Source organism: the organism of the source record quoted next, unplaced genomic scaffold, assembly GCF_019419815.1.
Source record: "Pyrus x bretschneideri cultivar Hongxiangsu unplaced genomic scaffold, Pyrus_bretschneideri_v1 Contig29, whole genome shotgun sequence".
Classification (NCBI taxonomy): Eukaryota; Viridiplantae; Streptophyta; class Magnoliopsida; order Rosales; family Rosaceae; genus Pyrus; species Pyrus x bretschneideri.
In genome coordinates, this window is record NW_025999601.1 from 4,455,014 (window position 1) to 4,575,043 (window position 120,030).

The 120,030-nt window shown below is 36.2% G+C and overlaps 8 protein-coding genes across 11 annotated transcripts; 1 reads left to right on the top strand and 7 right to left on the bottom strand.

Annotated features, from left to right (window-relative positions):
• Positions 1-24,294: 24,294 nt before the first annotated feature.
• On the bottom strand, positions 24,295-25,243 carry LOC125479518. The gene is made up of 3 exons (XM_048588966.1): positions 25,008-25,243; positions 24,666-24,881; positions 24,295-24,551 (listed from the first exon to the last, which is right to left on the bottom strand). Exons 1-3 carry the CDS (start codon positions 25,215-25,217, stop codon positions 24,438-24,440), a joined length of 540 nt encoding a protein of 179 aa, XP_048444923.1. The 5' UTR covers positions 25,218-25,243; the 3' UTR covers positions 24,295-24,437.
• A 10,675-nt stretch (positions 25,244-35,918) lies between these two features.
• On the bottom strand, positions 35,919-39,216 carry LOC125479526 (histidine-containing phosphotransfer protein 2-like). 2 transcript variants are annotated; one of them, XM_048588980.1, is made up of 6 exons: positions 38,980-39,216; positions 38,103-38,230; positions 37,940-38,008; positions 37,196-37,267; positions 36,504-36,576; positions 35,919-36,187 (listed from the first exon to the last, which is right to left on the bottom strand). In XM_048588980.1, exons 1-6 carry the CDS (start codon positions 39,040-39,042, stop codon positions 36,140-36,142), a joined length of 453 nt encoding a protein of 150 aa, XP_048444937.1. In that variant the 5' UTR covers positions 39,043-39,216; the 3' UTR covers positions 35,919-36,139. The 2 variants fall into 2 exon arrangements, with proteins under 2 accessions (XP_048444937.1, XP_048444936.1); XM_048588979.1 differs by lacking the exon at positions 35,919-36,187 and having other exon boundaries at positions 36,209-36,576.
• A 13,496-nt stretch (positions 39,217-52,712) lies between these two features.
• On the bottom strand, positions 52,713-57,482 carry LOC125479420 (histidine-containing phosphotransfer protein 1-like). The gene is made up of 6 exons (XM_048588663.1): positions 57,057-57,482; positions 56,329-56,456; positions 56,171-56,245; positions 53,731-53,802; positions 53,378-53,450; positions 52,713-53,004 (listed from the first exon to the last, which is right to left on the bottom strand). The coding sequence occupies exons 1-6, from the start codon at positions 57,114-57,116 to the stop codon at positions 52,954-52,956; spliced, it is 459 nt and encodes a 152-aa protein (XP_048444620.1). The 5' UTR covers positions 57,117-57,482; the 3' UTR covers positions 52,713-52,953.
• Positions 57,483-59,428: 1,946 nt separating this feature from the next.
• Positions 59,429-62,482, bottom strand: LOC125479484 (histidine-containing phosphotransfer protein 1-like). Its single transcript, XM_048588842.1, has 6 exons — positions 62,423-62,482; positions 61,924-62,051; positions 61,766-61,834; positions 60,429-60,500; positions 59,879-59,951; positions 59,429-59,488 (listed from the first exon to the last, which is right to left on the bottom strand). The coding sequence occupies exons 1-6, from the start codon at positions 62,480-62,482 to the stop codon at positions 59,429-59,431; spliced, it is 462 nt and encodes a 153-aa protein (XP_048444799.1).
• A 13,310-nt stretch (positions 62,483-75,792) lies between these two features.
• Positions 75,793-77,860, bottom strand: LOC125479524 (heme-binding protein 2-like). Its single transcript, XM_048588971.1, has 2 exons — positions 77,588-77,860; positions 75,793-76,475 (listed from the first exon to the last, which is right to left on the bottom strand). The coding sequence occupies exons 1-2, from the start codon at positions 77,803-77,805 to the stop codon at positions 76,022-76,024; spliced, it is 672 nt and encodes a 223-aa protein (XP_048444928.1). The 5' UTR covers positions 77,806-77,860; the 3' UTR covers positions 75,793-76,021.
• A 1,404-nt stretch (positions 77,861-79,264) lies between these two features.
• On the bottom strand, positions 79,265-80,914 carry LOC103944870. The gene is made up of 3 exons (XM_048588941.1): positions 80,110-80,914; positions 79,910-80,028; positions 79,265-79,825 (listed from the first exon to the last, which is right to left on the bottom strand). The coding sequence occupies exons 1-3, from the start codon at positions 80,435-80,437 to the stop codon at positions 79,280-79,282; spliced, it is 993 nt and encodes a 330-aa protein (XP_048444898.1). The 5' UTR covers positions 80,438-80,914; the 3' UTR covers positions 79,265-79,279.
• Positions 80,915-87,949: 7,035 nt separating this feature from the next.
• On the top strand, positions 87,950-111,337 carry LOC103930990 (DNA polymerase epsilon catalytic subunit A). 3 transcript variants are annotated; one of them, XM_048588849.1, is made up of 49 exons: positions 87,952-88,216; positions 88,529-88,594; positions 88,696-88,755; positions 88,843-88,938; positions 89,820-89,980; positions 90,157-90,245; positions 90,334-90,551; positions 91,097-91,183; positions 91,334-91,468; positions 92,184-92,306; positions 92,958-93,041; positions 93,636-93,800; positions 93,942-94,118; positions 95,271-95,384; positions 95,991-96,095; positions 96,440-96,558; positions 96,668-96,809; positions 96,874-96,968; positions 97,177-97,282; positions 97,413-97,492; positions 98,146-98,322; positions 98,534-98,618; positions 98,756-98,836; positions 98,919-99,062; positions 99,351-99,446; positions 99,647-99,847; positions 100,564-100,618; positions 100,696-100,838; positions 100,924-101,378; positions 102,675-102,840; positions 102,920-103,141; positions 103,227-103,301; positions 103,670-103,860; positions 105,009-105,189; positions 105,301-105,365; positions 105,874-106,006; positions 106,093-106,194; positions 106,284-106,367; positions 106,661-106,735; positions 106,903-106,962; positions 107,047-107,309; positions 107,490-107,538; positions 107,898-108,058; positions 108,290-108,356; positions 109,079-109,189; positions 109,333-109,503; positions 109,592-109,804; positions 110,173-110,279; positions 110,712-111,337. In XM_048588849.1, the coding sequence occupies exons 1-49, from the start codon at positions 88,055-88,057 to the stop codon at positions 111,076-111,078; spliced, it is 6,684 nt and encodes a 2,227-aa protein (XP_048444806.1). In that variant the 5' UTR covers positions 87,952-88,054; the 3' UTR covers positions 111,079-111,337. The 3 variants fall into 3 exon arrangements, 2 of the variants coding, with proteins under 2 accessions (XP_048444806.1, XP_048444807.1); XM_048588850.1 differs by having other exon boundaries at positions 102,699-102,840; XR_007260047.1 differs by lacking the exons at positions 110,173-110,279; positions 110,712-111,337 and having other exon boundaries at positions 87,950-88,216; positions 109,319-109,503; positions 109,592-109,732.
• A 2,656-nt stretch (positions 111,338-113,993) lies between these two features.
• Positions 113,994-117,843, bottom strand: LOC103930991. Its single transcript, XM_009340397.3, has 7 exons — positions 117,688-117,843; positions 117,442-117,526; positions 116,658-116,807; positions 115,485-115,558; positions 115,249-115,367; positions 114,587-114,670; positions 113,994-114,223 (listed from the first exon to the last, which is right to left on the bottom strand). Exons 2-7 carry the CDS (start codon positions 117,446-117,448, stop codon positions 114,172-114,174), a joined length of 486 nt encoding a protein of 161 aa, XP_009338672.1. The 5' UTR covers positions 117,449-117,526; positions 117,688-117,843; the 3' UTR covers positions 113,994-114,171.
• Between the last annotated feature and the right edge of the window lie 2,187 nt (positions 117,844-120,030).

A 120,030-nucleotide genomic window follows, 5' to 3' on the forward strand; every position in this document is an offset into this window, starting at 1 on the left:
AAGCTAACTTCGGTGCTTAATTGAACAGACCAATTTCCAGATCTGTCTATCATCGCTGGCATAACCATAGAAAAGATCATTAAAAAAGTGTGTACGTATCCCTTCAACATTCTATCCTAAAACCCTTATTTTCATTTAGTGTATTGTATGGTTGATTGCATCATCGTTTGATCCACTTGACCGGGAGGGAGTATTCCGGTTACGGCTAGGAAGTTTGCCTATTCAACTGTAAGAAGAGGGAGAATAAGCTTTGTAGTGGCATTCCTTCGACAAGCTACCAAACTCGAGAAGAAAAAAAAGGTATTTGAAGAGGTAAGAAATAAAGTGGACGATCGAGTGAATGGGTGGGCGGAGCAATTTCATTCGGTTGTTGGAAATGAAGTTCTAATCAAAAGTGTGGCCTCGGCCTTGCCAAATTATGCACTGTCATGTTTCCAGCTTCCAATTCAATTGGCGAAAGAGATGGAACATTGATTGCAAGATTTTGGTGGAGTGATCACAAAACAAAGAAGGGTGTACGTTGGATGGCATGGAACCAATGTCGAAGGGAAAAACAAAATGAGGGCTCGGTTTTGAAGGAAATAATTTCTTTCAACCTTGCAATGCTTGCTAAAGTTGGGTGGAGAATTATTTGTGATCCGGAATCTATCCTAGCAAAAATTCTTAAAGCTAAATACTATTTTTTTTCTTCGTTTTTGGAGGCACCGATGGGACGAGGAACTTCATGGGGCTGGAAAGGGATTTTACAAGGGAGAAAAATCCTAAAAGCTGGAATCCAATGTAGAATGGGTGATGGACAAAATATTCAAATTAGGGTGGACCCATGGTTGCCCACTCCTCGACCATTTCTACCCCCTTTAGCTGCATAAGGAGATGACACCAGAGAAGGTTATGGAGTTAATGGATGAGAGTGGTGGATTGTGGAACAAAGATTTTATTGAAGAAGCCCACATCATTTTGAGTATGCCACTAAGCAGATCTGGATGCACCAATAAATTAATTTGGCATTACACAAAGAATGGGTTGTATACAGTTAAGTCGGGGTATTTAATTGCTCAAGACCTAAGTCAAAATGGAGAGCTCGGTCGTAAGGGAGTGGGAGAATCTAGTGACAATCAAGAAAAGAATGAAGTTTAGTCAACAATTTGGCAGTTGGAAGTACCCCTGAAACTACAACATTTCATTTGGAAGGGCTACAAGAATATCATTGTGGTACAAGCTAATCTCTATCAATGTGGTGTTCATTTAGAGACGGTTTGTCCTCATTGTGGTGAGGCTTTGGAAACACAAGTCCATATATTCTTCCATTGTCCGTTTGCACGAGTTTTTTGGTTTTAGGACACCAAAACAGGTTGATTCAAGTATGGTTTTGATTGATGTAATATTTTCTTTCATGGGTTAACGAGCCTTTAATGTACCGTAGAATACGTTTAATGGCCAAGAGGTGTGGCTAACGAGGAGACACTATAAACTGGGCGACATTGTTGACGACGAACGATATGTCAGGCCGAGTCAAGGTCAGGTACTGGAGACAGCCAACAAGAGCGCGAAACTCAGTGGGTGTGGAGAGTGGAACATGGCTTGCATTCAAGCATGTTTGTGTGCTTCAAGAGGTCATATGCATATTTGGTTTGGGAAAGATGAATACCAGTAGTGGTTATTTGTACCTGAATATTCAAAAAATAATGTAAAGGACTTAAGTCCTTCAAGTCAAAAGCAGAACCCAACACCTGGATAAATGCTTGTAAAAGAGTAGGATCATTGCCTGTCAAAACTACGTCATCATTGCCTGTCAAAACTATGTCATCAACGTAGAGGATGAGGACTATAATATGAGTACCACAGTAGAGAATAAAAAGAGAATTATCTGCTCAACTTTGAACAAATCTGTAGGAAGATAAAAATGAACTAAACCTTGTAAACCAAGTCGAGGGGCCTGTTTAAGGCCATAGAGGGCTTTCACAAGTCAGCAAACATGGTAAGGATACTAAGGATGGATAAAGGCAGGTGGCTGAGACATGTAAACTTCCTCCTAAAGGTGGCCATGTAAGAATGCATTTTTGACGTCGAGTTGACGAAGTTGCTAGCCCTTGGACATCGAGAGGTTCAAGACAGTTCAGATATTTGCAGGTTTTACCACCGGACTAAATGTTTCGTCAAAATTAATCATGGGCTGTTGATGAAAGCCCTTAGCCACCAAACGGGTTTTATAGTGTTCAATAGTGCCATCGACATTGCGCTTGATACGATAGACCCATTTGTAACCGATCTTGTGTTGAGCAGAAGAATGAGGAACAATGACCCATGTGTTATTTTTAAGTAGGGCATTGATCTCCTCTACCATGGCTGCATGCCATTCCGGGTGATGATTTACCTAAGAAAAACAAGTTGGTTCATTAGTAGATAAAGACATAGTCAAGGCGTGGGAAAAGAGGATAACGAATGGATCCATCAGCCCATGTTTTGGTTTTCTGTGTTCCATTTCTGGAGCGAGTGACCATAGGGTGCAATGAGGTAGGCTAATGTGGTAGGGCTGCAGCTGGAAGCAGTGGAAGAAATGACAAGGATGTATGAGGTAGACACGGAGAATCTGGTGCTGGGGAAGATTCGACACGTGGGCTGACAGGCTGAAGAGATGAAGATGGGTCGTGGGCAAGTAGTGCTAGGCTTGGAGCAATGGGACATATGGAAAGCTCCACATAGGATGATGGCATTAGACCTGTGGGTTTGTGAAAAGGGAACTCAACTTCATTGAAGACGACATGGTGGGAAATGTAAACCCAGCCCATGGTGGGATCGAGGCATCTGTAACCCTTATGTGAAGAACTGTAGCCCACAAAAACACACTCAATGGAGTGCGAGGTTAGTTTGTTTTTAACATAATTGCCCAAATAAGGAAAACAAGGGCATCCAAAGGTACGTAGGTGAGTGTAAGACGAAGAAAAGCCAAGTAACAGAGTGTGTGGGGTTGACCAAGAGAGGGTAGGAGCGGGAAGTAAATTAATAAGGTGAATAGAAGTAAGGGTAGCATCAACCCATAACATGAGTGAAGCTTTGGCTACGGTGAGTAAGGTGCGCGTCATGTAAGCGATGTGACGGTGTTTGCCCTCAACAAGCCGATTTTGTTAGGGCGTGTGAAGACACGAAAGGAGTTGCTGAATTTTGGAGAGACAACAAAACTCAGACATGAAGTGATTTACGTACTCAGTGCCACCATCACTTTGTAAATATTTAATAGATGCATGAGTCATAGCCATAAAGGTCTGAAAATGGGAAAAAACTTCAAATTTCTTTTTCATAGTCATAAGTAAAAAAGACATAGTAATGATAACTAGAGACAGAATCGATAACGTACATCCATACATTAGAGTGAATAAGAAAAAAAAAAAAAAGGAAAAAGAGCAAATTTATTATTTGATTAAAAAGGGAGTTGGGTGGATTTCCCTAAGGCACAGCTCTTACAAAAAAAAAAATGAGAAAGAGTAAAATGAGGACCTAAACTAGAACCTAAACGCAACAGCACAGACAGAGACGGGTGACCAAGACATTGATGCCAATCAACGAACGACGTAGCTAAAGCTTTAGGAGGAGAAACTGACAACGGATATAGTCCATTCTTACATGGGCCCTGAAATAGCAATGCACTAGTACGCAAATCATACATGTGATAACAGAATGGGAAGAAACAAATGGTGACATTATTATCATATGTAAAACGGGCAACAGAAATGAGATTTTTATGTAACGAAGGGATAAGGAAGACATTATAAAAAATGGACGAAAAAGAATTGAGATCAAGGGGAATTGTACTAGTGGATGCAATATTGAGTGTGTAACCATTACCTAATTCGACGAAGTTAGGCCCACGATAGTGTTGGGGATGCGCAATAGCAGTGGCATTGTCGGTCATGTGGTGGGTGACATTTGTGTCGGGGAACCAGGTGGAGGGATCCTAATACTGAACAACTTAAGAGCCAGCAAATGGGGGAAACATTTTAGGGCCACCATAACAATGAGGACAAGTGGTGGCAGAATGGTGATTGGTGAAACAGGTAGGACACCAGGTATTAGTGTTCGATGGATGAGGGCCCAGCAGACCTGAGTCGGCCTAAGGTGCTTTTGGGAAACCCCGGGGACTATTCCAAGGCAGTGAAAGCCCCAAGTCAATTAGATGAAGGCCCATTCCAGTGTTGAACAGATGGATGATAACTATGCAGAGGACACCCACCACGATAAGAAGCCTAGTTGTAACCGTGTCCACCGTGGTAGCCTTTGACTGCTCATAATCCTTCTCCTTCACAATATAAGAGAAACCATTTTTAACAAACTGAGTTATTAAAAACAAATTCCTTTTTAGTGAAGGTACATAAAGTACATTGTTCAATGTTAAAATATAACCAGATGACAGTTTCAACATGACAGTACCAACTGCTTCAACCAAGACTTTATTTCCATTCCCAACATAAACATTATAGGACTCTCTACTTGTCTCCTTATGACTTTGAAATCCCTGCAAAGAATTTGTTACATGGATGGAACATCCAGTGTCAACCCACCAAGTACAAAAACCATGTTCGATTCCACATTAACAAAAACATCAAAAACAGTTTTACCTTTCCTGATTAACCATACCTTAAAGGCTGGGGAATTCTTCCTTAAGTGTTCAGTGGATTGACAATGATAACTCTTTTTGAAATGAGGTTTCTGAACCTATAAACCATGTGAGATAGAGGCTCCAATACTTTTGAGAGATACACCAGAACCTTTGCTTTGTTTTTTGGGACTGATTGCAGCATTTGGAGTAATTCAAGATCCAGAAGGCTTGCAACTTTTATAATTTTCATTTTTCTGTCCCATAACCATTTTCCCCTTACCTTTGCCAGTATTAACAAGATTAGCCAATTCCATTCTCTCAGCTTCGGACTTCTTCAACCTCTCTTCCTCTTGACAACAAATGACAATGAGTTCATTGATACTCTATGTCTCATTTTGAGTGTTGTAGTTAACCTTTATCTGATCATACTCTCCTGATAAAAAGTACAAGGCTATATGCACCAGAAATTGATCAGTGATACCAATTTCCATTGCATTCAGTTTGTTAGAAATACTCACTATCTTCAACAAATGTTCACAAACACTACTTGACCTTTCATGTTTGCTGTTGATGAATGCAGAAAGTGATGCACCCACTTCTGCCTTGTCAGATCTCTTAAACTTTTCCTCAATCTTAGCTATATAGTCTTTGGCTAAGTCACAACTGGATATACCACCTCTAATGTGTTCTTCCATTGCATCCTACATAATGAGATTGGTTCTTTCCCACTTAGCAAAATGTTCCCTTTCTTGAGTAGTGCTCCAATCAAGTAAGGCCTATAGCTGAGGAGTCTTGAAGGTAATGTTGAACTCGAGCATTCCCAAGTTCATTTCAATCTGTTACTTCCAAGTGTTGAAATTATTACCATTCAACTTCTCAATGTTAACAAGGTTAAGCATATTAAACCCTGCATCATAAGACATTTAGATTGAAAATTCACAAGTAATATGATCAAGAACTAGTCTTAATTGTCTTGTCACACTTAAACTATGAAACCAATTATACCTTTGGGCAAGAAATTGTCCATAAAGCATATGAATTTCCACTTCATTGCATAGCTAAGAATAAAGAACATAATCTTATGTAATACTACACCTTTAGGCAAGAAGTATCACATAAGCAATTAATTTCATCACTCACTATACATCAATTCATAACAATCCCAGTTAATAAATTTCTTTGGAAATTTCTTAGCTTGTCAATATTATGAATTGCTATTTTAAGTACCTTTGGTGTAAGAATTAAGTGTATTACATGATATCAGTACTCAAAATTCAACACATACATTTGTGATATTGGTATATCATTCTCTGTAATGCACGTTAGTGCATACTTGAATAGAAACGGAAAGTCCATCATTATCATACATTTATATAAACATACATCTATATATATATATAACATATTTAGGTTTGAATGGACTAGGCTCTGATACCACATGTTGGTCCTTTTAGAGATCGAAACCATCAAACCCCTTCTTGTTTATATTTAGTAAATTTTTTCTATGTATGGGCATTAAGTGAACATGCATTAACCCTAATCTCATGTATACAAGGTCGTCAAACCTAACCTGAATTCGTAGCTATGTTCGGCGGTGAATGAATTGATTCTTAAGGGAATGGTTAGCCTTCTCTTCTCTTGTGATCACTTTAGTGTTCTCTGGTTTTCAATGGGACAAACCAAACTGCATAGAACAAAGATAGATCATCGAAAAGAGGGACCAAGCATGTCTATATATGTATTGCAACTGCTTCCTCCCATTAAGTGAGCAGTTGCAATCAATTATCAAGGAAACCCTAACTGCATCATTTTAATTTCAAATTGGTTCCTTATATTTCCCTCCAAATGGTTGTTATCCAATTACAACCCTAAATACGTCTTACTTTATACATAGCTCATATTACTTGTGTTATTGTATGACTTGGTGTTTGATCTTGCTCACCAAGTAAACCTTACATTAATAACCAAGTTTTATACTGATCTTTGAATATGAAATTAAAATGAATAAAATAGCCATGAAAAAATACTGAAAACACATATTATAGTACCAAATTTCATAATAAGATATATAGAATATATTTGTTCACTTAATGAATTTATTCAAAATTAGTTGAAATTGTAAAGTTGTGAATGACAATGAATGATGTATTGGATTACTTATGTTGTAGGCCACTTGTCTATCGAGTTGTTAACAACTTAAGTAATCTGATAGTCCTAATGAAATAAGGATTATGGAGTCTTATCCTTTGCAATTGACCTTAAAAAAATCTGATAGGTTTCACTACAAAGATATAGAATCATGGTGGGACTTAAACACTTAAGTGATAGGGTTTGGTTTTCACAACCAATAATAGGCCGTCAGTGATGAAAACCTTAATGGTATAAATATTATGGTTATGTCCCTGCTTCCATACGCTCAATCTCTCAAAATACACTAAACCATATACACATCAAAGAGATATTTGGAAGTACTGGAAGTAGAAAACAACCTAGTTCTGCAATGGCTTCTTTTTCTTTAAGTAAGTTTCACATAAACTTATATTGCATGCATGCATGCTGTACTTCTTTGCTGCACAAAAACATGGTCTGCGTAATCCTATTTCCTTATTGTTTTGTCATCATATGCATGCTTGTGTATGCATATTATTTTTGTAATCCTTACATGTGGTATCAAAGCCTTCCAATAAGGCTAGGGTTCTCATTAGACCATATAATCAGACTCACAGCACTTATACTAATCACTTTAATGCTTCCGCTGATAATTGGTATATGAAAACCATATTATATATTGTATTTGTACTACTGTGGTTTGTTCAATGTCTCACGGAAGGATATCCTACAAGAAAGCTAAAGAATAACAAGAAGAAATCATGGGATTTATGTGTTATAACACTAAATCCAAGAGTATAGTGTGAATTTTAAACAAAATTACAATGACTAATCTGCTCAAGAGTGTTTAGATAATTGTTTTGATTTATTATTCAAAGAATTTAAAGGTGATTTGCTTGACACTAGTGGATAATAATCTGCTCAAAAGTGTTTATTATTCAAGTCATTCAAGCAACTCAATGTATAGTGATACATGAAATTGACAAGATTGCATTATTCATCTGCTTAAATGTGTTGAAGACATGTAAATTGACCTTGTATTTTATGTATTGGCTATGAAACCTTAATATAAGCAACATCTGTCCAAAAATGATACCATGTTTATATGAAACTGTTGATGGAAAACATTCTGTGAGAGCTTTCCCAATTCTGTTAAGTACTCTAAATTGAAGAAATCCATTGATTGATAAATTTGTGTGCATATGTTTCAGCCCCTCACACGACTTCTCTAAATTTTCAAAACATTGAAACCCTGACTAGTTCCAACTTCAAGATATTGAAAGAGGATGTGCAAATTGTTCTTAGAATGATGGATATAAATTTGGCGATCAAAAAAGACAAGCCTGCAGATCTCACTAACACTAGCACAGCAGACCAAAGGATCAAGTTTGAGGAGTGGGATAGGGTGACCAGGATGTCCTTAATGGTCATGAAGAAAGCCATGACTCATTCAATCAAGGGAGGGATTATGAAACTAGACAATGCTAAAGAGTTCTTGGCTGAAGTGAGAGAAAATTTCAAAGAGTTAGGGAAAGCTAAAACAGGCACCTTGCTTACACAGCTTACCTCCATGAAATTTGATGAGGTTGGTAGTGTAAAAGAACATATTCTCAAGATGGTTGATCTGTTTAAAAAACTGAAGGATCTCGAAGTCCCTATGACTAATTAGTTTCTAGTTCACATGGCTTTCAATTCCTTGCCATCCAAGTATGGACAGTTGAAAGTTTCTTACAATACACAGAAGGAAAATGGGGAATTGACGAGTTGATTTCAATGTGTGCACAAGAAGAAGATAGACTCAAAGGTGACAAGTCAACTGAAGTAAATCTCCTTCAGGCTGCCAAAGTCACATATGATGGTTCATCATTCACTGCTGGTAAGCTGAAGAATAAAGCATTTTCTTCTTCATTTAAAAGTGATAACACCTCTAACAGATCTCACAAACTCAAACCTATGAACATTGAAATTAAAAAAGCAAAGGAATGTTATTTTTGTAAGGAAACATGTCACTTGAGAAAGAACTGTGTTGGTTTCAAAAACTGTCTTTCCAGAAAAGGTAAAACTTTTAATGTTTTTGTGTGTGTTGAGTCTAACTTGGTTTATATTCCACCTGAGAGTTGGTGGTTTGACATTGGATATACCATTCACATCTTTAATTCCTTGCAGGGCTTCTAAAAAACAAATTAGAAAAAACAATGAAGTCTACAATGTCTATGTTAGGACTGAGAGCAAGGTTAATGTTGAGTCAATAAGGAGTGTTCAACTAGTTTTATGTTCTGATTTTATTTTAAAATTGTGTCCAATACTTTATGTGCCTTCCATGAGAAGAAGTTTGATTTCAGCTTCAAAATTCGTAGAGTTTGGTTTATCCTTTGTTGGTGACCAAGAAAGTGTACGTTTTTATGATTAAAATAAATTAAACACCTTGCTGGGATATGCAGTTCTTAATATTGATATGTGGCAAATGAAATGTTCATATATAGATGAGTGTTTTAATGCTCATCATGTTGGTTCCAAGAGAATGCCCATTTCTGAAAAATCTTTCAAGTTATGAAACAAAAGGTTAGGGCACATCTCTAGGGAAAGAATTGTCAAGTTAACCAACCAAAACCTGTTGCCACCACTGGATTTCAATGATTTTAAAGAGTGCACATACTGTTATAAAGGAAAACTAACCAACATAAGAAAGAGTGGATCAAATTGAAGTTAAAACCTGCGTGAAATAATACACACTGACATTTGTGGACCATTTCCAACCAAAACTATACATGAACAGTCATATTTCATAACCTTTAATGATGACTTTCATGATATAGTTATGTCTTTTTTATGTCAGAAAAGTCTAAAGCATTGGAATGTTTTAAGCTTTACAAACTAGAAATTGAAAAACAACTAGAGAAACACATTAAAATTGTAAGATCCAATAGAGATGGTGAGTACTTTGGTAGGTATTTTGAAATTGGACAGCACAAAGGTCCATTTGCAACCTTCCTTCAAGATAATGGCATAGTGGAACAGTACACAACCCTAGGTACCCCCTAACAAAATGGGGTTGCAGAACAAAAAAATAAGACCTTCAAAAGCATGATAAGATCGATGTTTCTCTGGGGTGAAGCACTGAAAACTGCAAATTACATCTTGAATAGGGTACCAAGTAAGTCAGTGGACATAGTGCCCTTTGAAGCATAAACTGGAAGAAGACCGAGCTTCAACCATTTCCATATATGGGGCTGCCAAGCTGAGGCAAGGTTCTATAATCTAGCTGAGAAGAAACTAAATCCCAGAACCACGAGTTGAAGATTCATTGGATATTCTAAGAAGTCCAAAGGGTACAAATTTTATTGTTCTCATGGTCACTCCAGAGTAATGGAGACACACAATGCTAAATTTGTTGAAGAATTGGATAAAGTTCAATTAATTGAAGGTGCGTCAACATGTCCAGAATTTGAAGAATTAGCTATTGATAACAACTTCAATGGTTTCCTTCCTCAACAAGGAACCATGCTATCTATACCTACATATAAACAACTTGTGATTCCCACTGTAGTCTTCAATATTTTAGGCACTGAAACACAAATGCATGTTGCTAATGATATTGCATAAATGTGATCATACACTTTCACTGGATGATCCAATTTCAGATGTTGGCATTACAATGGAAACTGAAACTCAAAGTCAAATTCACGAAAAGACAGTAAGTGTGAGGATATCTCAAAGAGCAAGAAAAGCAGTCATTCTTCCTGATTTTGTATACCTGAATGAAGCTGAGTACAATTTAGGAGATGAAGATGATCACATCACCTACCATTAAGCTATCACTAGCATGAGATCCAAGTTATGGCAGACATCAATGGATGAGGAATCAGAGTCTATGCAGAAGAACCAGGTATAGACTCTAGTTTCAAAGGGAATGGATCGATTATAATGAGGCTTTCTCTCCTGTCTCAACCAAAGACTCTATGAGAGTTATTTTAGCATTCACTGCTTACTTAGACCTGGAACTACACCAAATAGATGTCAAGACTGCGTTTCTAAATGAAGAACTTGAAGAAGACATTTACGTAACTCGGCCACCAGGATTTGTTAAAAGGGGGAATGAGTCAATAGTCTGCAAATTGAACAAGTCTATTTACGGTTTAAAGCAGGCTTCCAAACAATGGAACAAGAAGTTTGATACTGTAATGTCCAAGTTTGGTTTCCAAAAAAACAAGATAGATGAATGTGTCCATTTTAAGATAAGTGGTTCGAAAATCATCTTTTTAGTTTTATATGTTCTACTTGCTAGTTCTGATCTCACCTTGCTGCAAACTACCAAAGACATGTTGGCTACAAGTTTTGACATCAAGGATCTGGGGGAAGCAAAGTTTGTATTAGGCATAGAATCATTCAAGATAGAAACAAAAGAGCTATTGGTCTCTCATAGAGGGTAATATGTTGACAGGATCATTAAAAGATTCAATATGGAGAAATGCGTTGGTGGTGAATTACCAATTGGGAAAGGGGATAAAATGAGCATTGAACAAAGCCCTAAAAATGAGTTAGGGAAAAAGAACATGAAAGACAAGCCTTGTGCATCGCTGATGGGAAGTTTGATGCATGCTCAAATGTGTACAAGACCAGACTTGGCATTTGCAGTTAGTGTACTAGGCGTTTCAAGCAAATCCTGGACCACCTCACTAGATTGTAGCCAAGAAAGTCTTGAGATATCTCGAGAGAACCAGAGATTTCATTCTCACTTATAAACAAGTTGATGTACTTGAGTTGTTGGCTTACACTGACTCGAATTTGGCAGGATATGTTGATGATTGAAGATCAACTAATGGATACATCTTTATACTAGCTGGTGGTGCTGTGTCATGGAAAAGTGCTAAACAAAAATCGATTGCTTCATCAACTATGAAGGCTGAGTTTATTGGACGCTATACTGCAACCAAACAGGAAATCTGGCTTAGAAATATGGTGAGGGGATTAAATATGGTGGACAACATTGAGAAGCCACTTAAGTTGTACTGTGACAATAAGGCAGTAGTGTTTTTCTTGAAGAATAACAAGAGATCACTTACAAACAGACTTATGGATATGAAATACTTGAAGGTAAATGATGAAGTGAAGAAGGAAACTATTGATATTTAACACATAAGCACAGAACTTATGGATGGTGACCCTCTTACAAAGGTCTTACCAGTAGGAGTATTCAAGAAACACATTGATATAGGAATGAGATACTCTTTTGATTCTGTCAATGAATGAGAGTAAGCACTCGATTGATTCTTATGTGATACATTTAATTGTTGGTTATTGTTCTTAGTCAGTTTCTTTCATATTTGAACAATATTTGAGATTATCAGTATGGAAATTTTACAACTGATATATTATTCTTAACAGATTTTTGTACTGAAGCTTGCTTCAATTTGTATTGTGAGCTAATGTTCTAATTATTAGTTCTTGACACCATGACTTTGTTAGCAACAAAGTACTTTAAGTTGAACGTGTATGTGATCTTGGAGTGCATAGAGCAGACCGAGTTGTTCTTTGTTTTCTTTTGTTCTGCATTCGATTCAAAGTGACAGGTTGCTAGGAAAGGTTGCATACTTATGAAGACTAAGTGATCACCATGAGTTCTTATTTGTTAGGATGAATCATTGACATTCAAGTGGGAGAAAGTAAGGCTGTGAATGACAATGAATGATGTATCGAATTACTTATGTTGTAGGCCACTTGTTTATCAAGTTGTTAACAACTTATGTAATCTGATAGTCCAAATGAAATAAGAATTATGAAGTCTTATCCTTTGCACTACAAAGATATAGAATCATGGTGGAACTTAAACACTTAAGTGATAGGGTTTGGTTTTCACAACCAATAATAGGCCGACTGTGATGAAAACCCTAATGGTATAAATATTATGGTTATATCCCTGCTTCCATACGCTTAATCTCTCAAAATACGCTAAACCCTATTCACAATAGAGAGATTCTTTGAAGTACTGGAAGTAGAAGACGATCTAGTTCTGCAATGGCTTCTTCTTCATCAAGTAAGTTTCACGTAAAACTTATATTGCTTGCATGCATGCATGCGTGTTGTGTTAGACTATATATTTCATAAACAACTAAAAACACTAACCTTATAGAATCCATAAATTATGCTTATTTGATAAAGTACTCGAAGTCAACATGGCATGTAGGATAGATGAACCATCTTTGATAGAACCGTGCAGAATAGAGTCAACCATGGACTTCTCCTTCGGCGGAAATCGTATTGGAATCCTACAGAATAATGTGTTAGTTGACCAAAATCTTCTGCACACCCAACACTCATTTATACTCAAACTAATGGTGCGTTCATATGAGTTTTTTGTGTGTTGTGAGCCCTTAGCCTTGTATTTATATGGACTTAACCCTAATGAATCTTTGCATAATAATGTCATTAGGATTCCTTGCAATCCAAGGATAATTGATACACCAAATCTCATTCCAAATAAGATAGAATTAGGAGCCCTTATTCCCCAAGGAAATCTAGAATATATTAACTTTACTTGGGGTACAGGCTATAGCTATTAACTAAATCCTAATCTTATTTATATTCCAAGCATTCCTTAAATTAACTATGTAGACTTATTAACCATTGGATTGTGGTCCAATGTCCAACATTCTCCCACTAGGTCAAACAGTTAATTCAAAAAAGATCTTTAATGGATTTATAAGCAAGATTACTTTATTGGCCAATGAATTTAGTCAACTAATAAGCTTCCTAAATGTTTTGTCAAATGGAGTTTACTTATCTAGAACTATCGAAGACTATGAACTTGTAGTATCCATGAGCTCTTATAATCACTGAAATAAGTTATCCATTCACATGAAACGTACGTCATAGATTTGGAAGTTAAGTGAATCAAAACCTGAATTAAAAGCATCAATTCATTCACTTATTGGTTCTCCTTATCAATCTTTATAAGATTGCCTTATGCTTCCTATAAAGCTCATAAACTATAAAACCAGCTTACTTTTGTGTCTAACAAAACTGATGACACAACTCTTTTGCAGTTTAAGACGTTCATTGCTACTTTATGTGTTCTAAATTACAAAACCTAAGTACAAAACTCGATCCTCCTAGTACTTAGAACGCAACTAAAAAATACATCTTCGCTACTTTATGGAATTCACAACATAAACTAAAGATTAAATCCATACCTTAATGCAGCTTGTGAAGTTTGTTGCTGCCTTATTGTCATGAATCACAAACTAAACTAACTAACAGCCACATAAAACCTTCACAGCTTAGTAAATCATGACAACCTTATATGAATGTGTAATGCCAACTTGGATCCTCATTCGACTAGTCATAACCGGCCACAATTTCAACTATATATATAAGAACTGAAATTTAAACCCACATTCATAAATCAAACAAGTGAGGCACATATCAACATAATTAGCAAAACATCCCTTATGACATAAGCCACACATTTAAATTGTTCCTCCCACTAATCAATTATATCTTATATTGAATGTGAGAAACAAATACCATAACCAAATGCATATAATCATCAAAAAACATGTTATTGCACCTTACACTTAATCATATTATACAACAATGAATATGTTAAGCCAAATTCGTTTAGCAAGTATAACTTCATGTCAATTCTTTGTCATTGCTTCCAAATAATATGTACCAAACAACTTAAAATGCAATTGTCTTTACAAGAACTTAACCAAATAGTATTATGTATGGTACGAGTGTTAAAACTAGAGAATACTGTCATACATGCATACAAATTCAAATACAAATAGTGGATCAATTATAGGATTGAAAATGGACAATCCTAATAAAATCTAGAAAATTTCAATTATAGCATGCATATTTTTTCCACAAACTAGACTTTAAAATTCTAGGGAGAAACAAGCAAATATAAAACTAAGTTTCATACTCACAAACATATATTAGCATAAAAACAACTTATACGGATCTTTAGAACTTAGCATGTGTGACTTAGATTTGTTACTCTGAAAAGCATATAGGTATTTATTTGTACTAGTATAGTATTTCCCAAAATATATTTGTAAAGTAGTATACTATACCAAAAAACCAAGATTCCAGCTTGTGGAATTACATAATTGACGTATAATTGATTTGTCCCAAAACCACATAGACTATAGGAGAGACATTAAATAGAATAAGGAATTGTTCTAGAGCTAAAAGATAGCTCAAATTTTTTGACATATAAGAAAACAATGAAAACTCCAATCTAGACTTTCAACTATGTACAGGTTACTAATAAAATCACCATATAGAGTACACCACCAATAAGCATAAAATTTTCCAGTCTATAAGTAGACATATATATGAACAACATATCCAAATTTCAAGTCATTCTGAGGTCATTCAATCATTCATTTGTTAAACTCAATTGAAATAATGAAAGTAATTTACATTAGTAATATCCAGAATCTCCAAAAAGTAATTTATCAAAAACTTGAACAAGGAAGCCAAGTCAAAACCATATGTTAAAGCAAATTGTGGGTTGCCACATATTCTTAATGCTTATTAACATCCTTAAATTCTCCAAGTTGCCAAAAATTATGCAATAACCTTGAATGATGATAAAACTAATAAGGACGTGTACCTTTCTTTTTTTGGGAATAAAGCATGATAAAATAAATGTTAGTCCATCATATTATGTAGTATTTATGCGATTATGCCATATGTCATTCCCAAGAATTTTATCAACATTCAAACTAAGAACTGAAAGTCAAAATTGAAACACACACACACATATATATATGCCTATTTACATTCCCGAAATTCTATGTGTTGACAAAAATAAAAAAAAGAAACTAATAGGTTTAAAACTTTATAGAACCATGTTACCTTTTGCCGAAATATGTAAAAAAGGTTTGTCATAATGGCATTGAATACATACATATGCCAACTCCAAAAACTTCCAGATCATGACGAATATTCTTAATGCCTTTTTCATAACTTTTTAATTTTAACATCCTAAATTATATGTCCATAACCACAAAGGAGACTCAATTAAGGTAGTTGTGATAAAGCTAATAAACATGTATAAACCCAATGGGATAATGAAATCCAAATAGGATGCAATATTCCTTCAAGTCAAAAGGACAAGTTTTAATATATAGCTATCTCAAATTTCAATATGAAATTTAGGTTAAAACGCAATTCATATTGAAAACCAATTTCTTTTGCCATGAAACATGAATACAGAAATTGAGCAAAATTTAAAACATGTCATGGATTCAAGACATCAACTCTAAGGGTTTACCGAGTAGGTCTTTAGTTGTATTATGACCTGCTCTGATACCAACTGTTAGACTTTATATATTTCATAAACAACTAAAAACACTAACCTTAAAGAATCCATAAATTATGCTTATTTGATAAAGTACTCAAATTCAACATGGCATGTAGGAAAGATGAACCATCTTTGATAGAACCGTGTGAAATAGGCTCAACCATGGACTTCTCCTTCGATGGAAATCATATTGGAATCCTACGGAATAATGTGTTAGTTGACCAAAAGCTTCTGCAAACTCAACACTCCTTTATACTCGAACTAATGGGGCGTTCATATAAGTTTTATGTGTGTTGTGAGTAGGGACCTTAGCCTTGTATTTATATGGACTTAACCCTAATGAACTTTTCTCATAATAATGTCATTAGGATTCCTTGCAGTCCAAGGATAATTGATACACCAAATCTTATTCTAAATAGGATAGAATTAGGAGCCCTTATTCCCCAAGGAAATACGGAATATATTAACTTTATTTGGGGTACAAACTATAGCTATTAACTAAATCCTAATCTTATTTATATTCCAAGCACTCCTTAAATTAACTGTGTAGACCTATTAACCGTTGGATTATGGCCCAACGTCCAACATGTTGTACTTCTTTGCTAGACAAAAACATGGTCTGCTTAATCCTATTTCCTCATTGTTTTGTCATCGTATGCATGCTTGTGCATGCATATTATTTTTGTAATCCTTACAGAAATACCAAACACAACATAAATCGAGAAAGTCATAAATCAGTCTATAACAGAGTAAGTTATATATGATGATAGTAACTTATTCCATAGCTAATTAATATCAAGAAACCATCACGTCTTCTGGAGACAATCGAACAAAGTGATTGAGAACTCTCTAGCTACTTTCCAGCTTGCTGATTTTCATAAATTGCACGCTCCAGCTGTGAGTGAAAGAAAAGCAGAATATCAGAAGATTGTACTTATTTTCGATCATATGGCAACATGTTTCTCTAAGTATCATTGTAAAAATCACACACACACACACACACACACACACACACACACACACAAACGTTCTCTATATATCTGTTTATGCGATAGATACAAGCCGAGAAAAGATCAAATAAGTTAACAATTATATGACTAGTACCTCAGCAATGCGATTCAGATGTGGCTTCACGACATAATATTCACTCTTGAGATTATCAAGAAGCATCAGGCACCTACAAACACAACACTTAGACAAGATTTGTACAAAAGGTCTTTCGATATGCTAGATTTTGTTTTTTTGGTCGAAATCTTCGATATGCTAGATTAAGCACGTGTACATATACACACATAAATAATTTGAATTTACCATGGTTTTGAAAGGAAGAGAGAGAGAGAGAGAGAGAGAGAGAGAGCTTAATCGCCTAAGAGACGAAGGTGCTATATTTCATTCAAAATAATTAAAAAAGAATTTAAAATTTTTGTTGGTTATGGAAATTACAAACATGTTTTAGTTTCTTCAAAAACTTTGATATATATGTAGCAATACATGATTAATTAAGAAGTGATTAATTTGAGTGGGTTTGATTCTGTGGATGCATGCTAATTAAGTTGTTAATGTTAATTAGCGGCTTAATTGATGACCTGTGTATAAATATTGTGAGGCAACAAATTAAGGAACTTACTCTTCTTTGTTTTGTGCAGCACTTGCATCTGAGAGCTCTTGTGCGACATTGGCCAACCGAGCACAACCCAAACTATAATATCCCACATTTAACCCATCAATTTTAGTTCTTTGAGTGTGATCAAAGCAAAAGATAATTATATGATGTACAACAGAAAAATACAAAGATGACCAAAATTGAAGTTTTAAAATCATGATAAATAAATTATCCGCAGATGCATGGCAAAATATTTTTTGGAGAAATTAAGTTTTCATCCTTCTTTTTGCTACTCCATTGATTAAAATCCTATTCATTTTCAATTTTTTATCAAGTTCCTTGGGTATTAATACATCATTAATTATTTCAATAATAAAATATTTTTTATTTCTAAATATATTCATTTAATGTTAAAAATGTTACAATTAGTATATTTATATTTATGACTAAATTTTTTATCATATATTTTTAGTTTTAGTTTGTACCCATTTTTAATTTGCAACCCTTTTTTTAATTTGTACCAATTTTCTTTTCAATTTTAATTTGTAACCATATATTAATTTCTTTTTGTGCCCATATTTTTTAAAGTTTTATTTGTATTTGTACCCATATTTTTTTTTAAATTTATTTGTACCCATTTTTTATTTTGCCAAATGTACCCATGCTAATTATATGTACCCATTCATGTAATTTTTTCAAATTTTTAATCTTAAAACGTACTCATTCTTAAATATACCAATTTGTTATATGTAAAATGTACCATTTTTTTTATATAAAATCTATTCAATTTTTTTCTAATCCATTTTTACACTTATATGGATACATTCTTTTTTCTTTGATTCTAAAATGTATCCATGTCAAGTTTAAATGAAGAAATTTATTAATGCTATTAAGCCTAATATCTTTTTTTTTTTTGTGATTTTGAAGAATGTACCCATGTTTTGATACAATAATTTTTTGGTTAATTTTGATGAATGTACCCATGTTTATACACACACACACACACACAATAGTATATTTATATTTTAATATTTTAATCCCACAAATTATGGTTTTTTTTATTTAAAATCTCATTTATATAAACAACTAAAATTTTTAATTTTTAATTTAAAAAATATAGTAACGTACATAGAAACAAATTTTCACATTAATTTCAGAGACTTCGATCAAAAATTAAAAACTAACAAGGTTTCAATCAAAGAATATTCATAATTATGGACCACATCCTAAGTCTCCCATATTTTTATTTAGTTTACTCGTGCTGAAAACTTTGCTATGAGCTTCTAAGCACAAAAAAATAAAAACTAAAAAGCCTTCAGTGGAGACTATCACTTGAATAAATAAATTTTTTTTTAAATTAATGCTTTGTGATTCAGTTTAGATCTTAGACACTAAATATCATTTTCACAAGCATATTATTTAAGAACGCGCGCACACACGTAGCACAAAAAATAGCTTCATGTTTATGAAATTATTAGTAATCAATTACGTACCTCGCGGCACTTCCCTTGTTCCTGTAGCAGAGATGACCCACTCGGGAATAGTTGACATCAGCCTCACTCCTAAAATTGAAGCTTCTCCAATCAATAATAGTATATATAGACATATTTTAAATTTATAGTATTAAGGGAAGGGGTTCGAACTATTACAATAATTTAGAAGATTGAGAGTTTTAAACCCAAAACATATGTGTTAAAAACGAATATTCTATCCATTAGGATATTGGAACACATACATATATATACATGTATATATAAATGAAGAAAATAGTGAAGGAAATACAGATTTGTTGTGAGCTCCGCTATGATTTCTTCAATTCTAGTAAAGAACGGACTGATGAGATTTTTCAAAAGGTGAGGATTATTTTCGTCTTGTAACGATTTCACTTCGTCAATATAGTCGTCCAAAATGCCCTGCAGAACATGGTTAATAATGTCTAAAAATTAATCAATACTAGCAACCTCTATTATGCATGTGTTTAGGTAGAAGAATTTTTTTGCAGTATAGAATAAGTGCGACAAAAATAAGAAGTAACAGAGAAAGTGAGTATAAAATTTAAAATTAAATTACTATAATGTGCATTTAATCCTCTTTGATTTCAGGATATAATGTAACTTCTTTCGTATTATATATGACGAATTTGATATCAAATTAGGTTGCTCATTATCTGACTTAGCCGAACTTCCCCTTCCTTTAGTGTAAAATATATCCTTGTATTTAAATTTAAAAGAATAACTTAAATAAAAATAAATCAATAAATAAATAAATAACTCTATATTATATGACTGAAATAAGCTACTATGACCAACTGAAATGAGCTACGATGACCAAATCACCATCTTCAGTCAATTAAGAGAAAACCCTTCAAATTAATGATTCGAGAAGAGAAATTATTCAATATAAAATAAGCAAAACAAATTAACCGAACAAAAAAAGGGTGTGAAGTGAATAAACTTACTTGGTCTTTCAAGGAGCTGATTAGTTCTTTGAGCTGTTGCTCAGCCATTTTCCAAGGTGATAGAGAAACAGTAAGACGAAAGGGAAGGCAATTTCTGCAATTAAGGAGATTAATGCTCTACTCTCAAATAATTAAGAGAATACATGCTGTGAGTGTTGTTTTCATGCTAGTTTCTTCATACGAATTCTAAGAGTGGTCAATTAGGATAGTAGAGTGAGTTTTGCATGTCTTTGGTTTTCTTTTCATGAGCCTCACGCTGGTCTTCCTATTTTCCTGGCTACTTTCTTCATGTTTTGACCAACTAAAATTATCAAGTAGGATGTTAATGGACCGGTTCCAATGAAAACCCGGTGGAGGGACGGATTCGTGACACCATTTTTTTATACTATTTTTTACACACATGTTTGTGGGGCCACTTCATAATGTCTTCAACGCTCCAAACCGTCTATCTTTTAGATTTTTCCTAAAAATTTATGTCTACAAAAAAATAACCCAAATCTGAAATTATATGACATTTGGATTAAGAGTTTCTTTGTAGAACCATATTCACCAATTTTTTCACTACAAATGGATGTCTTATAATAGTTTTAGATTTGTTTAATTCGTCTATTTTTCCACCACAAATGAATGTTTTAATGGTTGTAATGTATTTCAACGATCTGAATTGTTTATATAATGATTTTAAATAAATCGTGTAGAATCACCCTGCAGAGCTTAGAATTTTAGGTTTTAATCTCGAATTGGTTAAATACTTGGACGCTCAATTCTGTAGCTACCCGCCCATGAGTTTTAGACACCGTCCAAAATTTTAACTTCATAACATAAAATGACCATTGATGCCAAATAATTTCATGGTTTTTTCATAACCATTTGACTATTGATGCCAAATAATTTATTGTTTTTCATAACACAATCTCATATGATAGTCATTTCATATCATGGTATATAAATTATTTAATACTATATTTTTATGTGAGGAGCATTCAAGAGTGGGTAATGTTAGGGAGACTATATTTTTAATTGACAAGTTTATTTTTTATTGATGACACATAATTTAGTTTACAAATTTAGGCTACAAATTTGGTCTACCTAATAGTGTTCAAGAATATGTGCTTGATGGTTTATGTATAAAAACCGTTAAATACCAGATCATATAGGTTGTTTTAGGCATATTGGTCCTATTTGTCATTTTTAGAATGTTATTTTCCTTGGATGGTTTGGACTAATGTATCATGTTGGTATTTATTTTATAGACTGCATCCTAGCCAATTGGGGAGGACTTGGTCCTTTAACCGATTAGAGGTTTTAACCATTTGGTGGCAAATTCGGATTAAACCACTGCAAAAAATAAAATAAAATAAAATATGCTTACCAGACGAAAGGATTTTGTCCGGCACAAGAAGATTTCGTCGCCTAATATTTTGTATAACGAAAGTCCTCAAAGATATGTAGAGTTTCTGATGATGTTGCATCTAAGCATGGACAACCCCGCATTCGTGGCCGCTCCAAGTCAAGAACTAATCGTCGTCGCCCAAGTACCAGGGGAGCTTTTATCCGTAGAGCGCTTTAGTTGATAAGGTCGACATTGAAAAAGACGTAATAATTTCTACTTCTCCGGTATATAACTCTCGGGATGTGGACCCTTCGCCTCAAACGACTGGTGCGGATGCGTCATTTATCGAACAAGCTCTCATGGTGAAACCTACAACGGTGCAACTGCAAGCTATCCATCCGACTAAGAATATGATTTTCGCTGATTAGGTAGCGGGTGAATTAAATGATTTAGTTTATTCTGAAGCTCCTCCAAGTTTTAATCCTAAGACAATTTCGAAAGCTTGCAAGGACTCTCAAGTTGTGATAGATATGGTTGACTTAGAGATCCTTTCAAAACCAACAGATGCAGGTTCTGTCTCTTCTGCGTTCACTCTGGTGGTTTCATCATATGTGGCTGATGATGGTTTCACTTTGGGTGTTAAAATAGTTGCTTCGGGTTCACGCTCCAGTGAGGGTGCGTATTTCTGATGATGCCACTCGTCGGGTGTTAAAAAGTTGGCTTCAATTCATGACGGTTCAAATCTTTTGGATGATCTGGTGCTATTCAAGATCACATTGTGTCTCATTACAAAAGTTTGTTTTTTTCAAGTGATGATACAGTAAATTCTGGGATTGTTGAAAGAGTAATTTCTCCTTGGTGATGGCGGAGAAGAATATTTCTTTGCTTAGGGTGCCCATCTTAATGAGATATTTTCAATGGTACAAAGTATGGATCCTTCTAGCTCTCCTCTAGGCCAGATGGGTTTAATTGTTGCTTCTTTGCTTCTTATTGGAGTATTGTTGGTGCAAATGTGGTTTTGGCTATTCAGAGTTCCTCTTCATTTTGATTCTAATTTGGTGGTTCTTAATCCTAATATTCCAAGTGCAGATTCAGTTTCACAACTCCGTCCTAATACTTTAGCCAACTTTGTTTTCAAAATAATCACTCATCCTCACTTATAGAATGAGGCCAATTGCACCCAATTCTTACTTTTGAATGCATGAATATTTTACATAAAAGATGTGTGGAGGGTAATGTTGTCCTAAAGTTAGACATTAGGAAAGTTTTTGACCTTTTAGACTGGTCTTTTTAGTTACGGGTTCTGTTAATTGGGTTGAGGAGTTTCTTCATTCTACAGACACACCTTTCTTTTTATATCAATGTGCAAGTTTCAGGCTTTTTCTATTACTCTAGATGAAATTGGTACCAGGTGAAATATCTTGTATATAAAAAATTATAATCCGCTAGGTTGGCTAGTCAAGCCCGCTAGTCAACTAAAATAGATTTGTTAGTCAATAAATCGAGGATTCAATTACCAATTTCAATGCCCAAAAACTATCCTAGTTATTAAGGTTGTAGTTCGTTGCAAGTTGTTAATGTGTCAAATGGGCAAGATTGTGAGCACATACCAATTTAATGATCAATAGATATATGTAGCATCACTAGTAAAAAAAAAAACACTTTGTGCGACGTAGGTACTTTCGTCGCGCAAAGTAAAAAATCGTTGCCTAAGGGTTTGAGCGACGCAACCTTCGTCGCGCGTTAATCGTCGCGCAAAGTCTGAGACGCTAGGGTTTGCGCGACGATCCACGGCGTGCGTCGCGCAAAGTGGGTTTGCGCGACCAACTGAGTGCGTCGCGCAAATCCACTTTGCACGACCCACTTTGTGCGTCGCGCAAACTCACTTTGCGCGACGCACTCCGTTGGACGCTCAAACCCACTTTGCACTACCACTTTTGTGCGTCACGCAAACCCACTTTGCGCGACTAATGGAGTAGGTCGCGCAAACCCACGTTGCGCGACCCACTTTGTGCGTCGCGCAAACCTACTTTGCACAACCAACGAGTGCGTCACGCAAACCCACTTTGCACGACGTACGCATGAGTCACGCAAAGTGGGTTTGCGCGACGGAGCCATACGTCGTGCAAAGTGATTGGTCGTGCAAAGTGGGGAGTAGTTTTGGTCAAACTTTTTTTTTTTTTAATTTTTGATAAATATTGTAATTAAATTTGAAAGAATAATTAATTAACCAAGCAAAAGTATTTAATTATAAAATATATGAAAATGTACATACAAGATCCGAACAAAAAAGAAAAAACTAAAAGTGAACTAGGTTTAATACATCAAGCTACTAGGTATCAGCAGGGCGAGGTGGCTCTGAGGTCGAAGGTGGACCAAGATAAAGTGCTGGTAGTGAGATTTGAAGGCCGGACATCTGTATGGCTTGTACAAGGTCTCTCCACGCCCCGGCATATGACCTCATCTCCTCGCCCTGGGCCCTCAGCTGCTCCTTCATCTGCTCGCCCTGGGCCTTTAGGGTTGTCACTTCCTCCTTCAATGCATCTACCTCTGCGTTTGATCTGGAAAAAGAGGCACCCGTTTCACGAATCTGTGCTTTCCCCATACACTGAACAACCTTGCCACGACGACGACCTAAGTTCTAATCCAGGACATCAGTCATGATCTGAAAACCTACATCCTCAGGTATCGTGACGTCCTCGATCGGGGTCTCCGGGGGAAGCTGCGATGTTGCTTCTTAGAGAACAGAAGTGCTCTTTTCCACAATAGTAGCCTATAATAATAAAGAAAAAACATATAATGTTTAATAACAAAATATAAATAATATTTGAATGATTCATACATATAAGAATAATAATAATTACATATACTTACATGAAACTGCTCAGTAATCTCCTGACCAGGTCGAACGTAAACGTCCTTGAACATGTCGATTGCTGGGAACTTAGAACCCTCCTGAAGAAAAAAAACAGTAAGAAAATTTTATTAATCAATAATAATAATAAATTGTATAAAATTTCAAAGTTAATATACTTTTACCTGACGTCGTGTCTGAAGCCTATACGAAAAGGGCTTCAAACCGGAATGGTGGAGAAGTGTCTTTGACTCACGAGCTTTTTGGCCAGCAACAGATTTCTTCTGTTAAACACACAGGTCTACATGTTAGTGCAACTATTTGAAATAAATTAATAAAAAAAGCTTAAAAAATTACTAAAACAATAATAAATTATTATTAAAATATTATGTACATACCACAAATTTTGGGTCCGTAAAATGTTTGCAGAGCCACTCCCAATCATCTGGCCGGTCCTTTAACTCGCTTGGAACATGTAGGCGAGCAATCTCTGGATCATCCCATCGCTTAAAAAACGTGTGAAAAGTGCTCTTCCAATTTTTGTACCGGTTTGCTAAGGTCTCCTCTAAGTAGTTCATGACCTCAAGGGATATGTCCTCAAGATCATAAATGACCTACGAATATGAAAAACAATAAAATAATAGTAAGAAATTTAATAATATTAAGATAATATATTTTGGTTTTTAATATTTGTAAACAAAATTAAAAAAATGATAAAGGCTAAAAATTAATATACTAACCGACAACTCGTGTCGCACCATTCTCTTCGTCTCCTCGGGAATTTCTGCCCAAGACTCCCACTGAAAAGGACAATTGTCTCGAATAACAACACCACAGCTACTAGCAATGAAGCTATGTTGCTGTGAGGTAGCTGCTCCACGATGTTGCGCGTCATACGCAATCTTGATCTTGGAGGCGGCCTGTCGTGCGCTCTGTGACTGCTTCAGCATTCGACTAGGTCCTCTGGTGTTTTTTTTAGCTGGCCAAAAATACTTAAATGGTGAAATCCCAAAACTTAAATTTGTAAAAAAAAATTCGACACAACCTTCCGTAATAGTATAGCATTTTCCAAAACCTTAAAATAATAAAATAACATTAATTCACAACCAGCAACAGATTTTCACAATCCAGCAAATTTTCACCATCATAAAAATAATAGTTTTAAAATGAAAAAAAAATACAGCGTAGTGAGAATTAGAAAAAACTACCTGGATAGGAGGCCTCACACTCGACTCTGGATTCCGAAGAAGTGTGATCAGAAGGTTCCGGCTCACGGCGCCGTCGATGAGGCTGCCGTGCACTGAGCTGCTCAACTGACACTGATGACGTCAATGATACGGGCACCTGGGACGCCGTAGGAGTGGCCTCAGCAAAGGGTGTAGGCTCGCTAATCAATGGAGCACTCACGGCTGGAGCCGTAGATGCTAATAATGCAGGAGGTGCATTGGTCACACTCCGACGACGAGTGATCAACTGCAACATCTATACACTTATTCAACCATAAAAATATAACATTAGAAACTAATCCTACAACATTTTTCTTAAATGCAACAGATAATGTTGTGGGTTTCATGACAAGGTAAATGCAACAGAAAAACTCACATCAAGCTTTCAAGAAGGATTATAACCCTGGAGCATCAATATTTCTCTTACAGTTTTCAACCTTATCATATTTCTCAAATGCAATTGTGATCCTAGAAAAGGAAAATGCGATTGTAACTATACAATGTATTAACTAAGCACAATGTAGGAAACCAAGAAACGATGGGGTACATATTCAAATAACCTATAACTGAAAGTATTTTTAAAGTACTTTTGGAACTCAAAATCAATTTCATCAAAAACACTTTCAGTCATTTTAAAAGTACTTTCAAACGATCCCTAAAATTGTACCTTGATTCACATTTGCTTTATTTGATCCAAAGCTAAAAAATAAACAGAATGTGAATAAAGATTAGCGTGTAGACATGATTTCCCCAACTATTAACCTTTGACTGTTTTTTTCTTTGTCAATGAAGCTGGAGGTTTTCGAACTTGAGATCTCTTCAACTAGGCATTTGTTGTCTTTAGTGATCCAAAAAAATTTGTGACAGACCTAAACATGTATTAAATCGAAGCGACTAGTATTGGAAGGAAAAGTAACATTAAATTAAAACTAATCACATATAACCCTTGTATTATCTAGCTAGGTTGATTAGTACCCAATTAATCACCTTTTGACAACAAAATTTATTGACATCTCGATAAAGAAAAAGACATGTCAGGTGTGTCCCTTGCTGTGGCTCCTAGATCAGAGCCCGACACAACCACTACAGCCCCTGGATCCAAACCCCAAGACAAACATATTTTAAAAACTGTGTGTTTTGTGAGAAATGGGAAATGATAAAACTGGAAGATATATGAGAGTCCAATCTAACTTAAACATCAAAACTAACATTTCAAATTCATCACCATTTCCATCACAAGCATCAGCTTTCAAATCTGACCTTACGGAGAGTCAATGCGTCAATACATGCACCACCCACTTGGTCCATTAGAGAAAAATGATATGCAAAAAGAAATGGGATGGCCCAAAATCATGCGAAACCTATTCATATCCATTTCAAAACTGTTTTCCCATGACAGAAAGAGGACGACATAATTCTCAAATGCAAACTACTTAACAATAAACTCATTATGGTGTCAATGCCGTAAGTGGGTGTATATGCTGGTGGTGCATTTGCCAAGCATGTAAATGGACAACAATAATCCAACTCAATCAAAGCTGTTGAGGCATTTCAATATGACAAGAGTGTTGAGGCATTTCAATATGACAGAGTGTTGCACATCAGCATGTAAATAAAAAATACAACATCAACTCATGACGTGACTGTTGAACATCATCTATGTGAGAAATACATTCAATATGACAGAGTGTTGCCTTGACGATGCAAACCCCATGACACAAAGTTTTTCAAGATTTGCGGCATTGACAAATAAATAGTTTGATAACTCTATATCTTTCACAGTTGTTCTTAAAGTCTTTAATTCAGGAGCAAATATGTTGAAATTCATTGCATCTCTTCCGAAAAATGGATGTATATCCAAATCTTCAAGAACAAGGGAGTTACAGAAAAGCTTTTCCAATGAGGTATCACCTAATACAAGATCTATAATAACATGAAGCAACTTGAGACTTGGGAAACAACAACGCAATGTAGCAGGAAACCCAAAAATTTCACTAAAAAGCCCAATTATATTTGGAAGCTTAGTCATTATATATTCGTAGCAAACCAAGCTCAAATTCATGAGTAGAGTGCAAAATGAGGAGTATACAAATTCACATTCATACCACGCCAAAAGGAATGATAATTCATAATTCTGATATTCGAAAAAATTCACACTAAGCCCATGCAAAACCATGTGTATTGATCATGCCAAGCCAAATTGAAATAAGTTCATAATGTCTTAGTCAATGAACATTAGTAACTAGGGACCAAATACTAATTTTTCCTTTATTCAATTCAAAGATTACAAAAATAGAGTAGTGAAATAAGTTCATAATGTCTTAGTCAATGAACATTAGTAACTAGGGACCAAATACTAATTTTTCCTTTATTCAATTCAATGATTAGGTATCAAAGAAATTAAAGTTTTCTGGCTTGCCGTAGAACCCTGGTTATGCAAGGACAGTTAACAAGCGGGTTGGAATGGAAGGTACTAGCTCCGTATTTGCTCTTAATATGCAGTGGTGTTTCAAGGTTCCTACCCAATGGTTTGTATTTTGGAATTGGGATTCTGGGGAATGCCAGGAGACGCAGAAGAGGGTGCCCAAACCTTTGAATATGTTGTGGGATCAATCATGGGATGTTGTTTCATGTGGTCTGTATTGCAGCTACACAGCAACACCCAAAAAGTTTTTTTATGGCTTTTATCGTGCTGTACATGACACTGTTTATATCTTTCATTTATGTTTTCATTGTAAGGGAAGCCTAGAACTCATAGTTGTTATCAGTCTTCTATGCTTTGTTGAAATGTGAAAACCATGAAGTAAAGTGTGTTATGATTGAGGAGTCCAAAAGTCATAGAACCCTAGGTTCATTACGAACTCTTATCTCTAGCAAGTATAAGCTTCTTTCAAGGATTGTGGTGCAATCTAACCGTAGGTGCGATTCCTAGAATCCCCGCTAGTCTGATGCTAGTGTTCTCTACCTTTTCGCTATGGTTGCTTGTCCTACATCATTGTGTTTTTGCCTAGCAAATTTCGTAGTGTTTCTTGGTTTGCACGTACTGTGTATCGTATGTGCTACAGTACTGAATATGATGGTCAAATCTGGCTGAACAGTTTAGTAAAGTATGGTTATGTAGCAGTTTAGGGTAATGGTTATTTTGGCATGCAGCTATGCACACGTTGGATGCAACTTAAGTTGTGCAGTTGATGGGATTTGCTTTTCTCTTTCTGAAATGGGAATGACTCCTCTCCGCGCCACTCCCATTCCGGGTTAGTAAACATATCGTTGGGTTCGTGGGAGTTATCTGGACTTTTGTGCGAATACCGCACGATGTGGTGAAAGACATGATAATCAGTAACGGTAATTTATCGCTATCCATTATGAGCAGCAAGCACAATTGCAAACATGCCAAACAAGACTATGTAACCTAAAGAAGCAATAAATTTGATATCCAATCAGGAACTTTCAATCAACACAACCACCACCCCAGAAGCAAAACCAAGCAATTTATCAGTACTTACAAACTACACTCCGCCAGTACACCCTCTCATCATCAGACCGCTGTGCAGCTCCAGAGACCTCCCCAGCTACCGTGGCAACAGAGCAGTTCTATCTTAATCCCTTGCGATTCTACCACCGTGCACCCCTGAGCACCAGCATACTCCTCATCTTGCATAACCAGGGTTCTACGGCAAGCCAGAAAACTTTAATTTCTTTGATACCTAATAATTTAGCACAAACAAGTTAATAAAAATCCCTACACCAAAATAATCAAATCCCTACACCAAAATAATATAAAGCTTCAGCTGCCTCTCAATCCATGTTTCGCAAAGACACAACATCAAAAATAAATGTTATACTTTCTTTTATACCTTTTACCTAAAAAATGCTGGGAAGATGGTAAAAGTTTGGACACAAAAGTTCAACATCTCTAGTATAGTGAAACAAATTTCATTACTGAAAGAAACATTTACCCCCATGTGAAAACGATAACAGCTTTTGCAATCGAAAAAAAGAAAGAAAATGACAATGGCTTCCTGATGACAACAGCTTTAACAGAAGAATCATGATACATCAAAGGAAGGAAGTTAATATCCGAGATAACATACCCCTTAGTTTTCCTAGCAGTACTTACGAGGGCTCGCCAAGCAGTCAGAGAAGCAAAAGGAATGGCACTAGCTTCCTAGAATCACATAGTAAGATAAAGCCAAATTGAGTTGCCACACAACAATAACAGGAATGAGAAGTTAAAAACTCTCATCTACATAACATCTCACCATGAATTCCTAACATCTCACCATTGTTGTCAATTCTTTCATGAATTCCTAATAACAGAAATCATGAAAGAATTGATAATAATGGGTGTAGAAACAGAAAAAAAAAAAAAAAATCAACAAAGGATTCGATATTTCCTCTTATTGCTATATGTCCATTTCCACAAAGCAACGTGCTGCTTAATAATTGTAGCTTGATTAACTCTAAGTTCCATGAACATTTCCTCCAGCAGCAACAACCCATAATCAGAGTATATCCTAAAGTTAGATTGAGCATGTGTGATGGTTCAATTACAATATTTGACAAGGAAAGCTAAACACTTAAGACTATACTTTACACAAGAAGGGTCTGCTAAGGAGATCCGTTTTCCCTCTTTAATCATGTATCATCGATGAGGTTCTTAGTCGTGGTTTAACTTTGTTAGTCTCTTCTAGGAATTTGGTGCTTATGCATGCCCATCGTGGTCTGTTTATCGTTTCACACGTTTTTTTTTTTTTTTTTTTTTTTTTGCAAATGATATTATGATTTTCTTACGAGGAACTCGTTGCAATCTTCGTCATCTCATGTGCTTTATTGTTGAATATGGACTCAACTCAAGTCAACTAATTAATGAATCTAAATCTTTAGTGTTTGTGGGTAAATATGCTCATCAAACATATAGGTTTATTACGAAACTACTTGGAATTGGCTTAGGTTCTTTTCCTTTTAAATTTAGGGTTTCTAATCTTTTAGGTTTGTTCCCTGTGTAGTTACTTTCAAGACATTACAAATATGCTTTCTCAAGTAGGGCATCTTCACCTTATCACTTCTGTCATTCAAAGCATTCTCATTTATAGCTTCTAGGTTTACGCTTAGTTGCGTGTTCTCCTAATTACAACGTTAGGTGGAGAATTTTTTCTAGTTAGCAAATCCTAATTCTCATGGTGTTCCTCTTGTCTCCTGCATGTATGTTGTCGTCCAAAGACTCTCGGAGGTTTAGGGTTGAAATATTTGTCAGTTATGAATCGCTCTCTTTTTGTGAAACATTGCTGGGATATGCTTAAATCGCCTTTTTTTTATGGCAGTTTTTATGCGCGCCCATTTCATGCATAGAGGTTTGATTCCTTTATTCACATAGAAAAATTCTTTCATTTGGCTTGGTCTTAAGAAGATTATTCCCATAATCTCGCCGAATTTGACATGGGTCCTTGAAGAGGGTTCACAAATTTCTTTTTGGTCAAATAATTAGTTAGGTAGGCTTTTAGTATCACATCTTGAGATTCCTAATGCTCCAGCTCATACTATTAATGCTCATATATGTAACTTACTTCCTAATGTGGTGGCTTCAATTGATGTTACTCATCTTCCTTTACAAGCATCCACAGATTCGTTGTGTTAGTCAAGCTCTTTATCTTGCCTTCTTTCAATTAGAGAGGCTTATTCTCATTTGCTTAGTTTTGACAACTAGGTACCTTGGGGGAAGATAATTTGGTCTCATCGAATTAAGCCTCACAAAAGTCTCCTTGTTTGGAAGGTGTTACAGGGACGCCTTTTCATAGATAGGCCTGGCCCAGGCCCAGTGCCACTAAGGCAACTGTCTAGGTCCCAAAAATGAAAGGGGCACCCAAAAAAAAAACCGAGTAACTAGGTAAAATAAGTAAATAAATAATATGACCTAGAGGGCAAGGCCCAATTTGACAAAAGATGGAAAAAAAGGCCCAGGTTTTGGGCATTACAAAAAAAATAAATAAATAAAAGAATTCTTGATTAATTAAATTATTTCATTTCATTTCAAACCCAATTTTTAGGTTCAATTTTATCAATTTTTATATGTTAGACTATGTGTTAGTGTTTTTATAATATATAATATGTGTTGGAATGATAATTTTGATAGGAAATTTTTGTTATATCATGTGTAGGTAATTTTTGCAAACAAATTATCGAAGTCATGTCTTTTAGGAAACAACTCGTTGGTAATATGAAAAGAAAAAAAAGGCAAAGGATAATAAAATTGCCAAAAGTTTAAGAGGATTTCTTAATAAATTTTTCTCTACTAAGAATGAATTGGTTGAAAATTTGAGAGAAAATGATGTTGGTGAAGAGTCACAAAATATTGTTGGGGAGTCTCATAATCATGAAATTGGTGGTTATGTGGAGAAAGATGTTAATGAAGAGTCTCAGACCATGAAAATGGTGGTAATTTAGAAGAAAATGTTGGTGATGAGTCTCAATACCATGAAAATGGTAGTGATTTAGATCAAAATGTTGGTGATGAGTCTCAAGACCACGAAAATGCTAGTAATATAGATTTAAATGTTGATGATGATCATATTGGTGTAGAGGAAAATATTGTTGATGATGATGATCATGTCTTAAAGTAAAATCTTTTTTTTGGAGCATGTCAATGCATATATACAGTGTTTTCCAACTCTACAAAGCTTTAGAATATTTTGCTTGAACATATTGATGGGTTAACTTTGAAGTCATTGTTTCTAAAGACATGCGTTTCAATGTTGCTATAAAGGCATTGGAAGCACTTGTTACCTTTTTTGAAAACTACAGAGAAACTGGTTTTGCTTCTACCATGTGTGATGCTAAAGAAATTGCACTTGATTTGGAAATTGACCCGTTTTTCAAACTAAACGTCATAGACCTAGAAACAGACATCATGATGAAGTTGATGGTAATGAGAGGGAACAACAGTCTGCTGAAGAATCATTTAGAACATATTATTTTCTTGTTATAATGGATATTGCTCTTTCTTAACTGAAACACAGGTTTGAACAATTAAAGGCTTTTGAATCTATTTTTGGCTTCTTGTTTGATGCACTGAAGTTAATTTCATTAGATGATCAAGAGCTAAAAGAAAATTGTATAAATCTTGAAGCACATTTGAAACATGGAAATATCATGGATGTAGATAGAGTCGACTTATGTTCCGAATTACAGGTTTTGCAACTGATATTACCTGAAGAAGCATTTCTCTCTAATAACCCTTGGACATCCATAGAAATAGCAAACTTTATAAAAGAAACTGATATGTGTCCTAATGTCTTGATTGCTTATCATGTAATGTTGACTGTACCTGTGACCGTGGCATCTACAGAAAGAAGTTTTTCAAAATTGAAATTATTAAAATCTTACTTACGGACCACTATGACTCAAAATAGGCTAAATAGATTAGCAATCTTATGCATTGAAAAGGATGAGATTAAAGGCTTGGAGTATGATGATATAATTGATGATTTTGATTAAAAAAATGCCAAAAGACAATTTTTTAAAGGTTGAAATTTCAAGGAGCTTTGCTAGGAGTGGTTGTATATGATTGTATTTTTTATTGTCGGGGTTTAGGTACTATGTCCCCCCCCCCCCCCCCCCCGCTCAGGGCCTAGCCCTCCAACTTCGATTGGGTTCCAGCCCTTGTTAAATATATTTTTATAAACATATGTTTCCATATTAAAAAAGGGCACATTTTGAGTTTTCGCACTAGGCACCCAAAAACTCAGGACAAACCCTGCTTATAGATTTGATTCTTGAATGTATGGGAATTATAAGTTTTGCGTAGTTCTCTATGTAAATTCGGTTTCAAAGTTTATTTCGCATATCTTTTTGGAATTCCTTGGACAGTAGCTTTATGGCAATAGTTATTAGCTCTCTTCTGAAGACCTCCAAACATGGTGGAGTCTCTTACAAGGTTTTTTTCTAAAACTTTTATTGTTGGTTTTTTCAGGCTCTTTTAGAAAGCTTTAGGTTTTGGTAGTGTGTACTTTTAACTTAGTTTTGTGAAGCAGCATTTGCGTGTTTCATTCATAGTAGTTCTTACTCAACTATTCTACCTATTTACTCAGCTTTAGGTGTCTCCCTAGCTTCCGTCGCTGCCCTCTCATTCATTCCGAGGATTTGGCATGTGTTGCAATTCGGTGGGCTTAAGGTTAATACTTGTGGTTTTTATGCAAATGGATATGACAATTTCAGTGGGATTTTTTTCGTAATTTGGATGAGCATGTGCTTGGTGCTTTCGCTTCAAGTATGGAGTTTGTTAGTTTAGTGGATGTGGAAATTTTAGCTTTCATTGAGACAGTTCGTGATGCTTGGGTTCAAGATTGGAAGCATATTTGGATTGAATACTAATTCCACATTGGTTATTCATTATCTTTATAGATATCCTAATTCAGTTCCTTGGTTTCTCTTGGTCGATTAGAATAATTTTTTTTGGCGCGTTTGTCTATGAGTATTGTTGGAGCAAATTTTGACCCACCTTTAAGTGAAACCTGCACAGGTCAAAGACAAGGAAACATGGTGAGTCCAAGCGTCAAAGAGGGTAGTTCCCGCCGTGGAGGCTTTGATGCGCCTAAGTTAGTCGTGGTAGTAAAAAGGGTGTAAAGTGTATTTCTTAGGTGTTATGGGCTTGCCTGTGGTGAGGGGTTATGAGTCATATTTATAGGCCCTTTGCGGAGTTGGTCCACGTGACCCGACATTCTCTTTCGTGGCTTGGAATAAAGGGTCCAACTAGGAGACCATTCTAACATACGGACGCCACGACAAAGAAGAACACTTGTCTTTTCTCCATCGTGGGCAGGAGGAGTGGTGCGCTAGATTGTGTCGCCTAACACGTCTCATGGCCCATAAGGTACATTATATGCTAGCATGTGCAGCCTAGTACCTGGATAGCTGGCAGAGTCCGTACTCTGAATTGGCTTGGCCCACTCTGAGGGTATGTTGGTCGTATTCGGTTGTATCGAGAACCAGCTGATCAGATGAGTCCCCTCCAGGGGTAGGCTTAGCCTTCTGTTCATTCTAGGTTGCATCTAATGGTGTGAGCTTATGTTATGTCCACACCGGAGAGGTGATAATTTGGGGTCTTACAAGTATTATTTTATAGATGGATTTATCAGGAGAGTAATCAAGTTGTTGATGTCTTGGCTTCTTTTGGTGTGGCTAGTAGTGCCTATTATTGGTGGACCACTATTCTAGATTTTGCAACTACCCCCCATGCTCGTGACCTTGATTTTTGTCCAATTTTTTGTTTTCCGTTTTGTTGATGTTTCTTTGTTCTTCTCTTTGCAAGTTTAGGCCTCATGCCCCCCACTTGTATTCTTTATTGTCGCTTTTTATTATTTAATTAATAAATTTCACGAGAGAGGTGACGAAGGGATCATTCTATTGGGGAGTTAGCCTTTTTAATTGCTCTGAGCGGGAAGTAGCCTACTTTGTAGTTGATGACTAATCCCAGGGTCCTAGTTCTTTCTATCCACCTTGTGCGAGTTTGGAGAGTAAGTCTACTATTATAGTCAACGATCAAGCCTTATATGTAGTTCAATTTGCCTGATCCATTATTCTCCTTTCATTAAAAAAAAGTGGGACCATAGTGTGTGCCATGTAAGTCTTAGCGGGTCAAAATTTAATTTGTTGATGAACATTTATTCACCAAAATTTACATATCTACAACGTGTTCGTGTATTGTGAAAATCTGAACCTTCAAATCAAACGATCACAACTGAGGAAGAAGCCTCTAGTCCTTGGGTTCTGTGACATTTAAGTTAAGGTTGTGCTAGTCACTTCACAAATGTGGATCTTCAGCGACAGGTTCAATCTCCACCACATTGTTGTGAAATAAGAATGTACGCGGAACTGGGATCAAATTGAAAGACCAAATATACTCGACCATTATTTTGACCATCACAAAAAAACTGGTTTGGCCGTGCTCGTGAGGAACTCTAAAAGTGACATGGGATTAACCAATCATGAACACCAAATTTTCCAACAAAGAAAATTAATAAAGTGCCCTCATGACAAAGCACCACGAACGAAACTTTTTCAAAAGGTCGTCTTTCATCAGTCGCCAAAGACACACTTCCTCTATCCTAAAACAAGGTGTGTCAACCACCGAATGATTGTGATTAAACAATAGAGACACACTCATCCATGAAACGAGATGTGCCACAACGGAATAATCCTTCAGTTACGTTTCCTCAATCCTTAAACAGGCTTTACTAGTTGCCAACTCGAACTTCTCAATTCTGAAACAAGTTGTCTCTGGCTAGACGTGAGAGATTTTGATAGCTATCAAAGTCATGTAGGCTCTAAGTAGAACGATATTGGAAGCGGTCCTAAGTTCTATTCAAATTCCAGTTTCTTGTTGATGAAGAAAAAAAAAAAAAAAAAAAAAACCACAACAATTAAAAAAGTCAAATTCGCAACAAGTTGAAAGAATGAATAGACAAAATCAGTCAGATTCTCTGACATAGTAACATTTTCACAAGTCAAATACTACAAGAAGTTAAAAAAAAAGTCATAAATCGGTCTAAAAACACTACGTTAAGTCGTAGTAAACTTGTCCTACAATTGATACAAAGAAAACATGTGATCTACTGGAGAACAGATTGGAGACCCAATAAACGAGTTCTCTATTGACTGCGCCTTCTGGGCTCAATAGCCTTAATTGCATGCTCCATCTGTAGAGTAAGTTTTTGGAGTTTTGTTAGAGAAAAATGGATAAAAATCAGCTTACTAGAGCATTTCAAAATGAAGAACAGTCGCCACATAAAATATTGTAAAATCTGGCATCTTCATAAGGTCTTAAAGTACAAAGTCCCACAATTTTTTTTTTCAGTGTGGCATGTCTTCATTATTAATCAACATAGCAATGACCTCTATATACCTCCGTGTATTTCTTTATATTGCATAAATTAGAACAGTAGACGACAAGATGAAGAAGAAACACTTCTGCAAAAATAAGCTCAGAAAGTCAAGATTCAGAATAAGTATTACCTGAAGAATGTGATTCAGATTCTCTTGCAGTTGAAGATACTCACGCCTAACCATGTCAAAGCCTGTGAAGCACCTGTAAGCATAACATTTTCCTTACAAGATTTTACATGAGAAAGTCACCATGGTGGATTATATAAGGTAAGTTGTAGAGTCTATCTGAAATAGCTAGAACCTTTGTTGGTTCTTTTAAAAAATGAGAAAAAGACACTGCTAAAATTCCTTGTCATACTGAAATGCGTGCACTATATCAACTAGAAAAAGAAAAAAAAAAAAGTTGGAGGTTGTTCATTGATATTCTTTCTTTTTACCTTTCTTCTTCTATTTTACTTCATGACTTTAATTATTTTGCAGCTTCATATAGGTAGGGTTATCCTTAACACTATGTTCAAATTTTTGTTCAATTAAATTTTGTAATATCCTCGTCGTGTTGCACTATTTATCTAGAACATAAATAAATCAATTGGAGATGAAGATATTAATCTTTACGAAGGAAAATTGAGAGATCCTTAAACTGCCTTTAATTCCTTGCTTATGTTTCTTTTGGCATAACCTTTGGCAAAGAGTTATCTAATAGATGAATTCACTACAATTCTACAGAAAGCAAAATTTAAAACTCCGTGGGCTCGTAAATTAGCATGTTTTCCTCAAAATTGTAAGATAATAGTTTGGGATGGTAAGATAAGCGTTTGTACCCGTCTTTATTGAATGCTACACTGGCATTTCGAAGCACACAACAGGCATCAGCCATCTGGCAACCACCAATACTGCAATGCCAAAAGCACCACATGGGATGAATACTCTTTTATCAAAGTAAATGATGAAACAGCTAAAGCCATTTGGGTTCATGATATGCAAGACACAAAAAGCAGAGGGGTTAAAACTGAAATTAAAGTTCGTAACTCAAGTAATCTGTAAATATCGTGAAAGAAACTCCACCTTTTTCCAATGTCGCAATTAAAACTTAAGTAGAAAGTAGCCTTACGTGAACTGTCTTTGAATGCACAAGTTATCCTTGTCCATGACAACCATTTAGTTAAAATCTGTGCATTGGTTAGCCACAGATTGGAAAAGCATCCAGAGACTCAAACAACTGAAACTTGGTTCAAAGTACAAAAGTCTTAGCGGGCACTAAGGATTAGCTAAGGGAAGAAACTAAGACTTAGGATGGAATTATTTGTGAGGTGAAGTAATGAGAATGCTAGAATAATCGGCTTTTAATTCTTTCAACAGTTATTACGATAGATTCTCCAAATTAAGGCAGGCCATGCAGAGTGCTGCAGGCAGCAAGGGATTGATCAGATATTAGAACCTACTGATGGCAGGGAATGAGATGTAAGTAAACTTTCTAGATCACACAGACGCAGCAAAATCACAAAATACATTGAGTGAATTGCATGTAAATGGGAAGCAACGTAAAAATTGACAGGTGATACTACCTTGCACTACTTCCTTTGAGCTGGTAGGCAATTTCTGTCACCTTAGGGTAGTTGATAAGAGGTGCGCCCCTAAAAAATGAAATCTCCAAAATTGGTCAGAATATTATAAAAAATAAATAATAAATAAATAAACCAACTACTTAAAATCATTGAAGACAATTACAGAAGTCTGAAGAGATCTGCTATGGCTGCATCAGCATCACGAAGGAACATGGTTAACGCTTCTATAACTAAGCAAGGAGTTTGGCTTTCTAACTCTTTCATTTCATCAAAGTGATAGTCCAATATTCCCTGCCAGAAACATGGTGATTAGTCATCTCCAATTTATATGATCATTCTTTGTTAGTTAAAAGTTAAACAACAATGAAATATTAATCTCTAAAAAATCAGACTATCCAAATATTAATCCTACGATAAAGTTTTACAACTGAACTAAACACTGAACAGAAAACATCTGAAATGTCATCAATAGAAGTAGATATCCATAAACAAACATTTTCAGTATTCAATTAAAATAAAAACAATCTGGGGTCAACTGGTGGTACAGAGACAAAGTACATTTTGTTTCCCTGGAAAATAATGATCATATTTCTTAGCAGCAGATAGCAGACGTACCCTTATCCATATGATCTTACAAAAAAATTAACAAAACCAAGGCCGCCATCTTTTTGTTTTACTGTTTTCCCCTGTAAATTTCCTTCCTTTATCATTAACAAAACGGATTCTGAACACTCAATTTCATCAGCATTACATGCAAATCAGAAACATATGTTTGTTTTTGACAATTCAGAAACATGTATGTTCGTTTTGACAGACACGCAAATCAGAAACTTATATTCTTTTTGTGCTAACAGTACTGAAAGAAGTCTATAAAGACAAATATGCTAAACTAATTAAAACCCAATTCTTATTCACATATATTTCTGACAATTAAACGCACAGAATCCTCAATACAAAAACTAAAAAAAGAAAAACACAATTCAAGGTTATCCATAAACAAAAAAGGAATTGAGGAAAAGAAACAAATAATGGGGGCTCACCTGCTCTCGCAAGGAGAGGACGAAGTTGTTGAGTTGTTCGGTGAGCGGAGTAGTCCCAGCCATCTTTCTCCTCTATCTCCGACCCTGAGAACCCAAAAGCCTCTCTCTATCTCTGTACGCTTTGTAGCAGCTGTGACTGAGACTGTGACTGCGACAGTGATGAGGTTTCAAAGGGGGTGAGGCTGGCATGGTTATCGTGGTGCCAACTGCGTCACTATCACTACAATCCAAACTAGCGGTTTCGTCCAAGTTTGGAAGTAGTATTTTCTGCACCTTTGGGTGTTTTTGCTTCATTTGGAATCCCCATTACTCCCCACTCATAGGAAAGATTTTTTAATGTGACCGAAATATAGGTGGCACATTATATGTCATTATACAAATGGTGGAATAGTATGTTAAAAATTTAATAACTTAGAAAATACAATTTTTCACCATATATATAAAAATGCATGATATACCACCCGTGTTCCGATCACAATAAAAAAAAATTTCCACTCCTAACTATTACTCTGACACTGCATTTGCGCGCCCACACGTGTCCCGAACCATTTCAACCCCACCAAAAACCGCAAAGGTTATTCTCATGTTTCTGTTCGGGGTGGGGCCCTACCCAACCTGAATGAAAAACCAAACCGTAATGCTATAGAAATCAAATTTTTTGATTAAATTTATAAATCAAATGATATGATGGATGATAATTGAATTATTATTTAATTATTAATTAACGTGTCTATTTATATTAATGATATATTATTTAGTTTACAAATTTAGTTTAAAAAGTTGGTTTCCCTAGCATTATCCAAACTAATATGCGGATAAGGTTTTGTTTAGACCTGGTAATTTTCTACACGACCCGTTAACATTACACGAAAATAACGGATTTTGGATCAACACGATAACTAATCAGATCGTTGTCAAATCACCCATTAAGAATCCATTACTAACAAGTCCTTAACGGGTTTACACGCAGGTCACCCGTGAGTAACCTTTTTCAACTCGTTAAAAAAATATATATATTTGATGCTTTTGAAGTTAAACTACCAAAAAACTTACTATAAAATACAATCACCACGGTGTATATATTGTATATTAAATATGTATTATTGTATATGTAATGCTAGGAAAGTTAAATTTTTCAAACCAAATTTGCAAATCAATTGACATGATAACTGCTTACTACTTAAGTTTGCAAATCATGTATTATTGACATGATTAGATTACTACTTAAATATTGATTAACTACTTATTTTCCATGTGGTGACACATCATTTGGTTTGTAAATTTGGTTTTAAAGTTTGATCTCTCTAGCATTATCCTATTGTATTATTTCTATATAAGTTAAAATTTTAAGTTTTATTTATTTATTGTTATTATGAGAGATTCTTATTATCATTATTGGGATAAATTTTACTTAACCTGTTGTCCAAAATTCAAATCAAATAGCATAGTACTAGTATAGGCAAAAATACAAATTTCAATTTTAGAGTAATTTAAAAACACCAAACACATTAAAAAAACTTATAATAATTAATTTACAAGTGCGAAAAATGTGAAAAAAAATATGCAAACGCTCATGATCGCATCATTTACGCTTTGAGATGAGTAGATCGTCGTTTGAGTGTTTAAAACCCTACAAACCCTCGTGAATAGTATTTTTGGGGAGTTCAAAATAAATAAAATTTCATAATAATTAATGTACAAGTGTGAAAATGTGAAGAAAATATAAACGCTCCTGATTGCATCCACCACACATAGATGATGGTTTCATCATCGTTTAGATTTTTAAAACCCTGCAAACCCTCATGAATAGTGTGTTTTACTAGAGCTAAAAGTTAATAAAGTTCATAATGATTATTGTAGAGGTGTGAAAAATGTAAAAAAGATATACAATCACTCATAATGACAAGCTTTCCAACTTTCATGAAGGGGCCAACTTCGAAATCTGACACCATAATCTATAAACCTCATATTTATATTTAATCATCAGTTGTCGTTTACACTTTATTCGTCTCACTGAATTTCGTTTTTCAAAATTTTCGAAGTTGTGCCCTTCATGAAAGTTGTAAAACTTGTCATACAAACGTTTATATATATAGAAAACCTTTAAAGGAAGGGATCCCCATTTTTTTATAAAAACAGGGATTAGTTGTAGGGTCCACACCAGATCGAACTTTAACGATCCAAACCATCTATTTTTCAAATTGTACCTCATAGATCATCCTTGCAAAATATTAGCCAAATCGGAAATGTTTAAGACATCTAATTGAGTTCAAAGAAATCAACGAATACTTTGTTATATAAGAAACAATGAAATTTTATCTTGATAATTAAATAAGCAAATGGGTTCATATTGAATTGAATTTTTGAATGGATGATCTATGAATCGAGACTTACGAAATAAACAGTTCGGATCGTTAAAGTTCGATGTGGTGTGGGCCGCACACCTAATCCCCCTTTTTTTTAAAAGATGGGGATCCCTTTGCGTAAGGGGCCTATATATATATTATTTTTCACGCTTCTACATTAATTAATATTTATGTGATACTTGAAGGAAAAATATGTTTTTATTATGTTTTGAAGTAATATTTATGTGATAATGTGCTATATATAGTAATCTAATTTTCATTTAATTATTTATTGGTTTAAAATATATTTTCTTTAACGAGTAATGGGTCGTGACACACCCTGATCGAAATCAAGGCGTGTTGGCCGTCACGTGAATGTGACGTAGCCATGTGCACAGTGCGGAAGCAATAATATAAGAAATGCGAATAAATAAAAACCCAACTAACTAGAGCACTAGATAAGATAAGGTGCAAGATGAAATAAGTGTAAATTCACAATTAAAGCATAAGTAGCCTAATTGCAGTCCAGCAGGACGAATACTAATTATACAACACCAAAGGTAATCCTACAATGGTGATAATCTGTCAGAGCTACCGTGGATTCCTGGCAAGCCACCAAAAAGCACTCCTAACTAGAACCTGGAGGGGCGCAAAATAGAAAGTGTGAGTGGGCAAAAACAAAGTTTTTCAAAACCATTTCAATTATCAAAGATTGTAACCCCTCGCCATAAAACCTATATAATTTCCCAGAAAATAGAATACATATCTACACCACAACCATGCTCAGAATAGCAAAATTCACAAATATACCATGTCGAATATCTCAGCATAAAAATATGTAAGTCAGGTGATATAAATCAATGCAAATGATATGTCAGTAGGAGTCACCTAACGTGACCTGTACGACTGAATCTAGAGCTCATCCATCTAGCCGAAGTCACCTAACGTGACTTGTATGGCTCAAATCCACATCTCAACAAATATACATGCACACAAGTCGAAACCACCTAAAGTGGTCTGTACGACAGGACTGGGTGTAAATAAATACGCCCAAGTGCTACGATCACGTGAAGACTATGTGAATAATCGCTGGTCACCTACGAGTTGGAACCACCTATAGTGGTCTGTATGACAGGATTGTGCACCTAACTTGGATCCAAGGTGAGCGTATGGTGCGGGAGGTGAACATCACGTGAAGGACTGTGCCCTAACCACGGGCGGGAGCACTAACACCGGGTTGCAGGTTTATGATCTCTCAACACATCTCACATAATCATCAATTCACATAAACAATCTACAACTCACCTGGTACTTACCTAAGCGTCCACCGCGTTAAATCACCATATGCATATATCATACAAATTCATAGTCTAAGCATAAATCAATAAGCATGGCATTTCAAACATAATTTCATTTAAACACATTTCTGGGAAAATAGCAAGTATATAAGTATATACTGAAGACCAAAAGCCCACTCACTGGTATGTGGAAGGGTCGTGGCTCCCAAGCCTCCATTGATTGCACTCATCCTGAGGATAGGTCTCACCTATATGCGAAACAACTATATAAACGTTAACTTAAATCACATAAACGAAACTAGCTAATAACTTTTCATATATTGCTCAAATGGGGTGTTTGAATATACTAACGTGATCTGCTCAACCCCACAAACATCCCACATTTTTAGAAAAAATTTCCGACCATCCATGAGCCGCCACGCGCTGGCCAAGGCACGACCAGACACGCCCCCACCCGTGGCTAACCCTAACGGAACAATTAACGGCAATTAGGAATATTCCATGGAATACTCCATTAAAACCTTAACAGAAGTTAACGACGTTACCTGACGTCGTTAGAATATTCCTTCAACTCTGACGAAATATTCATCTCCTTCTCCGACGAGCCTCGCCGATCGCCGCTGTCAGCACCGCCGTCTGAAACTCGAATTTTCGCCGGTTTCTGAAAAAATTTAAAACTCATATCTTTCTCATTTCTTAACCAAAATCCATGAAATTTGTACCAAAATGAAGCTTACAACGAGTAGAACAAAACCTTACCACTTTCAGGGCTGAAACCCAACAGGATCGCACTAGAAAAACCTCAAACACTCCGGTAACCTCTGCAACTCGATAAACTCGAGCTTCCCGACGTCCAAAACACTTCAAAATTACTCCCCAAGCTTCGTGAAGACGTCCAAAAACTCCCTAGAACCTTAAAACTCGAAGAAAAGTCCACGATCACGACTGCATGGACAGTAACCCAAAACTGGGCTCTCTGGTTTTCGAGTTTTACAAGCTCTCACGTCGAACTAAGGGTATGGATGAGCTCCTGAGCTCACAAAGAACACAAAAGCAACCTCCTTGACGTTGATCTGTGTAAGATGAAGCTAGTTTGAAGAGTGACCGTACAACTTGTACAGACAACGGATGAAATCCGAGAGAATGAGAGAGATAGTCAACGGAGAGGTTTGGGTGTATGTGTGTGGTCCTAGTAGGTCACCAACCAAAAACAAAAGAAAATAAAACCTAAGTCCTAAGTAGTTCCAAAAGTATAGGAAAATTAGGAATTGGACCACAACCAAAAACATATTGCACACAACACATCTCAACGTCCAAGGGCAATTAAGTGATTTCCTTACTCTCGAGGATAAAATAATATATACCATCGGGAAGGGTTGTCACAAGTCGGGTGATATTATACGTTAATATTAACAGGTCGAGTTCGGATTGAGTCGTATTGCCCTTTCATTTTAACAGGGAAATCCACAACATGACCCTTTAAGATATTGGATATGACACGAAAACAACACGAACATGTACAGGAAACACGACACGAGTGTCAAGTCTAATTTTATTGTTCTTCCAATGCTCATATGTCATACTTGGGTTATAAAATTACATTCATATCCAGATATGAGTTTTTGGTAATAGTGGTTTTTTAAATTTAAAGTAATAAGTGCAGGGGGAGATTTAACTTCAAGTGCATGTACCTGAAGTACTATTCAAACAAACCAATATGAATATTAGAATATGCCCATTTCTTCATCCAAATGATTTAGGATAATGTTAGGGACCAAAATTTTTAAAATAAATTTGCAAAACAAATGATGTAGTTGTTGATGATTAGATTATCACTTAAGCATTGGTTAACGTGCTTATTTTCTATTGATAACACATCATTTGGTCTGCAAATTTTGTTTAAAATTTTGGTCTCCCTAGCATACCCAATAATTTATATTCAAACAAAAATAAAGTAATATTCAAATCAAGTTAGATCGACATATGAGTTTAGGATTTTGGACAACAGTCAAGGGTTTTCTACTGCATTGGAGAAGCCTACCAGTTCAGTCACATTTTAATAACTTACTGATTTTATTTCAAACCAATTAAAATTTATAATATTAAGAATATTTATTGTTAGTAACAACAAATTGTTACTTTGCAATACGGTCTAGTGATATTCTTTTCTATTTGTAAATAAATTTTTCTTGTATAGTAATTAATGGACCCAAACCAAACAAAACTGCCCCTTCCTCAAACTTCTAATATTTCCAAATATGTCAACCCAATGGATTCAGATTATCCATTGCAGTTAGGGGTGTAAATCGGCCAAGCCAAGCAAAATACCAAGGCGCTCAAGCTCGGCTCATAGAATATTATTCGTGCTCAAGCTCGAAAAAAGTCGTAACCGCAAGCTCAAGTTTATCTTTAGATAATTTTTCCTGCTTGAGCTCAGATCGTCTAGGCTCGTTTTAAGCTAAATATAATGAGAAACCGTTAATTTTAATATTGCAATAGTATGTGCATAAAATAATAATTTAACATTTCAAAATGGCTTCATATCCAACATAAAAAGATACGAGCTGCTCACTAACTTTGTAAACTGAACATACCAAAGCTCAATAATGAGCCTGATATTTTGTGCAAGCTCAGCTCGTTTAACTTACGACCCAAGCTTAAACAAGCTAAAAATGAGCCAACACGAGTTGACTCGAACCGTTTGAGCCTATTTACAAATCTAATTACAACTTTCGTTTTATTATTAGTCATCTTAGTTACATCTCATATTGGAGTATGATTATTGACTTTTGATTCCCTTTTATTTTGTTTTTCTCACTTTTCTCGAACATATTTTGCATCAGATTAGTATGGGGAGAGAATTTTTCATTCGATTTGAATAGCCATTCCTAGAGAAGATAATAAAAACTGAGGTTTATAAACACCCACCGTATAAGAAAGACGGATGATAACTTGTGGAATCAATTCAGGAAGACTTATTCCATGTTCAAATAATTAGTTATGGCTTCCCCTATATGCACTGTTTGACCGCCAAGGCTACTGCTACTGGTATCTTCCATGTAGAAGATAAAAACCATCACACTACAATGCTCTGTAGATCTGTTGCAGAGGAACAAATCGTCCAGGATGTGATGCCATTTAATGGACTCTGGTAGCTTCTAGTGGGTTATCTGAGTCGTAGTAATCTTTTTGAAAAAGGATAGTGATCTTCTTTTTTACCTTTGTGAAAGTGAAACACTCCTTTTATGTTCAGCAAACTTTAATTGTATCAGTTTTGAAATTCTGATGATTATGTTGGAAAATTAGTTTATTATTAATGTTAATTTTTTTTAACTAGAAAACTAATAAACCCTAAACAACTCAGGCATGACAACAAAGCAAACCGACAACAAAGAAGAAGCCGAAGAGAGAGACAAGTGACACAGACTAAGTGCAAAGAACAAAAGAAAGAATAACACACCAGCTACAAACACTAAATGTAACTTTGTTAACTGAAAAGAAAGATTGCCATGATATGCATATCATGATGACATCATGACTGACTTGTTATTCTACGAGTTACAAAGCATCTTGCTTACGGAGAAAGCTAAAACAAACCCTAATCCCTAATAAACAAGAAATCATAAACTTAATAGGCAAGAAAACCTAATCCTTGACCCATAAGAAAACCAATAAAAATAACAATAATTTTGCAACAAATTATTTATATTAGCCTTATATTATGTGGTCAAATTTGTATAACTTTGCACTTCTACTTCAACATTCCACAAAACATGAGATTATATGCAGAGGAACTTCAATCTTTCCAAGTTATGGTACTTACTGCATCATCGAAATGTTGAGAATTAAGCTCTTCACAAAGTTTGAAATCAACCTGCGGATGTTGAATCCTGCAAATGAACTTGAAGAAATCGAAGATAAAGAAAGTTTCTATTTTTAGTAATAGACGTTATGTTTAAATGTCCAACGGCTAGTTTAAGTTACTATTTCGGAAAAGATGAACAGTTGTGTTTGTTCTTATCCCTTGAATGTACTGTGTTGCTAGATCCATTCCTAAGTGGAAGGACCACGGCTCCTGATGCTCTAGAGGGCTAAGATTGATCCCTGAAAAATAGGATCTCTCCAAGCCTCTATATGCTAGGGTTTTGATGAATGAAACACTTTGAAATTTTACTCTCTCGCTCTAGCCTTTCTGCAATATTTTTCTTCGAATACCTATTTTCCAAAAGCCAAAACTTTAAGATTAACACAAAAAATTGTGGCCATCATGGTATCAAAGCTCTAGGTCTGATTCTAAAAAAAAGGCATGATACTGTGAGTGAAATCTATCTTGGAAGGAAACCCAAAAACCCTTAAAGGTGGTTCATCTGGTGGAGATTTAAGAACTCCACAGTTTAATAGCACCAACTATGACTTCTAGGTCATTAAAATGGAAACCATTCTCATATCACTTGATCTATGGGATGTGGTCGAGCATGGCTTTCTTGCACAACCTATTCGCAACAATGAAACCTGAGAAGATGATGAAGGGGAAACTGCTCAAATCCCATTGGAGGCACATGATGTTTCAAAGGAAGAAAAAATGAAACTCATTCAATGGGCAACTTCTGATAAGTTATTTCCTCAAATCAGAAATGAGAAAACAGTAAAGGGGTGCTCGAGAAATTCTAAGAAGAGAGTTTAGAGGAGACAAAAAGGTAAGAGCTGTTAAACTTGAAGTTATTAGGGATGAATTTGAGTACCTGAGAATGTCTGATGGAGAAACACTAGATGATTATTTGGCTAGGTTCTTTGAAATTGTAAACAATCTGAAATCCTTAGTGAAGATGTGCCTACAAAAAGGATTGTGCAGAAGTTACTAATGAGTCTAAGTAAAAGATACAAGTCTATAGTGTCTATCATTGAAGAAACTAGAGATCTTGACAGCATAAAAACTGAAGACGTACTAACCTCAATTAAAGTGTATGACAAGAGAGAGGAACTGCATGATGATATAAATTCTCTGGTGCTAAAAGGGCTTTTAGCAGTGTAAAAGTTGGAAGTAACAATAACAATAGGGAAAATTATAAAGGTGCACAAAATAGGCAAAACCAAAAGTGGGGACAAAATAAGAAAGGAAGGAATTGGTCTCATAAGAGTAACTAGCACAATAGTGCAAATACTAGCTGGAACAATCAAAGTGGTGGCTATTGGAACAACAAGAACTCCTTTCAAGGCAAGCAAGGAAGCAATAGTCAAGGAATTGTGTAACCATAATGCCAAACATGTGAAAATTATCATTTTGGGTTTTGTAGGTACAAAGGCAAGCCAAAATGTGGCAAGTGCAATAGATTTGAGCATATGCTGCAAAAGACTCTGACAACAACAAACAAGTAGCCAACTATGCAATGAAGAAGAAATAATATGTTCTATGCCTGTTACTCAGCCTCAATTGCTCAAGACAAATCAGTGTGGTTTGTAGACAGTGCATGCAACAACCTCATAACTTCTCAAGAATCTCTAGTAGTAAACCTTGACAGTTCAATCACCTGCAAAGTGAAAATGAGCACTGGGGACTGGGGACTTGGTACAAGCAACAGGGAAAGGTACACTTGTAATGGATACAAAGCATGGGAAAAGATACATAAATGAAGTTCTGTTGGTTATAGGGTTAGATGAAAACTTATTAAGTGTTGGTCAAATGATGGAGCATGGCTACTATGTTCTGTTTGGTGGTAATATGGCAGTAATCTTTTATGACTGCAACCTTGGCAGTAATCTTTTATGGCTGGAAATAGATGCTTCACCTTGTTTCTATAATCTTTAAACCATATGGCAAGGAAGGCATCAATTGAAGAAAAATCATTCATAGATTTGGCATAAAAGGCTAGGTCATTTGAACTTTGTTAGTCTAAAAAAACGCTGAAAGAAGACATGGTCATTGGCTTACCTATTCTATCAAAAAATCAAGATGTGTGTAAGGGATGTGCATCTAGAAAAATGCATAGAGAATCTTTTGATAAGGAGAAAGTATGGAAAGCAAGCTATCCACTTGAACTTGTACACACAGATGTGTGTGGCCCTATGCAAAATGAATCTAATGGTGGAAACAGATACTTTATCACCTTTATTGATAATTTTTCAAGGATGTGTTTGGTATATTTTCTCATAAATAAGTTTGATGTGTTCAATGTATTTAACAAGTTCAAAGCTTTTGTTGAATTGCAAAGTGGCTTTACTCTAAAAAAAGCTGAGAAGTGATAAATGAGGTGAATATATCTCACATGAATTTCTTGATTTTTGAACAGATGTGGGAATGGAGAGGCAATTGATTGTTGCCTACTCACCTTAGCGAAATGGAGTTGCTGAGAGAAAGAAACATAACAATTGGAGAAATGGCAAGATCCATGATGGCTGATAAGAAGATCCCTGTAAAGTTTTGGGTTGAGGTAGTTGTACTATAGTGTATCTACAAAATAGGTGTTCTACAACTGTAGTGAAGGATAAAACACCATTTTAGGCATTCACATGTAGAAGACCTGGTATCAAGCACTTAAGAATGTTTGGATGCATATACTATACACATCCCATCATAGCTGAGGCAGAAGTTTGATGAAAAGATAAGCAAAGGCATCTTTATGAGTTATGGTAGTTGTGAGAAGGGATACAGAATCTTTGACTTGCAATCCAAGAAAATTATACTCTCCATAAGTGTAGTGTTTAATGAAGATCAATCTTGGAATTGGGAAAGCAACAAGGTTGAGTCACTCTCTGTACCTATCAGTTTTAAGAATGACACCAGTGATAATGAAATGCAAACAAGTTCACCTCATGAACCTCAAATTGAAAATGCTGCAAGTCCTCAATTGGTCTCAGATATTGCTAGTTCATCAACAAATAACAGTGAATGTTCAAGTATGAACTCAACTCCTAGCTCTACAACAGTGAAGTGGAAGAGCCTAGATGAAATATATGCAAGATGTCATATGTGTATAGTTCAACCAAATAGCTACTTATAAGCTGCAAAAGGTCAAGCTTGGCAAGAAGCTATGGATGTTGAGATTGACATGATTAAGAAGAATGACACTGGGCAGCTAGTTGATAGACCCACAGATAAGCTTATTATTGGAGTGAGATGGGTGTTCAAAACTAAATTGAATCTTAATGGAACTATCCAGAAACACAAAGCAAGACTTGTGGCAAAGGGGTATACACAAATACCTGGAATTGACTATATGAGACATTTGCCCCAGTGGCAAGGTTGGATACAATTCGAACCCTTATTGCTTTAGCAGCACGAAAAGTTGGAAATTATTTCAAATGGATGTGAAATCAGCTTTCTTCAATGGCATACTTGAAGAAGAGGTCTATATTGAGCAACATGAAAGTTTTGAAGTAAAGAATGCGTGTCATAAGGTCTACAGACTAAGAAAGGCTTTATATGGTCAGAAAAAAGAACCTAGGGCCTGGTATAGTGGGATTGATGCATATCTCACCTTCGCGGTTACCCGCCCATTTAAAACTTACGGTTATGGTTATGGGGAACTATTTAAACAAATAAACAATTATGGGTATAACCATTTACCCGTGAAATCTAAACGAGTGGTTATGGTTATTACCCGCGGTTATAACAAGTATCATTTAACAATTTATTTAATATATGTCACATTAAAAAAAAAAAAAACTAAAAACTTTTGAATTGTTCCACCTGTCCCACACTCCTGCTGCTCATCTCTCTCTTTGCTGCCCTCTCTCTATCTCCTCCCCCCTCTAATCTCAGGTAAAACAATGAATTTGTTGCCCATTTTTAGTTGTCGATGATGGAGGCATCTCATTCCAACTTCCGTCAATCACAAAACCTGCTTCTCATTTTTATTCAAAATTAATTCAATGACATATATATTCGATTAATTGAAATTGGAGTTTTGGATTGGTCTGACATGTGGTAAATAATTGAAGAAGGGAAGCAATTGTTTGTGTTATGCTGACTAATGTCCAGGCGAGAGTCCCTGCTTCCTAATTTATTTTCACGGACACTCATGCAATGAGTTTTTATTTTGATGCCTCAGCCTTTGTTTTATTTTCTCTTTCACTTATGATACTAATTGATTGCCAATCACACAAGCTTCGTAACGAGAACGACTCTCATGATATAAGCATACGACAATTGTAATATTTTTCATCAATATTATAATAATATGTATAAGTTTTTTAAGGACTTAAAATATTAAAATATGAAAATGCATGTTCAATGTACCTATAACAGTGTTTAATTGTTAGAAAAATAAATTATGACAAATTTCTATTTTAATTTTCAAGTAGTTAAAAAATCATGACTTGTAAAAAAATGGGTAAAATGAGTAAAAAAACGGGTAAATGGGTTAAAAACGGGTAAATAGTTACAGTTAAACGGGTACGCTGTTATGGGTATGGTTACCTTTTATAAACGGTTATGGATATGGATATAACTGTTTATACAATTACCCAATGGGTAAACAGTTATGCAAGTAAGAATTTAAACGGTTATGGGTAAAGAGCCGCGGTTACCCGCCTGCCATAACCATTGTCCATCCCTAATATCACCAGCTGCAAATTCAAAAGGAGCACAAGTGAAGCTACTCTCGACACCAAGTCTAATGAAGAAGGTGGTTTAATCATTGTTTCAATATCTATTGATGACATTGTGTGCACCAGTAGTAGCAAAATATTACTCAGTGAGTTCAAAAGAGAGATGATGCAGATGTATGAAATGTTTGATTTAGGCTTACTTCATCGTTTCTTAGGAATGAGTATTTTGCAAACTGAGAGTGGTGTGTTTATTCACCAAAGCAAGTATGCAAAATCATTACTTGTGAAGTTTGGCCTTGAAGACTGTAAATTTATGTCTATTCCTCTAGCTGCAAAAAGATAGATGGAAGTGAATTGGCTGATGAAAGCATGTATAGAAAAATTGTAGGCAGTCTATTGTATTTGATGGCAACTAGACCAGATCTGATATATGCTGCTAGTTTGTTGTCAAGGTTCATGAACAATCCCACAAAGAAACATTTTGGAGTTGGAAGAAGAGTTCTAAGATGTGTGCAGGGCACACTAAGTTATGGAATTGAGTACACAAAAGACAAAGCTGCAATCCTTGTAGGATTTTGTGATGTTGATTGGGCAGGAAGTGAAGATGATTGTAGGAGTACCTTAAGCTATGCCTTTAGTTTTAGCTGTGGCGTCTTCTCTTGGGCTTCTGTGAAGCAAAACACAGTTGCTTTATCAACTGCAAAAGTTGAGTATGTCTCAGCTCAATCCATTTGGTTAAGGTTTGTACTTGATGATTTTGGAGAAAAGCCTGCCATAATAGAATAGATAGGCGAAGCAGCCAATAGCAGTTTGTTCTCGCCTACCGATAAATAGTAGGGTGCTTCCAAGCTCAAACCATTTGAAACTGAATTGATGCAACACCCCTATTCTGTGATAACATGTCTACAATCTCTATGGTGAAGAACCCTGTCTTCCACCAAAAAACTAGACACATAAGTAGGAAGTTTCACTTCATAAGGAAAGCATTACAAGGAGTGATTGATGTGAAGTTCTGCAGAAGTGAAGAACAACTTGAAGATATCTTTACTAAGGCATTGTCTAGAGAAAGATTCAACTACTTGAGACTCAAGCTTGGAGTGAAACCAGTAAGCAGCTTAGGAGAGGCTGTTGAGAATTAAGCTCCTCACAAGGTTTGATATCAACCTGCAGATGTTGAATCCTGCAGATGAATTTGCAAAGATGAAGAAAGTTTCTATTTTTAGTAATAGCCGTTATGTTTAAATGTCCAACGGTTAGTTTAAGTTACTATTTCAGGAAAGATGAACATCTATGTTTGTTCTTATCTCTTGAATGTACTGTGTTGCTCGATCTATTCCCAAGTGGAAGGACTACAGCTCCTGGTGCTCTAGAGGGCTGAGATTCATCCCTGAAAAATAGGATCTCTCCAAGCCTCTACATGCTAGGGTTTTGATTAATGAAACACTATGAAATTTTACTCTCTCTCACTCAAGCCTCTCTGCAATATTGTTCTTCGAATCCTTATTTCCAAAAGCTAAAACCTTAAGAAATTAACATAAAAAGATCATGGCCTGGTACCATTCCATCACGAAAATCAAAGTTACAAGAGTATAGATATAGAAGCAGTCTCCAATTCACTTAGCATGAACTTATTATAAAGCACCAAAAATACAACACTAAACAAGTCATAACCTGTTTATAAAAAGATACTAAAGTTCAGTTCCAGGAAACTTATTTCACAGCCGATATAAACATCTGATCTTCCAAAGAAACTATCCTAAAAGCCCGAATGAAGAACCAGCTCTCTACTTACGGCGCTTTTTGGTATCATAAGGAGCAATAATAGTGCGTTCCATCTGTACTCAGTATATGTCCAGAGTATATTTGGAAAAGAAAAAGAAGAGAGAAATAAGCATATGAGGATATACTGAATGGAAGAAATCACCACTGAAATTGTTTAGTAATATAGTGTATTGATGCTGGAAATGACCAATAACTCTATTTTTTTTTTTCCTTCTGCAAACAATTAAAAATAAAAATCGGCATGTTCATAAGTTGTTAGAAAGTACTAAAGCTCAAATTTTTTTTTTTTTCCTGGCAACAGGTTCTCTTATTAACCCACATATATTTCTTTCCATAGCATAGAATGTAACGGCATGGATGGTTCTAAAGAAGAAACATTTCTGCAGATTAAAGCTAAGATTGATCAAAATTCACTGTAAGTACTACCTCCAGAATTTGATGAAGCTTTTCCCTCAAGTAAATATATTCACGCTTGACCACGTCAAAGTCCGCAAAGCACCTAAAAGCATAGCATTTGTTGAAATAGTGTTAATAGAGAGGATTTGTATAAATCTGAGTGAATTGCGAAGGTTGTTTAGTGTTATTCTTTCTATTCACCCTAAACCTAAACCTTTTAAAACCCCGGCTTATTTTTTGTCATAGAATTGCATCCAGTCCTATTTTCCTACATGGAAATGAGGGGCATTTGGAGTGCTTTAAATTTTAAGGATTATACTGTATGAAGTGGACACAAGTAATTTCATTTTTAGCAGCTTGGTGATGAGAGAAAAAATTCTTACTTTTCCTTATTATAGGCAAGGCTTGATTCTCGGAGCTCACTACAAGCAGCAGCCACCCGGCAACCACCAACACTGTAACTCCAAATGCAGCAAACATATCAATATATACTAATTAAGTAGAAAAGTAGACATAAAAATCGAGCATCCTTTGGAGCTCCTAATGAGAATAATAATATATAATACTAAAATGCAGAAACAATCAATAGATGGAAATAGTATCTTCTATATCATGAAAGAAACTCCATCCCCATAATCCTTTGTCTTTCCTTTGTCACATTTAAAACTTGACTAGCAATTTCTCTCTTGTTGATAATAAACCATTTATTTAATGTCTGCTTATAATTTATACCCAGGATTAGAAATAGACTTTATGAGGTATAATATTCACTGCGGGTCTCAATTGAAAAAACATTTCGAGACTCAAGAAATAAGTGTTCGCTATCCCACATCGGTGGGGAAAAGAAAAATGATGAGTTTAAATATGATTACCCCACTTTAACTAATATCGAGTCCTTTTGTGATAAAATCTCAAACTCCTCTCAGGAGGGGCCTTTAACACATAAAAAAAATTAAATTAAATATAGCAATATCAATAATTGAAAAAAAAAAATTAAGATTTTTTTATTGGCATGAAAAAATTTATAAAACAAGAGTAATGGGGCTTTAAAATTTTTATGAAGAATTTAGTATTAAGATGATTCTATTATAAGAGTAGAATTTGTTTACGAGCTTTAATATAAAAAAAATGAAGATTCGAAGAAAAATTTAAGATCATAACTCAAAACTTTTGCTGTGAGATTACCTTTGTTTTATATGAACTGACAGAAAAAAAAAATTTAGTTTTTATATGGTAAAAGAGAAGGCTAATTATAAGTTTGGTTTTATGAACTGACAGAAAAAGAAACTAGTTTTTATATGGTTTAGCTTTTTAAAAAAAAAAATAAAAAATAAAAAAAAATAAAAAAAAAAGAGAAAGAGAAAACTAGGTTTTATATGGTCTAGCTTTAAGAAAAAAAAAAACCAAAAAAAAAAAAAGAAAAGAAAGAGAAGGCTATTAGTTTTAAAAAACCAAAATGGGTTGTTGACAAACACAAGTTTCGCACCCATGAGCAGATGGTATAGTCAAATTCCACTCACCACTGCAGTACGTACTAGTGATTTACAATAAGGAGTTGCGCGCGCAAGCACACACGTAAATTTCAGGATGGACCTAGGCCTAGCCTGGCCTCCATGTGGCTCTGCCTCTGTTTGTAATCATTTTTATATGTATTCATTCTATGAGTATGCATATGCAAAGCCTAATATAATCTTGTCAATAAGTTGAATAAATCATGAGTCTGCATATTCCATGCGTGAACATGAATAATAGATTAGATAAATCTTCATCTTGCCCCACAATAGCAGGGGCCTCGTGTTGACTTCTTCACTAGATTTCTTATTTAGCACCTTACTTCAAAGTTTTTTCAAATATGCACGCTGTCATAAATGATCAAACGTATGTAAAGTTTACTAATAATTGCTAACTATCAAGGCACCATTGCTAAGATGTTTAGTTTTTGTGTATGACATGGGATTCATGCTACATATCCAATAGAGTGCCTAAATGAAACATTGCTTTCGAAATTCTGTCTTACATAGACTTATTCATCCGTAGTATTGGTTTCATCTGTTTAACTTTCAATGTAAATAGGTATGGCATACCTTTGTAAGTTAGCATTACCGTTATTTGTCAGGAAAGTTCTCATTACCTAAAACAATCTATCATTAGGTAAAATTTGGAAGTGATAACTGAAAAATCTAGTGATTATGCCATGCATGTCGCATGTTATTACCAATTCTCCATTTTGAACTTAATGAACATGTGTGGAGATCACATTTGTCCAAATGTAGAAATGGAAGGACTGCAAAGTAATATCACCTGTCAATTTTTACGTTGCTTCATATTTACACTTTGGAAGAATGTGATCGATCTCCATGTCACATTCATTTACATCCAAAATGGAAAATTGGTATCTGACAATATCTTCTAACAGTTATACATGCAATGTGTGTGGATATACTCACTGGATTTTTCAGTTATCACTTCCAAATTTTACCTAGTGATAGATTGTTATAGGTAAGGCTAACTTTTCTGACCTAAAAAAGGTAATGGTAATTTACAAAGGTATATGCCTTGCCTATTTATGTAGAAATTAAACAAGAAAAGTTAACCAACAAAATTTTTCTAAATGTTTATACAGATGCAACCGATTGTTTCGTTTAGGCACTCTATTGGATGTGTAGCATCAATCTCATATGTCATACACAAAAGAAAGCGTCTTTGCAGTTTTGCCTTGATCATTGATGGTCTTACGACATAGGTGTATAAAATTTACACATTTCTTGACTGAAATACATGTAAATAGGCAGAAATCTCAGATGTAATCAGCAATAATATTACCTTGCGCTAATTCCCTTGAGCTTATGCGTAAGGTCTGTAACCTTAGGATAGTTGAGAACAGTTTTGCTCCTAAAACTGAATTCTCCCAAATCAGTCAATATGTATAGGCAATAATTAAACTTATAAAGCAATTACTTGAAACCATTGAAGAAAAATACAGTTTTCTTTCAAGTCCTTCTATGCCATAGTCAGCATCACGAATGAAGATGGCTATTACTTCCACAGCCAAACCAGGAGTTTCATTGTCTAATTCTTTCAGTTGATCAAAGCGGTCGTCCAATATACCCTGCCAGAAACATGGCGATTAGTTTGTAAATTAAATTTAATATGATCCTTTTTTGTCTGTGAAAAAAATGTTACCTGTTACTACATAAATAATAATCAGTGACCAGCCCAACCAAATACTAACCCTACGGACCTACGGTGAAGAGGAAAACAATGATGCAACACCTAAAATAGAGAGATTATGTGAAATTTCATAATTAAAAAAATGGGTAACGTTTAGGAATTACCATTTTCAACCATATTTCTTGGCTTTATTTTGTGGCATTGTGATAAAGTTAATTACTTCACTATAGAGACACACCCCATCCAGAAAAATCTACAAAAATTAGCAAAGCCATCGCAGGCTTCTATATTTCCCTCTCTCCCTCTAAATTTCCCTCCTCCTTCATCAAACAAAACAGATTTGTAACACCCAAGTCTTCAGCATTACATGCAAATCAATCAGAAACATGAATAGATATTTAGATTAACGTATAAAGCTCACCAAATTTCAAAAAGGAGTTTTTAAAAAATCAAAATTAATTAAATAATTAAGGATTTCGAAAAGACAAGCTAATTAGCATTTAAGAAAAGCAAAGGAAAGAGGAAGGAGTGAGCTAACCTGCTCCTGCAAAGAGCGGGTAAAATCGTAGAGCTGTTGTTCAAGTCGAGTCCCATACATTTTCTTCCCCCAGAGAGAGAGAGAGAGGGAGAGGGAGAGAGAGAGAGAGGAAACAAGAGAGAGAAGTGGAGTGTCTCAATGGCTTTGCATGTCTGTATAATATCACAATCTGAACTGGCGGTTTCATCCCGCACTTTGCTTTGGCTGTATTATCTCTCTTTCTCTCTCCTACCTGCACTTTGCTTCACTTGGAAAGCCCCATTTCCTTACTCCTTTAGGCGCATAGCTGTTACGAAAGAAAGACAACTCTCTCTCTTGCTGTCACTCGATGTGTGAGATTCTGATTTTGTTTCCCACGCTCTCATGGTGCAAGTCTGTAACACGCGTTTTCCCAATCTAAGGCCCAAGGATTATCTGTTTTTACGGGAAAATTGGCACTTTGTACTACAATCTAATAGTATTCTTTTTATATCTTAGATTCAAATCATTATTTACAGTCTAACAGTATTCCTCTTATAACTTACGTTCAAATCTCATACATAATGTGTTCAACACCAAAATTATTATGGTTGTCTTATGGTGATTAGTTACTAGTACTACAAATATATCGTTATATTAGAAACCGGCTAAAATTTAAGTCAATCTCGGTTCAATGTTTTATTGGATTAAGTTACTTTATGTTTGGTGAGGACATTTAAAATTATTAATAAAGAATTTTTAAAATGATGGAATTTACATTTCTTTGTATTTGTGAAGTTGTTTGACTAGTTATGGTGATGTTAGTGACTTAGTGGGTGGTGAAGACGGTCCTGATAATGGGCGATGACCGCGGCAATGTTGGTGGTGGGAGTGAGGGTGGCGACAACAGTGGGAGTGGAGGCCATTGTGGTGTGGGGGTGGAGGCGGTGATAGTGATGGGTGGTGACGATAGTGATGATGATGGGTGAAGGCATTGTTGGTGGGGGAGTGAAGATGACAATTGAATAAGTTGAGGTTCTATAGAAAACTAATCTCAACTACTTATATAAGGTCCCTTGTTTTTTCAATGTGGGATTTACTCTCAAGTTCTTAGCACTCCCCATCACGTGTAGGGAATTTTCAAGACTAACACGTAGACATTACAAATCGGGCAACATTGAGCATTTGTCCTTCTTTCGTTGGACCACATGCTCTGGTATCATGAAGAAGTTGAGGTTTCATCATAAAACCAATTGACAATATGAGAAGTAGCCCAACTACTTGTAAACACATATAAGGTCACTCAACGACAATGACAGTGGAAGTGGTGGTGAAAGCCATGATGGTGGGGTGGTCGCAGCAATGGTGGTTGGAGTGGGGTGATGGTCATGGAAATGTGGTGGGGGGTGGCAGTACATAGCATGGTTGTGGCGCTGGCGATGATGGTGGAAATGAGAATGGTGGTGGTGGTAATAGTTGTGGTGACATGGTAGGACTAGGAGAGGTGGTTGTGGTGGCGTGATGGTGGGAGTTGCAACGAAGACCACGATAATTGTGGGGGTTGAGGTGGGGGTTGCAAGGTGGTGGGCATGTAAGAGTGAAGGTGGCACATATGGAATTAGAGTTGGGCTATGTTAATTTAAAATTTCTTAGTTTTGAAAAAAAATTCTAATACCTAGCATGCATCATCGCATAAGAGAGAAACTTGAGAACGATAATGATGATATGAACAAAATATTATGCTAATTGTGCTGCTTTGTCTCTGCCTAACCCTACCTTTGCCCTAAATCCTAATCTTTTATAGCCAAATTGTACTGATCTTCCTTTTTCCTTTGTGAAAGTGAAACTCTCCATTTTATGTTCAGCAAACTTAAATTGTAAAAAATCAGTTTTAAGTTCTGATGATTCCTTATATCATTCCAAAAAGCATGAAGTTATATGCAGAGGAATCCTTTTCCCTATATGGTTCTTACTAATTCATCCAAAAAGCATGAAATTATATGCAGAGGAACTTCCTTCCTTTTCCCTAAAATTTACAAGACTCTGTTGATTTCTGTTCACTGATCACAGAAGTTGAAGCAATCCAGCATTCTAAATCTCTCATTCTAACTATATCGTCTCTCTTTCTACCAAGAACAGATCGAAGAAGAAGAAGAAGAAGAAAAGTTCCGCAAGAACTCTACTCTCTCTCATTATTTTGTCTAATAGAAGCATTTTTTCCTATCCAACAGCAGTCAAATTTACTAATATATGTTAAAGGCGATACGAAATCAAGTCCAAACTTCATATCACAACATAAGACAGACAAAAGCAGTCTCAAATAGCTAAATACTATGTTCACTAAACATTAAACAAAGAAACATCTGATCTTCCGGAGAAGCCATTTCCAAAGACCGAATGAACAAACCAGCTGTCTAGTGACGACGGCTCTTGGGCTTGTTGGCATTGATTTCACGTTCTATCTGCACTGCAGACTATTTCAAGATTATTTGTTAGGAAATAACGAAGAGAAATAATCAATTAGAACATTTTCGATTGAGGAAATTATCAATGAAAGCATTTAGTAATATACTAGAAATAATCGATCACACCATCAAATTAGTTTCTTTTTTCCTTCTGCAATCAGTTGGACAGTAAAAATCTTCCCTGGTACTAAATTATTCAAAAGTTTAAAGTTCTATCATTTTTCTTTTATCCGGCAACATGTTCCCTTCTCTTCATTAATGTACATATGACCAGAACCTCTATGTACCTCTATGTATTTCTTTATATAACATACTATGTAATAGTATGGGTGAAAAGATGAAGAGGTACATTTCTACAGATTAAGGTTGAGAGTGATCTAAGTTCACTACTAGTATTACCTGAAGAATGTGGTTTAGGTTTTCCCGCAAGACAAGATATTCACTTTTGACCACGTCAAAGCCTGCAACGCACCTGAAAACATAGCATTTCATTAAAAAGAGGGTTAGTAAGAGAACGAGAAGGTCTCTATGGTAGATCACATAAGATGATTTGTATAAGTCTGAGAGAATTGCAAAGGTTGTTGAAATGTAAATATTCTTTCTCTTCAACTTTTGAGAAATTGAGCATAACTACTCAACTGGAACCGAAGATATATAGTGAATTAATAGAAGGCAGAAGGGAGAGAGATCTTTAAAGAGTTTAAAAACCCTGGCATACTTTTCGTTAGATAATTCTCTTTCTCTCCCATATCGTTTTGTTTTCCTACATGGCTATGAGGGGCTAAAAGACCTACTTTGGCATTACAGTTCTAAAAAATGAAATGATTTCGAATTTTCATAGTTGTGGAATGTTAGTAGCATGTATTCCTAAAACTTGATTGAAGATGTGGTGCGGTAAAATAAAACAAATAGAACTGTATGATGTGGTAGTAAGAGAACAAAATCGTACCTTTCCTTGTTATTTGCAACATATGCTTCTTGGAGCTCAATACAAGCTGCAGCCACTCGGCAACCGCCAACACTGTAACTCCAAATGCAGTAAACCAAATTAATATTATCTACCTATGTAAAATGCAGAACAATTTGAGCATTTATAATCTATAAAATCATCTATGTCATGAAAGAAACTCCAATCCTAGAAGCCATTGTCATTTACTAAGTCCTGCGTTGCCCAAATTATGTGCTTCAAGAAGAAACTAAGGTATATAGTTGAATCTGTGGTAAAATTAATATTATCTACCTATGCCCAAATTATTCTGTGGTAAAATTAATATTATCTACCTATGCCAAATTATGGCAAGATCTATCAAAAATTGACTGCATATGTGCTTCAACATTCAATGTGATAGATCTTGCCACAGATTCAGGCAGGGCATATATGCAGAGTGTCACAGGAAACCAGTCAATTTTTCTATTCGTATGCTTTTCTCCCTAATTCACGTACAGACTAGAAAGATATGAGCAATACATGCACTACCAGAGTAGGTTGTAACAGTTCTTACTTTTTATTCTATTAAAGGTTGTAATATGAATTATTTGGAACTTGAATCGGCATATGCCGCGCGTGAGCGTGGATAAATCATATGCACGCGTTAGCATGAATAGATTACATGCCGCGCGTGAGCATGGATAGATCATATGCCACGTGTTAAACACACTACGTGTTGACTTCAATAGATTTCTTAGTTAGCACCTTACTTTTTCCATGTTTTCAGATATGCACGGCTTCATAAACAACCAATCATATGAATCTTCATCCACGCGCTACGTGTTGCTAACTATCAATTATGTTAAGTTAAATGCTTGCAAATGTGATCTCCATTTCACGTTCTTTCACATCCAAATCGAAAATTTAGTAACTGACTATATATCTTCCAACGGTATTAATATGCAATGAGCATGGACATATTCACTAGATTTTTCAGTTCTCACTTGCAAATTTGCTTAACCAAAATTGGAAATCCTTTAACTAACGGTATGATAACTTGCAAACGTTTACATCCAAACAAGAAATTTTCTAACAAAATCTTCCGAATCTTAAACAGGTGCAACAAATATTACAAACATCCAAGTATACTTAAAAGGAATTTCTAAAGTTCGTTTAGTCACTCTGTTGGATATCTAACATGAATCTCATTTCTCATACACAAAAACATCTTAATTAGTAAGAACATCTTAGCAATTATGCCTTGATAAATTTGGCCGTATGACACAGCAGATGTATAAAAATCATAAATATTTTGAGTGAAGTGCATGTACACAACAAGATGTAATTGGCAGTATTACCTCGCGCTAATTCCCTTGAGCTTGAGCGTAAGTTCTTTCACCTTAGAATAGTCGATGACAGTTCCACTCCTGTAATTGACCTCTCCAAAATGAGTCACTATAGATAGGCAACAGTTATACTAAAACGTCATTTAATTGGAGCCACTGAAGAGAATTACAGTTTTTTTTCAAGTTCATCTATGGTAAAGTCAGCACTACGAATAGCAACGGTTAGCACTTCCACAACTAAACCAGGATTTTCATCTTCTAACTCTTTGATTTGATCAAAGCGGTCATCCAGTATGCCCTGCCAGAAACATGGTGATTAGTTACAACCAACTAATATGTTAACGTGTTGCTGCATTAACCCTAATCACTAAAAGAACCAGCGACCAGTCCCACCAAATACCAACTGTGACTAAGGCAAAAACAATGATCCAATACCCTAACAGAGATATATCTCAAATTCATCAATAAAATCAGCATTACAAGTCCTAAATAAGTTGACCATATATTAGAGCTAAACCAATTAAAACCCTTCTTCACCACTCTTTCTGAAAAACAAATAAATAAACATATAAATTAGCATATGAAACTCCACAAAATTCAAAAAGAAGTTCTTAAAGCGAACTAAAAAAAGAAGGCAAAAAAGAAAAGGGGGTGGAGTGTTGATCTCACCTGCTCTCGCAACGAGCGGATAAAATCTATGAGCTGTTGTGTAAGCTGAGCTGCAAACATTTTCTTCCTTCAGACAGAGAGAGAGAGAGAGAGAGAAGAATCAAGTGAAGTGGAGTAACAGTAGCCTGCCCTTGCATGTGTATATAATGAGCTTCTTCAAAGGGGTCGTTATGCTCGGGAATGTACTTTCATGACACGAATACACTATGGCGTCTGTATACATTGTACGATTAGCACAGGACGCCACGTTGGCAGTACACACACTCCACGCCAGATGCTCTCTCGCTCTGCTGAGGCTGGAAATTGGCATGGACCATGGCCATCAACTGGCAGTTTCATCCTGCTTTGTTTTGGCAGCATTCTCTTACCTGCAGCAGCGGTTACGAAGAAAACTATAACTCTGAGTGGTATATTGATTATGGTACTGTTTCGCACGCGTTCCCATGAAGCGCATTTGTAACACGCGCCGTCCCAATCTGCGTTTTTGTTTGGAGTACGGGAACTGGATCTAGGGCTCATATTCTGGCTCCACTCAATAACACTTCCAGTTGAGTCGGCTAATATTAAAGTTAGCCCATGTTTTATTTGCTTGTAACTATCTATCTCTATAAGTTTTGGACCAGCCCACTTAGAATTGCTTTTCTATTAATTAATTCTGAGCTCGTTGGCGTAAAGTGATTTTTTTTTTTTCACAAAACACGTTCCAAGTTTTATTATAAATCCAAGTGCTAACTTAAAAAGCACTTCCAGGTGCTTACTAAAAAAACTGGGATAATGCTAAGGAGGTTAAAATTTAAAACCAAGTCTTGTAAACCAAATGATGTGGTTGTTGATGATCGGATTGTTACTTAAGTGTTGATTACCGAATTTATTTCTTATGGGTGACACATCATTTGGTTTATAAATTTGACTTAAAATTTTGGTCTCTCTATTATCCAAAAAGCTGATATCTTAAAAGTGGGCCAAAAGTGATTAGAGTTTAAATCAGAGTTATTTCCTCATTTTCCCCTTCTCCCCCACTAATGTGTCCTACTTTCTCGATCTTTTGTAATTAAGTTATATTGTGCCTAAAGTTAAAAGCATTCGTATTACAAGCATGCTACCCTTATAATCTATTTGTATCATAATGTTATCTATATCTATGTCTATAAATAAAGCACCCCAAAATGATGAAGCCTTCAAAATACCATAAATTGCCTCTCAAAACTTTCACAAATTACAATTGAATTAAAAAGAGTTAAAGTAATTCAACACATTTTAATTTTGAATGAATTTAAAACTTAAAAAAAATAACAAAAACAAAAATCTCCCACATTAATGGGTGGTTTATGCTTGACTTCCAATTTATTTCCAAATAAATTTTAAATAAAAAAAACTTAAATTCCTTTTTTTTTTTTGTAAAAAACCATGGAAAAAAACTTTAAATTAACATAAGTGTATAAGAGGCTAGTATCATCTTAAGTGGCATCTTAGGTGGACAACCACATTATTTAAACTGATATGAATTTTTATTCAATAAAAAATACTTCAAAAAAAAAAAAAAGAAAAAAAAGGGAAATACCATAAAACCTAGCAAACATGAAACTTTCGCGTTTCTTCTTATGTCGTCTCCTCCTTCCTTCACCTACCTTTCTCAGTCACCATCTTTCCTACGCCCTATGAGAACACCGTATAAAACTTAAGAACACAGGTTTTCCACTTGTTTGCATACCCATTCAACTATGGGATGCTTTGTATTTATAAGTTGTTCATGATTACATCAAAGGGTTTGAAAACCCTAATTACAAGGAGATTTGAAATTCAAAATACAAAACAGAAAAGCTCCAATTTACATATATCAAAACCTATATCCTACAAACAAGGAGTGGTAATCTGATAACACTTTCAAACTAAACAAACTCCTCAAATCTCGGAGTTGACTCCTGAAAGCATGGTAGATGAAACTGCAGGTTGACTTTGTTTAACAGCCCCCCATAAGCGAACAGGTGGGGGAACAACTGGAAGCTTGGAGACAAGAAACTTAAATCTTGAAGAAGACAGTCCTTTAGTAAAAATGTCAGCAAGCTGGTCTTGGGAACACACATAACTTACCAAGAGCTGCTTACGAACAACCTTCTCGCGAACATAATGGTAGTCGACTTCCAGATGCTTAGTGTGCGAGTGGAAGACGGGATTGGACGCCAAGGCAATTGAAGAAATGTTGTCACACCAAATGTTTGGTGGAACCAAATTCAAATGAAGATCTTTATATAGAGACCGTAACTAGGATAATTCTGCAACAGTATAAGCTAACTGCCTATACTCCACTTCTGCACTCGATCGTGAAACTGTCTTCTGCTTCTTTGAACTCCAAGAGACAAGGTTAGAACCTAAATAAACATAGAAACCACCCATAGAATGACGAGTATCAGGGTTGCCAGTGTAATCTGCATCCGAATAAGCTGTCAACGTAGCAGTTGCTGGTTGGTACAGTAAACCATGATTATATGGAGCCTTCAAATACCGAAGAATTCTCTTGACTGTCATCCAGTGGGTGTTTTTCGGAGAATGCATAAACTGGCACACTTGATTTATAGCGTAGGACAGATCAGGTCGTGTAATTGTGAGGTACTGGAGCACCCCCACAAGACTGCGATACATCTCTGGATTGGCTTAAGGATCGCCAATATAAGCACTCAGTTTCTGACCAGACAACACGGGAGTAGAAATAGGTTTGGCATCTGTGAATTTTGTTCGAGTGAGGAGGTCCAGTGCATATTTAGACTGACAAAGATGCATGGCATCACCAGTATACTTTACTTCAATGCCTAAGAAAAAACTGAGCGGTCCCAAATCTTTCATTAAAAACAAACTACCAAGTTTCTGAATGAAATGAGTCATCTGCCATGGACTGTTCCCTGTGATAAGAATATCGTCGACATAAATTAACAAAATAATATATACACCCTATTTGTCAAACACAAAAAGACTGTAGTCACATGTAGACTCCTCGAACCCTAGTTGAAACAAGAAATTAGAGAACCGTTGAAACCAAGCCCTAGGCGCTTATTTGAGACCGTAAAGAGATCGTTGCAACTTACAGACATGATGAGGAAACTGGTTGTCAATGAACCCCGATGGTTGTCTCATGTAAACATGTTCATTCAAGTATCCATGCAGAAACGCATTATGCACATCAAGTTGGCGTACATGCCACTTCTTTGATAAAGCAAGACTTAACACAAGTCGAATGGTGCTATGCTTTACCACAGGACTGAACGTCTCAGTGTAATCCACACCAGCCTTCTGATGAAATCCATTTGCCACTAATCGAGCTTTATGACGCTCAATAGTGCCATCGGCTCGACGTTTAATTTTAAAAACCCATTTGTTTGGTAGCACATTCATTGTAGAATTGTACGGAACTAAACTCCCGGTTCCACACCTTTGTAGGGCATTAAACTCCTACGCCATAGCTTCTCTCCATGCCTGATGTTTGACTGCCTGGCTGAAACATGTAGGCTCAACAAGAGAGTTATCAACTGCAACATGCATAGCATATTTTGGATTTGGTTTTAGAACCCTAGATTTAAAGCGTGTAGTCATAGAATGTCCAGTATCACTAGGCACAGTTGCTTGCACAGGATGCTCATTTATTAAAACTTGCTCATGTGATGGTAGTAAGGGTTCTATAGACAGGTTAGGCTCTAAAGGTGGATTGAACTGGGATACGGTTTCATCAATGGATGGTGTATTTTGAGGAGAAGTTACATCAAGATAGGATTCTATGGCTGCTGCGAGGCTAGGGGCAGAAGGGATTTGTTGGGATGGATCAATATGAGTGGATGTAGGACTCGGTGGAAAGGTAGTGGGTGACAGGAAGTTTAATAATGAATGAGGTAAAAAGTTGTTACCTTGTACGTCGACACTTTCAGAAGGAGATGTGAGTCCCTTAAAAGGGAAAGAGTCCTCGTCGAATAGAACATGGCGAGACAAATAAACTCGTCTTGTGGACATGTCCAAGCATCTGTATCCTTGATAGTTCAATGAATATCCAAGAAAAACACATGACTTTGATTTTGGTTGTAATTTATTTTGTGTGTATGGTGTTAACCAAGGAAAACAACGGCAACCAAACACCTTCAAAAGCTCATAATTTGGTTTTCTTTGAAATATTTTCTCAAACGGAGATATATTAAATAATACACGAGTAGGTAATCGGTTTATTAGATATGTGGCAGTTGAGCATGCATCAAACCAAAGATTAGTTGACATGAAAGACTGAGCAAGCATAACCATTGCAGTTTCGACAATATGTCGATGTTTTCGTTCAGCTAAACCATTTTGTTCAGGATGTTTAGGGCAAGAAAAACATTGTGAAATACCATGAACATCGAGAAACCTTTGGAAATAATTATTCTTATATTCACCACCTTCATCACATTGAAGAGTTTTTATGGATTGATTAAACATATTTTCAACTTTGGCTTTAAATTTCACAAATATCGCAAAGACTTCAGATTTTTGTTTCATTGGAAAAATCCATGAATATCGCGAATAATCATCCACAAACAACAAATAATAACGAAAACCTTCGTTAGAACGAATTGGAGAACACCACACATTTGAGTGAACAAGTTGCAAAGGAAATTGAGACCTAGACTCGGACAATTGGAAAGGTAATTTAGTACTTTTACCTAAAGGACATGACTCACAAAAGCGTACATCAAAGGTACCATGAATTGGTACCAATTTATTTGAAATTAAAAACTTTATTGTTGGTTTTGCAGGATGGCCAAGACGTGCATGCCACCTTTGAACCGACACTCGAACTCCCACACATGCAGTAACAAAATGCTTGAGACAGCCACTGCCATTTGGAAATGGGTACAACCCATTCTCACATCTCCCTCAGAAAAGTGTCTTCCGTGTCTTGAGGTCCTTAACAAGGAAACAACGGGGAAAGATGAGTAAGTAGCAATCATTATCTAGGGTAAATTGATGAGCAGAAAGGATATTAGTGGAGGCAGTTGGGCAATGAAGGATGTCACGTAAAACAAATGAGCAAGATTTAGTATTAAGTTGACTTGAACCATGATGTGCAATTGAGATACTCGAGTTATTACCTACACCTCCTACTCCTTCTTTACCGTGATACTCTTTGGGACTAGCCAGATTCTAAATATCAAGAGTAATGTGTGCATTGGCTCCTGTGTCGAGGAGCCAAGAACCATTCTGCTGTTTGTTAAGAGTAATAGGGGAAGAAGTCATTGCCGAGAGACGTTTGGCCAGGATTCGTCTTTCAAAGGCAGTGTTCATGCGTTGGTAGCAATCCAATGCAGGATGACCTGGTTTGCCACATATTTGACAAACAATTCTATCACCATAGGAAACAAACCTTTCGCCAGTACCTTGGTTATTCTGCGAAGCATTGTTATGGCGAGGATTGGGACCTCGTTGAGCACCACCACGAGGGCGACCACCCCCACGTCCTTGAGAAGCCACAAAGGCATTAACAGTTGCTCCTTCAACCAACGGGACATTGTGTTCCGCCAGTCTCCTTTCTGTTGTCAACAGCAATGATTCAAGAGCAGGGTAAGTGATAGGGTTGTCACGAGCTTGTGCAGCGCTCACGGTCATCTCGTACGCTGGTCCAAGATTATTCAACACAATTTGGACCAGTTCGTCATCACTCACAGGTTGCCCAGCAAGAGCAAGGTTGTTAGCAATCGCATTCATGCGATCAAGGTAATCCGCCACAGATAGATCACCTTTTTTTGTCTGCAACAATTCATTTCTGAGAAACAAAATACGATTTTGGGATGTGGATGCATACCTTTGCTCCAGAGCTCCCCAAGTAGCTTGAGCAGTTCTTTTGCTTGCCATCACATACAAGACAGATGCAGTCAGAGATCCATTAATCCAGCTGAGGATCATTTGATCCTGTTGCACCCACGTTGTGTAGGCAGGATTCACAGTTGTCAAACCAGCAACATGCTTTGGGGTACACACCAAGGTGCCATCAACATACCCCATCAAGTCCCGGCTTTTGAGAATAGGGAGAATTTGAGCCAACCACAGTGGGTAGTTGGTTCTATCTAGTTTGATATTTATGATAATGGAAAAGGGTTGAAAGGTGGGGGATTGGGGGTTGGGGTTGATAGCAGGGACATTGTTTTCAGCCATGGAAGCGATGATGGAAAGAATAGCAGGTTAGGATCTTTGTCGTTAGACAAAAAAGGCTCTAGAGGCCATATAAAACTTAAGAACACAGGTTTTCCACTTGTTTGCATACCCATTCAACTATGGGATGCTTTGTATTTATAAGTTGTTCATGATTACATCAAAGGGTTTGAAAACCCTAATTACAAGGAGATTTGAAATTCAAAATACAAAACAGAAAAGCTCCAGTTTACATATATCGAAACCTATATCCTACAAACAATGAGTGGTAATCCAATAACACTTTCAAACTAAACAAACTCCTCAAATCTCGGAGTTGACTCCTGAAAGCATGGTAGATGAAACTGTAGGTTGACTTCGTTTAACACACCACTCCCACTACTATCTTTGTTTTGATTATTGGTAAGCATTTATCCTATTATGCGTTATAGGAATCTGCATAAAGAAAGGAATAAGCAAGACGATTATTCCTTTGGTTGTTTACGATAGGGTACCTGGCGAGTTTGATGGCAACGGTTTCCTTACTAACATAAAAGAAGGTTATGAATAGCATACCTAGCCAGTTTATTTACAGGAACAATTATTTCAAAAATCGACATGGAAAAGAATAAGGAAGAAATGTAATGTTCATAGCGGTGTCAATATAATCAGGAGTAGAGATGTGAAAATATACCAATAATATTAAGCCAGGCTTTTGGGATTCACAGTCAATAATTCTTTATCTGGGTAACTAAGAATCTGTTTGGTACTAAAGCTTTCTATAAGAAAAGTAAAAAGCTGGAATCCGAGAAGAAAAGACTCTCTAAAAGCGTATTGTAAACCAATTATTCAATCTGGAGATCTATTTGAATCCAAATTTTTAGACTTAAAAACACTTTTTAAGTTTTACACCTTGAATACTTGTTTGGTTGGATTGTTTTAAAAAATTGAACTCAAAACTAACTTAAAAATTAGGAAAACTAATGAAAAAGGCTTAAAAATTTTGAGTTTTAACGATAAAGACAAAATAAAGGGTAAAGTGAATAGTACCAAGATTGACTTTTTAGTATAAAAATGTGGTTCGTTAAAATGAACAGTACCGGAAGTTTTTCGTTAAAATTCCCAAAACTTAGCCTACTTCTAGAAAACCCAAAAAGTGAGTTTTTAAACTCCAAAGCACTACTTTATCTCTCCTTTCCTCTCACTTCCGATCTTTCTCTGCCAGCTCTCTATCTCTATCCTATCTTTATCTCTCCTTTTCTTTTCCTCTCTTTCCTTTCTTTCTCTCTCCTCTATTCCGAACCTCTCTCCTATTTTTCTCTTTTCTTTCGTCTCCATCTCCTCCAACCCTTTCTTTGGATTTCTTTATATGTCCAATTGAATTCAGTAGTAATTTTTGAATCCTCAGAGAGTTGTAGGTTTTTTTTTCTTTTTAATTATTAAAATTTAAAGACAATTTTGAATCTCATACCAAACAAATTTTTGGTCATAAAGAAAATTGTTTTTAAAAGTTGTTATAGGAAATGTTTTGAAAATTCTAAATTTTTTTTTAATACGATACCAAATAGGCCCAAACAGACGTTCATTTTTTGGACCATTGATGATTTCCAAGTTTTTCTGTTCTTTAGAAAAAGGTTTCTAACCTTGACTAAATTCCAATAATAAAGCCATGTTTTCCTACAATACATAATATTTGTTTCAAATAACAAAATTAACAACAAGAGTTGAAAAATATTGCCAAAGGAAAAAAATAACCAAAATTCATAACTTACATTAGCACTGGGAGATATAATACATTGGGTGCTAGCCATACAAAAATGAACACCTTGAGATTGAGAATCCTACATTACAAATGGTGAAAGTAAATACAATTACAAAGAGGTGGACCATCAATATCTGCAATGATATTGATGCGATGGTTGCTAATTTTTGGTGGGGGCAAAAGGTGGGAGAGCGGAAAATCCACTGGGTGAGCCGTGAGTCATTGGGATTGCCCAAACAGGAGGAGGGGTATGGGATTTCGAAACCTGAAAGAGTTCAATCTATCGTTATTGGCGAAACAGTGTTGGCGCCTTATCCACAACCTCGAGTCACTGCGGGCCCAAGTTATCAAGGAAATATATTTTCCTAACTGTTCCGTCTTTAAAGCTCCAAAAGGAAGAAGATTCTCTTGGGCCTGGGCTAGCCTCCTTGCAAGCAGGGATATTATTGCAAAGGGCGCGCAATGGCAAATTATGTATAGTGAGTAGGTTAATGTTTAGGTGGATCGTTAGATCTCAACCTTAGACGTTGGGCACTCGGCTCCGACTCTGGGAGATAAGATGGATCTCTCGAGGCAGGTTTCCTCTCTTATCAATTCCCCCTCCCGAACTTGGCGGATAGATGCAATTGTGAGGGATATGGAAAACGAGGACAAACTAGTGGATCTTGATACTCCAATTCGCGTGGGTGAACAGAGGGATCGTTTGATTTGGCCGCATAAGCGTAGAAGTCGATACACGGTAAGATCTAGGTATCACTAGATCCATGATGCTACCCAACGGATGCAAAATCTACATCCCTCTTCCTCAACACTTGTTGATTTGGAGGTATGGAAAAAGGATATAGTCTATTATAACCCCACCTCCAAAATTAAGAACTTTATATGGAGAGCTATCCATGCCGTTATCGCTACAAAGTTAAATCTTTTACGACCTAGGTGTGCTTCTTCACCCTTTTGCCCATTTTTGCTCTGAGCAAGAGGAGTCGATTGGACATGTCTTACTTCTATGCCCTTGGGTGGATCGAGTATGTTTTGGGGGTGCCTTGGGGTTGCGAGTTCATAAAGGCTCGATGTCTACTCTTCACTCTTGGCTTAAGGAGGTTTGGCACAATCACCCGGGACGGAATGAGGATAGGAGGAAAAAATGTCTTATATCACATTCACCTGTTGGGCTATATGGAAAGCTAGGTGTGATGCAGTCTTTCACTCTTGACAACCATCTCCGTTGAAAACTGTGTTTGCTACTTCCATGGCTGCCTCTACTTACACAGAGGCATGCTCGGAGCATAGGATCGTGAAGACTGCGACGGACCAAGGTGTCAGAGCTTCTCCCTCTTGGTCTCCTCCGATGCAAGATGTGGTGAAGGTTAACATGGATGCCAGTTGGAGGAAGAGGGTTGTGTTGGAAATGTGCCCTAAAACCAATCATATGATGATACTTTACGGACATTTCAAACTAATGTAGTTTAAATGGCAAAGATTATTGTTTGAGCCGTCTAATATAAATGTTATATGCTTAAACGATAAGTCCAAGGAATATGTGATTGGAAGAATGCGATCTAAAGAAGTTAGATTCATGAGACCATTCTTTCGTTGACACATCCTAAACGTTCCTGATCATAGGATTGTCAATTGGGCATTGACAGTCCGTTAAGATCAGTACGTGCTATGTCTTCTCTCAGGGAGAGTGACTAGTCTCGAGTCATTGGTGTGTGTGACATCAAGACAAGTACGTAGGTGCTCAATAGAGAATGAGTTCACTGAACACGATCAACGAAGAGTTCTCATATTCATGTCACATGAGAACTCATGGTTGGGATAATGCAAATTAGTCTTTTGACCTGAGGCATCACAGTTGTCTTGTGGTTAGGTCCTTAATCTTTGATTATGTCAAAGTCACTTTATCAGGGTGTCCACGGCATTGTTGGGGTTAAGCCACTTAGCCATGGAGGCAAGTGAATGCGCAACAAGGGATCTCTAACCTTCAAACTATTTGAGGGAGAATACTCTATGATATGATTTAGAATCTCTGGCCAGAGTATGAATGAGATGTTGGAATGCGTTCCAGATCACATTCAAGGTAATCATATAAGTACAAGATTCACATTGGATAGTAAACATGAATAAACTATCAAACCAAACAATGTGGTCAAGAGTATTGTATTAGAGAAAGACCGTATTGCATTTGTAATCCTAAACTGAATAGGTTCTCCACCTCTTCTGATTAGCTTGGGTAACCATGATATGCTGCTAGGTGTCACTCATGGTTTGTGGAAGCCCTAAAAGTGTATTATCACTAACGGGAGAATTGAAAGTAAGTTTCAATTCACAATCGATTTGAAAGAGTTTGAATCGCCCACTGCCTCGCTAAAAGGAACCTAATGGATCGTACACCGTGTAAGGTAGAGATTGAAGATTCAACGGAGATGAGTAAGAATAATTAAATGGTTTAATTATTTATCTAAGGCTAGGATTAATTAATATGTTAATTAATCAAACGAATAAGTTCGTTAAAGACCTCGGGTTAGTTTTGGGCCGCAAGGCCCAATGGGATTTGAATGTCAAGCCCATTAACTCAAGTTGTATGACAACTTGAATAAAACAAAGGGCTTGAAAGCCCAATAAACCTATAGGCTAGCCATGTGTAAAAGAATAGGGTTTTTGGTCTATTAGGTCACTTATTTGAAGGGACTATATAAAGGACTTTATAGCCTAAAATTTACCAAGGGTTATTTTTGGGGAAAGGATGAGAACACAAGCTCTCCTTTCTCTCAAAAATTTTGGCCAATCTAGAGGGGAATAGCTAGCAATCTTACTTCCTCTAGGTCACTCATTTCTTCTACAATATACCTTGGTGTGGAGACTTAGAGGTTCTCAATTTTGGGAACTTGGAGAAACCTTTTCATCCATCCAAATCCATGGATCCAAGATGCAAGGAATGAAGGCCCTCTCTTTGGGTGATTAGCCTTTGCTTATGCAAAGAGGAATCTACAAAGGTATTGATTTCTCAACTCACTTTGTTTTGAGTTGAGTCTTGGTTCACCTATCTACTAGGCTTTGAATTTCATGGGTAAATGTTTTGTTTTAAGTGCATACAAGCATGATTCCGCCTTTAATTGTTAATTGCATGCTATTGATGTTGCTTAAATGAACATGTTTTTCACAAATTTTCCTTCAGGTTGGGTGTTGCCATATTGGTGTCATACTCCGGGACTTTTCTTCTCGCTACTTGGCAGTACGTAGAAGATAGATCGTGGCCTCTAGTGCGTTGGTGGCTGAAGCAAAGGGTGTTTTAGAAGGATGTGTGATGGCCAAGCAGAGGGGTTTCTCGAATATTGTGGTAGAGTCAGACTCAAAAGAGATTATCTCTTGGCTGAATGGATGTATTGACCAAGGAAATTGGGAAGTCTTCCCAACCTTGTGGGAGATTCGCAGGGGAGGTGAAGACTTCAGTTCGTGTGTCTGGTCTTAGATTCCAAGATCAGCCAATGGAGCAGCGGATTATGTGGCGTCACATGCTAGAGCGGAGATGTGCAATTTAGTTTGGGTTCAACGACCCCTATCTTCGTTTGTTTGTGCTTTGAACAAGGACGGTCTACCTTGCAAAGAGGTGGACCATCAATATGACAAAATACGTCACTTTTTACAAGGTTCTACAAAAATTGCAAGTGAAATGAGCGATGCTTTATGGATTTGGATTCCATTCGAATCCAAATTGTGAGGATCTTAGAGATCCTCACATCTTAGCTATTCATCGTGCATCGTGCGGTCAAAAATTATTTGACTTTTTTTTATTAAAAATTAAACATAAATAGTACCTGACGAAAACTGAACGCACGATGTACGATGAACGGGTAGGAACACAAAGTGGATCCGGAGATGATGCTTTTCCATGCTTTACCAACTTGTTAATTATGTAAAACAAATAAGTTGTAGTTTTTAAAGTGTTACATGGGTTTCTCCTCCATCAGTATTGTCTTAAGGAGACTGGATCTTTTTGTGTACTTTTAATTAGGCCTGACAATTTAGTGCATGACTCGATAACTTGACACGAATATAACAAATTTTAGATCAACCTGTTAACAAGTCAGGTCGTTAACAAAGTGTCCCGTTAAGAATCCGTTAACAAGTCAGGTTGTTATTGGGTCATCTGTTAAGATCTCGATAAGATATCGTTTAACAGATATAGACATTAGGCATGCAAATTTCTTACATGACCCCACACGAAATGACACAACCCTTTAACGAATCAAGCCACCTGTTAGGAGCAGATTAAGATAACAGGTATGATATGAAAATGACACGAATACGACAAACTCAATCCATTTGTCAGACATACTTTTAATGACGTGCTCAAGTCTTAGATCAATAGCGCCTTGCCTTACGCCAACCGTGATGTCCCCGCCTCCGTAACGTCATCGGCTGTACGTATATTAATATATTATAGTTCTCTTTTCCTTTTCATTCTGTACGTATAAGTTTCTTGACAATCAAACATTGTCTTCATATTTTTTATTTGTTTTTGTTGGTTTCGCATGCAGGCGTTTTGAGTTCCTATGTCTTTGCACCAGGGTTGTCTCTAATATTTCGGGATTTTGTGCGAAATTTATAAAATAACCTATTTTTTTGGTTAAGAAACAATAGTTGTCATTTGGTACTACGGTCTAATCGTATTGAACTTCACTTGTAAGTGAGAGGTTTTAATTTCAATTCTCGCTAAAGATGAATTTGAACCAAACTATTGCTAACCATTGTGAGTTTTAGCCTACTCCCATGGTTTATGTGAAAAATAGACGGGGGGCCTTTGAGAAAAAATTGGTGGAGGCGTGAGAATTGTAGGCTTGTGTAGCCTGTGGGATAATATTTTCATATTTTATTTTGCTCTGATTAATATTTTATATAAATTATTTTTATATAATATTTATATGTATATATATTTATTACTTATTAGATAAGAAAAATATTTTGGGGCCTGTCCCATGAAACAACTCACACCTGCCTAAAGCCGGCTCTGCTTTGCACGGTACTGCCGTCACCAGGGCAACAATGCGGTATACATATGCCGCCGGACTGATGAGTACGTATGGCACGGCCACCGAGACCAAATCCATGGAAGACAAGCGTAGCGCCCCAAAAGAAAGCTGTGACAAGTAATATTCATGGTTATTTATTCGAATAGGTCAATAATTTGGTGAATCGAACCAGTATTCATGGTCATTTGGTCTTAGGAAGTGTATGCTAATGTCAATTTTGGTCAATTAAGTACTATTAATAGTTCACTGATCGTATCAAATCTATGTATTTGTCAATTTTGGTCAATCGAATTGGGTTCGTGGTTAATTGGTCTTAAGAAAATCCATGCATCGGTTTTGTTTTTCGTTAAATCTGCTGCCGGAATCTGTCATATACGATTATAACTCCAGACAACACCTTCTTTTTCTCCGAAATAGCACTTTGACAGCGTAAAGGTCGAAAATACCTTGCATTTATTCCCACTATACAGACACCATCCTGAAACAGGACTCAACATAGAATTTGTTCGAAGTACACCTTGTAACGGACCGCATATTCTGCACAACGGTTACAGTCATCATATTCATATATACATACCGATACAGGTATGGAAACTAAGATGTAGCACATTCGAGTATAGTTAACAACCCAAGTTTCGATATATGCCCATAAACTGCAGAATGTCAATACGTAGCTATTTCGCTGGATTTATATCCATCCACTCCAGATGCATTGACATCAACCCAAACTTCATTCACACGACCAATAAATCGGAATGGGGAGTTGTACTGTGCAATCGAGTAAGCGTAGCTACTTTCTGCTGATGTAGAGTTTGCCCATGGAGACCTGCTCAAGCTGGTGGCGAGTTTCTCTGCCTCTTTCACAATGTTTGTATCTCTTGCGAACCCAGAGAACTTCCTGACGGCAATGTAATGACTGTCCCATGTGTAGGATTTCAAGTTGAGTTCGGGGAGGGGTGTGGGAGGGGTACTTTGGAACTTCGTAGGCAAGTAGAATCTGACAAAATAGGCCGACGAGTGAAGGGGGCCAGCTCCTGGGACTATGCTTGTCAAAACAGGCGCTGTCATTGCAATCCGAGAGAAGTTCAAATTGGCACCTTGGATGTACTGGAACAGTCTGTGAGTTAATGGGTCGGGAAACTATTACCAAAGTGCAACGGACAATTAAAATTGAAATAAACTGAGGAAAGTATTGACAGTAACCAACTAGCCAACTACGAAAGAAAGCATGGATAACCAAGTTTACACATTAGCAAAAGCATATATAAGCGAATTGTATGCTATGTGCTCCTGCAGCGTTGTTAACAAATAAACTGCATATTTTCCAGTAAGTGAGGATTAAGTTGATAAATTAGTACACATTAAAAGCTTTATTTTGGACAGTCACCAACACATTGGGCGGCTGCTAGCCGTTGATGTATGCAGGACTCACAAGAGGATCCACATTTATCAACTGCTACCCACGGATACTCACAGGCAATGGTCCAACACACCCATGACTCATCTACAGGTAAAAAACAATGTATCTGTTGCTAAAAGAAGTTGCACATGATTGTGAAGGTGATACAAGGACACCGAGAAATGGGAAATATATCGAGCTTGAGCCTAACTGAACCCGGAATAGTGGCACCCTAAGACTATAATCTGAAGAAATGATTTCACCATATCTTGCCTTATTTCGAAGGGAATTGCTATTGGCACTCCAAAATTCTCATTCTACACTCCAAGCTTTCTATATTTAAAAAGAAAAATACACTTGTGAGGAGTGTAGAATGAGATTTTTGGAGTGCCACTAACACTTCCCATTTTGAAAATCAAAACCATCTCAAATAGCCTTCGATTCTTTTAGCATCTCTCAGATTTTCTCCACTTAACAACACAAAATCTTACTGTTTTCCAAAGACTACACCTTAGTTCCGAGAAATTTATCACAATATCACTTACGAGTAGATCATTATACGGTATGAATTCCCTCTTACTCTTACAGCTCAAAGAACTGAATTTGCATAACATGCACGGACCATAAACTGAGCAAACATATCTAAATTTAACAATTACTGGGTGCGGAGAGAAAATCATGGTGTGTATTTAACAATTATTCGTCCGAAAAAGAGAACCAAACGATCAATTACAAAGGAATTTCATGGCGGATATTCACAATTAATTAACGAAAATAAAAACCCAGAAAATAAAATAAAAAACGCCAAGGTGGGTTAATGGGTAAAATACCTGTGGAAGCCATTTTTGGTGGCTTTCTCGAAGGAGATGTCCGTAACAGGAGCAGACATCCAGGGGGTTAGTCTGTAGAGTCTGATCTCGAAGTCGGATTCCGAGTGAACCACGGAGTACTGAGGCGACTCGATCGCACTGCATAGGCAGAAAAAGTTTGGGAGGAAGAATATGGATAGTAGTAGAAGCGCCATTGACGACGACCTTGGAATCTCCATGCCTTCTGATGACGGTGGAAGGCTGAAGGCCAGCCTTTTCGTCTCAAATAAACTTGATAGGTTTGACGAAAAGGATGAAGGAGAATTTGGGCCAGGCCTGTAAAGGTTTGGGCTTTTATATATTAGACCACATTTGGTCCAAATTTGAACCGAGGACCCAAGAATTGGTTTTTAGCGTCTAGGGTTTTACATATTCGCCGAAATTTTGTTTTAGCATTGTCAGTCATGGGAGATTTTGATTTGGTTATGAGCCCCTAATCTCTTCCAACATGCCTCAATTGTCACTAAGGTCTAAAATATCAATGATATTGGAAATATCAGTAGTCCAAAAACACGGAAATTTCAATAGAAATATCGGGATATTATCAATATCGATAAAAATTGAATAAAAACCACGGAAATTGTAAGAAAAACTTGGAAATTTTTATTGAAACTTTGCAGGATGTTTATTTAGTCAATTATCTATTAGTTTATCATAAAAAATTGGAAGAAAATGCATTGCATGATGGATTTAACTGATTTAAGTTGATTATATAGCGAGCTGGCAAACATTGTAAGTGTAGAAAATATGTAGTAATTAATGAAAGAAGTTTAAACACACCATACTCATTTATATATAATGAATTAGTACAATATTTTACACTTTATACATTGCATGGTAAGATACATGAGTGACTTAGTACCACATAGAGTTCCTATGAGGTTCAAAATTTTCACTATCTTCATCATCTCTATGTGCTAAAAGTAGATACTTGAAAAGAAATTGTCAAAGATTCATTGTCAGGTGCAAATTTGTTTCTTGCAAAAAGAATTCAAAACAAAACCATGTATATAAATATTTTAGCATATTTTCACAAAAACATAAGTGATATGGTGGTCAAGGTGTTGAAGGAGTAAAATGGGATTAATTCGAATCCCTCTATGCTCAAGATTGAGATTTTTTAGCATTTTTCAAGTATTTTTGGGCAATATATCGTGATATTATCGACAAAAATATCAATATATTGACGATAATTAAGTGGATAAGTGTGAAAATATCGTCTTCTAAAAAAAACGATATTATTGCCGATAATATCGATATTTTAGACCTTGATTGTCACTCAATTCAATAGTCCAATATTATTTATTTTCACTTGTGTTGGGCAATGTATTAAAAGCGTGAGGCGTGGGCGAGGCGTCCGAGGCGAAGCCCAGCCTAGGCGTGAGGCGAAGCCTTACAGGATTTAATTTTTTTTTATATATATGTTTTATATATTATACATATAATTGTATAAAAAATAATACTATGTAAAATAAACATCCATTCTCAATTTTTCATTCAAATCCATAGTCATTCAAAAGATAATATCATTTAAATTCATCATTCAAAGGTAATATCACCCAAATTCATCATTCAAAAGGTAATACAAACAAAGAAAACAAGCATTCATCCAAATCATCTTCATATAAATCAAAATACAAACAAAGATATAAATCATTCATCTAAATCCTCTTCATCTAAATAAAAGGCAACATCATCCTCTTCGTTGCCAACTCTAGATGAACTTGTCGGGTATCTCATCATTTCATCAAAAGAATCTTTCGAATCATATTCCACATTTCTTCTAGTTCTACTTGAGGATTCTTCATTACCCCGTTTTCTTTTGTATGTAATAGGACCCTGAGGTTGAGTAGGCTCGCGAGGAGAAGGAGGAGGAGTAGGCTCACGAGGAGGAGGAGGAGGAGAAGACTCTCTAGGCTCTCGAATGTATGAGCCACCTTCATAAACCGGGGTTAGCACATTCCTTACGGCCTCAACATTATACAATAACTCATCCTCAAGCCATGTAGGATCTTCCGGAAGAACGGGATCTTCTATCTCTGTTATCCATTCATCATCGGAGGCAATTTCTTCCACAACAATAGGATCATACTTCTCCATGCTTTTCTTACTTCTTTGTTGTAAAGCCAAATTGTACTTGACATAGGCTAAAGCATTAAGCCTTTTGTGTTCAAGCCTATTCCTTCTTTTTGTATGAATCTACAAACAAATCAATTCTATTATTCAAGTCTAAACATTTTAAGCAAAAATGACACTTAAGATACTAATAATATATTTACTTACCATTGAAAATGTGCTCCAATTCCTCTCACATCTCGATACACTACAAGTAAGGCTTAGAACTCGGATAGCAAATTTCGTTAACTCGGGTGTTTTATGCCCAAAGCGCTCCCACCAAGCAGCTAAAAAAACAATATTAATAAGGTAAGTAATTTAAAGGTTAATGATAAAAAGATATTAACAATTAACTAATTAAATCTTACTTGGTGTTCGCTTTTTCCTAGTTTGCATAGCCATAGAATCCGCAAATGGACCACGCTTATTAGTAAATAAATCCAATTGAACATCGGCCTCTTCACGTTCTTTCCCTTTCCCAAGCATCCTATCCATGCAAGCAAACAACTCATTTCGCACTTCATCAGTATCTGAGAAATTATCCTTATATCGAAATTGTGGGTTTAAGTAATAGCCCGCCGCATGTAATGGTTGATGAAGTTGATCGTCCCATCTACAATCTATCTTTCTCCAAATAGGCATATATTTTTTTCTCCACTTTGTTAAGATTGCTTGCAATTTTCTCTTTTGCGGCATCCATCAACTCATATATAAAACCCATGGGGGGTCTCTCCTCCGAATCAACCTCTCTCAAAACACAAACAAGAGGAAGAACGCCCTTAATGCAAAAGGAAACTCGACCCCAAAACTCACGATCATATAACACATGATGCTTAGCTAACTTTGCTTCACGGGATTTTGCATAGGTACTTTCCGACCATTCTTGAGAGGTAAACAAAGCAACAAGATTTTCCTTTTGCTTTTGTAAGCTTTGTAGTGTAAGGAAAGAAGTGGCAAACCTAGTGACCGCCAGACGAAGAATTTCCGAATTGTTAGTGTACTTTCTCATCAAAACTAGTACCCATTGATGCCCATATAGATACTTTGAAATACACCTAGCACGTTTGAGTGTGTCATCAAACCATGCCATCTTAAAAATATCTTCTAACATCAAATCAATGCAATGAGCCGCACATGGAGTCCACCACACCTTCTCTTTCCTCTCCATAAGTTTTGCCCTGACATTCTTGTAGTTCGAAGCATTGTCAGATATAACTTAAACCACATTCTCCTCCCCAATTTCTTGAATAACGTCATCCAAATAGCCATACAACAAATCTCCATTCTTAATAGAGGCCGATGCATCAACCGATTTCAAGAACCAAGTACCTTGAGGGCTATTGACAAGAAAGTTGATTAAACATCTACTTTTGCCATCCGACCATCCATCCGACATAATAGTGCATCCATATCTCTTCCAAGCTTTTTTTTGTTCTTTCATCATACTTTGTACATCATCAACTTCTTCTTTAAGCATCCAAGTTCTATATTCATGGCTTGTAGGAGCATCAAAGCCGGGACCAAAATTGGACACCAATTTCATTGCATTAACATAATATTCATTGTTTGCCGCATTGAATGGAATGGTACTAGTGTAGAACCATCGGGCAAGTGCTCGGGATGCTTGTCTTCTTTCCTCTTTTTTGAAAGGTGTATTCAACGTGGTTTGACGAGTTTCTGATGTAACATACCTATCAAGTGGTCCCCTTGACCTAGGTGGTAGAAAAGAACCGGTTTGTTGTGAATGTGAGGCACTCGCACTCCCACTCCCACTACTTACATATGTTGTCCTTGTTGTGCCCATATCGACACTTTCACTTTCTTCTCCACCACCACGATACAACTCATGACTAGCTTTCCTCTTTTCTTTAGTTCCCATAACATTAGCAAAGCATTCTTCTTTCACATTGGGTGGGACTTTTTTACAACTTATCATTCCTCCCGAACTTACACCACCCAAGTGATGTTTGAATCTAGAAATTGAACCCATGCATTTGTGGTTACAAAAAACACAATAGAAGTGCTTAGTGACAGGATCCAAATCTTTTGTCCATTGCCAAGCAAAATCTTTCTTAGAAGAAGAAGCCATATTCTTCAATACCCTAAACAATAAACAATAGATGCATGCATACAATTAATGAACCAACAATTTATTAATTAATTTATATACCAACAATTTCCAACAATTTCTAACAATTAACCCTTAATTAATTTCTAACAATTTCTAACAATTAATAAATTTCTAACAATTTATTAATTAATTTATAAATTAATCCTTTAATTAATTTATTAACAATTAACCCTTTAGTGCCAATTTCTAACAATTTATCTAAGTGCCAATTTATGGCACACGGACACAATTTATGGCAACAATTTATGGTAGCCGGCAGAAGCATTAAGTTTATGGTATAAGACTATAAGTGCAAAACAGTTTGGCAGCCACACAAACATAAAACCGTGGGCTCTGTCCCCTGTTTTCTACTCTACTTCTTCCTCTGTCTCTTTGTCTCTCTCTCTGTCTCTCTCTCGCAGAGCACCTTCGGCCTTCCCCAGAAAATGCAAAACCAGAAAACTAAATCCCCAGAAAACTATTAACCCCTCTATAGCAAAAGTTGCAAAACCTTCCCCAGAAAATAAATCCCTAATTTCAGAAACCCTAACCTTTGGGATCTTGCTGACGGCGTTGGGGCTGGGCTGATGGCGCTGAGGTGACGGCGGCGGGATGATGGCGGCGTGGCGGCGTGGCGACACCGATGTTCTGAGCCTCTGGGCTTCTGGTGCGCGGGAGTAGAAGAAACAAGGCAGAAGGCAGAAAAATGGGTCGAATTCGAAGGTATGGTGGGTGAAGACTGAAAATCCTTACCCAAACGACGTCGTTTTGGGTTTGGATGGTTTTTTTAAAAAAAAAAAAAAAAAAAAAAAAAAAAAACGTCCAGACGCCTTGAGGCGCCTCCGCCGCCTCGGCGTCTCCGGCGAAGCATTTTGCCTACTCCAGCAAAACTGAGGTGTTTGCCTCTCCGCCCAGCCTCAAGGGCGCCTTAGGCGTGCCCCGAGGCGAGTTCTTTAAAACATTGGTGTTGGGGTAAAAAAAAATGGTTCCTTAATTCAAGGAAAGTGGAGATGATGTTGGCAATTAAAATGGTTCCTCCAACGTGCAAAAGGGCGTTGGTGAAAAACTACCTATTTTCTCACCCCACTATTCTTGTCACCCTAAGTCTATAAAAAGGGGGATTGACTGCAAAAGCACAAAGAAATCGACAATAAGGGAACAAAAAAAAGAAGAATAGGACATGAAGAAGACAACAGAGAAGAACAGATGGCAAAGAAGAACAAAGCAAGAAAGCAAGGGAGAAACATAAAGATAAAGAAAGAAACAAAAAGAGCAAAGAGTTTGCGGCAAGGGGAAAACCAACAAATTTAAAAGGTAAAGATCCACTTTTTTTTTTTTTTAAGTTTCTTGCTGTTAGTTTCTCTCTAATTTGTAGGAGGAAGAGAAGCCTTTTGCTTCTCTCATTCCCGAAGCAAAAATAGGGTGGTGTCTTCCTTCTCGCGGATTCTGTTGCAACAACCGCCTAACAATGGCAATGGCGCCGAAGGAGCAGGGATAGCAACAGCAGGCAGCAACTGCAACGGAGCAACACCGGGCAACAAGCAAGCCATAAGGAACAAAGACGCAGCCAATAGCAGCGAGGGACGGAGAAAGCAAATACAAAGATGAAAGTCAAAGACACAGCTGTAGAAAGAGAGAAGACAACGGAACACGAAGCCAAAGACATGGTTGATGAGTAGAGAAATGATGTGGTAGAAACTAAGAAATGATGTGGTAGAAACTAACACACAAATTAAAACCCTCTTTTTGATAGTTGTAGTATGTGAAAGTAAGGATCGTTCTAGGCCGGGGATTAGAATAGATGCTAATCTACACTTATTTAACTCAAAAATAAAAAACTAGACTCAAACAACTCAAAACTAAGTTAAATTGACTCAAAACATGAACTAAAGAGAAGTTTGGACGAAAATTAAACTAAAAAGACTCAGAATACTAAATGGGGGTTATTTTGACAAATTTAACTAAAACTAGGTAGGTTGCAGGAACAAACTAAAGGTTGCACGAAATTGGGTGAATTAAAGGGTGAAAGGCTAGCTAGAGGGTCATTCTCCACACATGACACATATGCATACAAATCGTTTTTCAGTTATTATTCCAATAAACAATGAATGACATTGCCCTAAGTTAACCATGAACTACACAAATTAACCATCAGATTTTCCTAAATTCATTGAATTGGACTCAGCGATGCAACCAAATTATTCTTATCAAGTTCCCTATATGAACTGCATGATAAAGATGCATATCAAAGATCATTAAGTTCTATGAAAATCACAAGCATTGACATGGCATTCGTAACTATGAAAAACATGATACTCCTGCCAGGAATTTACATAATGCGAACGTGACTAGCAACCTCTACTACTTGTAAATATAAGCTCATAATTATTAGGTGAAATTCCCTTATATTTTAGCATCAAATTCATGCATGTAAACTAAGTAGGCCTCCTTAATCAACATACAAGAATAAGTTATCAATCAAACAGATAAGTAAATCACATTCATGTTTTATGAAACAATAACTGGATGTAATCAATTCATATCACATATATGTTCATGACTTTGAATTCACCTCTAACTAAAAAGAAATTAGTTCCACATGTCTATCATAACTGAAAACCACATTAAAATAAACATTGGACTAAAACTAAGGATAGAATACACCTAGAAACGCTCCAGCAACCCAAGGTCTTGAATGGCAGGGACGGCTCCAAGCTCTTCTCCTTCATTCTTGCATGGCACAAAGTGTATTTTTCTGATTTTAGGCTCTTGTATGTGGTAGTAGAATTATGTGGCACTAAGTGGTATTTATAGGGCTAGATGTGGCACAATTTCTGAAGGGAAAAAGATTGCATGACATAATTTGTAAAGGTGAAGGATAGCACAATCCTAGGAGGAAAGGGAATAGGATACACGGCAGATTTCTAGGTTTCTAGAAAGGGTGGTGCGACAGAGATTTTAGGACTGAGGATAGGGCTTCTAGAACCTGATATTTAGGTGATTTAATGTGAAAATGAGTCCCTTTTGCAGCTGGAATTAAGGTAGGAAAAGATTAGGATATGATAAGATAAGATAAGGTTTGGATAAGATAAAATTGTTTGGATAATGTTTCCTTCTTTATAGCTGATTCCTTATCTTCCAAGTCTTGAATTAATTCATCCAGCTGTTAAGCACATTCCTAGCCTCTTTTGATCTTCAAAAACGTCCATCCACCTTGCTCCATGCATGTGCTATCCATTCCAAGCCCAAAACTGTTCTAAAATGCTCCAAATTGCCTTTTCTTGCCACCTTTGCCAAGTGGACCTACAAACACACGAAAATAGCTTAAAACACTATAATAAATATAAACTAACTCACTAAATGCAAGGAAGTAGGCTAACAAAGTCTCATAAATATGCTCCTATCAAGAAATAAAATGCAGAGAAGAAAAAGATACACCGTTTGAAGCATGAAAGATGCAGTCTTTACCTGGAGAAACAAGATTCAAAGTGGAGGACTCATGTTCGCTCTTTTCAAAGTGGTGCCCTCCGTTCATACTCTTCGTCCATGCCAAGAAGGAAATGAGCAGTCTGTGCCATCTCCACCAAGCTTTCGTTGTCATGAATTTCTAAGTGGTCTAGACTACTCGACGAAGTTCAAGATGATGTTCCATGGCCAGATGCCCTCCACCATCGTCGCTGGCTCCACGAATTTCCTAAGAGTGATTGATGCTCTCCGTCATCCATGCTTCATGCCAAGAAAGAAACATCTGAAGTCCTCCATCTTCACCACAACCTAGTCCCTAACTCTTTTAAGTTGCTGGAGAAGATGGAAGGAAATAAAATTCCTCATTTTCGGTGGCAGTAATCAAAAGGCAACTTCAAGTTTAGTCACCAATCACCGTTCGTGTCTTGAGAAAGCTCGCAGAAATCTACTGCACAAAAGATTTTGGTTTCCTACCGTTCGATGAAGTTTGTCACCTTCACAAACAGGTGCAAGCTTCAGACGCAACCATTTCACAAGAAATCAGTAGCGCGAACAAAGTCTTTCTCACAAGTTGATCGTTGCTCCAAATAAACAAGACATGTTGCTGAATCGAAGTTGATGACATGATGTTGCAGTTTTCTTTTCATCAAAATCTCTGGAGCTTTTCACAAGGTCCATGAAGAAAGGAAATGCAAGTGTGCAAATAGCACGTGATGAAGAGAAAAACAAATTGGGATGCCATGTATGTGGTTCCCTAGAAAAAAGACAAGTTTGCTGCAAAACAAAAATTTGCCAAAGAAAAATTGATATAAGATTTGAACCCCACCAAAGAAAAGTTGCAGCAGGAAGAAGAAAAATAAAAAGAAGAGGTGGCTTTATCCTTTATAGAGTCCTACTTGGATTTAGAAAGTTCCATTCCCAAGAAATAAAAAGGGCTTGATTACCAAACTAAATGAGAGAGCCACGACTTCCTACATAAGTTCATATAGGTTTGGCAAATTTAAACCTTATGAGTTGGAATTTGGGATGAGTAATAGAGGGCAAAAGGACCAACGATGTGATTGAGGCACACTGGTTGCAAATTGGTTTAAAACAAAAAGTGTTGAGACAATGGTGATGGCATCAAACTCATGGACACATATTACTTCATATGTCTTGGACGCAAACCATCTCAAAGCACAAAGCTTGATGAATTTACCACCTCAAATTAGTGGACTTAAGCCTCATCAAATTTCAAATGGCACAAAGCTGCATCAAATCTCAGAGGCACAAAGCCCAGCCTCGCCTCAAATGGCACAAAGCCATGTCAAATATCAAATTGGCATGATGCCGTGTCAACTTTAAGTGGCACGAAGCCACATCAAATCCCAAATGGCACAAAGCCGATACAAATGGCACAAAGCCAATACAAATGGCACGGAGCCTCGACAAGACTCAAATGGCACGAAGCTGCGTTTTGCTCCAATGGCACAAAGTCCTTGCCCACATGAGCTGAAACTGCACAAGGCATCAAATGCTCCTCGCCTACATAAGTTGAAACTGCATAAGGCATCAAATCTAAACAAATTTGTGAACTACGTTAGTTTGATTCTGCCAAGGATATGTAGGCAATCTAGTACCATATTCTAGACGCAACCGCAAAGCTCAAACACAAAACCGGATCCCTGGTTCATTCAACCAAATTCACCCAAATAAACCAAACACCAAATCCTTTTTAGTGGGGTCATTCACTCACTAAAAATCCACATACCAAATCAAAGGAACTACAAGTGACTTGATCCCTCAAGAGGGTACATAGGCAATCTACGGCTCAACCTAGGAGCAGTCGCAAAATCAAATAAACACCCAAATCCCTAAGTTACGATTTATTCATATTGGAATCAAAGGGTTTTTCCTTTTTAACGAAGGATTGTAATTAATAGACACATAGTCTAGAATGAGTTGAACTCAAATTAATAAAACCCTCTTCGAAAAAATGAATGAGGGTGAAATTGTGTTGGAGTGGATTATTTGTTCTCTTGACAATTTTTGCTCAACAACTTGTAAGTGAGGTTATAAGTTAGAATCTCGTAAATGGCGAATTCGATACCAAATTAGATTGCTCATTGTGTGACTTAGCCGAACTCCCATCTCCCCCTTGGTGTAAAATATATCTTTGACTAAAAAAAAACAACCTCAATGTCTAACGACTCCATGTTCAGATGTGTAACCAAATGTGCACTAAATCTTTCTTAAAAACGATACTCGTTCTCATATAAAAATAGGGAATAGTTGAAAAAGCCACACTACTTCACTTTTTAACGATACGAACTATATATTTTTCAGAGTCGTATAACTGATATGTAAACAGGCACTGCCCTAGAACTTTTTATTTTTTTTTTTGAACAAACGATATTATCTACACTAAGGGAAGGGAGTGCGCTTAGCCTCGCAATAACAATAATAATGCGATCCAACTTCATCTTTGACGATGTTCAAATTTAAGAATTCTCACTTACTAAATGGCTAACCTAGGACTTAACCAAACATAATTTCGATGAGTGGCACTATTCAGAAATTTCTCATCTTAAGGGGCACTTACGTCATTGAACTGAAATAAAATAAAAATAAATAACGCAGGTACAAGGGCGGGAAAACGCTTTCATCCCTCCAAAATCCTCCCCTCACACACAGCTTTTGTCTCTCAGAAGTCTGAACCCCAAATCTCAAACGGATATCCATTTCACCAGCCTAAAGAAATGAGCGGCTACCAGAGCCGAAAGCGGGACCACGGCGACTCATGGGTCCCCAGGAAGAAGAAGGTCATGCGCACCGCCGAGGAGGAGCTGGAGTCCAAGCTAGGGTTCGACCTATTCTCCGAAGGCGATACCAGGCTTGGCTGGTTGCTCAATTTCGCCACTGTAAGTTGATTTGCTACTGGTCGAAATTTGCCCCATTTGATCTTCCATTTCAGAAATCTGTGTTTTTATTTGAGGTCTGTTTGGTTGCTGAGATAGCAAAGGGGAAAGTGTCAATTTGGGATTTTTAAGGTTAAAGTTGTGTTTCGAAGCGATTTGTATATGGAAATGGGATGAATTGAAAAGCCCTTTTACAATTACTCAGCTTTTATTTATTTATTTTAATTTCTTCAACCACATGATGGAAATTTGAGTTTAGTTATAATAAAGTGTTGTCGTTTGGGAATTTATGGATGCTTCCTTGTAATTTTGCAGTCATCTTGGGAGGATCAAGAGACCCGTAAATTATATAGTTGTGTCGATTTGTATTTCGTTTCACAGGTAAGACATTGTGTAAACAAGTTTTGGTACAGTTGGTTAATGTTTTATGGTGGTTAATTGTTTTTGGCGAATCACTTAGCTGTTTTCTACTTTAATTGCAGGATGGTTCTACTTTTAAGTCAAAATACAAGTTTCGCCCTTATTTCTATGCAGCAACTAAGGTTTCTATTTAAACTTATATGTTTGCTTTGGCAAAGTTTCTTTGATCATCAGTTCTCTTTACAGTGAGAATGACTTTTTCATCTTAGGAGAAAATGGAAATGGACGTTGAAGCATATTTGAGACGGCGTTATCAAAATCAAATTGCTGATGTTCAAATAATGCAGAAAGAAGATCTTGATCTCGTAAGAAACCTTATAAAACTTGACCAAGTTTATTAGTCCTTGGTACTTATTTTTTCCTTTTTAACTATTTTGACATTCAATTATGACAAGTTTGAGTCGCTCGACCTATGCCTGGTAGATCTTAGGCACGTTTTGCTTTGGCAAGTTTGAGTTCAATTTGACATTCTGTCTACTGCGAAAACATTGTCTATTCATTAGCTAGTTGGAAGTATTATTATGTATTCATGATAAGTATCTGTCTTTTTTTTCTGTAAAAATTTTCCATTTTTTGGTGCTTGATATACATGATCAATTTGTTTTCATTCAATTCAACAAAGCTTTTATGATTAATTATATGTGGAAACCATGGGTTTCAAACTTCCAGGCTGACATATTCCAGTCTTAGTTCTTCCTTGCTTGATATGCATAGGTGGCCTAATTTTCCAACAGCTTAACTTTTTGAATTTATCCTTTCCTAGACTTTTTCCAAACTTGCCTCAAGCCCTTGGGCATGAATTTTGTTTTTTTTTTCCAAAAGAGATTTCTATAAACTCATCTAAAGAGATTACATTTGACTGAATTTAGTTGTCTTGGTTTGGTTCTTTTGTTTTGCTATCGGCAAAACTGTGTATGGATGGCAAGCATCTCAAGATAAATGGATAATTGTTTAATTCTGGTCTTTCAATAAGTTATAACTTTTCACCCTTTCAGACAATTTATCTGAGATGTCTCCTTGTATGCATGGTAACATTAGCTTATTTGAGGCTTTCAGCATGTAAATACTTAGAATGGATATCCAATTTTCCTATCTTTGCTGCTATTGTAACTCTCATGATGCTTCATTATTGCTTTCACATATGTATTTCCCAATGTGTGTTCAAATATGTTTCTGCACTTCACAGAAAAATCATTTGTCTGGCCTTCGCAAGTCCTACTTAAAGCTATCATTCGATAACGTTCAACAACTAATGAATGTCAAGAGTGACCTACTGCATGTCGTTGAAAGAAACTGTGCCAAATTTGATGCTGCAGAAGCTTATGAGTCAATATTAATTGGGAAACGGTGAGGTCATGTTGTCTTGATTCTTGTTACCTTTGGATGTTGAGCTCACTCTGTGTAGATATCTTTATTTGGTTAGAATGATACCTTGCCATTTTCTTTCGGTAGCTTTTGGTTTTCTGTTCAATTAAACTGTAACTTGTTTTTGTTTTCTGATCCTCTTGGCACTTGTTTTGTAGAGAACAAAGGACTCAAGATTTTCTAGATTGTATTGTTGATCTTCGTGAATATGATGTTCCATACCATGTTCGCTTTGCCATTGACAATGGTGATTTACACTATCCTGCTTCTTTCTGGACATTTTTGTTTTCTTTATTTTCTGAAGTTCATCACCTTTCACATTCCATGCCACTCAGATGTACGATGCGGGCAGTGGTATGATATTAGTGTATCCAGTACTGGTGCTGTGCTTAAGATGAGGACAGATCTTCTCCAGCGTGCTGAAGCTCATGTCTGTGCATTTGATATTGAGACGACGAAGCTACCTTTGAAATTTCCAGATGCTGAATATGATTTAATAATGATGATTTCATACATGGTTGATGGACAAGGTTACTTGATTATTAACAGAGAGGTAGGATTCACGCCCTTTTAGTAATTTCTTCCCTTATCCAAGTTTAGCATTTGGGATTCCTCTTGTATGTGGATTGTGGCCATAAATAAATGTGCATAGTTGTAAGGAATGTTAGCAGCTGCTATATTTGTCTGTTTAGATGCTCCTTTTTAACGTCCTCTGTTTTGGACCTGCATAGCTAATTATCTTCAACTTTATTCAACAAACAGTTTGTATTTTCATTTGGCAAGGATATGAAAGAATTTTTAGAAATCTTTCTTTATAAAGGGTTACCATCAAGGTTTTGCATCTATTTTCTTTTTTCAATCTTGTATTTTCCTACTAGGTTAAATGGGTGTAATAAGTTTGAACTTTGAAAGGTTGATAGGTTTAAGTTTACTATGAAAGGAAAAGAATTTATATTTATGTATTGATAGGTTTAATTTTCTTGTTATCTACAATCGATTGGGATACTAAGTTTGAACTTTGAAGGTTGATAGGTTTAGGTTTCCTATAAAATATTTGAATGTATGTAATGATGGGTTGAATTTCTTTGTTATGTGCAGTGTGTTGGGGATGATATAGAGGATTTGGAGTACACTCCAAAACCAGAATTTGAAGGGTTTTTCAAGGTGACAAATGTGAAGAATGAGGTATTGACATCCATGGCAACACCCCCACATGCCGACAAACACCCACCTACCTCCCCTCAAATGCAGATATTATAATTAGTTTGGTTCATATTAGGGGTTTTAGAATTCTAATTACATGTCATTTTTGCAAATGATATGGTCTTGTTGCAGGTAGAGCTTCTAAGAAAATGGTTTTCCCATATGCGGGAGGTGAAGCCTGGAATTTATGTCACATACAATGGTGATTTTTTCGACTGGCCTTTCCTGGAAACCAGAGCCGCGTATCATGGGTTCAAACTGAATGATGTATGTTGCTAATTTTGTGAGTTACTTTATTTAAACAAAACAACAATATAATCCAAGACCTCTAGGCTGTCAACTTCAAATAACTACCAAGAAGACTAGAACTAAAATTTATCTTCAGTGATTGCATAAGTTGCTTATTCTTTGTGTAAATAACAGTGGGCTATGGCTTGTAACTTTCAGCAAAACTTCTTTACTGTCCAATCAGAAAACTTATGCACGTGACTAACATATTGATTGATTTATTTCCATCCATCTGTGCTTTTAATTTAAAAGTCTATACATGAACTACTATCGTTTTGGTACAGTTTGCTAGAAGCTTTCTACTCATGTTTAGATTTAAAGCATTAACTGTATATGAAGCTTTTTACTTCTTGTTTTATTCAGGATGAGGTGCAATCTTACTTATAACTTCTTTACACTTGTGTTGTCTATCTTTCTGTATCCACATCATTTATTAGAAATTAAAAATTAAACATCACTCAGTTTAAATTATTTCAGGTATCAAGCTGACATGAAAATCTTGAATTAACTTTGAAACCTCGTTATCTGTGATACTTGTGCTTTTTATCAATTGACAAAATTTCACAACACAAAGGGCTTGTGTGACATTGATATTGTCATTTTTCTAATGTTTAATGATCTCTGAGATATTGTCATTTTAAATTTCCACTAATTATTTCTTCTAATTTAACTCCCCCTGCGCTTGAGCTTGCAGGAGGTTGGATTTCAATGTGACAAGAATCAGGGGGAATGCCGAGCTAAATTTGCTTGCCATCTTGACTGTTTTGCATGGGTCAAACGTGATAGTTATCTTCCTCAAGGAAGCCAGGGCCTTAAGGTATGATTATCCAATTTGAGCTCATTGTTTTCTTGTTCAAGATAGACAGCATTGAGGACAGTCGTCCACTTCATTATCACTCAGATTTGTCCTAAATCCCAGATCCCAATTCTGTGCGACAGTGCTTGAGATAAATTGATTTGTATGTCTAGACAGATTATATATTTTAGGAAATAAGGCCATGAAGAAATTCTCCCAGTCCATGGATCCTTTCAGAATTTAATACCCTCACCATTCCCCAACACGGACTCCCAGCTGCTCAAGAAAGAGTTGTAACGACTAGAATATCATTCCAGGGGAACCAGTTAGAGCCCCTCACAAGAGTCTTTGAGTCCCACTCATGGTGGACCTGTATTTGCCCAAAATTACAGAATGCCATAAAGAATTTCTCTTAAGGAGGAACCTACACAACACTTAGCTAATAGATCTCTGTTTCTGACCAGAAAATTTCCAATTTCCAGACCCCCATCTTTGGATTTAGAAATCAACTCCCTCCCAGTACAATTAATAGCTTTGTAAGAAAAAAGAATGATCTTTGAACTTGGATTATGCTTGTGTAAACCAGATGAAAAAGTAGTATATTCATTTGTTTCCATGTATTTGTTATGCGGATTGAAAGTTTGATTATGTGTAATTTAAATCTTATTTCAGGCTGTTACAAAGGCAAAGTTAGGTTATCATCCGCTGGAGGTAAATCCTGAGGATATGGTTCGCTTTGCAAAGGAGAAGCCTCAGGTGAGGATGAGTGGAAATGATTTTCTGTTGTTTTCAGAAATGTTTTGGCATGGTGTGTTTGAGATAGAAAAGGTTGAATAATTGGTAACGGTGACATGAAATATGAGCTGGAAATTAAGTGCCACAGATGGTATTGCAGCTCGCATGCTCATATCCATTAATTACCTTGGCAGGTTTTCCTTTTGTCTCTTTGCGGTTGTAGAATTTGGCCTCAGTCAAGGGTTAAATAGTGATGACTGGACGAATGTAAAAAGCTCACTGGAAAAAATTGATTAATCAAATTGTTAGTTTGTGTATCTGTAATTCTATATGGACATACTCTTAGTTGGCTGATAAATTATCAATTACCCTGATGCTTGAGCACTGCTGTGATGGTATTTGGCTTCCATATTGGGTCAATTGATTCTTTTCTATGATAGTTGGGATGGTATTAGGTTTCCAGTTTGTATTCATATCTTCCTTCCATTACATGCTGGTGGATATGTGTGTGTATGTACATACAATTGAAGTATGTTTGCGTTTCACATTCTTGTAACAGGAATATTTCTAATAATCTTTTTCTATTGGTTGAACATGTAAAACATGTAATCGCAGATGATGGCCTCCTATTCTGTTTCTGATGCCGTCGCGACTTATTACTTGTATATGACTTACGTTCATCCATTCATTTTCTCTCTCGCAACTATTATTCCAATGTCCCCGGACGAGGTTTTGCGCAAGGGTAGTGGAACTCTTTGTGAAATGCTTCTCATGGTCCAGGTGTGTTATTTTGCACTCATAGATGCTATTCTGTCTTTTTCAAGCAAACTTTCTATAGTTTTCTACCCACAAAAATAATCTTTGATATTTCAGCTATTATCTTTATCTCTCCACCACAAATATTTTTTGCGTTTTATGCAGGCATACAAGGCAAATGTTATTTGCCCTAATAAACACCAATCTGATCCGGAAAAGTTCTATAAAAATCACCTTTTAGAGAGTGAGACTTATATAGGTGGCCATGTTGAATGCCTTGAAAGTGGTGTTTTTAGATCTGATATTCCAACTAGTTTCAAGCTTGACGCCTCTGCCTATGAGGTATATTTTCATCATTCAGTAACGATGTTTCTTTCCATTGTTTACTAGTTGTTCTGGTTTCATTGATTGGCTTGCCATCATTTCTAAATTTTCATTGTGCATTATCATTTATTTGACATCACTTCATATTAAAGATCGATGCATTATCTCTCCATACCACTGATGGATTGCATATGACTAGAAGCTCATATTTGTTATGCTATGTAACATCCTTAAGCACACCACATATACTGAATTTGATTTATTTTCATTGACTCAATTTTCTGAAACAGAAGCACCTATGTGCTGGAAAACTGCCCATTTTCTATGAAGCTGGATTTGTCTACAGGGCACTAAAATCAAATACATGTCTTTTTTGAAATTGAATTTTCTATTTTTCAATGAAACAGGTGGCTACACATTATTTAGTCCACTAATAAAGAATTTGTTAAACCATCAAGATGTAATCAAAACCCAATTGGGGTGAAGGGCAGAATATTTTGACAAATCTAACATTCAATGAACTTCCTAGAACCAATATAATCTGAACTACTTCTGCAGTGGAAAACGTGGAAACACATGCTAAGTCCTTACTGCATTATCTGTATTTGCCTCTTGCAAACTTGGAATATTTTTCACAAATCATGTTTCAGTTTCACCCACCTTTATCAGTGTAAACATTCTCTTTTTTTTTTTTTTTTTTTTTTTTTAACAGAAAATGTTAAAGAAAGAAATTTATACAAAAAATGTTAATCGCACTACATTTAGAATCCATGTATCGATAATTTCCATTTGAAAACTTGGAGAATTCTATGTATGTTGTTTATGCAAGCAATCACATATGTATGCAGTTTTCTGTTTTTCCCATGGATTGCATATTATTCAAACGGTTTGTTGGTGGTAGTAGTGTGCATAATCTGTGTTCTCTGCCTGTAATTTTGGCTTATATGAGTGTATAATGATCAGTGTTTGTTTCTGCAGTTATTTGTAGGATAGCTTTTTCTTGATTTCATTGCTATTTGTAATATTTCCAGATAGTCAATCAATTTTCCCCCTGTGGATGACGATGCTACGCATTTGAGATAACTCTGCTACTAACTACAAATGCTACAAAACCCATTATACATTTGTAATTTTGTATTTAATTTATGGTTTGGGAATTCTGATTTCCAGCAATTGATCAACAATCTTGATCGAGATCTTAAATATGCTATAAGAGTAGAGGGTAAGATGGACTTGGAATCAGTATCCAATTATGAAGATGTGAAGAGTTCTATATTGGAAAAGGTACTGTTCACTTTGTTTTCGAGCAGATATTTTCTTGTATGATGGTGCCTGGACACATATCTGAGTATGTTTTGTGAGTTTCGATTATAAGATCTATCAAGTCCAAAAAAGTATCATCCATCTTTTAATCAAGCAGTATTTAGTTGGAACATAGCACAATGGCGTTTTAGAATTTATAAATCTGACCCCACTTAGTGGGATAAGGCTTGGTTGTTGTTATAAAAAAGATTATCATGATATCATCAAATCCAATCCAATTATGCATTTTAATAATATAAAGTGCACATAAAAATTGAATACCAAGAAAAATACAATTGCAAATACCCAAATTAATTCCATCACATCTGTCGTGATTTCTTAGTTTAGCATGTGGCAGACTATATTGGATTAAGTTGGATTTCACGGGGATATCTGTCATCCTATGCAAAATTCATTGAAACAGTTGAATTGGATATTGAACAACCCAAACTTTCTACTGTGCTGAATTTGAATCCTTTTCTAATTAGTCGCTAGTTTTCAAGACTGAATGTTCATTGAAATATGCTTAGGGTGGTAATATTCTTTTCAATATTTTCTCATTAGTGACTTCCTTTTACTAATTTGTAGCTTATGGGGTTGCGAGATGAACCTATACGTGAAGAGTGCCCCCTTATTTATCATCTGGATGTTGCTGCAATGTATCCCAACATCATTTTGACAAACAGACTTCAGGTGTGCTGTTTAATAAATTACTTTCAGCAATTTCTGATCTCAATTTTATATGATTCACACATTTTATCTATCTTTTTCAGTTTATAACTGCTGTTTGCCTTTTCATTTGTAGCAAACAGTCCACTAAAAGGGGGTCATTGATTTATGTTGTTCATATCTGTTATCTAATTTCTATAGGAATGATGTTAACATATGAACTTTTTATAGAAACGTCCATCACCAATATTGTCATCAAGATTGTACTCTTTCCCATTTGCATTGTCAGATTGTTGCTGTAGGTGTTCTGTTTGCGTGTTTGAAGATTCCATAAATGTTACATTGTAATGACAGTTGTTTATTTCCAGCCATCATCAATAGTTACAGACGAGATTTGCACTGCTTGTGATTTCGACCATCCAGGCAAAACATGTCTTCGCAAGCTTGAATGGGTTTGGCGTGGAGAAATATTCATGGCAAGGAAAAGGTATGTTCTTCGAATATGTTCCTTTTTTTTCTTCTCTCCTTGTCTGTACTTTTGGGTTATCAACTGAGTTACTAATTATTGTGTATGAATATGGTTTGAAAAATTTCAGTGACTATTATCATTTGAAGAAGCAAATTGAGTCTGAGTTTGTTGATTGTGGCAATTCCAAGCTGTCAAAATCTTTTCTTGAGCTGCCTAAAATGGAACAACAGTCAAGGCTCAAAGAGCGTCTTAAAAAATACTGTCAGAAGGTATATTCTTTACTCTTCACAATATTTTATCAAGTAATACCTAACAGTCCTAAATTTTGGATAGGCGTATAGAAGAGTAGTGGACAAGCCAGTCACTGAAGTTCGAGAAGCAGGGATATGCATGAGGGAAAATTCATTTTATGTTGATACAGTTCGTAGGTGAGCAGCTTGATTTTGTTATATTATAAATTTTTCCATATGCATCTTATAAAGAGCAGCCATTTTCTGCTTTAAAAACTAAATAAGAAGAAAACTTCTTCGGAAATATATCGAATCTACTAATCAAATTTTGGAACATAATTGATTTTGTAAAATTTCTTTTTCTCTCATTTGTGCTGAATTGTGTGTTCTTTTAATCTGCTTCAAGCTTTCGAGATAGAAGGTATGAGTACAAAGGGCTTAATAAGGTTTGGAAGGGGAAGTTGTCTGAAGCCAAGGCTAGTGGAAATTCTATAAAAATCCAGGAAGCACAAGTATGAAAATTTTAAACCTCTCTCTCTCTCTCTCCCCTTCTTTCCTTTTCTGTTTTTGAATTTTACTTGCAATAAAGCTTATTAAATAGAACCTGGTCTCATGTTTCTATTGGCTTTAAATTGTTTGCAGGATATGGTAGTGCTTTATGATTCATTACAACTTGCACATAAATGTATACTTAATTCCTTTTATGGATATGTCATGCGCAAGTGAGTTGAATATCTTTTCTCTGTTTTGTATTCTTTTAGGACATTTGATAGTCTCCGGTGTTATGCAAACTAATAAGATGATGCTTCGCTAATATATGAACAATAAAGTAAACACGGCACACACAAACACAAAGAATTTAGCAAGGTTCAGCGAGTTTTGCTTATTCCTCATGTGATCTCTCTTGAGAAATCACCTGCACAATGGAGAATAACAACTCGGTTACAAATATTTATTGAAAACCCCTTGTGCTAAACCCCAAAACCTTGCTTTAGATATCTCTTTCACTCTTGATTCTCTGCCCTTGTATTCACTCTGCTGTTCATGTGAATAAACAGCCCCCAACAAGCCTATAAATAGTGTATCGACCGACGGTTACATGCCTTACAAGTATAGGATTTCTAAATCCTTTTAGAAAGGGAAAACTAACCTATTTCCTAATCCTTAACTGATTGGGATTTCTGGAGAAAACTTATTTGCCAACTCTTATGGGAAAAACCTGTGCACATTCCTTTTTCTCCTTTCCCAACTCCAATTGGAAACCTACACCTGTTTGGCCTTTTGTATTTTGACGAGTCAAATCACAACAATATTTGCTTTTACTTGGTTTTCTCTTCTAGTTATCATTTGTTGTTGCTTTTATACGTTAATTCAGGGGTGCAAGATGGTATTCCATGGAAATGGCTGGAGTAGTTACATATACCGGAGCCAAAATTATTCAGAATGCTCGCTTGCTGGTTGAGAAAATTGGAAAACCTCTCGAGTTAGACACAGATGGTATCTGGTGTGCACTCCCTGGATCTTTTCCGGAGAACTTTACATTCAAAACAAAGTATGATTTTTCTCTTCTTAGTTCACTTGGTTATATGGATACCATAAGGTAATCCAGCTTTGGTATGTGTATAACCATTGATTATACTCAAACAAAAATAATCTAGGTGTTCTCTGGTCATTTAATTTGTGATAATAGTTTCCCTTCGAGTAGGTAAGTGTTTATATTATTCCTCCAAAGGTGCTCACTAACATGGGAAATTCATATTCAGAGACATGAAGAAGCTGACTATCTCATATCCATGTGTAATGCTTAATGTTGATGTGGCGAGAAACAATACAAATGACCAATACCAGGTCAGCTTGGAACATTTTTTTTATGTTGATTCTTTTCACTGTGTTGCGAACCAAAATGCTTAGAATAGTGCAATTTGGTTTCTCATGTTTGTTCAACTATAACATTCCTTCCAATTCCATACCACCATTTTTACCAGACTCTTACAGATCCTGTTAAGAATACTTACACAACTCATAGCGAGTGTTCAATTGAATTTGAAGTGGATGGACCATACAAGGTAACACAGCGTAGTATGTTTTTATTTTGTTTTGACTTTTTCTTTTCATGTAATTTCAATCTAAACTATTGCTCTCATGCAGGCAATGATTCTTCCTGCTTCTAAAGAAGAAGGCATTCTAATTAAGAAGCGATATGCTGTTTTTAATGATGATGGGACCCTTGCTGAACTTAAAGGTTTCGAGATCAAGCGTAGAGGTGAGCTGAAGCTCATCAAAGTTTTCCAGGTATCTCTTTTACTTGTAATATCAAATGAATATGTAGGAGATGATTAAAAACCAGAAAAAAAAGTCTTGAACTGAGCCATCCCATAGAGCTGCCTTTTAAAATTTCAATTCCTAAATTGTGGCCAAACTGACTCCTTAATTATTAATCTCTTCAAGAGTAGAAACTTATGTAATAGATTGTACGTTGATACCCTATTGCTTAATGCTTATTAGTATTACATATTTGTGCTTTTGAAAATTCATGAGGCTTGTAATTACCAACATGTGAAATACCTTTCTTGTTTTCAGGCTGAGCTTTTTGATAAGTTCCTTCACGGTTCTACTTTAGAGGAATGCTATTTTGCAGTTGCTTCTGTCGCCAACCGTTGGCTTGATCTCCTTGATGTATGTAAACATTTAGTGTTCTGTCTTTAATCATCAGAGTTGCTTTGTTTAAAAGTCGAAACATTCCCCAGCATGTGCTTGAGGGACTTTCTTTTTCATAACTTAATACTCAAGGATGCTAATAGTTGTTTGATTAAATCAAGATTGAAAAAAGATGTGTAGTTTAAAGTTCAATGTTTTTTTATCCTCCATTCTCTCAGAATCAAGGAAAGGATATTGCAGACAGTGAGTTGCTGGATTATATATCAGAGTCAAGCACCATGAGCAAGTCTTTAGTAGACTATGGAGAGCAAAAGTCATGTGCAGTGACCACTGCAAGACGTCTTGCTGATTTTCTTGGTGATACGATGGTCAAAGAGAAAGGACTGCGTTGCCAATATATAGTTGCATGTGAACCAAAGGTACATAACTTGGAAACTTGTTTCATTGGATCATCTTCATGAAATTGAGAGAACAGCTAGTAATGCATTGGAAGGTGGGTAAGGGTACACACCCTAAGTCTAGGTATGGTTATAAACTTATAAGACTAAAAATAAAAAAGGAGAAGCAAAAAGAAAGAAAGAAAAGAAACATTTGGGTCATAACGTGTCTCCATAACTTCCTTATCTTCACCTGAATTCTTGGAGCTTAACCTTCACAAGGAATATGAATGATAGGGAATTCAATATTGTCACAGATTAAATATATCTTGTTGAATAACCCAATTTGCTGACCTCCTCCAAATTGGGTCGAGTGTACCGATTCATGGCACATTAGCGACCTGAAACGGTAATTTCCGCAAATTCAACTACCCAAATATATAAACAATAGAAGACGGAGCTTGAGGGATTGAGATGGAGGGAGCATTTTAGGAATTGATTGTAATTTTAATCTTTTTTTCAATCAAGGGTTCTGTGGACTTTTCAATTTGGACTTGCTTTCTTGCAATATTAAATTTTTTTACTCTTTTTGCAATTTGGTTTCCCCCGTGCTTGTATGACTCTCTTTCCCATTGTAGATATATCTCTCTAATGACTTGGAGAAAGAAAATGGTATTACTATTATACTGGTTTTTGAATCTCTTTTCAACTCTTGGTCATGCGAATCTAAAAGTTTGTTGTGATGTTAACTTGAGTAGGGCACACCTGTTAGTGAGCGTGCTGTTCCAGTTGCAATATTTGAAACAGATGCTGGTAAACTTCTGTTGTTATTTCTGGTATTGCATTTTCTTGCTAACATTCTAAAGAGTGATTGTATTTCAACTTATCAGAAATTATGAAGTTTTACGTAAGGAAGTGGTGCAAGGTTTCATCAGATGTTGGCATTCGTTCCATTATTGACTGGTCCTATTACAAGCAACGCCTTGGTTCATCAATTCAGAAAATTGTCACCATTCCGGCTGCAATGCAAAAGGTATTGCTTGTGAACTTCTCTCTCTCTCTCTCTCTCTCTCTCTCTGTGGCTGTAGTTGTACGTGAATCAATTGAATTTTCTTCAGGTTGCAAATCCTGTTCCTAGGGTAGCTCATCCTGATTGGCTGCATAAGAAGGTTCGTGAGAAGGATGACAAATTTCGCCAGCGCAAGTTGGTTGATATCTTCAAGTCATTGAACAGGGATCATTTGCTAGAAAAGAGCAGTGATGCTATTGACTCTAATCATGTGATTGACCAAGAGATTGTGGATGATTTGGAAGACTTCAACAAAAAAAGCAGTTCCATAAGTGGACCCAGACCAATTGTTCGCTGTTATGAAGTCAATAGCAAGAAATATTCAGTCAAGACAACTTGCCAAATAAATTCACAGCAACAACAAACTAATAATAAAGAAAATGAGTGTCAAGAGCAAAATGGTGTCCCTTTAGAATGCATTGATAGAAATGTTGATTATAATGGTTGGCTTGAAATGAAGAAGAGAAAATGGAAATATACTGTTGACAGGAGGAAGAAGCAAAGGTACTTTCTTGTCTTTACCGTCCTATATATTACATATGTATAAAGCCTAGGGAAATTGTAAGTGCAAAGTGCCATCTGCTAAAGGTTCATGAACTTCTAGAAATTTTCTTAATACCTCCCTGGAATGAGATGCATATCTTATTAACGGTAGAAAGGTAAAGTCAAGTATCTTATTTCAGGTGCAAGCCGCGATGCTGTGTACATATATGAATGCATTCTATTGTTTCATTGATGCTCGAAATTATGCCTAGAATGTTGATCACTACGTTACTTAGGATCTCACATTTATCATTATCTGTTGGATCTCATAATGTTCAATCCTGTTTGTCAGTCTCTATGGGTTGTTATGGGGAATACTTGTCATACAAAGGACCCTCAGAATTCCATTGTCTCTGAGGAGGCTCACCAATGAAAACCAAGTCGGACCTGTTTCGTTGTACATGCTATGCAATAACTTGTGAATTCAATAGTAGCCATAACCACAATAATCTCAGTAACTCTTAAATCCGATAATATTCAATCGTTTATGGAGATACTTGGACTTGCTGTTGTGATTGGCTAATTAAAACCAGTCAGTATTATGATTTATTAGAAGAAATCCAAAAGCAAAAATACAATTGGCGCTTAAGGTTTCTATTGGTTTTACGAGACCTATGTTCTTTTGTTTTTCTAGTTGGTTTGGGAGTAGAATTAGGAAAGAAAGAGTACTACCCTAGTTCTACTAGTTTTAATTATCCTAGTCATACATGGGTTTGAGATCTAAACTTTTGAGAGAAAATCTGCAGCAGGATTTTGAAGATTTACGATTTATATAGGGTTTCAACAAGTTCATGTAATCTGTGCGATTCTACATAGTGCTTTGGATTTCCTAGGGATCAAATGGAGACGTAGGCAATGTTAGCCGACCCTCAATAACAATTCTTTGTGTTTTGTGTGTGCTTTTATTAGTCATAATAATGCACAGTCCATAAATTACCAAGATACAGTCGGTTGCCTCGTTTAAGAGGATGGATGTGTGATTTGGGTATGAATGCAACTGTTGAAAATTCATGGGAACCAGATACTATCATTTCAATCAGGTACGATGATTTCTGTCTTGATTTCAGTTTTAGGTAGCGCTAACCTCACCATCTCTGTTATCACCCTTGATAAGATAGTTCTTGTCATCCCTAACTCTTGCCAACTCGATCCAGATCTTCCAATGAAAGCATCATGTGTTATTTTGTGTTCATAGAACGGTACTTATATTGAGCTTAGATCAGATTTTCTTAATGGTGTTGACGAAGTAACATTTAGGAAAATTGCCATCCAACTTGACAGATTAAATAACACAAGGTCTGCTCACCATGCTAATAATGAGCTGCATGGTGGTGGTAGAAAGCAGAAAGGAACTCAGGGAAAAATAGGTGTGAATTCATATTTTACAAGGCATGAAGATACCCTAACACGCTGTCATTGGCAGGTATTTCTCATTTAATTCATCAATTTGGCTGGAAAGCCCTGAATAATTATCTAATCACTACTTAATTTCTGTGGTTCAGATTTTACAACTAGTGCCTAGTTCTCAGGGTGACCAATTTTACGCTTGGGTGGTTACTGAAGGAATCATGATTAAGATTCCTGTTACTGTTCCAAGAGTTTTTTACATTAATTCTAAAGCACCTATTGAAAAGATATTTGAAAAGATATGTGAAGAAATACCTCCAGGAAAGGATGTCAAAAAGGCTCTTCCTCATGGAAGGCATATCTACCACCTATATGAGGTACTTATGGTTGCTAAATTGTGGTTCTTTACTTGTTTTCTTCTGAGGTCTAATATCCTTTCTTTTCCTCTACAAATATTGATAGGCTGCAATTGATGAGGGTCGGTTTAGGACAATTAGTAAAAAGCTTGCAGCTCTTCTTGGCGATCCAGAAGTTGAGGTCAGTTCATGATTTTCATATCAACTATCCCCCTCACTTTTTATTAAGTTTACAATTTTGGTATCGGTCATGAATTACTTCATCCTTGACTTCACCTTCACAATTTTCGTTCAGTCGATTAACCCAAACCTGGTCAAGATTTCTCTTTTATAGTTCTGAATACTGTGATGATTTTTGCTTCTAAGTTTGTTAAGATTTATCCTCCGTAGTCCTGAATTAGAATTCTCTTTTCTTGGCAATCAATGATACTCAAGGCTATGCATTTTAGAATTCTCTCTTCTAAGTTTGTTAAGATTTATCTTCTGTAATTCTGAATGGTGATATCTCTTGATAGATTCAGTTTGATTAAAATTCAAATATTTGTCCAGGGAATATATGAAACAAAGGTACCTTTGGAGTTCAATGCAATCGTTCAGATTGGTTGTGTCTGCAAAGTGGATAAAACTGCTAAGAAGAGAAACGTCCAAGATGGTTGGACTGTTAGTGAACTGCACATGAAGACAACTACGGAGTGTTCATATCTTGACCAGTCCATCTCATTCTTTTACTTGTATCAGAGGTGAGTTTTTGTAGGTTACCAGTAAATCAGTTTCTTGATTATAAGATATTGTGAAGCAATGTTTCCATGTCGAAAATTTTCACAGTAAGCAACTTTTTTTGTCTTCTGATTTCACATGGTACCGTTAAATACTTTCCATACATTAACGAGGCAGCTCCACCCACCCACTCCCTCCTTTTCTATTGTTTGTTGGAGGGGGCTGGGATATTGATTATACAATTCAAAACAATAAAATAAGGTCACCGTTTGCTATTTCTGATGTGAGAGGTTGAATTAAAAGTCTTTCAAGACTTGAATTATAAAAATATAACAGTTCTAGTATTTTTGTTTTTTTTTTTTTTAACAAACAATCAGTATAATTTTTCGTTAAACTATGGGGAGTGAGATTCAAACACGGGACCTCGGGTGCAAGGGAAAATGCTCTTAACCGAGTTACAAGCCACTCGCAAATTTGCCATATAGCAGTTCTAGTTAAAATTGTGTTGTAATTCTCAATTCCAAAAAAGAGAAATTCCACTTGTCATTCTATAGAGCCATTGCTTTGTGCATTTTATCCAGTTGAAGGCAACTCGTTGAGGCGACTGAAAAATCATCTCATGGAGGTTTTCCCCGTACAAATGTATTTAATATTTGAATCAGTGGCGCATTAATAACCATAATTTGCTCTATCATATCAGGGGCAGAACTTGCGGAAGTTTTGGAAAATTCCAGTGGGTCTCAAGACAGTAGCCAATTCTTCTGTGGATTTGGATTTTTTTATACAGAAATACGTTGAAGAAAATGTTAGTAATAGGATTTTTGTTTAGTTCTTTTACTGCTTTCAAAGGGGGATAAATAGTTGACTTCCCATGTTTTTATTATTTTATTATAGGGGGTTAATTTCTAGTATTAGAAGTCAATGTCTCTTAGTCACAGACTACAGAAGTCCTTTATTTAATGTCGCACTCCGGCTTCCTTTGATTTTGTTTTCTCATATTGTGAGCAACTTGCTTTGTTATCTTCTTTGTTGACCATTTTCATTCTTTTCTAATCAGACTTGATGCATTTTGATCATAATTTGTCTGCTCTTCCAAATCCATATCTGTTCTGTGCTTTCATCTTCTTCAGAGAAATATATAGCAATTAATGTTAAATTTTATTAATGTCAGCACATCTGAAGGGCGAGCTATATATATTGCCTATTTTCCTGCATCGGCAACAATAACGGTTGTGGTGGTAAATCCTTATCAAAATAAAGATTTGTCACCATCTTTTCTGGAAAAACTATTCCGTGATGCATGCCAAACATTATCAATTCAGCCACCTCCTAGGAATGGTATCATTATAAAGGTAAACACACCGATTTTTTCAGGTGAAGATTTCCTGGTTTTTTATTATTTATTATTTTTAACTTTCAGTGGCTCTTATATTCATCCTCTTTATCTTGTGAGCTAATTTTAGGTGGACTATGTTGGATTCGTCAAGGATGCTGAAACAATTTTGCACCGTGCAATTAATGAGTACAGGTTTGACTCCATGATTTTTCATTGTTGCAAGGGGGCTATCTCAAGGGAGAAATCTTGTTTGCTTTCCATGACAATAGCATTCTATCTATCAGAGTTTCTGCCTGACCATAAGGATAGGTTTCCAGGCATCTATATATTTGAGAGAAGCTCTGATTGGGCTCAAAGTGAATGGATAATAATATTTCTCAATTAAAATTACAATCTTGCTAATTTACCAATACATGTGGGTGGGTGTAAACATATGTTTTATAAGACACTTGTGAACTACAATTTAAGTTGCAGGTAAGCTAGTGCTTCTTGGTCAGAGAATGTATAATAGTTTCTCACGGTTGGAAGCAAATGTTAATATATCTTTCACTGACTATTTAAACGTTACATTTTATGATTTCTACTTGGAGCTTTATTGATATGCCATTCGACTGGGTTGGTTACCAATTTTCTTGCAGTTTATACTGGAATGTTATATAGAAGCTTGGTTAATTCCTTGTGTGGTTTTGATGTCCGGCAGACATGAACATTCCGGACCTACAATTGCTGTTATCGAATGCCCAAATTTTCAATTGATGAAGTCATGTATAGGAGCTCTTGATGATTTTCCTTGCGTGAGCATTCCCTCCAATGCTCGTGATAGTCTTTACCAGGTAATTTATTTCGATCTAACAGAGTTCACTCTTCAAGTGCATTTTTTATATGCATCAGACTGAAAGGATTTTATTGCTTCATATAGGTTCTTGGGTGGCAGCAAGTGGCTGCAAAAATTGGAATGCAGCGCTGTGCTGCATCACCTCAGTGGTTGAATGAGAGAATTTCACTCTCAAGATATGCTCATGTAATAACTATATTCCGTACAAAAAAAAAAAAAATTTCTCTTAACTTGTTTATAGTGGATAAATAAATTTCTCAAATTTACTGGGGCAGGTTCCATTGGGAAATTTCGAACTCGACTGGCTTATACATACAGCAGATATTTTCTTTTCAAGAGCACTACGTGATCAACAACAGGTATTTCTTTGACCCAATATCTTATACATTATCTTTAAGCTTTCAGATGTACTACATACTTTTGTAGCAATAAGACTGAAGCCCTTCAACGTTAGCTTGATAGTTTGATATAAATTATTGATTTATTCTCAAGCAATTAATCTTGTGCCATCGTAACTTACAATCAAACCTTTGGTTTGCCGGAGGTTCTGGATTCAAATGTCCAATTCCACTTTCCACTTTTCGTTTTTTCTGCTTGCTTTGTTCTTTGAAACTTTTCCCCATCCTTAGAATATTGAATATTGAGTTTACAGGTGCTTTGGATATCTGATGATGGTATTCCAGATCTAGGAGGCATTAATGAAGAAGATTCATGTTTTGCTGATGAGGTTAGTCTCAAAATAGATATACAAGGGCGTTAAGGTGTTAAGAAAAGAAAATGGGACCCATCCCTTCTAATAATGTATTTAACTAATATATAAGTATTAATTGTCTCTCAGGAAGAAAATATTTTGATTCTGTGTTACTTGGCTTATTTGTGGCTTTCGTGAAACAGGTCTGTGAACTTAATTTTTCTTACCCTGGAGCATATAGGAAGGTCACCGTGGAGTTAAAGGTCGTGAAATATTGTCTACCTGTTCTTTTCCAAGTGTGAAATATGAGTCAGTTGTACTAAAAAGCATATGATGTTTCCGTGTAGATACATCACCTGGCTGTAAATGCTCTCTTAAAAAGCAACCAGGTGAATGAAATTGAAGGAGGTTCTTTGCTAGGATTTGAATCAGACATGAACTCGGGAGTACATACTTTTGATGCACATGTTGGCTTTGATGAAGCTTCCTCATGTGCTCCTACATTCCGAGTCCTGAAACAGTTGATTCAGAGGTGTCTTTCAAATGCAGTTACGTCTGGAAATGTTTACGCTGATGCATTATTGCAACATTTATATCGATGGCTTTGCAGGTTTCCATCTCTTGTTTAATACCTCATTTTCTATCACACATACTTACTACTTCCCCTCCTATCAAAATACTATAATTATTACTTTCAATTTTCTTTTTTCAATATGTAGGATTGTTCCAATTTTTGTTACTCGTTCCTCTAGTTCTGACTCATATACGTGCTGGTTCCTTCGTAATGCAGCCCCCAGTCTAAGCTTCATGATCCAGCTCTTCACCGCATACTTCATAAGGTAAATCTTTAGTAAATAACATCCACTTTTTACAACATTCTATGTTTCCTTTAAACATGCAAAAAATGAGGGAGGGGGAGTTGCACATAGCTCAGGACCTTGGGTGCAAGGGTAATTTCTTTTAACCACTTGAGCTACAAACCTTTTGACATTGTATAGATATTATAGTATGAATTAGGGTTGTAATGCTTTAGATAATGTTTGCAAAATATTGTAGGCCTTTTCACAACGTTAAGAAGCTTGGTCAAAGTTATTATTCTTCTTAAAACTGGTTGATTTAATGAATATAAGTCCGTTTGTGTTTGAAAAAGGACGTAATCAGTCGGTTTATGGTTTGTTCTGCTGTTAAATTTTATTAGGTCATGAAAAAGGTGCTTGCAATTTTAACGACTGAGTTCCGCAAATTGGGTGCCAAGATAATATTCGCGAATTTCTACAAGGTCATCATAGACACAGGAAAATTTGATCTGTCAGCTGCCAAAGCTTATTGTGATAGCTTGCTTAAAACTCTGCAAACGAGGTTGGTATGAGTTAGGAGTTGTTTTTCTTGGTTTTTGTGTCAGGTAATGTTTTCTTGCCAAATGTGAATCTAGAGCACAGATTTAATTAAGAATCAACCAATTCAATGGTCCATACTTTAGATTCACAATCTAGCAGCATAAGCAATTTATGTTGTCAGATTGTCTGGCAAGTGAACATTTCTTTGCATACTTCATCTTTCTTGTTGTAATTCCCTGTGATTGATATGTAGAGAACTATTTGAGTGGATTGAGCTTGAACCACTACACTTCTGGCATTCTTTTCTTTTCATGGACCAGGTTCTCTCTCTCTCTCTCTCTCTCTCTCTCTCTCTAATTACGAGCAGAACTGTCAATTTTTATTTGTACAAGGAAGATTCGAGTGACAATGTTTGCACTTTAGGAAAAAAAAAAAAAAAAAAAAAACTTCATATCTCTATCATGCATTCAAATGAGCAAACGTGTCCAATTTTTAGATTATCCTTCTAGGATGATCCATGTGAAAAAATATTATGAATCCGGAATTGTTTAACCATTTGGTTAAGATCATGACAGATTGTATTTGTCAGCACAATATTATATGACCAAGCAGTTTCTGATATGGCTGATATTTTGCATGGATGGCTATAAAGGCGATTACAATTTTGAACTGCATTGTGGGGTACTGCCCTTCATTTTTAAATAAGAACATCCTTACTTGAAAGTCTTCAAAAGTTCTTCCTTAATGTACATCAGTTTATAATGATACTCTTAACAGATGATTTCCATTTCTGCCATGAATGTCAATTATTAGTGGGTTTGCTCTATTTTGCGGGGCCCGCTGGCGCCTCATAAATTGTGTCATTTTGGAAGATAAATATTGATTAAATTACTAGGAAAGCATAAAGATACTAGTGGATATTAAAGTGTTTGACATTTATGCATTTAATGGTTGAACTAATAAGTTAGAACCTTTTTTGTGTTCCCCGTGCCTTTCTTTATCTTTTCGCTTTGGTCTGAGTCATCATGGCTTTCTATGATAGTATAACTATGGTGGAATTCCGGTTAGAGATGAAGGAAGCATGGATGGTGAAGCTCAAATGGATATTGTATCAAGCTGGAATATTGCTGAATACTTACCCAAGAAAATTCAGGTTAGTTACTGAAAAATAGTTAGTTTGCCCTAGTATGCATGCTGAACGACCAAGAAATTGTTATAATCATACTTCAGGTTTCAATTCAAGCAGTAGATCTTGAGATCATGGTTGGTTAATAATATACAGGTTTCATTTTGCAGGACCACTTTGTTTATATTGTATCTCAATTTCTGTATATTCCCTGGGACTACGCACAAAAGCAGGCAGCAGTTAGAACATCTTTACAGAATGACAGCATTTGCACACCATCAATCACTGTAGCAGATGCTGAGACTTTTGAGTCTCATATGATAGATTTCCTTAAAGGACAGGTATGAATGATGACATATTCTTGAAAAAGTTGTGCAGCTTATTGGTTTACTGTCTAAGATCTGATTAGTTCTGGTTTATGTTCCACAGATCAGCTCATATTTTACAGATAAACTTCTGGGAATTGTTCATGATACGATACTTCATATGAAGGAACTGAAAAAATCAGAGAATGACCATGATACATCTCTTGGGCTGCCACAAATTGCCGGTAATATCCACCAAGGGGATGCAGCACTGGAGTTCATTAAGGACGTCTGCGGTGTTTTCTCCATTGACCAAAATGTTATCCATGATGTTCTGGTATTATTTGCTCTACTGAATCATATGCCATGTAGTCCTAATCACATTTGCACAAAATTGGATGCTTTAATTATAGGGAAACTCTATTCGCACCCCTTTCACTGATTAGTTTGCCATCCATTTAGCTACTAAGTCACACATGTGGTAGTCTCCCTTGGACCCGAATGTATATCTGAACATGTGAAGGAACCAATTTTTTTAATCTGTTGGTGTAATTTCCTTCTTATCTTTTAAATCATCTAGGTGCAACTGAAGATTATCAAACATCCAACTGCCTTAACTTTTACCCACATTAGTGAAGTTTTGGAATTGTTTTGTATTTGTTCTTGCAAATGAAGTAAAGTTCACTTTGTGTCCTTACCCTTCAGGTAATGAGAAAGAATCTGTTGAAGATTGTACGTGTGAGGGAGTTTGCCCCTGAAGCAGAGTTTCGTGATCCCGGCGCAACCTTCACTTTACCAAATGTCATTTGCAGGTATATAAGTAAAAAAGCAATGGCCTATTGTAATTTACAGATTGCACTCGATAAGGTTTCTTAGTGCTTGTGCATTTTCAAGCCACATAATGGTATTGGTAGTTGGCCTTTTGTATTTTGGTCGAATGGTTGCTGCTATTATTTTGAGGAAACACATCCGGTTAGATGGTGGTTCTTGACTTTGTCCCCCATTTATAAATTAGATTACCCTGCAAAATCTACTTGATTCCATTGTGCAAACACAAGTCATCCCAGTGTTTCATTTATCGTGGTCGCTTTTCAAGCTTATCCATAATCTTAATTTCTTCTTCGTTTCTTTCATAAATTGGAGAATTTTAAAATCTTTCCGAGTTTGCTTTAATTTCTTGGAACTAGTTAACGTGAAATTTTCAAGTTGATTGATATCTACCCTTCTTTTTGCCATATTGACAGCTACTGCAACGACTGTAGAGACCTGGACTTGTGCCGCGACTCAGCTCTTCTAGCCGGGGAGTGGCGTTGTTGTGTACCACAATGTGGGCAGCTTTATGACAAAGAGGTGATGGAGAACGGCCTTCTTCAGATTGTGCGGCAGAGAGAGCGTCTCTACCAACTACAGGATCTCCAATGCCTCAGGTGTCACCAAGTTAAAGCTGCACGTTTAGCAGAGCAATGTGTATGCGCTGGCACATATAAGTGCAGACAAAACGCAGCTGAATTTCATACCCAAATGGAGTTAATTTGGAAGATTGCCATTCATCAGAAATTTCAACTTCTCCAAGAGTGCATTGAATGGATTTTAGAAATGAATAACTCTTAAGGGAGCAGCCAAGATTTCTTATATTTTGAAGATGAACAGAAATGTGTGACGCAGAAATGATGGGCATTCAGCGAGGTACTATAGCTATCGATTTGTAGCACAATCTGTGCAAGTAATTTGTGTTGAGCTCAAATGCCGCAACCAATAGAAGGAATTTCCTCTGTAGGGAGCACTACCCTTTCACTTGTACATAAAATGTGTAACAGATGATATTGTAAATGGTCAAAATAATGTTAAATTTCAAAGATGGTTCACACTCGCTATACATCTTTCTTAACCTATGCCGACCCTTCATTCGAGTTGATTTCTCTAAGTTATCGCGTGCTCAAATTCGAGGAATCAATTGACATTGATTGGAATTTAACGGTTGGTTATTTTACCTGTAACAATGCTTGGCAATATGAAAACTTACTGTGTGTGGTTCCTGTGGAGGTTTCTCCAAAGGATAAGGGCGCTCGTGCGATGATGAGTTCATCTGGAGGCCTCCTCCCTCTAGTTCTTTTTCGATTTAGGAGGGTCTATTCAATTAGGAATCTAATAGAGTTTAATGTAATTATAAACTTTCACGGATTTCATGAATTTTAATTGATTCATACAGAATTCAATGAATTATAAAACGATTTGATATGAATTTCGTTTCGAAGTTTAGTGGATTTTTATGGAGTCCAATGGAGTTATTGGGCAATTTTTTTTTTTTTTTTTTTTTTTTTTGTAAGTAAAAAATCTTTATTGAACTCATTGGAATGCAAGCCACAAATTCAATTCTTACTCTAATTCGTCATCCTCCATTCACTTTCTTGCTCATCTTCCTCAACTTCTTCATCCCCTATTTCCCCTCAATGTCTTCCTCCTCCAACAAGTCGTCCTGAATTGTTTTATTACCCCATTCATATTTCGAGCCATTTTATGTACATAATCACTTAAGAAAAATACAAGAATAGAATATTAAAAGGTTAACAATTTGCATATCTTCAAATTAAAGCCATCTATTTTTTCATAATTACAACATTGATAAAACCGCTGACCACATGTCTTGTCTTGCAAACTATAAAATCGCAGAAATAAAAAGAGAGATTTATGTAATCAAATTTGTCGTACTCAAAATGCAAATTATTGACACAAACACATAACATATTGTCTATATAGTACCTAGAGAAAGGTTTTTGAGGATGCTGTTCATATTTTATCAGCTTGAAATATGGAGGAGGGGTGCCTGATTTGTGAGGGACTTTGATATTTACACCTCACACTCTAGAATGCATCAAAATCAACAAATTTATTAAATCCTACAAATTCCTTGACTTTTTGAATGCTCTCAGATTTTAAAAATTATTCTAAAATTCTGGATTAAATACCACCATACTTTGACCGACTCTTTTCAAATCCAAATCAAATACAACCTGCATTTCACTAATTCGATTAAAATCTTAATTGAATACCCATAAATTTTCGAACTCCTTTAAAATCTCATATAATCCTAATTGAATACAACCCCGTAAATCAGCTACTTGACTTCAAACTAAACACATTGAACCTCACCCTCAAGCATCATCCCACAAAAAGATGTGTTTTTTCGAATCAAGATTTTTTTTGCTGGCTCTTGCCATAGAACTAACAATTCCCTCCGTCGGTTCTTTCCCTCTGCCGATCCTACTGGCCCCGCGTGTGTTTTGGGACTCTTGATAACCTTCCGTGCACTTTTGCCCCTTTGCTGAAGTTGTCTGCACCTAAGTTTCTTATTTTCCTACCCCTCTCTACTAATTAACCTTTTCACCAATGGATTTCTAATGTGGGAATTCACCTCCTCCCCTCCTTTCTTTAGCATGGTACTAAGTTCTTTTCCTTAGTTGGTAAATCTGGCAATCAAATATTGTATACAGAATTTTTCGTTATTCGTTTATCTACGTGGCGCCAACTAAGATCACACGTAAGCAAAACTCATGCCACGTCAACAAACATATTAGATGTTGGCAATGTGAAACTTGGAAGTTAAGTAATAATGTTAACTTTAGGTGTAGGGCTGTCACTAAGAATTTAGAGGTCCTAGGCAAGCCTTTGAAGTGGGGCTCTAGAGTTATTTGACCTCATACCCTTTGTAAATTGATATGTATAAAAGAGAATTTGCTAAATATATGAAAAAAGTCCATTTCTATTGTCAAATGTCATAAAAATTAATATAAAAAGAATAAAGATATACAAACATTACTTAAATATTATACATCTCGCGTTTATAGAAGCAAATGTATTAATTAAGTTTGCATAATCTAATTTCTCAACTAATTCTTTTCATTTGATAAAATAGCTAACCCATTCAATCTTTCTTGTGACATAGTTGATCAAAGATAAGATTTGTACAATTTTAATTAAAAAAAATTCTTTCTACAAAAGCAACTGTACTGTTATTGTTTAACAAAATTATATAAAACAATTAAATCTTACAAATGTTCGATTCAGCCGCTCAGCTTAATGAGCTATTGTATTTAGACAAAAACTCAAAGTCTGCAAATTTTTAATTTGATCAAACACAAGATTTGAAATATTATTATTTTACACACACACTCAAATATATAGGCCTTGTTTAGGTGGGAAAGTGAGTTTCAATTCAAATGCTAGTCCGTCTCCGTCCAATGGGCAAAACGTTAAGCCTAACTTTATTATATGGCTAAGAGATTTCAAGGGGTACTCCAACCAAGTGGAGGAAATAATATATTTTTAAGTGTTCCTCTACTTATTTTATAACACGAAGTACCAGCTTAAATACCGGACACTGAAAAACTTCTCCGTATGACCAATGTATTTCATAGGTCACGAGCTAACAACTAATTTCCAATTAAATTCAAGACGTTCGCTAATCTACGCTCGGCCGCTGGCCATTCACTTCTTCAGTGTGGTTTTTTCTAAGTACATTATTGCACAATCATTCAAGAGCACAAGATTTTCTAATAAATATGAATCCTTCGAAACTGAGTACATGATAAGAATATTAGACACACCCACATTAGGCACACCGACAGGTCGATTTCCACAAATGCAGCATGAAACTTGACCGGGAGAACCATATTACTATAGTCATGTGCCCCGCTACTCGCTAGCTTAGTCCTTTTTCCTGCTTTCCATTCCCTGCTTCAAGGACTCTAACCTTTTCCTGCACAGTTATTGTAATGCTATTGAGGATAGAGGTCCATACATTACTTAAGACTGTATGATGAACAGGTGATGGCTCATCAAATATGAATCAATTGGCATGGTTGCATGGATAATACAAAGATTTAACTAAAAGGAAGAAAAAAGTTTACAAACGGAATGAGTAAAGGATTATAGTTCATCAAATACTGAATCTATCAACTGATTATTCACAGATTCCGAAAAAGAGAAAGGAAATCTAGAAACCGTCATCTTTTACCAATAGACATACATGTGCAGTAGAGAGCAATCAAGTATTGGTTGTCAACAAAAAAATCCTTTCAAGTTTACTCACGAAAATTTAATTATTTGCAAGATAACATACTTGGTATCTGTAAGGCGACCATGCAAACTCCATCTCTGGCGAAATCCGTCTATGCCTTCAAGTCCACTAGCAAGAATCAAACGCCTAAGAAACATAATGATTTCCAAAGTCAATAATGCTTAAGATTCATATAAATAAAGGCGATGAAGCAAGACATACTAAAACAATTATGGTTCTATAAAGATAAAAGGACAACAGTACCGGTGTTATCCATAGCACAGGGTAATCAGAAGACTTTAAGATTTCAAATACAACACGAAAAGGTACTTATGCAACTTTTAGATCATTTAGCTCTTATCCACAGAATTTTAAAAAGGATTTAGCTTAGGCAGACAATGAAGAAAATCATACTTGGAAGTTGGAACTAAAGTTTGTAAACAACTCTGGAAATTTGCAATTTTTGTGAACTCCTGAAACATAACTAAAGCAAAAACTAACCATAGGGAATTATATAACTATAAACCCATTGGCAGATGCATAGCGCACATGAACGTATGAATGAATGAATCAAGGAACCATTATCAGGAAGACTACTACAAAAAGGAAATAAGGTGGAAGCTAGGCTGACTGGTGAGGCCTACAACTCATTGCTTGAACTAAAACACGACATGATAGTACACCTATCAAGCAAGGACCCCTACACTAACCATTTGAGAACATACCTATCTAATGATGTGACCTCTTTTTCGAGTTGAGAAGCTCTTTCCTTTGCTTCATTTAAAGGCATTGATAACCCTAGTTTGCGCTCACTGTCCTGAAGTCGTTTTCTTAGTTCCCTATCCTGCAATTCAGTGCAAAAAAAACGAAACAGCAGAAAATCAAATAATCAATCCTACCTCAATACACGAAATGAACATTGTAGAGACGCAGAATACAAAATTCATAGTAAACATCTCACCCTTTTTTCAGCGCACTGTTTATACATAACAAGCTCATCTTGACAGAAGGGCTCAATATCATTGATTTGCAGGCCTGCAGTGTAAAGTATAATCACTACAATGTACTACCTACCAACAAAACTTTATGGTAATCAGGAAAGTACCATGTCATCATAGGTGTCTCTGACAATTTTTCCAACAGTCAAGAAACTGGTTCAGCCTATGTATATTTTTAACAATGTTTTAAGAGGCGAAGGCGTAGGTGAGGCATTTCATGAATAACCCTGCCTAGGTGAAAGCCTTGAGGCGTGAGGCAAAGCCTTACGGGACCTAAAATTTAATCAACAATCAAACAAGCAATCAACCTGACCAGTGACCTTATTAAAATTAGAATACTAACAAACTTACATGAATTTTGAAACAAATAGTGGTGGTGTGGATAATTTTGGAACAAATTGAGGTATGAGATTGGGGTAAAATTGGGGAATTGGGTGAATTGTAAATGGGAGATCCCGGTATTGGGATGGGGAAGAAGGGGGGACCTGCTCGGGGTCATAAAAAAAATTTAGACTTGGCCAAAACAACATCATTTTGGGGCAGTCTTTAAAAAAAAAAACCCCAATCTTTCTTCTTCTTTGTGGTCATCTTTTTCATGAAGATGCCACTGCAGCACAACACAGAGCCAGCCCAGCCTTTGACTTCGAGGGTCCCAGGAAATTTCAAGCAAGGATTCGGATCGATGAAGGGTCCTGGGAACTCCTAGCCAAATGCCTGAGGCGCGACTCAGCCACCTAGGCATGCCTCAACCACGTCTAGGCATGTTTAAGCCTTGTTACACAGGGTGTAGGCGTTTCCACCACCGCCCCGCCTTGAAAGCCGCCTAGGTGCGCCCCGAGGAGAGTTTTTTAAACATTTTATTAGGATGTAAAAAGGGGATATAAACAAAAAGTTCAATCAACTTTCAACGGTGTCACTTGTAGATCCAGCTTTGGTGTAGACTGGAAGAAGTTGACTTACACAGATTGAATTTCAGGGTTATTGACAAGGACTACGGATAACCCCAATTCCAATTACTTTAAAGGCTTAATACAGTGATGACCTACAGACTAGGAATTTGAAATACTCTCATTTTAAATTTTGGAAAAAGCAGACCCCTCAAAATATCACAATAGAAATAAAAGCACAGAACTTACACAAAAATAGATTCCTCAAAACCCCGTCACACAAGTCAACACCTTCAAGCACATGAGAAGCAATTTCGGGTGGAATAACTGGTGATGGTGGGCCTGTCATCAGGTCATCGCCGACCATAATAGTTTCCTCCATAGATGGCTGTGAATCAACTGAAGCCCAAAAAGGTAACAACAAAATGTTGATTACAACTCAGTCACAAAATTTAGACAATAATCATTGCCTTGAAAATTTTCCGTCATTTTCATCAATACAAAAAAGGAAAAAGGAAAACATAATGAGATATTTTCGGACATGAAATATTTCGATTGAGGTGAAAACCTCGAAGCAAGAGCTTGTTATTAATTGTGCAGACTGCAGGCAATAATTGAACAATCCGACACTCGACGGTTTTTCCAAAACTCTGAATCAATTCAATAATGTGGAACAACCCCTAACCATCCATCAATAGATTAATGCTGAGAAAAACTAATAAAGATGTGGAACGAGCCCTTGTCAAAGAAAGAGTTCCCTTTTTTCAAATTTCATTTCCAAGCCACCGGAACCAAAAATCTCTAAGCATCAAATAGCCTATGCCAATTTATGTCTGAGCATATTTCTACATACAGGCAAGTATAATAAAGAAAGAAATCGTCCCGAGTGTAAAAAGTATAGACAATATGGGAAAATCAGACCGTTACCGCAGCACTAAGGTGTAATTTTCATCAATTAACGCATATGAAAAGTAAAAATTGTCAGAACGAACACACATAAATTACACAGCAATGTAACAGTTTTTGCACATACCATCCATGGCTGCTTTCTTGTTTGCGACTTTCCACAACCAAAACCCAAACCCAATACAGACTTAAGTACCGAAAATCAGTCCAACCTGGAAATCAACGAAATGAAAGAAAATTGAGTAATTCTGTGAAGAGTTGTTGGGGCATTTCATCAAACACATTGAGGGCATTGGGACTCTCGTCCAAACCCAATTAAATCAGGTTGTCTGGATAATGTGAAGTGTGATGATAGAGGAAGAAAAGAACCAACCGGTAGGTAGTAGCAGAAATTGCAGCAAAGATTGTTCAAAGCTACTCGTCGCTACTGATGGAGGAGGAGCACTTCAATGACCAGAGACTGGTATTGTCATGGAGGGAGGCGTTCTCAAGTAGCAGCCGTTGGATCAGTTATTAGATATATATATATATATATATATATATTTTTTTTTTTTTACAAACAATATTATTACTAAGAGCACTTTCACTATAGGAAGCCTTTGGCCGCAACTCAATCTTCTTAAATAAACAGTAACCGTCTTAAATGAATAGTAATTGTTAAGTGCATATTCACCTTTAAATTGAATAGCTAGACAATTAGTATTAAAATATTAATATTTTTATTTTATAAAATAATAAAAGATAACTTTATTTTTAATTTCAGATAATAATAAAAGAGTGGTTGAAAGTATTTGAAAATATTTGAATATAGTGTAAAGTGGAAGAACATGGCTAGGTAAATATAGAGCGGTGTTTATTGCCTGACTTCTCTATGGGGTTTGCCTTGGGTCAAATTGCCCAAGTGGGCTGGAGTGTTTTGGGTTGCCTATCCCTAAGCCTAAGTAATGGTGGAGTTGCTCTTCCAATGATTCGGTGTAATTGAATGTCACATTTTCTCTAGACCCAACAACAACCTTGGCAGACTAACACACCTTGAACCGGAAGGTCCACTTAGACTTCGAATTGAGCTGTGCTGGCCGAGACCGGGAGGTAACAAAGCCATAAGTGTAGTGATGTGGACAATGTGAACAAATTTAAACCTAAAAGTGCCTAAATGCAAGAGTGCGCATGTGAGCGGGAATGAGCCCATTTCACACGTAATGTTAGAACATAAGTAAAGTATAGTAAAAGTATAATGAGAATTATACCATTAGAGGTAATCTCCTATTCCAACATTTGCCAAAAATCCTCGTTGACACGAAAACTCTGCCACTAAAACCAGGATGGGCAAAAAATAAGGGTGAGTGGGCCTAAAAATAAATCTTTGTAAAACACTTTTTGAAAACATAATAACCCCTCGCTGTAATACAAGTATAGTTTCCAAATATAACCTACTACGTATAGATAAAAATACTTACCAGAGCCTGCAATATCCCAAGAATTCAATACGTCACAATATTTCGTAAATAAACACCTAACGTCTGGTAATCACATAATCTCGCATAATAAACATATCATATCGAGTGCTCATCGACATATGCTGACACACGAGTTCATGCAGAGATATTCTGACATGAACATGACTGGGTGCAACAATGATTTATGCTCTAGTACTACAATCACGTGAAGACTGGCACTATGCACATCACATACGAGTCCTAATTGCCTATAGCAATCTAGGACATGATTGACACCTACAATGGATCCAAAGTGAGCGTGCGGTGTGATGTGAACATACACGTGAAGCCTGGTCCTGGCCCGGGCAAGTACAAACACCAGTGTAGCACACGATAAGCAGAAAACGTAAATATGGTCACGCCATAGTAATTCGATAATTCTAGTCAATATAATACTATACATAACCATAAATCTAATTAAGGCATCCTGTAAGATTATTTTATAATTTCGTAATTTCCGTAATTTCGGTAATTTTATAAACGTTAATTTAATCTAGGCATAACGTAGAAAATTCTTTATTAATCATATATGGAAACTAAATAAATATATAATATTTAAAAGCAAATACCCACTCACAGATACTTGAGATATCTCAGCCATTTGAACTAGGAAAGCTAAAGTCTCTGATAGTAATCACACCTCAGCATAATATTGGGACCTATTAGTAAAACTCAACTAAAATGGTTAAGTTTGGGAAAACAGAGTGCAGATTTGGAATCAGGGCGTCGAAATACGCTAAAAAGGGTCCCTGGGCATTTTTCGTAAAAAGTCAATAGTCAACCTAGCCGCCGAGGCGGCCAACTACATTAAAGCTTTGGAATTTCACTAAATGGATGTCAAAAACGGACTCGGGGCATTGAAATTGGCCTAGAAGAGGTCCCGACAAAAACCCAAGTGCACGTTTATGCATATTTTGACATGATACCATAAATATATTTACGGTTATAGACATTATTATTTTATTGTTGTGAATTACGAAGTTTCCGTAGTATGATCATATTTATATTACTGCTCATCATGCATGCACACTCTTGCATTTAGGCACTTTGGGGTTTAAATTTATTCACATTTTCCACCTCGCTACACTTTATGGCTTCATCACCTTCCGGGTGCCAGCCAGCACAGATCGATTTGAAGTCCAGGTGAACATTCCGGGTCAGCGTGTGTCATAGACCATGATGGAAGGCCGTAAGCAGTGGCTCGACGGAGATGGTTTGAG

Coding starts and splice junctions, on each gene's coding strand:
- LOC125479518 (XM_048588966.1), bottom strand. CDS start 25,217: ATGCTGAAGCAGTCACAGAGCGCACGACAGGCCGCCTCCAAGATCAAG. Junction 24,882..25,007: donor TGGTGCGACACGAGTTGTCG/GTTAGTATATTA, acceptor TCATATTCGTAG/GTCATTTATGATCTTGAGGA. Junction 24,552..24,665: donor TTACGGACCCAAAATTTGTG/GTATGTACATAA, acceptor TGTGTTTAACAG/AAGAAATCTGTTGCTGGCCA.
- LOC125479526 (XM_048588979.1), bottom strand. CDS start 39,042: ATGGCTGGGACTACTCCGCTCACCGAACAACTCAACAACTTCGTCCTC. Junction 38,231..38,979: donor TCCTCTCCTTGCGAGAGCAG/GTGAGCCCCCAT, acceptor TGTTTCTGGCAG/GGAATATTGGACTATCACTT. Junction 38,009..38,102: donor GCAGATCTCTTCAGACTTCT/GTAATTGTCTTC, acceptor TTCATTTTTTAG/GGGCGCACCTCTTATCAACT.
- LOC125479420 (XM_048588663.1), bottom strand. CDS start 57,116: ATGTATGGGACTCGACTTGAACAACAGCTCTACGATTTTACCCGCTCT. Junction 56,457..57,056: donor CCCGCTCTTTGCAGGAGCAG/GTTAGCTCACTC, acceptor TGTTTCTGGCAG/GGTATATTGGACGACCGCTT. Junction 53,451..53,730: donor CTTGCCTATAATAAGGAAAA/GTAAGAATTTTT, acceptor CTATGCTTTTAG/GTGCTTTGCGGACTTTGACG.
- LOC125479484 (XM_048588842.1), bottom strand. CDS start 62,482: ATGTTTGCAGCTCAGCTTACACAACAGCTCATAGATTTTATCCGCTCG. Junction 62,052..62,422: donor TCCGCTCGTTGCGAGAGCAG/GTGAGATCAACA, acceptor TGTTTCTGGCAG/GGCATACTGGATGACCGCTT. Junction 59,952..60,428: donor GTTGCAAATAACAAGGAAAG/GTACGATTTTGT, acceptor CTATGTTTTCAG/GTGCGTTGCAGGCTTTGACG.
- LOC125479524 (XM_048588971.1), bottom strand. CDS start 77,805: ATGGAGATTCCAAGGTCGTCGTCAATGGCGCTTCTACTACTATCCATA. Junction 76,476..77,587: donor ACCAAAAATGGCTTCCACAG/GTATTTTACCCA, acceptor ATTAACTCACAG/ACTGTTCCAGTACATCCAAG.
- LOC103944870 (XM_048588941.1), bottom strand. CDS start 80,437: ATGCCGCAAAAGAGAAAATTGCAAGCAATCTTAACAAAGTGGAGAAAA. Junction 80,029..80,109: donor TAGGAAAAAGCGAACACCAA/GTAAGATTTAAT, acceptor TTGTTTTTTTAG/CTGCTTGGTGGGAGCGCTTT. Junction 79,826..79,909: donor ATTGGAGCACATTTTCAATG/GTAAGTAAATAT, acceptor ATTTGTTTGTAG/ATTCATACAAAAAGAAGGAA.
- LOC103930990 (XM_048588849.1), top strand. CDS start 88,055: ATGAGCGGCTACCAGAGCCGAAAGCGGGACCACGGCGACTCATGGGTC. Junction 95,385..95,990: donor AGAGTTCTATATTGGAAAAG/GTACTGTTCACT, acceptor ACTAATTTGTAG/CTTATGGGGTTGCGAGATGA. Junction 109,504..109,591: donor TAGATTTCCTTAAAGGACAG/GTATGAATGATG, acceptor TATGTTCCACAG/ATCAGCTCATATTTTACAGA.
- LOC103930991 (XM_009340397.3), bottom strand. Junction 115,368..115,484: donor AACAGTGCGCTGAAAAAAGG/GTGAGATGTTTA, acceptor ACTGAATTGCAG/GATAGGGAACTAAGAAAACG. Junction 114,224..114,586: donor GGTCGCCTTACAGATACCAA/GTATGTTATCTT, acceptor ATAACTGTGCAG/GAAAAGGTTAGAGTCCTTGA.